The 143,210-nt window shown below is 48.7% G+C and overlaps 3 protein-coding genes across 8 annotated transcripts; 2 read left to right on the top strand and 1 right to left on the bottom strand.

Annotated features, from left to right (window-relative positions):
• The first annotated feature begins 13,892 nt into the window (after positions 1-13,892).
• On the top strand, positions 13,893-18,952 carry CKS2 (CDC28 protein kinase regulatory subunit 2). Its single transcript, XM_082842059.1, has 3 exons — positions 13,893-14,020; positions 17,501-17,628; positions 18,888-18,952. Exons 1-3 carry the CDS (start codon positions 13,962-13,964, stop codon positions 18,938-18,940), a joined length of 240 nt encoding a protein of 79 aa, XP_082698185.1. The 5' UTR covers positions 13,893-13,961; the 3' UTR covers positions 18,941-18,952.
• Positions 18,953-21,200: 2,248 nt separating this feature from the next.
• SECISBP2 (SECIS binding protein 2) lies at positions 21,201-60,699 on the top strand. 6 transcript variants are annotated; one of them, XM_082843608.1, is made up of 17 exons: positions 21,201-21,306; positions 22,308-22,456; positions 27,598-27,847; positions 28,094-28,217; positions 29,479-29,708; positions 33,034-33,115; positions 34,698-34,903; positions 36,417-36,539; positions 38,061-38,150; positions 39,462-39,594; positions 46,948-47,114; positions 47,801-47,939; positions 49,573-49,696; positions 50,331-50,551; positions 58,646-58,800; positions 59,139-59,331; positions 59,782-60,699. In XM_082843608.1, exons 1-17 carry the CDS (start codon positions 21,271-21,273, stop codon positions 59,883-59,885), a joined length of 2,526 nt encoding a protein of 841 aa, XP_082699734.1. In that variant the 5' UTR covers positions 21,201-21,270; the 3' UTR covers positions 59,886-60,699. The 6 variants fall into 6 exon arrangements, with proteins under 6 accessions (XP_082699734.1, XP_082699736.1, XP_082699737.1 ...); XM_082843610.1 differs by having other exon boundaries at positions 34,812-34,903; XM_082843611.1 differs by having other exon boundaries at positions 34,815-34,903.
• Positions 60,700-76,308: 15,609 nt separating this feature from the next.
• SEMA4D (semaphorin 4D) lies at positions 76,309-98,546 on the bottom strand (the record flags this gene model as incomplete). Its single annotated transcript, XM_082842535.1, has 14 exons — positions 76,309-77,299; positions 78,169-78,212; positions 78,301-78,473; positions 83,628-83,743; positions 84,516-84,738; positions 85,737-85,893; positions 85,976-86,151; positions 87,190-87,341; positions 88,150-88,263; positions 88,912-89,005; positions 92,155-92,253; positions 93,991-94,053; positions 96,890-97,035; positions 98,441-98,546. The coding sequence occupies 14 exons, from the start codon at positions 98,544-98,546 to the stop codon at positions 76,371-76,373; spliced, it is 2,592 nt and encodes an 863-aa protein (XP_082698661.1). The 3' UTR covers positions 76,309-76,370.
• Between the last annotated feature and the right edge of the window lie 44,664 nt (positions 98,547-143,210).

Genomic DNA, 143,210 nt, shown 5'->3' on the forward strand with positions numbered 1-143,210 from the left:
AATACTTTAGCCATTAAACAAAGTCAAGGACTTTTAGTTCTACCTCAAGGACTGTAGATAATATTCTGAGCCATGTGCTTTGAGCTGTTTTGCAGATACTAAAACCCCCACCAGGTGGGAGAAGTTAACTGTATGCTGCCCACAAGCATGTAGACCCCAGACCACTTAGAACTAGAAGGTTGATGATGCTGACTCCCAATTGCCTCACCACCAACCAATCAGAAGAATGCCCACAAGCTGATCACTCCCTCCTCTTTGAACACTAAAACACTCCTCACTACCCCTTCCAGGGCGGGGCATATAGTCTGGAGGGCATTAGCCCCCTCTGGCCCCCTTTTCCTGGCAAAGCTATTTCTTTCTTTAATACTTCACCCAAAACTCTGTCTCTGAGATTTAATCCAGCACCCGTGTACAGAGGCCGAATTTCAGAAACAGAGAGACAAAAATAAGTAAGACCCTGATCTTGCACTTATGTTATACACAGTCTGTGTGTTTAGACTAACACACAAATGATTAACTTTAATATAATGAAAACAAAGTAGCAATTACATTAGTACAGGTACCAAATTTGACCTAACTTCAGCATAAATGGCATTTGCTGGAACGGTGTTGGTGACTCAAATAATTATTGGTCAATCTAGACAATCAACCAAGAGAGACAGAAACCAAAGCAACCCCAAAGATCTCAGCAACAAGAATTCCTATGCTGTCACCTAAGTTTGCTGCCATTCTAATTGCCTCTCATCTCAAGATTCACTTTCCTGAGAGAAAAGATGTTGTCATTCTAATATGCATTACCAACCCTTCTTGTGGTCAGGGGGACAAAGTCCCATAGATTGCAGACCAAGAATCACCTGGAGTGAGGACTGAAGTGGGAGATGCCTTGTCCTGCCAGCACACATATAGACACACCTTTCCATACAGATCTCTGCCTAACCAAGAGGCCTCTGACTAACATTCTGCAAATACCACCAACACACTCACCTGCTCCCCAAATGGAACACAACCCAAAATGACATTTAGCAACTGCATCTGAGGTAGGAGAAAGATGGGCCCCTGGGCTGGACAGCTGGTGTTTGTCAAGTGGAGTAGAACTGAAGCTTTGTTCTCACCCAGATACTCCAAGGACAAAGCAAGTGGCAGAAGCTGAGCTCTGCTGAAGTAAAGAGATAAGATGACCACTCCTGAGGCCAAGGAAAGCTTCCCCGTCTGCATATGCACAAGAAGGCTCCTTGGGGGTTAAAAAGGGAGGGGGCACCACCCCATAATAAGTGTGGACATGCACCCACAGGCCTCTTCGGTGGGATCCATCTTAGCAAAAATTTGTTCATGCATCTTGGGGAGGGTCCTAGGACCAGTGAAGTGTGAAGAAAGAAACAAGATAATTGGTGAAAGGTAACTGTCCTATACAAGGGATTTAAATCACCTCTTTACTAAGCTCTTCCTCATTAGAGAGGACGCCCACACCCTTTCTCTCCAGGTGTGTATTTCTTCCTTGCTTCTGTCATAAGTAAACAAACTGCTTCTCTGTGTGCTCTCCCACATGTTATGCTGTGTCTCTAATAATAAACTTTGTACCTGTTTTTACAGTTTTTGCCTCCTTGAAACACTCTTGCTTTCAATGGGGGTAAGAGCCAAGGGAACTTTGCTTCTGACATCTAGCCTCTGGTGGTCTAGTGGCTAGGATTCCTGATTTTCATCCTGGATACCCAGGTTCAATTCTTGTTCAGGGAATTAAGATCTCGCTTCACGCCACCGCTCACTGCTGCCTTTCCGAGATCACATCCAGAGTAAGATATGGTACCCAGTTGGGGCTACACATTGGATTATCTTGCTGGCAAATTGGACACTTGATTATGGCCAAGTGAGTTGTATCAATAGAAGTTCATGTTTTTGAGTCCAAGGGAGCAGAAGAATCTTTTAATAATTGTTCATCCAGACCCCCTAATTGTTAAGAATCTCTCCTATAGAAAGGGCCCTTTGGTTAGCATTCAAACTGAGCATTGTATTCTTAGGTTCTGGGCCTCTTCAAGCAGCATAGTCTCATGTCCCTGCCCCGAGTCCTGTTGCCTGCAGACCTCCAATTTCAGTCCTTCCAAGTACCTGATGGATGACAGGACCCATGTAAGGACTGAAAGAAGCATGACAGAGAGGTCCCACTCCCCACTTGCCTTCTCCCTTTGCCCGCTTTCTTTCTTTTTGACTACCTGCCTTCCTTGTGCCATGAACTTAGACTACCCAGTGGACCACAAGGCTAGCAAAAGCAGTAACTGGTAAATGGTTATCAGGATTGTACCAACAACTCCAAACAAAGGACATGAAAATAGGAAACCACCCCCCACAAAGTTTTGGTTAAAACAGAAAATGCTGCCTATGTTAAAACTGCAAGGATGTGTACTCCACTTTCTCCTGTCCTATAAAAATGCTGACCCTTCTCCAGTTGGGGGGCGGGGGGGTGCTCACTGGGTGCCCATCAGCTGAAGAAAGCCTTTAACCTCGTTTGGTCTCTTAACTCATTTTCCTTTTTACGAGGAATAGGTCCAGATCTGAAGCTCAGGCCATTTTTGTTTGCAGGCAAAGTGGACATTGAGGTGCTCTACTCAAACAACGCCTACTTGGAAGACATTTCTCCTTCTCTGTTGTCCATCAGAGCCACCTAAAAAGGACGCAGTGCCTCAAATATGTATTTCTCTTAAGTGCAGCCATATTCTTACACCAAACTCCTTTATTTTTTATTTGTAATTCTCAGTGAGTCAGTCACAAGGCCATATGCTTCATATGATGAAAAAGTGGAAACACAAGAACCCTAGGAGGGGAACAGTGCAATCCCATGTCTTCCAGAAGCTTCCTTGTGTTTTCACGTCTTGCCAGGCCCAATTAAGTACTGACCACCTTCCTGTGATGCTTCAGTGTTGTTGCAGGAGGTCATCGAGAGGACATGACCTCTAGTTGATGTGAGAGCAGGATCCTGGCAATCAGAGGTTCCTTACCCACTCCCCTGTCCTTGGAATGTACACTCCCATTCCCACAGCTGGAGCTGTTTCAGAGACTTAGTCTTGAGAGAGCAATGTGTTGTTGAGACCATCTGGACTGAATATGTGACTGAACCCAGGTAAGGCCTCTCTATAAACTCTTAAGATTCTTGTGGGCAGGTGTGAAGGTCTACTGGTCTGCAGCCACCCAAGACAGACTCCTATGTAAGGTCCCTTGATTATTACTGTCACCTACCAATCTGGAGTGTTCTGCCTCTTTCTTTGGTCTTTCCTTGCCCTCTGTGTAAGGGGGCCAGTTTGCAAACCAACAAATGTTCCTGGGTACAACTGCCTTATGGCCAGGTGAATCAGCTGGAGCCCAAGTCAGGATGGAAGCTTGGAGCCCTGGGGTCCATGATCATAGAGGAATTCTGTCCCCACAATAGGTCCATATCTGTATGCCTCTATTCTGACATTTTAAATTTCTTCCTATATATTTTATGCCAAGATTTCTGGCCCTCTAATGTTCCTTTGTTTGAGCCAGGATTTGGTCTAGGTTGTGTCAGCCAACCCAGGAAACTGTTGGAATTGTAACCAGCTGCAAGCCAGCACCTTGAATGCAGAACTTCTGATAAGGACATCCACAGAAGCGATGTCGTCCTATCCAAAATTAGGTTTTGCCCTTCTTAGCCTCCCACGCTCAGAAAAATTTTTCCTCAAGTATAAATTAGTAAACTCCTGCAGTTCCTCCTCTTTCTTACTCTGGTTCAGTCACACACACCCCACCTACACACCACATACCACACCCAATCACACACACAACACAATGCACCCACACCCCAGGCAGGTTAAGTATGAATCCTGGGAAGCTTAAAGCAGGAAGATAATGTTTTTCTACAGGAGAGGCAGCTTTGTCGAGCTAGAGAAACATAGGGGAAGGGGATAATTAAGAGGACTTGGGAGCTGAGTCTTCCAACTTGCCCCGATGACACCAAAACCAATTTGGGGAACTCATCCTTTCCAAATTAATGCTGTAATTTCAAGGAAGAAACCTGGTGAGATAGTGAATGCAACTGGCAATCTAGTTCAGGAACCTGTAAAATCCATCTCTGAGGTTTGGTTTTGCAGAGATCTTAAAGCCAAAGCTTCAGGGATGCTTTCAGGATGTCAAGGAAAGACCGTGAGATTTGCCTCCTGCCTCACAGGGGAACTGAGATTCGTGGCATTCTTTTCTCATTTTAAATCAGCTCCTGAGTCCAAAACAATTGTGGAACCCTGTGATCTTGGCAGTTCCCTTCTCCTTTTATGGGGTCTCGAGCTCTGTCAGGAGACCTAGAGCCTCAGGGAGTCGCAGGCAATGGCTCAACAGGCCAGCTATCCGCTGTGCACTGCCTGTCACAGAACAGGAGTCGGTGACACAGCCGTCCCTCAGGCAGCTAACACTTCCAACATCCCACAGGCCTATAATCCACTTCTGCTGAAAGCCTTTTTTTTTTTTTTAAGTCATTATGGTTGTTTGGAGGCTAAATCTATAAAACTGAATTACCCCCAGGTCGCTCACAGGATCAGAAAGCAGGAGAGGGGCAGCCTGGGGGCTTGGGGAAGGACACCCAGCCCACGACTTGGGGACAACTGCCACTGCATGACTTGCTTCAGCTGTGTTCAGTTCCTCTCAACATCCAGACTCCAGGAGAGATGACAGCTTGCTCATATGGGGCCACGTGCTTTTCAGGCGGTTGAGGGTTAGGGTCCCATGTTCTATAGCGCAAATGAAAGATGTCTGTGACAGGGCTAGTGGTAGAAAGTAGAAAGATCTATGGAAACAGAAAGGAGGGACTGCACTGATTTCACTTGGAGTAGAGGGAGAAATGGGAAGTTGCCAAACAGGAAGGAAATTCTGGACCAACATATCCCTCAAAAAACTAAAAAATTAATAATCCTGGGGCCATGAGCAATAATCCAGTCGGCCCTGAGCTAGCTATCAGAACCAGTTATGGGGAAAATCACATTCCCCATGTCAGTATGTCCCATGGATGGGTGTGGGCTGTAGACCCAAGCAGCATGGGGGACATGGATTTGACATTCACGGTCATTGATTCTCCCTTAACCGGGCCTGGGTCAGGCACTTCTGGCAGCTCCCTTGGGCACTTGCTGGCAGGGTCAGAGTGCCAGTTGAAGGAAAGGGCATTGGGTAGGTGGGGTTCACTAAGGGTCCACAGAGGGGTCCTGAGACCATTCTGTCCTGTGGCCTCCTCATTTCTTTTTAGATTTAAAGTATTCTGAGGAAGCAGGGAGATTTTGTGAGCTCTACCTTCAAGTATAAAAACAGAGAGGTGGGACTTCCCTGACGTTTCAATGGTTAAGACTCCATGTTTCCAATGCAGGGGACATGGGTTCCATCCCTGGTCGGGGAACTAATATCCCACATGCTGAGCAGCCAACGAAAAAAAAAAAAAACCAGAAACGGAGAAGAAGTGCAGCAGAATTTTTCAGCTCCCATTGAGTACAGAATACAGGGCCCACAGACCCAGAATCTGTCTGGGGTCCACTAGCCAAGTGCTTCCATGTTAAATCTCCAAAATTTATGCTAGTTTTAGGAACTTCTAGGAACACATATGGTAACTGTTATTTTTTATAAAACCATGCTTAAATTTATAATTCATGCTGATTTTTAAAAATGTTTTACTTTGGAATAACTTCAAATTTACAGGAAAATTGCAAGAATAATACAAAACATTCCCATATAACCTTTACCCCCAATCACATTTTTTTCAAAATTACCTCAATTCACAATTTTTCACATTCCATCACATGTTTTATCATTTTCTCTCTCTGTCTTTCTCCATACACTCACAGACACATTAAAGAATGTCCTAATTCTGAGGAAATTACTGTATTTGTGTGTATATACTTATAGTGTTTTATATATATAAAATATATATAGTATGTAAGATATGTAAATATATATAGTAAAACAGTACATGCCTTTTTTTTTTTTTTTGGCCGTACCTCACAGCATGAGGAACTTTCCTAACCAGGGATTGAGCCTGAGCCCCCTGCAGTAGAAGCACGGAGTCTTAACCACTGTACCACCAGGGAAGCCCTGTACATGTCTAATTTTGAACCATTTGAGAGTAGGTTGCAGACATGCTCCTTTATCCTTAATACTGAAGTATGTATTTCTTAAGAATGAGGACATTATTTACCTAACCACAATATACTTATCAAATTCAGAAAATTTAACTTCGACACTTTATATGACCTACCATCCTTTAAATGTCTCAAAAACGTCTTTTGTAGCCTTTTTTCTTTTTCCTGGTACAGGATCACATACTGCATTTAGTTGTCATATCCCTTTGGCTTCCTTTAATATGGAACTGTTCCTCAACCTTTGTCTTTCATATTAACAATTTTTAATACTGCTGTTCATTTATTTTAAAGACTACTCCACTTCCATTTGATGTTTCCTCACTGGTAGATTTAGGTTGCGCATTTTTGGCTTAAGTGGTGGTGGTCCCACATCCGAAGGCATGTGATTTCCATCTGCTCTTATGGGTGATGTGCCTTTGATCACTTGGTTAAGGTGTCCGGTTTCTCCTCTTTGTAAGTAGGATTTTCCCCTTTGTAATTAGTAAGTAACTCCTGTGGAAAATTGTCACACATTTTACCAAACTATCAGAACAAGATAAAGAAAAACTTTCTGCATATGACTTGGCATACCAAAATGACTTCCTGGAATATTTAACAGATTCAGAAATGGGGACATTACTGCATCCAGGTCATGGATTCCCAGAGGCAAAGCTCTACAGCTCTCTGCACTGCCCAGCACCTTGCAAAGCGCAGATAAATGAACAATTACCCCTGTCCTCCCCCTCCTCCTTTTAAAGGCCTTCACAGTACCATGACTGAGGTCTGTTGTTCATGGTCCCAGGATTATTAGTTCTTTTTGTATTTTCTGAGGGGAACGTTGGTCCAGAATATTCTTCCTGTTTGGCAAATCTCTACCCCTCCCTCTGGAAGCAGCAATCACTTTCTCCATGAAGTTTACCTGGGGCAGTTTTCCCTCCTCTCCAGGTGAAAATAATTTATTCCCTCCTCCTCCCCTCCTCAGAATCAAAACCTGCTTCCAACTGTGCAATGTTTCAGCTGGGAACTAGTAGGAAAATCTATTTAACTGAGATGACTCCTCAGCCCTCAAGTGTTTGCATTCTTCTAAAACTCTCTGATTGTTAGGACTTTATGTGAAATTCTTCTGTCTTGAGGGAAGATTTGCAGGAGGTAACACAGGATACAGCTAGTGCCTGTGCACACAGCATAGTAGTCTGCACGCAGCCGAGCTCCAGGAGGCTCTTCCCACAGAGACTGAAATGAGCAGGACCCTATGGGGCTCCCAGGCACGGAAGCCTTTCTGTTTCCCCATTTCTTATTTGTAGGGAATAGACTCCAACCTCCACTACCTTCCCTGAGTCCCAAAGGACAGATTAGAACAGTTGCTAATCAGGGAAGGGAGGGGATGCAGAGACAAGGGAGGAAACCACCTGAGGCCAGATTAAAGGAGTGCAGGCTCTGCACACACCCTGATCCTTATCAGCAACGCTGCCCTTGAGCCATTGCTATAAAACTCCTCACTAATCTTCCCGGGTTGGGACATACAGTTTTTCAGGGCACAAGCCCGCTGTGTCCCCCTTTGCCTGGCAAAGCAATGCAGGTATTCTTTTTCACTTCACCCCAAACTCCATCTCTGAGATTTGATTCAGCACCAGTGCACAGAGGTTGAGTTTTCAGCATCAAAACCACGAGGTGAAGGGCATCCCAGGAGCTGTGGCTCACAGCCGACCAGAGGGAGATATCCCCACATTCTAGTAGAGATTTTCAAACGTTAAGAAGTGTACAGATCACTTTTGAAGGGAAGTAAATCTCTCCAATCAATCACCAGTGTAAACTTTATATCCATTATACTAGGGGAAAAAACCCACATATCTTTATTATAACGTTATATACCTAAATATACAAAAATAGAATACGGCTTATACCTTTTAAACAAAACATCAAAATGTCAAATACAAGATAAACTAACTTCAGTTTAAATACAAATTAAATTGACTTTAATGTGATAGATGTTTTGCTGAAACCAATCATCACCATCAACACACTATGATAGTCTTAAAGATGGTTTTTTTTTGAGGCCAGCATGACTTACCGATCCTACTGGGCTTTTTGATACTTCATATTGTGATATTGTGATTTATAAAAGCAATACTTATTTGGTCTTTGACCCTGTTTCTGGCACAGAGCTCCTAAAATGCTAGTAATTTACAAAGACCAGAGAGCAATAAAGGTGTCCTCCTATGTTAATGAGGTGACTTTCGGAATGCACATAAGAATGGGGGCTGGGGCTTCCCTGGTGGCTCAGTGGTTGAGAGTCCGCCTACCAATTCAGGGGACACGGGTTCGTGCCCCGGTACGGGAAGATCCCACATGCCGCGGAGCGGCTGCGCCCGTGAGGCATGGCCACTGAGCCTGCGCGTCCGGAGCCTCCGGAGCCTGTGCTCCGCAACGGGAGAGGCCACAGCGGGGAGAGGCCCACGTACCGCAAAAAAAAAAAAAAAAAAAAAAAAGAATGGGGGCTGGCTACCAGTGTAACCAAACACCGGAGTGTTGGAAAGTTCAGTCCCACCTCCTGACCTCCGGAGAGGGGAGAGGGGCTGGAGGCTGAATCAGTCACAAATGGCCAATGATTTAGTCAATCAGGCCTGTGTAAGGAGGTCTCCATGAAAACCCAAAAGAGAAAAAAGACGGGGTTTGGAGAGCTTCTGGTTGGTGAACGTGTGGACGCTTGGTGAGAGCTCAGGGAGGGCATGGAAGCTCTGTCCCCTTTCCCCATGCCTTGCCCTGTGCATCTCTTGCATCTGGATGCTCCTGAGTTGAATCCTTTTATAATTAACCAGTAATCTAGGAAGTAAGATGTTTCTCTGAGTTCTGTGAGCCACTCTAGCAAATTAATTAAACCTGAGGAGGGAGTTGTGGGAATCTCTGATCCATAGCTGGTTGGTCAGAAGTTCAGGTGACAATCTGGACTTGCAATTGGCATCCTGAGTTGCAGGTGGTCGTAGGAACCTCCAGTTTGTATTCGGTCGATCAGAAGCACAGGTAACAAAACTGGGCTTGAGACTGGTGTCTGAAGTTGTGTGTGTGGTGGGGCCGGGGGCAGTCTTGTACGACTGAGCCTTAACCTGTGGCTATCTCCAGGTAGATAGTGTCAGCACTGAGCTGAATTGCAGAATACCCAGCTGGTGTCAGAGAAATGCTTGGTGGTGTTGGTAAGGGGAGCCTCCCCCAGCCCCACACCGGCCCCAACCATTTAGGAATTTGTGATCAGGAACAAAAGACAAATCCTTTATTACTTTATTCTAACAACTGCAAAAACTTTTCTATAGTGTACCTTTTGTTTTCCTTTGACATATTCTAACTCTGTTAGTTTCTCATTGGTCCACACAATTAAAGGAAGACTAACAGGAACAAAAAACATGCTTGGGCTCTGAAATTAAGAAGTCATATAGATGATGTAGAATTAATTTGTCCATGGACTTAAAACGCAAAGTTTAAACAGTCTGGCAGGGAACTTGAGGATCCTTCCCATCTGTGGAACCTAATTTGAGAAACGTTGCTCTTAAAAGCTGTTTTCCTTCACAGTTTATTCTCTCCATCCATTCACATCCTTTGGCAACCTTTAAAAGATTCCATAGTAATAAATGACAAAAATCTTAAGCAGAACCCAGTTTTTCACCTATGAAAAAGTGACAAAATATTTCAATAAGAATAGTAACCATATGATTAGGTAAATTCAGACTTTGCTTTTTTAGACAATAAATGTACAAAGTTACTTTGCTTTATTTCCAATATATTTTAAATTGTCTTGAATTTATTCTACTCCTTCTTTCAACACTTTGTGAACAGTAATACATTTTCTTCTTGAATCCAGTGTTGCTTTTGAGATTGTTATTGTCTATTCTTGTTGCTTTGTAGGTGTGATTGGCAACTTCTCCCTGGAAGCTTTTAGAACTTTCCTTTCTCTTTGACGTTCTTAAATTGCACTATAATCTCTCGCTGGCACTCTATAAGCCCTTTCAATCTGAAGTCTTTTTTATCTTTCCTTAAAATTGGGAAATTCACAGCCATTATATTTGTATAGTATTTCCTCTCCTGTTTATTCTCTCCCTTGTATCAAATGGGACTCTTGTATCGAATGTTGTCACTTCTCCCTTTAGCCTCCAGGTCTTTTTACTTCATGTTTTCCATCTCTACCCCTAACTGATGGTTTCTGCGACTGTTACTCAGCCCTGTGTTCTAGTTCACTGATTTGTTCTTCATTAGTATCCACAATACTTTCAGTTTACCTACTGAATATTTTATTTCAACTATTTAGTTTTCAATAATATTGCTATTTGACCTTTCCTTAAGACTGCAATTACTAATATCCTTTAATCTCTTATGATATTTATAACTTATAGTCATAATTCCAAAAAAATAATCAAATGTAAAATAGAAAATCTTTTAAAGTATGTGGTGAACTACAATGTGTATTTATGATAAAAATTTAGCAAATTAGTAATGAAAAGAGTACACACAACCTCAAAATGACAGAGTAGCTAGAACTTCAACAAAACTGCAGTGAACATTATACTGGGCTGGTTATTACATCCCAAAGTCAGTTTGTCTATCAAGTTATCTTAATTTTTATAAGCCACTGCTACACTGTCTTAATTACTACAGGTTCTTAATAAATCACGATCTACTAGAATCCATTAAAGTGTCTTTGCTATTCTTGGCCCTTTTCTCATCCATATTATAGTCAAATAAGTCCTTTGAATGTGGTATTTTTATTGGAATTAGATTGACTTGACAATCAATTTGGAGATAATTTATATCTTGACCATATTGAGTCTTCCTAAGCATGAACATAGTATATTTGTCCATTTATTCAAGTCTTCATTTTTGTCTCTCAAAATTTCATAATTTTGCATATCAGCACTTTGTATATCCTTTGTTAGGCTTATTCCTAGGTAGGTGAATTTGATGCTAATACTTTCTTTTTGAATAGGTTTTCTAGTTGTTTCTGCTATATAGGAATGCAACAGACTTTGGATATGAATCTTAGACATATAATTACATCAGTTGCAAATGATAGTTTTATTTCTCTTTCCAAATAATTTGCCTTAAACTTCTCTTAATTGTGACGGCAGACTTCTGTACATTGTTCAATATAATTGGAGATAATAGAACATTTTAAAGAGAATGCTCCCAATGTTCCCTCATGAGAATGATATTGTTTTTTATAGATACCTTTACAAGGTTAACAAAGTTTCCTCCTACTCCTAATTACTAAGTGTTATCACTGGTGAGTGGTGGGTTTACAGTTTGTATTATAAAAGAGTGGTGAATGTTAGGCAATGTTTTCTTCTGCTTCCATTGAGAGGATTTTTTTCTCACTTCCACTGTTAATGTGGTGAATTACATTAACAGATTTTCTAATATTAAACTATCCGTGCATTTGAAGATAATATATCACCCTTTTAAAAAACACAATTGGATTCAGTTGGCCAGCATTTTATTTAGGATTTTTACATGTATCTATTTGAGTGGAAGGTACAGGTACTTTCCTTTCTCATGTTGTTTTTTTGAATCAACATTATTCTTGCCTAATAGAATAAACTTCTGCTCTAGAAGAGTTTATAATTAAGAAATAAACTCTTGGTAAAACTTTTCTGTAAAGCCATTTGGGGCTAGAGCTTTATTTTTGTTTTTAATTGAAATATTCATATACCGTACATACGGTTCACCCTTACGTATACAGTTGTTTTTTCCTATTCACAAAGTTATGCTGCCACTACCAGAGTTGGACTTTTAATTACTGCTATAAGTTAATTGATATAGGACTCTTCAGTCTTTCTCTGGCTTCTTGAGCCAGTAGAGGAAGACAAGCAAGGGGAAGCAGATGAAGGAAAGACGGAGAGACCAAATATAAAACAACTAACAGAGACTAACGAGGAATCTAAGTGTAGTAATGACACGGCGCTAAGTATTTTTAAAATTTTTCCTGAGATTGTATACCGCGTACAGAGACATACACAGAAGTATTATCTCAGAGTGAAATAACATTATATTTGGGATCTCTTTAAAAATATTCTAGGAGGGCTTCCCTGGTGGCGCAGTGGTTGAGAGTCCACCTGCCGATGCAGGGGACACGGCTTCGTGCCCCCGTCCGGGAAGATCCCACGTGCCGTGGAGCGGCTGGGCCCGTGAGCCATGGCCGCTAAGCCTGCGCGTCCGGAGCCTGTGCTCCGCAACGGGAGACGCCACAGCAGTGAGAGGCCCGCGTACCTCAAAGGAAAAAAAAAAAATCTAGGAAAAAGGGGGAATAGACGAAACAAGATGGGCCAAACGTTAATGGCTGAAGCTGAGCAACTGGTACCTGGAAGGTGATTATATTACTATTCTACTTTTCTGTGTTTGAGATTTTCCACAATGGTCTCTGTAAAAATATACCTCTTAGTAAGCTTTCCTTTCCCAGGTTCCACCAAAAAGTTAGTGACTTCCTTACCCATCTCCCTTAACGGGCTATTCACATCTTTCCTTTTTTTGGCTGAGTCATGCCGGATCTTAGTTCCCTGACCAGGGATCAAACCCACGTACACGGCAGTGAAAGTACCCAGTTCTAACTACTGAACCGCCAGGGAATTCCCTACACGTACCTGTATTTTAAACTAGGATTCAATGCTAAGAAGCCGAAGGATTTTTTTTGCGATAGACGGGCCTCTCACTGTTGGGGCCTCTCCCGTTGCGGAGCACATGCTCCGGACGCGCAGGCTCAGCGCCCATGGCTCACGGGCCCAGCCGCTCCACAGCACGTGGGATCTTCCCGGACCGGGACACGAACCCGTGTGCCCTGCATCGGCAGGCGGACTCTCAACCACTGCGCCACCAGGGAAGCCCCCAAAGGAATTTTTGCTAACCACTTTTAATCCCATTGTCCTCTACTAAACATCATTATTTTAGTAATATTTTTATTTTCCCATATACACGCACACACGCATATCTACAGAGTTGTCGGAGTGCGCAAACGGCATGGGAAGACAGTTTTCACCTAACATAGGTCTCTGGGCCATGGCCCCACCGCCATCTACGCAGCACTCCGTGGCGAAGCTCCGGAACGTCCCACTCATCCTGGCGGCGCGCATCGCCGCGGTGAGACATCTGGACGTCTTCCTCATGTCTGGGCACAACTTTTGCTTCTCCCCGTCCTTACTCCCACAAACCGGCCTTGGGCGCCCGCGGTGATACTCCTCCCCTCACGCTTCCCACGCCTGGGTTTCCCACAGTCTAGGACCACGGGCTGGCTTTTCTCACCTCCCACTCACTTAAGACGCGGAGCCGGGTCTGGGGAAGGTGCGCCTGCGCACAGAGTGCCGTTCGTCGGGCAGCCCCCACCCGCCGCCCTCGCCAAACCCCGCGATACCTTACCCCTCCCGCAGGCTCGCTGCCCCAACGGCTCCGCGGACCTGGAACTTTCTAAACCCCTGCGCACGCGCTCTACGGCCCTTAACGTCCCGGCTCCGCCCTTCCCTGGCCGCTCCCCTTTTCGTCAGGGAGATCCCCGCCCTCACGCCACGCCAATCATCCACTTCTTTCCTAGGCCGACCTCGCAACAGGCCTTTGATTGGCTGATCTGGGTGCGAACGCCGCGGAGGGGCGGCGACGATAGGCTGGGAGCCGGTCCCGGCGTATCCGCAGAGTGCGTGGAAGGTGATTGGTCAACACCGTCGTCCAATCAGCGGCGGGCTGTCGGATTCAAACCGGACTCGTTTGGCTTACGGTCGGTTGGTCTCAGTCGAGTCGTTGCCTTCAGTTGGCGAGGGCGTGTCGGTCGCCTGCGCCCGTTCTTCGCGCCTCGTCGCTCCAGTCCCTTGCTGCCCACCGCCCTCCCGCAGGATGGCCCATAAGCAGATCTACTACTCGGACAAGTACTTCGATGAGCACTACGAGTACCGGTGAGCGGACCGGACGGCCTAACTCAGCCGCGGCCCCGGCCGAGCCTGAGCTGGAACTTGGGCCGGGTACCAGGGGCCAGGACCGGGAATCGGGGTGGAAGTGCGTCGGGCTGAGGTTGGGGTCGGAGCTCGGGGCCGGGGGCCGGCGGTAGGGTCAGGGTCGAGCCCGGGGGCCTGCCGAGTCGCGGTTGTGTCGGGGTCGGGTCGCCCGGGCGGGAGCTTGCGCTTCTCCTCGCCTGGAGGGCCGGCCCGGCTGGTTTCCGCCCTTTGTTCCTGTCTGTGAAGAGGACGAGGCTGGGGCGAGGATGGGGCCGCTTCTGGTGCAGAATTGCTACCTTAAGGGGAAGGGGCCGAGGGCCTGAGCGGACTCGGCGTAGCTGAAGTGCAACGCCGAGAGCCCGAATCGCAGCGGTTCCTAAGAACTTAGGCCTAGTTCGCATTTAGGCAAACGTCCCCCTCCCAGTCACAGCGGGCGAAGGGCTGTCGGAAGGGTAATTTTGCTCAGGTAACGTCGCCAGAGAAACACTTCTCTTTTTCTCTCATTTGAAGTTAATGGCCCTAAAAAGTAGCTTGTAGGGGAGTCCCCCTAAAATGAGCTTCCTTGGGATTCGAAATGTGTCTTGAGTATGGCGACTTCGGCAGAGGCTGGTTCGTGTTAATCCTCTTGGGTTATTATTAAAGGGGCTTCCTTTTGAGACAAAATTGAGAACTCGAATGGATTTGGGGCATTTTTTTCTGCTAGTGTGTATCGGCAAAATTTTTTGCTTTGAGGGATTTCTGGTTTCTGCATCATTATGTGATGCACTAGAACATAGTTGCTAAATGTGTAAGATTAGCAAATTGGATTGTGTGAGGGAAGAAACACTTAACATTAGCTTTAATATATGCAGGAGTCTTAGCTGGGGTGTGGCTTCAAAGACCAGCGCCACCCAGTTCTCCTGGGTGGTGACTAGGATGCTGCATTCTGGGAAACTACCAACTTGTAGGAGGGGCCAAATAGTGACCTTATTTTCTGCCTCCTACCTTTTACGTTAGATTTCCAAGAATGCTATTTGAGTTAGAAAGGATATAACAGTGGGTGGCCTCTTTTTTCCCCTCCCCTTAGTATCTTGTAATTCTTTCTTAGTATCTTGTAAATCTTTCTCTGGAGAAAAATGAGGATTTCTCTGGGCAGCTTTGCAGGTTAGTAATACCTGCTTTGCCCAGCAGGGGTTATCCAATAATGGACAGAATGTAAAACCACAATCTTTCTAAAAATCTGGGAAAATATTAATTGTGAAACATGTCTGGCTCCGAGTAGTACTTTTCAGGACTTTTCCTGGCAGTAGTTACATTTTCTAGTTTCAGTATACTAGCATAATCATTGATGAGCACGAAGTAAACTAGTCTATGCTATCAAGATTTTAGCCTAATAGACTAAGTGGTTTATGTGTAGTAATAAATAGAAGAAAATCCTGTCATATCTGAAATGATATATTCTAATCCAGTTTTAATCTAATTACTATCTAATCCAGTATTAATCTAATTAATATCTAATCCAATATTTATGAAACCTGGTCTTTCTTGACCAAGCCACTTGCCGTTATCAAACAGGACAGTAATGTCAGAGAAGGGAAATTTAATTGTATCTTGCAGTGTTATCTTAGTAGCTCCTTTGTTGTTTGTACTGCTGTGGCCTTTTTTTTACCCCCTCTTCACCCTCCATGATAAGCCCTTGGTACTGAAATAAATGTTAGATTTTTGGAAACAGTTCTCCTTACATGTAGTTAGAAATACATAGAGGAGTTATATCCATGCAGAAAAAAATACAGGTAGACTTCCCATCTGAGTTTGAAGCTACTTACACATTTTTCCCTCGTAATCAAATCCTGATGAAGTTAGCCTGTCTCCATGGTTTATGGAGAAGGTAGGGTATATGACTTATATCTAGACATAAATTGGAACATTTTGTACGGCATACATAATATGAGTACAAAAGCTAGTTTGCATTTTACATTTCTCTTGAGACTAATCAACAATTATGTAGAGGATAGAAATAAGGTAACAGGCTATTTGCAGAGCCTTAAAAGTAGATGTTAAAGCAGTATTTCAAGAGTCAATGAGCTAGCTGGTAAGTATTGCTAAGAATCATCATGTAGTTCACTGTAATTGGTAAAATTTTTACCAACTATGATAGTAAGCATAATTTGACTTGGTGGCCTTGTGGCCAGCAAGCAACATAACACAACAGTTCTAAGGCTTGATTTTGTTATGCAAATTATAGGAAATTGGTACTTAACCAACCACTCACAGACTAGAACTTAAGTTGGTGACAGTTTAGTGCTTATTATGGGTATGGGTTCAGTTTTCCTGTGACCTGACTGCTCCTTTCTTACCCCAGCCAACAAATTCACAGGCATATATCTAATACTAGTCAAAAAATTTGGTTGGTGGTAATGGATGACGGTATAAAACTACTGCTCCTGGAAGTGATTAAAAATGAGCCTGGGAATTTTGATTTTTATAAAGATCCTTTCAATTGTAATTAAATAAGAAGTTGGTGGGGGTGCATATTTGTTTTCTAAGAATTTTTCAAATCTCCAATTGTACCTATTCTTGATGGTTTGACATTGAAGAATATTGCATGCCTTCTTTAAAAATTGATTAAAGTTTTGGATATAGGCCAGTAACTTATTGGAAAACTGAATGTCTGTTTTAGGTAGCGGGTACGTGTATATGTGCATTTAGTGTTCTTTGCTTTTAATTTCGAACAAAGTATAAAGCAACTTCTGAAGTTATGTACAAGGACTTGTGTCTACTACAGATCTATAGAGTAATAGGAAACCCAAATTAACTGTAACAAGCTAGATTCCCCCAGCCCTGCTACCTGGGGCTAGTATGACACTTCTTAAAATCAGGGACCATTCTTAATTTATAATCACTTCTGTGGTCTTAGATGGTTTCTCTAGCTCCCTGATCATATCAATCTGCTTCATAACTAACAGGAAGGAGAAAAAAGAGAATTGGGCATGTTCTTTTCTTTCGAGGATACTTTCCATAAGTTGCATAAATTCTGCTTATATCCCGTTGGGCAGGATTTAGTCACATGTGACCAGAGGTAGCTGCAGGGGAGGCTGGGATGTCTTGTATAACCATGTGTCCCACTTAGTTTTTGAGGTTCTATTCCTGAAGAAGATTGAGACAATTAGCAAGCAGTCTCTATTAGGGAAAAAAGTTAATCATAAATAAAATGCCTTCTACTTTTGGACTGCATATTCTAATCTCTAATTTGAACACAGGCCATCAAGATCAGAATTAAAGGTAGTAGAGAGTAGTCTTTAAGATTGATGCTAATGGTAATGTAACAGGGTTGCTTTAAAGAACTTTAAGGGCAAAGAACTCAAATTTTAAGTATCCTAAAGATGCATGTATAAAGTGACCATAATTGTAGGAAAGGCATTGTCACTTAGAGCACTAATATTTCGCTGTATTTTTTAACAGGCATGTCATGTTACCCAGAGAACTTTCCAAACAAGTACCCAAAACCCATCTGATGTCTGAAGAGGAGTGGAGGAGACTTGGTGTCCAACAGAGTCTAGGCTGGGTTCATTACATGATTCATGAGCCAGGTAAGTTTTGCTATTAGGGAAGCACTAATTGAATTAAAACAGTAGTGGTTGTTAAAATTTTTTTAGTAATATTGACGTTTCAGTGGTATCCCAAAGTAACTCTGATAAGCTTGACTATTTTTGAATGACTGATACCTCCCTAGAGAGGGTTCCAATTTTATAGTAAATAAAATACCATGAGTGAAAATAATGCATTCTTCTAAATTGCAAAAATAAACTATTTAGTTAAGAAAAGGATATTCTGTTTTATTTTAAAATGCGTGTCATTGCTAGTAGTATCTTGAAGTATTTTGCGATAAATATATTTAGAATTCTGGTATCTCCTCTTTGAAAACTAAGAACTTAATGTAAGACAACTGAGTGTCCTGAAGTTCTGTGTATAGAAATTGATGCAATTCGAAGTGATTTGTTTTTTCCTTTAGACAATTAGTATCTACCACATTAAGATGAAATGAGATAGCATAGCTAGTGAACTCAAATGTGCTGCCTGTGTTATACTTGAGTGCTTATGTTATTACGTGGTATTTACCAGAGAGTTTTCCAGATTACTGTTAGTAACTATTAGTAAACCAGACTAAGAAACTTTGTGGTGTTAAACTGTGTTTTTGGGTTATCAGTAAATCTAACTAAAGGACTTAAACTACTTTGAACAAAATTTTAAGTCTTAGAAGCTGAATTAGGTGAAACTAAAGCTATCTTGCTTTCTGCTTTTGTTAAAAGCAGCAGCAGCAGCAGCAAAAACTCTAAGACTTGTAACTTTCTTGGGATTGGAGCATATAATTATATTAAAAAGGTGTTTCTCCAGATAATACAATGCAGCTGAGGACCTTACCTGTAGGTTCATAGTCAGTCCTCCACCTGCCGAAACAGAATCTACAGGGATGGGCCCCTAGGACCTGCATATTTTGAATGAGGTGTTAAGTGTCTTTTCCAAAGAAGAGAAGACCTTTTTCTTTTCACTGGAATTGAGATTCTAAAGATAGAAACCATTCTCCTTCTCAAATTGCATCTTTACTTAACAGCCCTTTTCTCCAGGGTATGTAAAAACTGGGGGAATATTGTTAGGTTGTTTTCTTCTGTTTACTGTTTACAGTGACATGGAGCAAAATTTATTTCAGATACCTCAATAAGTAACATTAATTGACCATAGATTTATTTTACTTTATTTTGGTTCAACTGAGAACTCTTTGAATTTATGTTGAATGAATGAAAATTAACCATATAATATTAAAATAATATAAAACATTTTCTTTCTACAGAACCACACATTCTTCTCTTTAGACGACCTCTACCAAAAGATCAACAAAAATGAAGTATATCTGGGGATCATCAATTAAATCTTTTTCAAATTTAATGTATATGTGTATATAAGGTAGTATTCAGTGAATACTTGAAAAATGTACAAAGTGTTCATCCATTCCTGTGCATGAGCTGTATTCTTCACAGCAACAAAGCTCAGTTAAGTGCAACTGCAAGTAGGTTACTGTAAGGTGTTTAAAATTTCTAGTCAGTTTTTCTTTTAATGTAAGTGCCTGTTTGACTTTACCTGTTACTTTTGTTAAATAAAGTTTGTATGTTGCATTTATCACTGTTTGAAGTTACTGAGGTTTGTTTTCTTAAGGTTAATTTGTGACTATTGAGGATGTTGGATGATTTCAGTTTTATAATTTTAGTCCTGAGGAAATAAATTCACTTTATAGAAATAAAATGTTAGGTGGGTTTAAACCCATTAGCTTGGTGTGATTGGGGGTACCATTTTTTAATTTATTTATTTTAAATTTTTGGCTGTGTTGGGTCTTTGTTACTGTGCATGGGCTTGCTCTAGTTGCGGCAGGTGGGGCTACTCTTTGTTGCATTATGCGGGCTTCTCATTGCAGTGGCTTCTTGTTATGCAACATGGGCTCTAGGCGTGCAGGCTTCAGTAGTTGCAGCACATGGGCTCAGTAGTTGCGGCACACGGGCTCTAGAGCGCAGGCTCAGTAGTTGTGGCGCACGGGCTCAACTGCTCCGTGGTATGTGGAATCTTCCCGGACCAGGTATCGAACCCGTGTCCCCTGCATTGTCAGGCAGATTCCCAACCACTGCGCCACCAGGGAAATCCTAAGGGGGTACCATTTAAATTCACTTATGAAGACACTAAGAACTAGGGATAAGTTTAATAGAGCCAAGGTAGATTTTATAGCTCTGTCATTAATTTAATTCCTAAAGAATTGTCTAGAATCTCCAACTGAACAAAAAGAAACCCAACTTAATACTCTGGGCTACCTCCACTTATGTAAATACTGCCACACCTAGTTACCTTGGGAGAAACCATTTAACCCCATTTCTCTTTTCCATGTGCCAAATTGGGATACAGTTTTCTATAAAATATCAGCATTTTAAAAACTTTGAAAGCACTGTAAAAAGCACCCTTCTTTCGGTGTGCATTTTGTGTCTGTTAAATTGCTTTTTTAGCTGCTAGGAAAATATTTTAGAGTGAATGCAAACAGAGGCTTTTTATCTTCATTGCTTTATGCTGGAGAAAACTTTTAGGTGAGCTGCCAGTAAGCATAAGATCCCAGACCCCAGCGTGGTGGTCCTCTATGCCCCTCTCTTTAGAAAAGGGTGGTGCCTTTACACAATGAGCAAAATAAACACTGAAGGTGGTGATGGGCAGGAGCCTAGAACTTATTTCATCCCCAGGGATCCACCCATTGGCGAGAGGTCCCAGGTTAGGACAACAGAAGGATGCCAGAATCGTTAAAGTAAACTATTGTATTTAGTACAGACCAGTATACTGCATAATGCTCAACCTCTCCCCGCTCTGGAGGTTTGGGTGTGTCTAAGTATGTTTAATCGCCCTGTGGGATCTGCACAGAAGGACACCAGGAGATGAGCTGGAGCTGCCTGCATATACTGCTTGAAATACCTGGTAGTCACTCAACAGAGGAAACCTACAATCAGCCTCCAGTTTAAGATTTTCAACCTAATTAACCGCTATCCAACAGCTTGCACTCTTCACCAAGTAAGCAAGAATTCTTGACTCTGTACCGTCCCTCCCTTCCCACTTCCCATCCTACCTAAAGTCTCCTGCCCTGGAGACTGCTTACTTCCACCCTACTTTTCCATCTCTACCTTTCCCAGCACATTCCCTAGTGGTCAATAGCTGTCTGTTGAACTGAGCAGTTTTGAAATTCTTTTCCGCGGTTACTTCCAAACTGCTTTAGGTTCCTGGAAATTTAAGACGCCAAATCTTGTTGGCTTTCTCCCTTCGTAGGAGTACAGGGTATGCGGTTCCCTTAAGTCCCCAGCCTCCCCGCTCCAGGTGCCCGCCACCCTGTGCACCGTCCCCTCGTCCAGGCCTGGCCGACCGGGGGTTGTCCGCTGTCTTTGCGGAGACAGTTTCTTGTAACTCCACACTCGACACGCGCTGGGCTTTGGCGGCCCAGAGGGTCACCCCACCAGGCACCTCGCGCAGGCCCAAAACTGTCACCGCGCACACTTCCGGCCGGAAGCAGGGCGGGGCCGGGGCGCGTTTTTGTGACGCAGTTCCTGGAGTTCGCTCCAAAGGTGGAAAAGCGGGGAGGAGGAGCGTCGCGCTTCCGTTCCGCCTGTCGTCGGGCTACTGGCCTACCTGGCCAGGCCTCTTCCTAGCCACCCGCCATGGCGTCGGAGGGACCGCGGGAGCCCGCGGGAGAGGTGAGGATGGCGGCCCTGGGCGCCCCAAAATGATGGTCTTGCGCGGACGGGGTAGGAGCTGGGTTAGAGTGACCCGGAGGCTTGTTGGGGACAGGCCCGGGGGCGTCGGGGTGGGCGGCCGCGGTCCCCAGCCCCCGGGCGCGCCCACACGGCCCGCCGTTAAACGCAGTGAGAATGGACGCTGTCGACGGGAAACCGCCTCTCGTCCCGAGGCTGCGGAGGGGTTGCGCTACCGTGCCGGCTCACCGCACTGCTGATTGGGAGCCGAGTGTTTAAAGCAGCTTGTTAGTAACGTTTTCTGAAGCGGAAGTCTGCTCGACGTGCTCAGAGTACCTCTAGAAGGAGCCCTGGTAATCGCATAAATTGGCTTTCACACAAATTAAAAACCATGATTATAAGTTGTTAGTGGAAGTAAATCTCTCAATACAGATGTAAAAACTGAAAGAATAAAAGCCCAACAAATTTTTTTGTATTCGTATTCCAAGGGCTCATGGCGATAGAAAGATTTTCTAGCAACGCTTACTTTTGCGTTTCAACAAAACAACTTTTAGTGCTTCGCTGAGTGAAAAGCAACAGTTTTAAGTTCTTTGGGAAATCTAATAGAAATAAACTTCCGCAGTGTGTTTTGAGCGCTACAGTTAAGTTTGACAGTTTGATTGTCCCTAACTCAGCTGAGAGAGGTAAACTACCATATTCTACGTTAAATCTAAGGAAACGTTGTCACTTGTGGTTCTAACTATACAGTCTGGGTTGACTTTTACTCTCACTTTAATTGGTTGTCCTTATTCTTCATTTTTAATATTTGGTAGACTTTTTTTCTAGTGAAAAAGTGCGGAGAAATTGTTAGCAAACAAATTCTTGTCCTTGCTAGGCAGAAGTATTTGGACAACAACATTAGCATTTCTGGGGCTTCGAGAAGGGAGGGACTCTCCCTTTTTTTATTTTTTTTCCCCCACTTGGTTGATCTCAGAAGGTAGCCAAAACCCCCTTTTTTTCCTCAGGGCATCAAGTTGTCAGCAGATGTCAAACCATTTGTCCCTAAATTTGCTGGGCTCAGTGTGGCATGGTCAGAGCCTTCAGAAGCACGCGTTTTTCCCAGCTGTGCAGCCACGACATACTATCCATGTGTCCAGGAACTAGCAGTGCCTGAGTATGTATCCTTCTGAATGTCTTGCCTTACCTAGGGACTTTTTTGCTTGACTTTAATGGTGATTAAACTTGAAATATGCAGCAGCTAACACATTAACGTTTTCAGAGCAACTGGAGAAGATGCTCCTCAGCCAAGAAGCGTCTGATCCAGTAGCACAACTTAACTGTGTCCCACACCAAAAACTGAAGCTCCAGCTCTCCTTTTCTTTCTCCATATTCATTTGATTATTTTTGGCACAGAAAGTGGAGACTGCATTGCATTTATTAGTGGGAAATGCAGTTCATTTGTGCATACAGTTTATAAGTGTATCATGTATCTAATGGGAGACGAAATGGCAGGAATGAGTGGGCGAGAGGAAATTGGGCAAAGACACGCCCAAATAAATAAACATGAGGAATGAGTGGGTTTTGCTTTTATCTGTTTTGCTTTATACATGTTCTATGGAGATGGATTCTACAAATTTTGGTTATAAATTCTAGATTTGACTTGAAAGAAGGCTTATATTGTCCTTTAAATGTTCTTTTGCCTTCTCAGGATTTATTCTCTAGGTATTTACAAAATGGTTTCCATTTATTAGCTGAATTTAGAAAAATAAATGTTAAGCCTTGCACATAATTGTGTGGATTACTTGTAGGTTTATTTTTAAGGCATGAATCACCTTTATGCTTATGTAAAAATCCTTGTCTTTATGTTCCTTTGTTGGGTCAGACTTGTTTCCTTTTTTTCCCCATACCTACATGGTGTAATTGAAAATAGTTTATACTTCATACAAATTCTAGAACTGTATTCACGAGAATGAAAGTTGGAATGAATAAGAAAATTATTGGGTTGTCTGGTGTATTTAGGAAATAAGGAAAGTTATATTTTTTGACAAAAGTTGAAGTCCTGCCTGAATGTGCTGAAGGTCTTTGGTAGGAATACCAAGTTTTCCATTGTAATTTCATCCTTTGTAAAAGGGAGGTTGGCATGGGTCTCTTTTGAGTCATTTCCTACCTTGAGTGGCTCACATAATAAAATACAAGATGTATCACTCTCAGTGACAAGAACTCTTAAGTCATCTGCTGGGTGAAATTCTAGTGACCCAATATAAAGGTGGAAAATAGTTGTATAGCTAAAGCAGCATTCTGGTAGTAACATGAATTGAGACTAATCAGAGGCTCAAGGATGCTAAATGCTGAATTTTAAAATTATGTTTCTTAACCCCTTATCCCTTTATAGCTTTGATTTTTTTTTTAATTGTTTATAACCACTGAAAAGGTTGACTGACAGTATTCCTGCCTGGCAAGAAAACAATTAAAGACAAAGGAGGCATGAAACCAAAGGGCAAGTTTAGAAAGAATGAGTGCCTTTAAAGTGGAGATGAAATGGTGAGACTTTACACAGTAGAGAAGTGATTATCTAGTCAGTTCTAATATAAGTTAAGACTTGCATTGCTATAGTCAGATTTTGTTTAAATGGAGATCTCTTGCTGCCTTGAAAAAAGGAGTAGAATTTTCTGTAACAAACATATGTCCTCTTTCCTACTTATTCCAGTATAGCAACCTAATTCTGTATGTCCTTAAAGGAGTGACCTTTAACAGAATATCCATCTCTAGTACCTCTAGCAGTGCTTGCCGGGGGACTTCATTTATTCATTTGGAGTTCATTAGTGAAAGCCTATTACATGGAAAAGCACTAGTTCCTAAGCGGGGAAAGACTGTCTCATGAGCTATGCTCCTGTTTTTGTCTTATATATAGATTTGAACTGGTGGAGATGGAAGAACACGAACTACCAATCTCCTCCAGGTTTGTTATAGACAAGACAAATATCAATAGAAGTATTCTGGTATATAGAATTGGCCATGTTTGGGAAGTAGTGAGTATTTACTGGTGTAATGAACAAATAGAGGTTATGCAAACAAAGTAAGTTCTCGGTTCCCAGTCATCATCCCTGGATGATGGCTTTGTTGATTGTCATAGTACCTGCTTTGTGACAAATCCTGTGTAACACATGCATGAGGACATGTGTGTTTTGTTTGGGAATTACTGAATATGTTCATTTCTTTCATGCTTGCCACAATCCATGAGGTTGGCAGGGAGGTGTAGTGTTATTTTACACAGGAGAAACTGAGACTAGAAATGCTTGTCCAAAGTTCCTCAGAGACGTAGCACCAGGACCAGAATTAGCATTCAGTTCTTCTGACCTGAGTTCACTGTATTCCCCAAAGCTGCTATTGCTGTTGGTAAAGTTGAGCTTTTTCAGTATCTTGTAGTATACTGTAAAAATCACAGTGCCAATGGATGCTTTTAAGTTAAACCTCTAATCTATGAGAATTAGCAGTTCTCCACAGAGTGTGGCTCACGTCAGGTGGGTGGGTGGAGGAGTGACTGGATTCCTGACAGGTTCTGGCCTGGTTAGAGGGGACCAGATGCAAGATATGTTTGGGAGACAGTAGAGGAGTACGGCCCCATTGTTAGGGGGAAGCCACTAGTCAGTTGGCCTACATGGTACAGCTGAAAAGTTAGGTTTGTTGGGTAGGAAATAGAGAGCTCTTGGGGGTGTTTTGGTTGGGGTCATGATAATCACTCCTGGTTTCTGGCTCAACTTAAGGGAAAGGGACTTGAAGGTTTTGATTGGGTTCTAGGCACTGGAAATAGAGAAGAAAATACCTGGAGACCTGCTGCAAGAGAAAAGGGTTCAGTGGTTGTCCATATGGGTTTTGGTGGAAAAGACGCTATAGCAGTTTCCAGTTGAATACATGGAAAGATTGGGGATTATTCGTGAGAGCATAAGTTGGCAGTGGGGCTGGTTTGGGGACCAGTTGTTATGTTTTGGAGCTATATGTGCCAGATGGGGGAAAAGTGAACTATTAAGTGGAAATGACCTGTAAGTTGGAGATAGAGGCCTGGAGGTGGTGAAAGTGTTGGAATTGAAGTATGTAAGTGAAGTCCTGAGCAGAACGAGGAGAAATTCTGACTCAGAGTGAGTCTGCCAGATGAGATAGGGAGAGTGTAGGGGAGGCCACGCCATGGAGGAACCTTTGGAAAATGGGTGAGAGCAAGGAGAGGGCAGAGGCTGCCAAGTGCAGGCTAGTGGAGCTTTTCAAGTGATGTGATAGAAGTAGACACCATGCAATAGAGGCTACTGAGCTTGGCAGGAAGGAGGGTCCTGGGAGACTTGGTGGTCGTCGGTAGTGATGGGGTAAGGGGAAGTAGGGCTGAGAGATTAGCAGGGGAGGTTAGGGGCTGCTAATAGCAAAAGGAGGGGGGGCAGATGAGACGGTGGGGCATAGAGGAAGTGTGTTACTATGGTTTAGGGCCATCTGAGTGATTCGTGGCAACTGGAACTTTAGAGGCAAGCCATTTGAAGCCCCAACCGCAGATGCTGTGGGTTATCTCTTTGAAGTTTTGTGTTGTATGTTGCTCTCTGCATGTAACTATATTTACCTGGGATGGAAAGAAAAAATATCAACTTTGCAGAGGAATAAGGATCAGTGAGGGGATAGAAACCCAAGTGACTTGTCCAAAGGGGGAAACCAGATTGTGACCCAAACCGAGGTCTCCTGATTCACAGGAGAAAAATTTTCTGGGTGACAACAGCCTTCAAAACCACTACTGGATCCTGCCTCCTCCCACCTCCCTTTCCTTCTTTACCTGAATTTCATTGGTTTGTTCATTTATCCATGTTTTGGACTTGGGTTAGTCATTTTAACTTTTTTTTTTTTTTGCTATCAGCCCATCTTCTTTGCCTATCTTCTTTTGTGGAGAACAGGTTCTTCACCTTCATCTGCCCTCCATTAGATTTTCTGAGCATCAAACAAAATAAAACAGAGATTCACATCTAGGGTTAGCATCTGGGGAGCAGGATGAAGCTTTGAATCTTTCTCTTCTCAGCAAAGAGCAGCACTAGGCCAGGTGTTCTGTGGGGCAGAAAATGGTCAGTAAAAGGGTTCGTTGGGGTTTTAATCTGGAATATTTCATTACTAGAATCAATTGCTTACAAGAAAAAGATCTTATAAGATTTAAACTTGTTATAAAATGTCATGAATTAATAGACGGTGATTCCAGGCAGTTCAGTGCTGCATGGAAGCGAAAGCAGTGAACATTCTCATCAGTGTGTTAACAGGTCTAGCCTGTAGATAGTGACTCCTTTCCTTCCTCAGTGCAGACTCTTACTTGCAGCAGAGTAGAAACACGACTTCTAGTAAGTGGTGCCTACGCCCATATCTCCTGACAGTTGAACAGTTGGAAGATCATATGGGATGTCTCATCATTAGCTTTGGCTCTTCCTGCCTTTCAGTGGACCAGTACACTTTGGGATTTCATTGATTTGCTACAAGATAATTTGGAGCTCTGGAAAGTCACAGAAACATCTGCTGGTGCTTATTTGTAGGAATGAGAAGATAGTGATTTGTATTTAACTCAGCTGCTTAGCATTTTGTCATTGTATCAACTTTCATTGCAAAATGGTTGAAACCTCTGGCCGTATACGAAATTTGCTAAAAAAAAATCAATGTTAAATTATATTTCAGTTTAGCCTAGCAGCTTGAGAAAGTTGAGGCAGTAGCAGTGTTCACAGATGGTTCCATCTTGTTAGCAGCGTGTGTAGTTCCTGGACCGCCTTGTGCGTAGTGCCCCCATTGCAACTCCAGCCCCAAGAGTCAGTAGAGCACAGGATGTGGCAGTGGGCTTGGAGCAGGGAAGGGGCTGGGCAGGCTGTCTGCGGGCACCTGGGGCCTCAGGAGGCAGGCCCTGCAGGTTGTCGGGGTAGAGGTTGGATGGGCAGTAAAAAACTCCCTCTACTGAGAGAATGGTCTGGATAGCTCTTTTGGCCAGGGTTGCTGAGAGAGGCTTTTCCAAATATTTGACAGCATGAGAGTGGAAAGCTGCTGGAGTCTCCTTGGGCTTTTCTAATGTTCCTTATAATAGGGTCCTTTCATGGAGGTTCCAGATAAGTAATGAAAAAAACAGAACTAGGTCAGCATCTTTCTTTGCAGGTTAAGAAAAAGTGCTCAGAGGTTTTATTTGGTTTTTAATTTGAGGTATTGCTAGAATAAATGACCTCAAAAATAGTAAAAAGTTTAAATTTGTTTATTACAAAATATTAAGCTCCTTGGTTTGTGGTATTAAATCTGCAACTAAAATTTACCCATTTTATTTAGACAGAAACTCTATGCCGAAGATATGGCTTTTGGAGCTTCAACTTTTCCACCTCAGTATTTATCTCCTGAGATCCCTCTTCATCCGTATGCCTATTCTCCTTACACCCTGGAGTCGTCACAAAATGTTTGCCCAGTGCCTGGCTCCCAGTATGATTACAACCAACCCGGTTGTTTCGGAGGTTTTCAAACCGTGAAGCCACGAAACGAGCACGTGTGCCCTCTCCCGCAAGACACAAAAGCTCTGTTTAAGGTCTGTAAATGTTTTGGTTTTGTTGATCACTTTAGCATTTAAAACATAAAGAACTGGTAAGTTCTTGCGTGTTATTTAAGATATTTAAATTTTGAGATATTTAAAATTTGATACGGTCTAACCTTTCTAAAAAATGGTTGAGTTGTACTTATGAATTTGCAGATTTGAGCCTTTTTTATAGTGAATTTATGTTACTTTTTAATATGTTACTTTTCAATTATGTTTACTTTTTAATGTTTCCTGCAGAAGAAAACCTGTGATGAGCAGAAGTTTGACACTAAGAAGACTGATGGACCTATATCATCTGATCTAAAATCAGTTAAAAGTTCACCTCGTATGTCCATTCATGCTGAGAATAGTTTGAAATCAGGTAAAAATAACATGCTCTGTATGTTATGTCTTCCTACCTTGTCTACCCCCAGAAACGTCTCTGTTCTTTGAACTATTTTTGTGGGCTTACTCATCATGAAAAACTGAGGCCATCAGGTTTCCTGTGGGATCCTGGGGGCCTTTCCTCCCGGGGAGGGAACTTGTTTGTGTGGGCTCTATGACGTGTCCTTAACATGTTATTACCTTGTTTTGTGCAAGAACTTCTGTTAAGTCACATAGCAAGTAGGTGATAATCACCCGCCTCAAAACAGTTGTTAAATAAAAGTGAATTACAGTCACATCCCTTGTACTATATTTGATCATGTTCATCCCTGAAATAGCTTCTCTGGTATTCTGTTGGGACACTTTTTAATACGTGGGAGAGTTGACTGTGGTTTAAATCCCATCCTAAACAATACCAAACCTGGGGCAGGACAGTCATTCAGAGGACATGTCTGCTCTGGTCTTGAAAACTGCTGTTCCAGTCTCTGGCTGAAAGTTAGTGATTATACATGACGTCTTGTTTTTTTCGTGTAAATTACTTACTATTGCACGTTGATCACGTTGATCACTTAAAACCTTTGTAATAGCGTACTTACTGGGAATGGTCTGTCATTTTATTTACATGTGTAATTTATTGTTACTTGATATGTAACTTTTTCTCTTGGTGTTGACTTCACTCATAAACCATCTGGTACATGGTAATATGAAAGAAAATTTGAACAGTTAACTGTAATAACTCTAGCCTTACAATTAAATAATTTAAAAAATGCTGGGGCTTTATGGCATTGTAACCTGTAGCATCATTCATTTGCATTTGAAGGAGAAAGATGGGAAAGAGCTTATAAGTTTCGTTTTACTTGTTTCTCTGCAGTTTCTTTCAGCAAACTAAAACACGGAAATTTTATTATTTAAAGAAAATTTGTAAGAGTCCCCTTAATCTCACAAATCTCTAAAGTGTGTATTAAGAATAATTGAAATGCCCAGCTGCACAGTCAGGTTAAGGTAGCTATTTCATCCACTTTAGAGTTACTCCTAAAATTTGCAGTGTGTTTTCGTTTTTCTGCTTGGTGGCCCCCATGGTCATTTATGTTTTCCACTGTTACAGAGAAGGTTAACAACACTACAAAAAAATTAGGCTGTTTGGACAATAACGTGTTGCATCAATAGCAATAGACTTTCTACTCTGCAATTTAAGTGTGAGTACAGGTCATTAGACAACATCTAAATTTTTACCCCTACTTTTAATTCTGTAAATACAGATGGTTATTATAAACGAACAGACAGGAAATCCAGAATCATTGAAAAAAGTGGATCTGCCTCCAAACCTGAGTTTGAATTTACCAGGTTGGATTTTCCTGAACTGCAGGGTCGAGAGAACAGTGAGATACCAGAGATACAAAAGCAGCTCAAGTGGGGGCCTTTACGCTCTGCCTCTACTGACGTTTCTCTTCTAAGAGAAGTGGGGAAACCTGCTGCAGTGTTAGCAGAGGTGAGTGCAGCCTCCTGCTCTTTTTGTTCCCTTCTTTCTTCCTTTCTCCTCAGTGATGGGTAGTGATGCAAGGACATCACTTCAAATACTACACTTCACATCTTGGTGTGGGAGGGGCCTCTCAGTTCGCTTAGGTGACTTTCTCTGTTGTTTGAACTGTTTATAGTCAGCTGTAACACCTGGTGTGGCTATTCTTTCCAGAGAATCACTTAGCAAGTGTCTTCATATCTGGTGGCTAGAAAGCATTGCAGTGTCTCAGGAGGAGAGGATTGTAGCACAGGTTCCTGCTTCCACAGCACATTGTGAAAATGTTGTTTCTACCATTGCATTCTGGTAGCACTTTTTCCAATACAGGGAAAGAGATTTTTTTAAATCAAATAGTAATGTTAAAACTGTGTAGTGTAACTTCTGATTTTTCCAGGCTTTTTATCTGCACCTCAGTCTTGTCAATGATACGGAAAATGTCATTGCAATAAGTGCACTCAGTGCCTAATATTTTAAATTGCACTGTATTCACCATTTGATCTCAAAGTTTTACTCCATCAAATAGACGCATTTTTCCTCTCAAACAGATTGATTTTGAGACTTCCAGGAAAAAACCTTATTGGGTTAGTAGTCCCTAAAATGGCTTGTGACAAATTGGGGCCCATCCCAGTATGGAGGTAAGGAGAAAGAAGAAACAATGAAGAAAACAGCTCACCAGTTCATTTACCTCTTGAATGGAGAAAGGATTTCCATTTCCTGTCCTCGCACTTCTCTTGGGTGCCTGGATACTAAACCCTCTGAAGACTTGATGGTAGTGGCTTATAATGTGCAGAAAATAAATCATTCCCCACATGTTGACCCTTAGACTATTATACCTTGGTGTTATAATGTGCAGAAAATAAATCATTCCCCACATGTTGACCCTTAGACTATCATACCTTGGTGTTTTCCTTTTACACAGTGGTGATAAGTAAGGCCGATTGACTGATACAGAAGAATCACAGTTTCATTAGGCAGCTTTGTGACTGCTTTCTGGGCCCTGGCTGGGTGTATGGAATAGCTGAGTAGTCGAGGGGCTCCATGCTTTCATCATGGGTGGTCAGTGGATAATTCCAAACCCGTGAGCACTGTACAAAAGTAGGACAGAGTACAGCGGGTCCAGGGTGAGTGGAAGCATGACTGACACTTTATGTCATGGTCACTTGTTACATATGAGTACTGCATATGTGGACAAGAAGTAAGACATATCATGCTATGTGGGGAGATGTACATACTCATTGCTTTATATATTCACACTCTTGAATTATGTGTGGAGTATTTTTTTGTTTTTTTCCCATTTTCCCTCTAAAAGAAACCTTTTTTTTCCTGATGGTATTAGTAACATCTTTCAACATGAGGAAAATATTCAGGAAAAAAAAAATTGTCTGAAGCTGTACAACCAAGAGAAAACCATGTTTGACACTTATTCTTTTTTTAATGGTACATTGTGGGAATTGAGGGGCATTCCTTTCAATTTAGGATACACATGTATGATACAAGCTTGTGTTTGAATTTTTCAAAACTTGTGGTAGTTTTTCCATGTCATAAAATATTTTTTGAAAATATAACTGTTGCATTGAATCTTTGGTATTGATATATATAATTTACTTAACCATTCTAGAATAGGTAAGCCATTTCTAGTGTTTCATTGGCTTTGGTGAGCATAAAAGTTACGTTTACTCAAAGAACAGGCTGTGTTTTAATCATTTATGTTATTTTATTTTCTCCTTTGATGAATTTATTTTTTTTTAGTTAACATAATTGCCTTTACATACTGTGTCTATCTGGAGCCCCATAGAGAACACAGCAGCCTATAGGATGGGGCCGGAAGAGAATTTGTTTCTCAGTGTGCAGTCACTTCCACAGAGCTATGCTGATGCCACATCACCTCCTCCAGGACTAGCCCAGTGTTTTGGAAGCTGAGAAAGGTGCTAATAGAAGGGAGAACCTTTCTCTTTGCCAGACTCCCAACCTCCCCATGCCTTTGGAGTTTCCAGAAATGTTTCATTAAAAATAAAAATTCACTTCCCCAGTCACCCTTGTTTTGCATCCATTTGGTAGTAGCGAAATGAAATTATCGAGATTCTGTTCAGAGGTTGGGCCTCAGTCCTGCAGTGGATTGAAGCAGACAGCTCCGCACTCCTGGGATGGGGTGGGTGCTCTAGGTGGCACCTCCTGCAAGATTGGTATGGTGTGCATCTGTCAGGCAATAATTTGGAATTTGCAGGTTAGCAAGTGACACCTGCCTGCCCAGAGAGCCCTGCCTGATGTCTGTAGGGAAGTGGTGGGTCCTCTGGGGAGGCCCTGGGGCAGGAAGGCCCAGGGTGAAGTAGGTATTTCCAGGCCCTTAGTGAGCTCTACCACGGGGCCAGGAATCAGCGGATGCCACATGGAGGATTTTGCTTCATTTCTATTTGTATTGAAAATGGGGGCTTTCTGTCCTAGTTAAGGAACATGTTCTTTCCATTGTTCTGAAACAGCTCTTGGAGGTTAACAGGCTTCTACTATCCAAGCAGAGAAGTAGCACAAGGCATATTCATCAATCAGCTATTTTGGCCACTGAACAATTCTTTTTTTTTTTTTTTTTTTTAACTAGGCTTAGATGTAATGGAATGGTAAAATGGATAAGTTTATGAAACATATGAACTCCAGAATTTATTTTAAATCCATTCAGTGTGAATTTATCATTTTCCTTTCACCTTGGCTGCTGGTCATTTTGAGGTCTCTCTTAATGTACTCACTTGTCCCCAAGTGTCGTTTGGTGCCTCTTCCATGCGTGTGGCAGCTTTCTGTCTGTGAAAGGGAGTACGTATTAGAAGGCCTGTATTTGTTTTTGTGGGTATGTTCAGGGATTTTTTGAGCCTTGGTGTGGGGGTGTGGTGAACGACAGCTTTTGCATTCACAGTGGGCACTTCGGCTCTAAGAATCGTGTAGGTACATCTGTGCTGATTTGGAAATTGTTGGTTGTATGTTGGGTTTTTTTCCCTAAGTTACATGATACTGCGTGTGGTGTGATCCCATTATGGAGATCCATTTAAAATAATATACAAATGTTTATGTCCTAAGCAAAGAAATAGAAGGATGCTAGCTAAGCTGTAGACGGTGGATGGTTTTTCCTCTAGGGAATGAGATTTGGCAGAAGAAAGTAATTTAATTTTTCACATAATGTACTTACGTGTTTGGAATTTTTAATTAGCGTATGTTTTGCAGGTTTTAAGAATGGCGAAGGAAACTATATATTTCAAAAATAATGATTACTTTTATTCTGAAATAGTAAGAAAAGAACTGGTTTGTTTCTTAGGGTGAAACAGTGGTGAAGAATAATAATCGGACCGGATCTGTAACTGATACTGCTGCTACCAGTCCCTCTTCATGTACAAGAGGTAAGAGTGGGCTACCAAATATTATTTTAAAATATAAAAATTGTCTATTGTTGTCTGTTTTCTTAGTTCATTTTCAGTCTAGTGCAACTGAAATGTTTTTGTTTTAAAGCCTTCTTTAAGGCAGCTGATGGGTTGATAAACTGGCATCATTGTTAGAAGACTGAAGTAAGCAAACGAGATCCCACATCCATGCACAAGGAGTGTAAACTACGTACAAGTAAAGCATTCTAAATGAAATGTTTGTTCGGTTAAGTGAGACATTTTATGAACTCAGAAATGATTACTTTCTTAAGCATTACCTATATCAGTGGTTCTCATAGTTTTTGGTCTCAGGACCTCCTTAATACCCTTTAAAAGAACCCCAAAGAATTTCTGTTTATTTGGATAACTGTCAATATTTGTAATATCTGAAATTAAAACTGAGAAATACAAAATACTTACTAATTCACTTTAAAAGTAACAATAAACCCATTACAGGTTAACATAGCACATTTTAATTAAAAAAAATAACTATTTTCCAAAGTTAAAAAACTAGTCAGGAGAGGAGAGCAGCCTTTACGTTTTAGCAGCTCTTTAATGTCTGGCTCAGGAGATCTGCTTCGGCATTCACCTGTTTCACTGTTCTCTGTCGTACAGCCTCTGGAAAACCCCACTGTACTACGCTCATGGGAGAGTGAGAGTGGGGAAGGCAGATGGCACATTCCTGTTACCAGGAAAACAATTTTGACTGTGGACCCCTGAAAGGGTCCTAGGAGTCTCAGAACTTTGAGAACTGCTGGTCTGTCCTGACCTGGCCCAGAAGTGAGATATTCAGAGAGAGTTCAGTAGATTCTGCTTTTGAAGTTTTTGTGAGTAGCTTGTCCTAACAGAAGACCTTTTCACAAAATTATTCTAGATTTATTCACAGGTGTGTTTTCTATTGCGTTAGCATGTTTGGTACGTACGTGGTTCAATAAAAGACCTTCACTTTAGCAACTGCTGTGAAGATGCATAGCTGTGTGGTGACAAGAACAGCCTGTCTCCCCACTGTGGGGTAGCCACAGGCTGCTGACATGACCTGCCCGTGTCCTGAAGGATGTCCTTTTGTTTTGTCTGTATATAGAGTTTCATGGGCACCTACGGAGTAGTGTTGCCATACTTATGCCTATGTTCTAGAAAGAAATAAATTACCAGTTATTGCGATAGCTGAAGTTTAGTGATCTTTGATTTCTGATGTTAAAGGTACACATCAAGGTTAGTAGGGCCACAGTTTGCTCTTTAGCTCATTATATCTGTGTGTTTGCCACGTGGATGTATTTGTGGATTATTGTTTTTTAATGGAAACTTTTTTGTTTACCACCTGCACCTCTAAGTTAAAAGAACAGTTCCTAGGAAAGTCAGTTCCCCTTACAAGTTAATTCAGCCTGCATGTTCCAAGAAGAAAAACAAATTTAGTGGATACTGTAGTTTCCAAGAGAATGTTCTTGACAACACCTTAATTTAACTATGCTCTTGAGTACTTCATGTAATGCATGCTTGGAATTTCTAAGGAATTTCTTTTTACTGTTGGGATTGTTCAACAATTTTGGTTATCTTTGAGCAGAATTATCTTGGACACCAATGGGTTATGTTGTTCGGCAGACATTATCTACAGAACTGTCACCAGCCCCTAAAAATGTTACTTCCATGATAAACCTAAAGATGGTTGCTTCATCAGCAGATCCTAAAAATGGTAGTATGTCATCTTCTGAAGTTTTATCTTCGGAGCCTTCGTACAAAGAGAAACATGTTGTCCATCCTACTAAAAAGGTACGTGTCACAGTTTGATTATGTTGCTCTTCTGTACCACTGGATTGTCTTTTTTTCTCAAATCCTAACTGAAAGTGTTTCATTTGGTACTGTAGGCACTGATCTGAGTTGGTTGTATTCAGTACTTGAATTGAATACAGTCTAGGGACACAAGTGGTAGCTTTTATACACAAGTAAGGACGTGCATGTTAGACCTATGGTCTTAAAATATCTGTGGACCATTTTGAATTCTTTACAAGAGAGATGCTGGCAGTAGCTTATGCTCTGGTATATAAAATACTGCAGTCTTTTGTCTGTTGATTTTACATTGCTTTTACCTACCAGGTACTGGTAGCAAGATAATGGTGTGCCACATTTTGCGATCATCATGTATGTTAATTGATTCTTGGTTAATTGCAGCTACTTACTATAAAATAGCATTTCAGAATCCATTTTTTCCTTTCAATTCAAATAATTTTAAGTTGTTATTTTTCAATCCCTAGATTTCTTTCTTGAAGAGCCTTTTTTACTGGGCTAGATTTTGGGTTTGATTTTCATTGTGTACTGATAACATTTTAAGTTGAAATATGGTCATATTTGTTTAGTGCTGGTTTCCTATCTTTTTGAGTGTTAGAATACTTTTTGATATCGAAAGTGTCTTAGACCATCCCACACAAACAGGAGCTGTGTGTTTATGCTTGGTTGATTGAGAAATCTCTGCTGGTAACAATTAATGGTGAAGTCAGACCTGTGTACCTGTTCCCTACAGCTTTATGCACATACTTGTGAAACACAGGATGCGGCTGTGAGGCCCCTCCAAGTACACATGGAGACTGGTCAGCTCCAAGGCCCTGCTGGTGTCGGGGCGCAGGCTGCACAGTAGACCACCAAGTCACCATCTAAATGAGCTTTTAACACTCTTAAGAGTTAACAGATTTTATTTTATTTTCCCAGCATCTTTTTAAAAATTATTTTTTAATTAGAGGTGTAAGAAAAGTTTATTTTTGAGAAGTCCCAAAATAAAGATGAGAAAATGAGGATCTCCTGTAATCCTATGACCCAGATGGCTTTGCATTGTGGTCATAATGTTTTTTTTTCCCCTTCTAAAACTTTCTGTATTGTGAATTTTTATTACTGAAATAGCACCTGTAATACTACAAGGATCTAATTATGGAAAAGGTCCTTTTCCCATAGCCCTTTGGTCCCCACCCCTCTAGGAGCCTCCATTAACAACTTGCTGTCTGTTTTACCTCAGGGCTCCTGAAAACATAAATAAAGATGTTTATTTTGTTTTAAGTTTTTTTTTTTTAAAACAGAAATGGGGGGACTTCTCTGGAGGTCCAATGATTAAGACTTTGCCTTCCAGTGTAGGGGGTGCAGATTCGATCCCTGGTTGGGTAGTTAAGATTCCACATGTCTTGTGGCCAAAAAAACCCATAAAACAGAAGCAATATTGTAACAAATTCAATAAAGACTTTAAAAATGGTCCTAAAAACCCATGATTTTTGCTTTTTTGTTGTTGTTGTTGTTCTAGTCCAGAGCATCACAAGGTGACGATCCTGAGCAAAATGAAGCCTCAAGGAAGAATAAGAAAAAGAAAGAAAAGTCTAAATCAAAATATGAAGTCCTGACAGTTCAAGAGCCACCAAGGATTGAAGTATATTTACATTTATTACTCACCTTGTTTGATACAATAAATGGGTCTTCCTTAATAGAAATGGGTTCATACTGGTTGCTGAAGTAAAAATTCTCCAACATTTTCTTTAATAATTGTAGTGCTGGGCTTCCCTGGTGGTGCAGTGGTTGAGAGTCCGCCTGCCAATGCAGGGGACGCGGGTTCGTGCCCCGGTCCGGGAAGATCCCACGTGCCGCGGAGCGGCTGGGCCCGTGAGCCATGGCTGCTGAGCCTGTGAGTCCGGAGCCTGTGCTCCGCAATAGGAGAGGCCACAGCGGTGAGAGGCCCGTGTACTGCAAAAAAAAAAAAAAAAAAAAAAAATTGTAGTGCTAAAGAAAATAGTTGTCACCCATTTTCTTCAGTTCTTCATTTTGGTGTCCCCAGTGCAGTGCCCATCTCATAGCAGGTTCTCAGTAAACGAATGAATGGCCTAGAGAAAAAACTACTTGTATTGAAATTTAATGGTGTGTATGCCCTACTACTAATATATACCCCTCAGTATCTTCTGGTCTGTTTTTTCCTTTGCTTTGGCATGCTGGCTTCTGCAGGGCCTTCTTTTCTATCTAGATGTTTTGGTATAATATGCTCCACTATTGAGAGAAACTTAGAATACTGTAGATCTGTCGTGGACCCTGGTCAAGAAGAGAATATCATGAACTTCCGAAAGTGCTCTTTAAATTGTTGTCCAGTGATACTCCAAGAATGTCTCTGTTCTCCAAGGAGCCATCCTGGATCCTGATTATGTTTCTCATGGGTCTGCAGTACCAGACTCAGCAGCCTGGCTCCTGGTGCTGGCAGAAGGGTCTCTCAGCAGTACTCCCAGGCAGCCAGCTTAGGGTCAAGCCCGAGGTGTCCCCACAAACTCGAGGGGCTCCCAGAGCTTTTTGAACATTCCCTTGAGAGTAATGGGGTTGCATGTTTGAAAACCTATGACTGCGGTAGAGCATTATTGTTTGGGCCAACAAATAACTCATTATTTCTGCCCACATTTTTCACATAATTTCTCCAGGGTCCCTAAAATGTTGACAGAAGCACATAAGACATTTTAAAATGATTTAAACATTGTTTAGAGACCTGTTCCTTTGTTTCTTTTTTCTAGTCTAGGATCAGCACATGTGACAAGATGCTTACATCCCCTGAGTCCAGATTGATGGTTTCCCTACAGAAAAGCATAGTTGAAGGATGGGTGCTTGAACACTCTTGTGCCAGTGTGCTTGGGGCAGTTCGTAGACTGCTTGGTGAACCCACATCCTTGAGGCCCCTGCTCTCTGCCTCTGGAGCAGGGAGATTCAAACTGTGGTCCTTAACTTTGTTCTAAGAGTGAAATAAAGCCGAAGCACTTACATTAGTTTTTTGGTTTTGTTTTGACTGTTTTATAACACCTTTGAGCACTTTTATAAGGATATTTTTATGGAAAGAAAATAAGACCAAGGAGCAGGTTGTAGTTGGGCTTATTTGATAATTGTGATTTGCGAAGAGCTAAAGGGTGTGTGGTTTACTTAGGATGCCGAGGAGTTTCCCAATCTGGCAGTTGCATCTGAAAGAAGAGACAGAGTAGAGTCACCGAAATTTCAGTCTAAACAGCAGCCACAGGTAATTTTTAGATTGAAACCACAATTGCTTTTGGCTTAACTTTTCTTGCTAAACTAAACTGAGAAAAACTGCTTTCCAGACTTCTTTGTGTATGGGGACAGGTGGTTTTGTTTTGATTCATTTGTTCATTGGGGAACCACATCCAGTGTGTTGAAACAAAGTTGCTCTTAAGCTAAAACTGCTTTATCACTTTTGAAATTAGGCTATTGGTAACTGCCATTGCTGTATCAGAAAGGAGAGGAACACAAACTGCCTAACTTGGATTTAAAGAAAAAACTTTGGCTTAGTTTATTCAGGAAACAGAAGAATCTCTTTGTGAGGCAGTAATGTCTGACAGAAGGAAAAAAGAGAGCCACCAGCATTTCACTCAGGTAGTCAGGATCAGAGGAAGAAATGATTCTTCTCTTGCCTTAGCCCCACTGTGGATTCAGGAATGAACTTGTAGTTCATAATCTAGATGGAGAACTTGCATACTTTGGGCATGTTCGTTGTCATTTTGCCTTTCAAAGTGGGGTGATTGTTTTCACATTTGTGAAAAGTAAAATTCTAAACCCATGTATCTTTGCATTCCTATGTTGTAATTTGGTTATCTTCCATCCCTGCAGAGGTCTCTGTGGCTGCCTGTGCTGTGCTTAGCACTCACCCATTGCCATGAGCCCTCACCCAGCGTGAATTTGGCATCAGGGAAGAGAACAGTGGCGTGGGGCAGGAGTGGAGGTGTTAAAGCACAAGAGACAACACGTCCGTACACCCTTATACAGTCTCAAAACCCAAATCAGAATGATTTCAGAAATAACATTTGTTTAGAGTGTATCTGACTTTGCGCCTAAATATAATACTCACCTGCTGGGTGTGTTTTGGACTTGTATAAATTTTTGGTCATGCCTCCATGGTTTCATGGCACTTGGTTGGCTCACTTAGGCAATTGGAGAGCGAATGGTGTTAATGAGGCAGTAGTACCAACCAGCTAGCCCCACACATAAACTTTCGTAGCCCAGGACTTTATACTAAAGTCTTGGTTCCTTATCTGTAGATGTATGGTGTTATTCACAATGGAGATGCAGACGTGTAAGTGGTTTAATTAAACCAGTGTTATGAAAGAAGGAGGAGAAAATAAACAACCTTGGTGGTAATATTGGCAGATAATTTGGAATTGACTGGGGTTTTAATTAATTTTTTTTAATTTTAAGATTTTTATAGTCCCTATATCTGTTTTATCTTATTAATTATATGATTTTTTATCATAAAATGAAAAGCACAATTTGTAAAATATAGTATTATAAATAAACTTCTGATTTTTGAACTTTTTAGAATAATTTTAAAAGTAGTGGAAAGAAGAGCCAAATTCCAGTACAGTTGGATTTGGGAGGAATGCTAACCGCATTGGAAAAGAAGCAGCACTCCCAGAATGCAAAGCAGTCCTCCAAACCAGTGGTGTTCTCAGGTAAAAGAGTCTTTTCATTTCAGACAAATGATTGAAGTCTTTTTCAGTAGACTATTTTGTGACTGTTTTTTCTTGTAATCAAAAGTTGTTTATATATGATCAAAATAATGTGGTGCTGGAATAAGGATAGTTATAGACCAGTAGAATAGAATTGAGAATCCAGAAATAAACACACATATCTATGGCCAGTGAATTTTTAACAGGGTTGTTGAGTTCATTAAAAGGACAAAGAACAATCATTTAAAAAATGGTCCTGGGGCAACTGGATTTCCACATGCTTAACAATGAAGTTGGACCGCCAACCTCACACCATATACAAAAATTAACTCAAAATGGATCAACAACTTAAATATAAGAGCTAAAACTTGAAACTCTTAGAAGAAAACAGAGGTAAATCTTCATGACCTTGGATTAGGTGATGAATTTTTAGAAAGGACACCAAAAGCACAAGCAACAAAAGCAAAAATAGATAAATTGGATTTCATCAAAATCAAAAACTTTTGTGTACCAAATGACATTATTAAGAAAATGAGAAGACAACTTATAGAATGGGAGAAAATATTTGAAAATCGTATAAGGATTTAAGATCCAAATATATAAGAACTCTTACAATTCAGTAACACTCATTTAAAAAATGGGCAGAGCTCTTGAAAAGACATTTCTCCATGAGAAGGTATATGTACGGTCAATAACATGTGAAAAGATGCTCAACATTGGTAGTCATTAGAGAAATGCAACTTAAAACCACACTGAGGCAGTTCTTGAAACCTACTACGATAGCTCTAATCAGAAACATGGAAAATAACAAGTGTTTGTGGGGATTTGGAGAAATTGGAACTGTTGCTGATGGAAATGTTAAATGGTGCACTTACTTTGGAAAACAGTCCCATGGTTCTTCAGAATGCCAAATAAAGAGTTGTCATGTGACTTGGCAATTCCACTCCTCTGAATGTATCCAAAAGAATTAAAAACAGAGACTCAGACACTTGTACACCAGTGTTCATAGCAGCATTATTCGTAGTAGCCCAAAGATGGAAACACCCCAAATGTATATCAACAGATGAATGGGTAAGCAAAAGGTGGTATATACATACAATGGAATATTCAGCCTTAAAAAGGAAGGAAATTCTGTCATAGAAAGTAGATTAGCGGTTACCAGGGGTTGAGGGGAGTGGGGAATGAGGAGTTATTGTTTAATGGGGATAGATTTTTATTTCGGGGCATGAAAAAGTTCTGGGTATGGGTAGTGGTGATGTTTCCAACAACGTTGTGAACGTAATTGATGCCACTGAATTGTGAAGTGAAGAACGGTTAAAATAGTAGTTTCTATGTTATATGTATTTTATCACAAAATTTTTAAAGTTATTTAAGTACGATGATATTAAGAAATAGGTCTTATTAAAAGGTGGGTTTTGGGGACTTCTCTGGTGGTCCAGTGGTAAAGAATCCACCTTCCAATGCAGGGGATGCAGGTTCAATCCGTGGTCAGGGAACTAGGTTTCCACATGCCACAGGGCAGCTAAGCCCATATGCCAAAACTCCTGAGCTCAAGCATCTCAGCTAGAGAGCCCATGTGTCACAAACAACAGAGCCCACGCACCCTGGAGCCTGCGCGCCACAACTAGAGAAGAGAAAACCTGCGCACCACAACTATAGAGAACCCTGCACACTGCAGCAAAAGATCCCACGTGCCGCAACTAAGACCCGATGCAGCAAAAAATAGATAGATAAACATTAAAAACAACAACAACATGGGTTTATGGGTTTTCCACTTGATGTGATGACTTGGTGTACCTAAAAGTCTTACGTAAGTGCCCTGTACAGGTTATAAATCTTCACCAGATTGAAATGAATTACCTGCCTGTCCATGGGAACGCAGCGGGTGGCAGTGTTGGCTTGGTAGTGATGCAGTCATTCTCTCCTCTGAAACACCTCTTAGAGCCAAGATAGTTAAAATTGGCAATATGTTATACAGAGAAATAATGCACATTTGCCACCATAGTCTTTTAAATATGTTTCCCTCTGAGGCAGTTTATTTACTTTAAAAGTGAAAAATAGGTATCCAAGGAAATGGTAAAGAAGCTTACTTTTTTTGGTTTCTGAAGCATTTTAAAGCAATTTGTGGACATCATGTCATTTTACTTATAAATACCTCAATCTGCATCTCTAACTGATGGTGATTTTATTATGGCATTAATCCCAGAAAGGATAAACATGATTTGTCTCTTCAGGGGAGGGAGGTAGCATTTTTTTTCTTTTGAAAATTTTCAAACATCTGGAAAAGCCGAATAAAATCATGCAGTGACCACCCATGTACTCACCATCTAGATTCTAATTTTTTTCAATCTCGTAATTTTTCCAGAGGTCAGCAAACTATGACCTGCTGGCTGCTGGCTGTAAAGTTTTATTAGAACACAGCCAACACTTGTTCATTTAAGTATTATCTGTGGCTGCTTTTGAGTTATAGTGGCAGTTGAGCATTGCAGTACGCATATGCTCATTAGCCTAAAATACTTGCTCTCTGGCCCTTTAAGGAAAAGTTTGCTGACCCCGATTTATCCATTCATCAATATGTTGTTTTTTATTTTTGCTGCATTTAAGGTCGATTGCAGACACCACTGTATTTTACCCCCAAGTGTTACAGCATGCATATCATTTACTAGAATTCAGTATTTATTTATGGCTCTTCTTTTCCTTTGGAGGTAAAATATGCATTTAGTGACATGCACAGATCTTAAGTGCACCATTTGAAGCCTTTTGGCAAATGTGTAACTGTGTAACGTAGACTCGTGGCTATGTAGGACATCGTCAGCACCCTTGAAATTTTCCTCAGCCCCTTCCCATTCCAGTCATTCCCTGCTGCTACCCGCAGGCAACCATGGTTCTGATTTTTTTTCTGCCATAGACTAGTTTGTCCTTGTTCTAGAACTTCATGTAAGTGGAATCTTAGTATATGCTTCTTTGTGTAAGTTTTCTTTCACTCGACACAATATTTTTGTGACTTACTTACACTGTAGATGTATGTCAGTAGTTCTTTTTGTTTTTTATTGAGATGAAATTCATGTAGCATAAAATTAACCATTTTACACTGTACAATTTAGTGGCGTTTAGTACATCCACAGTGTTGTGTAACCATCACCTCTGTCTAGTTCCTAATATTTTTATCACCCCAAAAGGAAACTCCTACCCATTAAGCTCCCCATTTTCCTCCTTTCCCCAGCCCCTGGCAACTACCTATGGATCTGCCTATTCTGACATTTTATATAAATGGAATCATATAGTTTGCGACCTTTTCTGTCAGTCTGCTTTCACTTAGCTTAATGTCTTTGATGTTCATCCATATTCATGTATTTTATTTCACCAGTGTTTGTGATCGAATCATATTCTGTTGACCACAATTTCTTTATCTATTGATGGACATTTAGGCTGTTTCCACCTTTTGTCTGTTGTGGATAATACTGCTGTGATTATTCATGTACAAGTATTTGAGTGTCTGTTTTTAATTCTCTTGGGAGAGTGGAATTGCTGGGCCACGTGGTATTTAGTTTATAAATTGCCAGACTGTTTTCCAAACTGCCTGTGTACCATATTACACTCACCAGTAATGTATGAATGTTCTCCTGGTTCCACATCCTCATCAACATTTGATGTTGTTGGTCTTAATTTTAGCCATTCTGATGGGGGTGGAGGTGGGATTATTTTGAAGCTGAAAATTCTGAACACTCTCTGGCAGATGATTTTATATGGGCTGCTGAATGATATAGTCAGCAGTTTCCCAAATAGCCTTCTCATGGCTACAGCAGAAGTAAGTTTTAGTGAGTTTCATAGTGACCTTTATTAAAAGCCCAGAGTACAAATTTAAAATGTCTGAATGCAGTTAATTTAGCCCATGTACAGTGTGGCTGAGGCACCAGTCGACGGTGTGTCCCTGAACCCAGTGTTTCTTTTTCACACAGTATCCCCAGGATTGCCAACAATGGCACTGCCTGGGAGTGAGCTGAAAGTGCAGGTTCCAGGAACACCTCAGAAGTGGTACACTAGAACCACTTGGTATGGGAAGGGCAGTAGGTGTTTTTAACAAGCACACAGTGGGATTTTTTGTTTTGTTTTGTCTTTGTTTTTCACTTTTTTGTGGTGGAAAATTTGAAACATAATCAAAAGTAGAGAGAATATGATGAATACTGCCACCATGTGCCCATTACCCAGCTCCATCAGTTAACAACATTTTGCCAGTCTTGTTGCATCTGGAACTCTACTTTTTTTTTCTGAAGTACTTGTAGACATCAGGTCATTTAGCCTGTAAATACATCAGTATCTCTAATTGATGGTGATTTTATTTTTAATTGAACCACTCTGCCATCCTCCCGTCTAATAATATTAATGATTATTTCTTGCTAGCATCTTGTATCCAGTCTGTATTTAAATTTCTTTGTCTCAATGATTTTGGTAATTTTATTCATTTCAGGATCCACAGTTTTATACATCACATGTGTGAGTAATTCTTACATATATCAAAACTTGGGACCACTGCCTTCTTAGATATTCCTCAAAGTTGCTTTTCTCAGCTCATCTTCTGTTTGGTAAAGGCCTGCAGTGTTGGCCTTTCCAGAGAAATCTGCAAAGTGCTTGGCCAACCGCTGATTCTGAAGAATGTAGCTTCTTGGGGAGCCTGCAGGGAAGTGTGTAAACTACTGACTGAGCATTCTAGATCTCCAGTCAAAGGTAAAAGCAGGAAAAGTGAGGGAACTACCTCTGAGGCTATATGAGGTGGCTATTTTGCAACTAGTTTCAAGTTGGACCTTTTAGATGCAGTTGTGTATGAAGTACATAAACAGTTTTGCAAGGAGTGGGGGCCTTCAATCAGATGATATTTTTAAGTATTTGAGGTTGTCAGATTGTAAGATTGGGAAATTGGTAGTATTGAAAGGACATTTTGGTCAGAGATCCCAGGAATACCCAAATACTGACATGTCCATCACCTTCCTTTTTGACATCAGTAATGGAACCATTCTTTGCAGAAAAAGTAAAAATTAGGTAAGAGGAATTCAGGGTTCCTCTTTATTTTAGATGAGCCAGTACCAAGTACCCCTATGTGGGGCTTTTGTGCCAGAACACAACTTAAATCAAAGGCCTTTGGAGGCTTATGTCTATTCTGGAGCCCAAGTCAGGCCTTCCCAACTGGCTGGTCAGATTAAAGAGGAGGTGAATGCTTTTACCAGCAGCATAGGGAAGAGTAGCCCTGGCCACCTAGCAGACGGTGTGTTTAAGATACGTTTCTTGTAGACAGCATATAGTCGGAGCTTTCTTTTTTATACAGGCCAACAATCTCTGCCTGTTGAGTGGGGTGTTTTACTCATTCATGTTTAATGTAATTGTTACTTTGGTTGGATTTACTGCTGTTGCTATTTTTTTCTGAGTCTTATTTATTCTTCTGTTCATCCTTAACTGCTTTATTTTATGTTAAATATAGAGTACCATTTTGATTCCTTTGTTGATTTTTTCCTTTACTTTAAAAATCCTATTTTCTTAAAAATAAAGTGGTTGTTTATAAATAAGTAAATTAAGCAATGAATTCTGTCATTGTTTATCTAGGAATATCTATATTTTACATTCATTTTTTGAAGGATAGTTTTGCCGGGTATAGAATTTTTGGTTGACTTTTTTTTCTCCCAATACTTTGAATGGCATTCCATTGCCCTCTTGCCTCCATTGTTGACAGTGAGACGTCAGATATTACTTGTTTTGTTGTTCCACTTTCTGTGGTGAGTTGTTTTTCCCTTGCTACTTTCCATAGTTTTTCTTTGTTTCCACCTTCAACAGTTTGACTATGATATGTCTAGGTGGGAATCTCTATATTTATCCTACCTTTGGTTGGGTAATGTTTATCCTATTTTGGCTTTGTAGATTAAAGTTTTCATCAAATTTGGGAAATTTAGGGCCATTATTTCTTCAGAATATTTTTTGTCTTTTCTCTTTCCTCTCCTGGCACTCCCATTATATGTATAGTGGTATGTTTGTTGTTGCTCCACAGGTCTCTTGAGGCTGTCTTCATTTTTTCAATCTTTTAAAATCTTTAAAATTTTTCTTTAAATTGAATAGTTTCTATTGATTTATCTTCATGTTCACTGATTTTTCTACCATCTCAAATCTGCTACTGAGCCTTTCTCCTTTGTTATTTGTATTTAATGAAATCCTGTGTTTTCATCTATTCTCATAGTTGCCTTGAAGTCTTGGTCATCTGTGTCCCACAGCTGGGAGCACTCAAAGACAGTTTCTGTTAACTTCCTTTTTTCTTTAGTATGGGTCACACTTCCTTGTTTCTTTGGAAGTTTGAAAAATTTTTTGTTGAATACTGAATATTTCAGTTAATATATTGTAGCAACTCTGGATTTGATTTTTTCCTTCTGAAAGTAGTGATTGTGCTGGGGTTTTTTTGTTTTGTTTTGTGTAAGGAACTGCCTTGGTCTGAATTTGGTGGCTGTCTTCCTCACAGTGTGTGGTTGTTGATGTCTCTGCTCAGTTATTTTTTTTTTGTTTTTATTTTGGTTTTGGCTTGCCTTTCCAGGAGTCACCCCTGTGTCTACACAGCACTTTTAAAACATATTCCAAAATTAAGGAGGGTGGGTAAAATATATTTGGAAAAATACTGATGGTTGTTGAAGCTGGACAGTGAGTACCTGAGTTTGTTGTTATACATTCTCTTTTTCTTTGGTATGTGTTTAGAAATTTTCCTAATTAAAAAGTAGGGGGAAAGTATGAACAAGTTAACTATTTCCTTGGGAACAGGAACAAGGTGGGAAGTAGAACAGAACCATAGTATGCAGTTGAAGTGTACTGAGTAGTGATTGTGGTCATGTATTTACACTGTGCAGGGAATTTAGGAAAGTATGTTTATGTCTAGAAAACTCAAGAGAATCAACTTGAAATATAACTAGGATTTTATCAGGTAGTGAGGTAGAAGGTATGCATAGGGAAGCCAGTGGCCAACTCCTGCAAAGGCAGTGTCAACTGAAAATGGTGGAGTAAAAGGCATCTTAAATCTTAAGTACAAGCTACCTGGAAAAATTCTTAATCAAAAAATGAGACCCACACATCATCAGATTTTACTGAGCAACATAGGAGATTTGATTACAACATAGGAGATTTGATTACAACATAGGAGCAATATAGGAGATTTGATTACAGGGATAGGAAGCTGGTTCTCTAAGGGACAATTTAATGAGGATGAGGAAGGTTGTGGGGATGGGCAGGCAGCATAAGGAGCCCCTGAGACAGATCTGCAGCGAGCCTGCCCTCTGGAGCCAGGCAGGTGGCGGGCAGCAGCCTGAGCCATGTGTCCCTACTGTGTTGTAGTCGGGGCGGTGCCCGTCCTCTCCAAAGACTCCATGTCAGGGAAGAAGGGCCACCGCTTTGGCCAGGTGAAGACCCCGCACAACCCCTTAGACTCCAGCGCCCCCCTGATGAAGAAGGGGAAGCAGAGGGAGGTCCCCAAGGCCAAGAAGCCAACCTCGTTGAAGAAGGTGTGTGGTGTTTTGTTTGAAATTGGGCGCGAGAAAACCTACAGACTCTCCTGTATCTGTGTTACTCCTTTCGACTCTTACATTTTTAGATTTTAACCTTCACTCTCATTTGAAACTGCTCTTGTCAAGATGGGTACACGATTTTCTGAAAGATGATCCCTTGCTCTTCCCACATGGTGTGCTAGAGCGAGTGAAGCAGGGTGCCTTAGCTGCTGGAGGGGGAGGCCTTATTTGTTTATTTTAATGCTTTGGAATGACATGGACAGAAAACCAGAAATGGGGGAGTATGTTCTCATTCACATTTTTTACCCTCGTTCTACCCAAGGCAATCTGTCTAATGCTCAGATTTGGTAAATATTGGACACTTCCTGGCACACGTTCTTTGATTTAATTTTCAAAGCAGCCTGTGGAGTGTGGTGGGTCTCAGATGGAGGAAGGCATGTCTTGCCTGGGGCCAGGTAACAGTTGAGCTGCACAGTTGCATCAGAGCCCAGTTCTCACATGCCCTGCTCTGTGCACCCAGGGGGAACATGCTGCTCCTGGGCTGTGGGTGAGAGGGTGGGTGGGGAGTAAGGGCACAAACAGGCACAGTGCCAACCAGCTTAACTTGGGTGGCTTATTTTGCAGAAGAGCTTATTTTTAAGTGCAAGTATTTAGATGTTTTGATCGTTTATTTAATTTTAAAGATTATTTTGAAAGAGCGGCAGGAGAGAAAGCAACAGCGTCTCCAAGAAAATGCTGTGAGCCCAGCTTTTGCCAGTGACGATGTGCAAGATGGAGAGAGCGGTGGTGACGACCAGGCCCTCGGGCAGCCTGACCCCTCAGGTACCGAGTTCTGTTGGTTTGCTTCTTAAAGAATCCTTCAGCGGGGGCGGCCGTATGCACAGCCAACTGTCTGGGCTTTGCCCAGCCCTTGCCCCTGTGTGGTAAAAGCATGTGGGCGTTGGGCCTTGGGAATGCAGAAGTTTTCAGTCTCCTAACTTGACAGTAAGAGGACGTCCCTATGGGCAGGTGGAGCTTCTGGTGCCTCTGCTTCTCAGGGGTGAGAGGGACAGAGGGGTGAGGCCCCTGAGTTCGATCTGTGTGACATTGGATGGTCCTCGCAATTTGAAGTGCCATGAGAATTAACACCATTAACTGCAGAGCTGCTTGCCCACAAGTGTGAGACATGGTGTCATATAAGAAATGGGTTAAGTAAGCATTTTAGTGAATTATACATTCAGAACAGTACACAAATCAGAAGCATATAGCTTGAGGACTTTATACCAAGTTCAGAATTGTATCAGCCCCACAGTCCCCATGATTCCCGCTCAAGGCCTCAGCCCTGTCTGCAGCCCTACCCGTGAGCTTTCAGGCTTTGTTCCAGTGGAATCTTGTAGTGTGTGCCCCTCTGGCCAGCAGTATATCTGTGGCCTGTAGAGGTAGTACCAGATTGTCATTGCTGCATAGCATCCAGGTGTACAAACGTGCCAGGTGGCATGGGAGTGTTGTGGGCGTTTCCACTTTGGGGCTATTAGAAGCACAGGTGCTGTGGCAGCGTGGGATGTATATAGGGGACGTGAGCCCCCCTCCTGCTGGCATTTCCCCGGGGTGGATCTTGGGGTTGGGTCCACTGCCACCCAGCCTAGAGGCTCCTGCCATACAGGCTGCCAGGGGTTTTACAAGCTACGCCTATGGGTGGTGGAGAGGCCAGCCACGGGACATTGTCTTTCCTGGTGGATGAACTCCTTCCTCTGGTGATGTTATTGCACTTGCACTTTGGAAGTGTCTAGAAGTAATAATTTGAGTGTTGTAAGCTGTTATTGAATCCTGTCTGATGGATTTAAACACACCTATTGTGGCTTTCCCAGTTTAGATGTTCAGCTTCTCTTTTAAGGGTTATTTGATAAAGGAATGGTTTCAAGCATTTGCAAAAAAATTGAGAACTAATAAACCTGCTTTTAAAACTTACTGATAAGAACTTCAGGTTAAATTTCAAAATTAAAAAATAAATTTGGCCACTGAAACCACACATTTAAAAATGGTTAGGGAATTCCCTGGTGGTCCAGTGGTTAGGAATCCACGCTCTCACTGCCAGGGGCTCGGGTTCCATCCCTGGTTGGGGAACTAATATCCTTCATGCTGCGTGGTGTGGCCAAAAAAACCAAAAACAGTTAAAATGGTAAATTTTGCAAATATTTGCCGCAATAAAAATAAGAAATAACTAAATAAGGGGCGGGGAGGCACCTCTAGGCAGTGCAGAGAGTCGCCCGGTTCTTCTGATTTCCCAAGCCATTCCCATCACTCCTCTGCCTGCTGTGACACTCGGTGGCCGTGTCTGGATGTGGCGGCTGTGTGCCGCTGAGTCTGGCTGCTCTGGCGACACTGCCGCTGTTGAGCATTCCCTGCCTCAGTCCCCGCAGTCTGTGTGTGGAGCCCTAGAGGGGCCATGCTGTGACTTCTTTCTCTAAAACTCCAGGGGGAACAGAAGAGTTGGTGTCCTGTGCTTCTGAGGCAGAGAGCAAGTCGGAAGACCAGCTGGGAGCTGAGCCCCAGAAGGAGGTGGACGCCTGCCCCAAGATCCACAGCCGGCGGTTCAGGGAGTGAGTGAGCCTGGCAGCTGTGCCTGCAGTGGGGCCTGGGGCACTGTGCTCACTCTGACACTGGGCCTTGAGTTCTTCGCCCACTGGCTCATCTGGGCCCCGGTGTTTGCATCCTCCCGGTGGAAGGTGGCTAGGACCTGGTTGTAACACATGCCAGGGCTACCTAATCTGCTCCCGAGAGGTCCTAGTGCCGTGATGCCAGAGGTGCCCTTGAATCCAAGCTGTGGTTGGGGGAACGGGTAGTGAGGTGACAGCCCGTTGCATCTGGGTTCCCCTCTCGTTGTGTAATTTCTGTATGTAATTTCTTAGGGCACTCCGCCTCCTTCCCTCCCACTTCTTCAGGATAGACTCTCCAAACATTTTTTTTCATGAGGAGAGGTGCCCGGGAGTGGCTGCCCTGGGGACATGGGGCCCAGAGGTCTTTTGTCCCTTATAGTTAGGGCTGGAGAGGATGCCTCCATCCATACCTTTCATAACATCCTATCAGGAGTTCCACCTTTTTGACTAGTATTGCTCATCAAAGTGTGATTTCTTGAAAGTGGCATGCTGTCCCCCTCATCTGAGGTGTGCCAGGAGCAGTGCGCTGGAGTGTCGCAGCCAGTGGAAACGTGACTGTGTCTAACGTTTCTTTCAGCTACTGCAGCCAGATGCTCAGTAAAGAAGTTGACGCTTGTGTTACGGACCTGCTGAAAGAGCTGGTTCGTTTCCAAGATCGTATGTACCAGAAAGATCCAGTCAAGGCTAAGACCAAACGCCGACTTGTGTTGGGGCTGAGGGAAGTTCTCAAACATCTGAAGCTCAAAAAGTTGAAATGCGTCATCATCTCCCCCAACTGTGAGAAGATACAGTCAAAAGGTAAGGGCGCTGTGGCGTCTCTGGCGTGTGGCCCCCTGCAGTACACACCCTCTGGCTGCCACACACGCATCAGCAGCTAAGGGGCACCGAGGCCTCGGCACCTCAGTTTGTTTCATTTTCTGTTAATTGAGTAATTTGTTTCCAGAGTTTATGGGATCAGCCAGTGCATTCCTCTGTGAGGCAGGCTGTGGTCTTCACAGTGTGGCTCAGCTGGCCTGCGCAGGCCTCTTGTGGTTACTGGTCACTCGCACCACAGAGGCTTTGTGACTGGCAGCTAGGCGGTCCCTGCATTGGGCTTTTGTCCGTTTTAAATGTGCTTGCTCAGTCTGTGACTAACTCATCTGTCCACTGATTAAAGATGGGTTTGTTGGGCTTCCCTGGTGGGACAGTGGTTGAGAATCTGCCTGCCAGTGCAGGGGACACGGGTTTGAGCCCTGGTCTGGGAAGATCCCACATGCCACGGAGCAACTGGGCCTGTGAGCCACAACTACTGAGCCTGCGTGTCTGGAGCCTATGCTCCGCAACAAGAGAGGCCACAACAGTGAGAGGCCCGCGCACCGCAATGAAGAGTGGCCCCTGCTCGCCGCAACTAGAGAAAGCTCTCGCACAGAAATGAAGACCCAACACAGCCAAAAATAAATAAATAAAACAACAACAACAAAAAGATGGGTTTGTCCAAGCACTTGGCCATCTTACTGATGCTGGAAGGTTGGTTCCGTTTTTCGGGATGTGATATGCTGGGCGAGGTGACCGACAGATGGACATCTGTGACACCTCCCATTGGCCCTTGGGTAGTCCATTTTGTGTCCTCCTCAGGCTGCGCAGTAGAGGGGTTGTCAGTTAAGAGCAGAATGCCGTCACTTAGACACTGGTCCTCCATCTTCGTGTAAGTGTTCGGAGTCCTTCTCTGGTCCTATTCCTCTCTCCTTCAGTGTAAACTTCCACTCGGCTGGAACTGGACTTTGAGGGATCCAGTCCAGATCCTAGCCCTGAGCTTTTCTGGTTGCTGTTCCAGTCTGAAGACTTGAGGTTTCCTGACTTGCCTGCAGCACCCAGGGGCACTAGGGCAGCAGCTGGACCTGCTCATTGCCAGCCCAGTGGGCTTATCCCCGTCCTAGTTCAGGGCAGGTCCAGTCCCAGCCATCAGAAAGAGGTCTCGGGACCTGCCTATTCGGTTGTGTGCTGGCAGTGTCCCCACCACAGTCCCATGGCAGGCGCTGAACTTGAAATGAATCACTCCTCAAGCTCTCACCCGGCTGCCTGAACCTCTTAAGGCAATGGGTGCATCGGGCATTCTGCAGCTTCTCTCCTGGAATCGTTCCAGGCTCTGTGCTTCCTGTGCAGCTGTCGTCCTGGGGACGGCCTCCCCCATCTCCTGTTGGGGTGTGGTGTTTAGTGGCTCTCGTGCACTCCTTTGTCTCGGGGTGTGCACATCCCCCAGTGGCTTATGAGAGAAAGGGTACATGGCAGCACATTTAGAAGATGGTGCTTGAAATCCAGGCTTTCTGGTTTCTGACCTTTTCCCCTTTGTTCTCCCTTATCTCTGGAAGCTTGTGGGAAATTCCTTGTGCGCGGGGTTCTGGGAGGTGGGGCGGTTTGCAGGCAGTGCCCTCAGTTCTCGGACGTGCTGTTGGGTTTGTGCTCTGAATCTCCCTACAGTTGGTCCTCTCTAGGCTCTTCCTGGAACCATGTTGCTCAGATGCTGGGCCTCCTGCACTGCTGTCCTCCTGTGACTTTTCCTCTTCCTTTCACCTCTTTCGTTTGGTTCTGTTTTCCGTAAGGATTCTTCAACTATGTCTCAATCTTTCTGTAGAGGTTTTTATTTCTGCTATTATTTTTAATTTCTGGGAGCTATTTTTATTGTTTTCTGAAGTTTCTTTGTGTGTTGCAGCTGCCGTTCCTCTGTGGATGTGTTTCCTCCCTGAGAATAATAGTGATGTGAGGTTTCCTTCTCCCTGCATAGCCTCCCTTCCCAGGTGGTTTGCTGTTTTGATCTCATGGTGGAAGTTTCTGCAGATACCGGTGTCTGCTATCTGTTTGTCGTTTTTTTTTTTAATTATTAAATTTTTTTGGCCACACCGTGCAGCATGTGGGATCTTAGTTCCCCAACCAGGAATCAAACCTGTGCCCCCTGCATTGGGAGCACGGAGTCTTAACCACTGGACCACCAGGGAAGTCCCCTGTTTGTCTTTAACAGCTATTATAGCTGACTAGAAATCTGGGGGTGGGGCTGGCATTTAAAGGCTTTGAGCTGCATTTGAGGGCAGTGGTTCTCAAACTGTAGTGAGCATCAGAGACACCCAGGAGGCTGGTGAAGACACAGATTCCAGAGTTTCTTCCTGAGCAGGTCCAGCAGGCCCCAAAATTTGCATTTCTAGTAAGTTCTTAGTTGCTGCTGTGGATGCCAAGCTAGAACCTCTGCTGTAGGATGACAGCTGGGCTGCTGCTCTGTCTCTCTGACTCCATATTCCCTGGGGAAGAACTCTCTTACCTCCTGCTGGGAGTCTGTGACCTTGTCCTTACGCCCACGGTTAGAAGTGTGGGTCCCAGTGTCCCACAGACCTGCCCATCTGCCTCACCAGAGGCCTGGCACTGGCATGTCGGCTGGGTGAAGTGGGTCTGGACATCAACTTGCTGTCACCTCATCTGAACTTCACCCTCTTTCTGAAGTGCCCGGTGCTGCCTGTTAGCTGCCAAGCTCTGGGGATTGAATTCTAGGGTGTAAATGGCTGGGTCTAGGGGTTTTCCCATTGTTGGCTTAGGTCAGCTGAGTCAACTGTTTGCATTTCAGCTTCCAAAACTTTTTTGCTCTTATCTTGCATTCTCCTGTGGATTTTCACCTTTAAAAGACAAACCAGGGACTTCCCTGGTGGCACAGTGGTTAAGAATATGCCTGCCAATGCAGGGGACACGGGTTTGAGCCCTGGTCCAGGAAGATCCCACATGCCACAGAGCAACTAAGCCCATGTGCCACAACTACTGAGCCTGCGCTCTAGAGCCCGAGAGCCACAACTGCTGAGCCCATGTGCCGCAGCTACTGAAGCCCACGTGCCTAGATCCCGTGTTCCACAACAAGAGAAGCCATCCCAGTGAGAAGCCCGCGCACCTCAACGAAGAGCAGCCCCCCGCTCGCTGCAACTAGAGAAAGCCCACATGCAGCAACAAAGACCCAAAGCAGCCAAAAATAAATTTTAAAATTATAATAATAATAAATTTAAAAAGACAAACCAAAAAATGGGAATGTGTGTACTCAGTTGGCAGTCCACCTTGCTCTTTCTTTAAGCCTCCACTCCTCTGACTGTGGCAGAGAATGGAGCTAAGAATGTACTGATGGACATCTCAAGGATTTGTTACTCATTTGTTTAATCATCCGTCCCTACATTGTTTTTTTTTTTTTTTTTTGGCTTTGAAGCATAAAGAACTCGATTATGTGTTTTAGGAATGTTTATTCCTTGGAAAAGATAGCCAATAGATTGTCATCATTTTACATGTAAAATTTAGTATTACAGCCTGGGATTATGTTAAAATACTGTATTGCTCCGAGTGGCATTTTTCTGATAATTCTGAACTTAAACTTTAAATGGAAATTGTTTACCTGATTGAGCATTTGCTTGTTTTAAGTTGTCTTCCTGTGGAACTTTGAGAAGTCGGCACTTGGAGATGCTTTCAGCTCTCACTAGTAACGTCGGCTGGGAGCTGGGCTGAGCAAAACCATCTTGACTTGGCTGCTGTGTCGGGGAAAGCAGGGCATGCTTCCAGTGTCCTCCCCCAGGGGAGTCAGAGGACGCGCTGAATTCCCTTAAAACGAGATGTGACAACACGTGTGAAGTGTGATGTCATCTACCAGAGAGGCTCCTTGGGGCTGGTCACATGGGCACCCTCTGCCTGGCATGTCCCCACATTCCAGACTCACAGAAGGAAAGCTGGTGTTCAGTGTAATCCTCATATGCATTTTGGGTACAGTAGCCACTCTTCGTAGTTGGGGTGACAGGGATCCTCCCAAAGCCCAAATTCAGGGACCAGAAGGGTCAGCCAAGTAAGTTGGCCTTTTTATGGATGGCAGCTGTTGGGCCGGTCGCATTATAGCTCTTTTCGGTACACTGCTGTAACAGCCTTTGTGACCAGCTCCTGGGTTGGGGTGGACACAAGGCAGAGACAGACCCTTGAGTGAGAGGCCATGGGGCTGATGTTGAAGAGACTCGGTCAGCCTCCCATGGTAAGCTGAAAATATCTCACTGTAAGGAACACAGCCATCGCCTCACCTCTGGTCCTGTCTCCCCCTTTTCACCACCTGCCCAGAACTGTTTTTTCTTTAAAGTTTATATCCCCAGAGATTTCATCCTCATCTTTGATACTCTTCAGGTAGATCTGGGGCAGGGGGGTGGGCAGATTTCAGGGATATGGGGCTTAACCATTAATCCCCAGTCAAACCAGCTGCAGAATGAGTTCCCAGTTCCCTCAGAGCAGTAGGATGTGCATTTGAGAAGTTCCTCTTGAAAGAAGATTAGGTAATCATATATAATTAGATACCAGGTGATAGGAGATCTTGGGAAATTTTTCCTTCCATGCAGACGTTGTGTGTTCACTCAGGAATTGGTCAGTTTCCAGAGGAACCGGGGCAGTGCCATGCTGTAACCTCCTTTCAGATGCTAGGTTCAAACAGCTCACCATGCAAGAGGGCAGGATTCAGTGCTTGTTACTTTCCTTTGGGAGTAAGTCCCCCCAGATACTTCCCACCACCCAGAGGCAACCACCATTGCCATATTTTGATGTGTCCTTGTTAGTCCGTGTGTGTGTGTGTGTGTGAGTGTGAGATCTGGTGTCCTGGATCCCATTTGTGCCTTGCTCTTTTTAGTATCACAGTCTGGCTCGGGACACTCCCATTCTTCTGGCTGCGCAGTCCCGGGCTGATGGTCACTTAAGTTGCATTCAGATTTCTGTAGCCGTAAACAAGGATGCACCTTTCACACTGTAGTTTTTTTCTTTTTTCTTTTTTTTTTTTCTGGCCATGCTGTGCGGCATGCAGGATCTTAGTTCCCCAACCAGGGATCAAGCCCACACCCCCTGCAGTGGAAGTGCAGTCTTAACCACTGAACCACCAGGGAAGTCCACACACTGTTGTTTCTTACTGAACATCTCCGTAGGTACATTCCTAGAGCGAAACGGCCTGTGCACTTACCAGGTTAACGCACATGCCACGCTGCCCCCCGGGGACACTGCAGCCCCTGAAGCCGGGCTGCTGCTTCCTCCTGGCCTCCCCACCCTCTTGGGAAGATTCTGTTAGCATTTTCTTATGAAGGGAGGTTGAGCACCTTTCCACTTGTTTAAGGGCTTGGCATTTTCTGTAAATTGTTGATTCTTTACCCATTTGTCTTTTAGGATGTCAGTCTTTTTTATATTTATGTATACCTTTTTTTAATAAATAAGAGCCCCTTTGGGTAAGAGTTGTAAATATTTTTGTTTTGTCATGTGTCTGTTTTTCTTTAAACCTTTTTTGGCCATTCAGAGACTTCAGGTGTGTACATATTAGTATTTTTTATTCTTGTTTTTATTGCATCTAGGTTTTGTCATTCATCGACCTTCCTGCTCCAGGATTATTAAAGATTTTTTTTCTTAATTGTTTTTTTTTCCTGGTTCTTCCATGTTTTCATTTTTGTTTAGGTTGAATGCATTTTAGTCTAAGATGGATCTTTGCAGAGGCTGACCTGCTCGCTGTCCCTTCTGCACCTTCTCCGGTGCTTCAGAGTGCTTTTGCAGACCTGCTCAAGCACCACGCATTTGGGTCGTTTCTGGACCTTCCATTCTGTCGCTCTTCATCCCCCGTTTACGTTTTTGTAGTTTTATAGCAAGCTTTAATACCTGGCGATGCTAGCCTGACGTTTCCTTTTTCAAAAGGCTGTTCTCATATTATGTATTGGGTTGGCCAAAAAGTTTCTTTGATTTTTAAGTAAAAATAAAAGACACATTTTTCATTTTCACCAAGAACTTTATTGAACAACGTATTCACCCTTTTGTTCCACTACCTTCTGCCATTTTTCAGGCAACTTCATAATTCCATATTCCCAAAACTTTTTGAGCAAAGAACTGTCCCGGGTGCCTTTTACAGTCTTCCAGGAAATGGAAATTTTTTCAGTCAAGAGACTTTTGTAAAGACTGAAATAAATGGAAATCTGAAGGTGCAATGTCTGGTGAATACGATGGATGAATCAGAACTTCCCAGCCCAGCCAAGCTGTAACAGTTTTTGCCTGGTTATCAAAGAAACATGCAGTCTTGCGTCATCCTGATGGAAGATTATGCATTTTCTTTTGACTAATTCTGGATGTTTCTCAAGTGCTGCTTTCATTTCGTCTAACTGGGAGCAGTACTTGTTGGAATTAATCGTTTGGTTTTCCAGAAGGAGCTCATGATAGAGAACTCCCTTCCAATCCCACTGTATATACACCATCACTTTCTTTGGATGAAGACCAGCCTTTGGTGTGGTTGGTGGTTGTTCGTTTTGCTTGCCCCAGGATCTCTTCCATTTCACATTATTGTACAGTATCCACTTTTCATCACCCATCACAATTTGTTTTAAAAACGGAACATTTTCGTTACGTTTCAGTAGAGAATCACATAACGAAATACAGTCAAGAAGGTTTTTTTGCTTATGTGGAACGCAAACATCAAAGTGATTAACGTAACCAAGCTGGTGCAAATGATTTTCAGTGCTTGATTTGGATATTTTGAGTATGTCGGCTGTCTCCTGAGTGTGGTATAATGTTGATTGTTCTCAATTAATGTCTTGATTTGGTCGCTATCAACTTCAACTGGTCTGCCTGACCGTGCAGCATCAGCCAGCGAGAAATCTCCAGCACGAAACTTTGCAAATCACTTTTGACACATTTGATCAGTCACAGCACCTTCTCCGTACACTGCACACATCTTTATTTTGCGTTTCCACCTTTCTTGAAATAATAAAGCATAATATGCCGAAAATGTTGCTTTTTTTCTTCCATCTTCAATATTAAAATGGCTACACAAAAATTCACCAATTTTGATGTTTTTTTAAATGCATGCTGATATGGCAGCTGTCACAATACAATCTAACAAACTTGTTTCGAATGAAGTTAAAGACATCTAAGTGCTACTGGAGACATCTTACGGAAAAAAAGAATGAACCTTTTGGCCAACCCAATATTTTTTAATTTCTCAAAAAAATCCCACTTAGAGTAAGTTACAGTACAAAAAGTTTTACATTAACATAAAATTGACATGTGATCATATTGGATCATTCCATCCAAGAGCATAGGTGCCTTTTGTTTAGATTTTCTATTGTGTTTCACTAGCATGTTGAAGTTGCTCTATAAATCTCTCACGTTTCTTGCCACATTTATCCTTACCTGTTGTAGTGTTTGGTTGCTGTCATGTATAAAGTCATTTCTTCCGTTTTATGTTCTAGCTGGCTGATGCGTGTGTGCATACTGGTTTCTGCACTACTTGTGCACACGTCCAGATGTGATCCTCCTGTTGGTGGTAACTTGTCAGTGCTGCTGGGTTTCTGGCTTCACAGGCATGTCACCCGCATGCAGGGCTCCCTTCACCCTCTCTGCTCTCAGTGCCACCCCCGCCCCACTCCTGCCTGGCTGCTGCTTCGCTGGGAGGCAGGGTTGGAGGTACTCAGTGACCTCTCTGAGCTCTGGATTTCCATCTCTTAACTGGGGTGCAGCCTCCCCCTCAGGGTTTTGTGAGGATATAGGAGCCAGTCCACACGAGGCCGTTAGACCGAGAGTGGCACGCGGTATTCAGCAGATACTTAACCAAGCCTTCATTTTTCCATTACGCACAGCACCAGCACCAGATGTTGACTTGATGTGGACATGTTTTATTGCTTTTAGAAGTGTCTCTTGGAGAGTTGCTTTCTTCCATGTGGCCTAGAGTAGTAGTGTACTTGCACCGCAGTGACTGGCTCTCTCCTGGTCAAACCTGGCCTGGTACACTGGCTTGAGTAAGGAAATAGCCAGGAGTGTCACTGTCGGGAAAAGCCCTTGGCGGCCAGTGTCACCAGCATGCTCGTGTGATGCACTTCCTTGTCATTTTCATTGTCCTTTGACCAGGTGGGCTGGACGACACCCTGCACACCATCATTGACTACGCCTGTGAGCAGAACATCCCCTTTGTGTTTGCTCTCAACCGCAAAGCTCTGGGGCGCAGTCTGAACAAGGCTGTTCCTGTCAGCGTGGTGGGGATCTTTAGCTACGACGGGGCCCAGGTGAGATGGCGAGGGGGCGCCGGCCTATCTTGCTTGTGGGAGGGAGTCGGGAGGGATGGTGGTTGTCTGCACTTCCACAGCACAGCAGCCCTGAGCCTCAGGGGCCCCCGTGTTGAAGGCAGCAGCGTTGGTGGCCTTCTTTCCTTAAAAGCATGGAAGTGTGATTCCGAATTTAGGTCCAGGCTCACTCCTGCCGCAGAGGAGCCTTAAGCAGGCCTGAGGTCAGCACCTGCTCTTCCCTCGGGCAGCACCGCAGGCGGGCATCACCCTGCTTCCCCGTGGAGGGCACCATCGCCAGTTTGCAGGGGATGTCACCTGTGCTCTCGTTTCTGCCCAAGGACCAGTTCCACAAGATGGTCGAGCTGACGATGGCGGCCCGGCAGGCGTACAGGACCATGCTGGAGAATGCGCACTGGGAGCTGCCGGGAGAGCCTGGGCCCCTTGCACCCGCTAGCCCGCCCACGCAGGGCCCCAGCTGCTCTGCAGAGAACAGACCCCTGGCCCCTGCCGGAAACGAGGAGCCACACTACAGTGAGTGCTGGGGGAATGGATTTGGGGTTGAGCCTCCTCTAAGTCTTCATCGACACTGATTAAAAAGGGTGCCCAGGAGAGCAGCATGGCCACTGTGGCAGGACCAGCTGCAAAAGGCCCCGTTAAGACCCGGCCCTTGTTTAAGAGGTGGTCTCAGACTTGGGACGGCTGGTCAGTGGATGTCTCAGACAGACCTCGGGTCAGATGGCACCCAAACAGAGGGCATCCTTGAGGACAGCTGTATCCCTGGCGGGCGGTTGTCAAGGCCAGCGTGCGCCAAGGTGCTTGGTGCTGCTCACGAGGGGGTTGCAGTTGGGGACTTGGGCTTGAGTCCTTGCTGGGCCCCATCTAGGGAGCTGGTTCGCTGGGCAGGCCACATGCTGCTTGCTTTCCAAGAGACTTCCCTGACTGTCCCTGCCGTTCATCAGCTGTGCACTTTCTTGTTTCCAGTTGAAATCTGGAGAAACCATCTGGAAGCATACACTCGACGTGCCCTGGAACTGGAGGAATCGCTGGAGGCTTCGACCTCTCAGATGATGAACTTGAATTTATAAAAGTTCTTTCCTGTGTGTTTGTGTATTTGGGGTAAGGGGCGGGGGCTGAAAGACTTCGGGGTCTTTTTCTTCTTCTCAGTTCTTCGTTGACCTAGTGTGTGTTTTGTATGACTGTTTAATTGGGAAGTTAACCAGTGGTGTTTGTAGGCATCCAAAAGCTGCGAGTCCCATGGACGGGCACTTGGTATGCTGGCGGAAACCTTTTCACAAAGCCTCGGGATGCAGCCTTGGCCCTCTGAGTGCAATATGAGTCTGGAAAATGCTGGAAAAGGTGTACTTGGAGTACTCTGCTGCTAAGGGAACGTCTCTCCATTGCAGAGTAGCTGAGCCAAGTTAGTTTGTGGAAAGCAGCGGGGGTCTGAGGTGATGTGGCTGGGAGGCAGCAGGGTGCCAGCCTGATGTTCCCGGTCCCGGTGACCCAGCACAGCCCTGCAGAAGCCGCTGGACGGGCGCTGTGGGAGCCAGTGTTAGTGCAGGAGCGGTGGGGTGGGGAGGGGTTCCTTTCTCAGGTGGTGGCTTTTTGGCCAGAAGATTTGGGGGTACTTGGAGGGTTTGCTAAAATGAGCCTCAGGAGGAAAATCGGTTCTCTAACCTGTGACCTTTTGACATGAATTATTCCTTTTATTCTTTATTTCGCAAAGAAACAAATATATATTGAAGTTCCTAAATTTAAGTTTTCTGCAAATAATCTGCAAATATTTTTTTTCTTTTGTAAGTGAACATATTTTGAATGTGGTTTCTATCTTAGAGGCCAGAAGGATAGAAGTTTACTTTCATATTTTCCTGTAAGTAAGAGGGCTTATTTATTTTGAATAAAGAGTGATTATTTAATTTCACTGGAGACTCCAGTCATCTTGGTCTAATCAGTGGTCCTGCGTCCTGATACGTGTCTTTTGGGCACTCTTTGAACTGAAGGGGACTGAGCAGGGAGAGGTTTGCTGCGCTCAGGCCTCTTGGGTCTCGAAGTAGAGACTAACCCTTAGAGACTGTTGCTGGACCCGCCTCGGTCTGGCCTGCTGGCGTGCTGATCACGGGAAATGGCAGGAACGAGTTTCACTGCTTTGCACTTGTCAAGCAAGCAAGGTATCGTGTGGGCTTGAAAATACTGTTAGTTGAATTCAGTCATGCCAGATGTACCTCTGAGAGTGAGTGGCCTGTGACAAGCAAATAAAAGTGGAATAAGGAGTCGGAAATGGCCCGCTGCGTGGCCAGGGCTGGCGGCGAGGTGGAGGTCATCTGTGGGAAGCACCAGTCTATCTTCTCATCTGTTGTTCCCGGTGTGTGCCCTGCTTTTCCATACACTTTCTGAGCTGTTTAAATGAGGGACATACAATCTGGTCCACCAAGCCCTCCATCCTGTCACAGGTTTCTCCCTCAGGGCCACCAGGAGGAATAGCAGGGAGGACCCCACCCTGTGTCAACTATAGTAGGTTTGAAAAGTAAAGGTTCCAAATGAACTTATAGGGAGAAAGTTAAATAGCTTGTCAGCTGCATTCAGCAGTCTAGAATTATAAAACTGACAAATCAAAAAATCATTAAGAAATCTCTGCTAGAGATGCACGTTGTTTGTCCAGAGCCCCCAAGGCCTCTGGGTCTGTAGTATTTGTTCAGATTAGCTGAACAAAGTACGTTGGGTTTTTAACATCACATTCATTCAGCTCCTGAGAGGGTTCACTTGTGTGACTTAATGCTGAGTTGCCCTGGTCATGGTGTCATTTTCCTGACAGAGGCCACTGCTGCAGGTGACACAGTGACCTACTCTGTACTGATGGTGCCACAGAAAGCAGGCAGGCTCCCCAAATACAAACACGCTTCACTGAGCAAATGTAGAAAGAACTCTTTATTTTCTTCCAACAGTTCAGAGAAAACTCATCCTCATAATCCCATTTCCCACCAGGACCCTGCGTGTTGACGTTGTGATAACTGCAAGTGTCTGTTTTGTTTTGTTGGGCATGAAAGTGCTCTGACTGTATCCAAACTTGAGGAAGAATCATAGCACCAAGGAAAGGGCCCCAGTCTTGGAGCTATCCACTCCGCAGCTGTGGTGGCTGGAGCCTACCTGCACTAGAACCACAGCGAGGGCCGATGGGTGTTTCACCAAAAACCCTGTCACAGTGCGTGGCGGTCCGTGAGCCAGCTCGGTGTCTGCTGGCAAGGTGGGCCAGCAGCTGGGTGGGCAAACGGGACAACTTTAACCCCGAAGCCAGCCATCCTCAGAAGCCTTGTTCAGAACGGATCCTCTAGGTGACTGGCTGGAAATGTGTGCTGCTCTTGTACGAAGGTACCCAGCTTCAGGACAAGGGGGTCTGGAAACAGCTGTGGTCATGAAGCTGAGGAGACATCCATTTGCTAGGGTCACAGGAGAAGTATAACTTAACAGAGGTTTTGGTTTTATGATAGACTGGCATTCCATTAAAAAAACGTCATTCCAAGAGTGACTGTGACCCGGGAGAGGCACACAGCTGACCTGCTGGCTTTTCCGCTTCATACAAGCTCGGTGCCCAGGCCGTGGCCGCCAGTGCACAGGTGCACACTGGGAGCTTTAGAAAACAGGCCGAAGCTCTGATATTAGTGAGGAATAACAGAGTCTCTTCAATCCATGTTTGTTAGCTCCTGAGTTGGGACCTCAGCACTCAAGGTTTAAGGCAAATTCTTGTCATTTGAAGCCTTGCCCTTCCCTGTCCTTTAGAGTCGAGTGGCTAAGTATGAAGGTGGCTCCACAGCAGTAAAACCAGCAGTTAAGAGGGGACTGAGCTAACACTGGGCTGTTTAGGGGGCAGGGGGCGGCCCCTTTGCATGACATGAAATCAGTCAGATGGTGAGGAGTGACCTGTGGAGCGTTAACAACAGTGCTTCTGGGGGAGGAACCGTCATGCACACTGCCGTCTTAACCAGGGTTTCTGTCTGTAGCCTGTTAACACCTTTTTGGTTTCCTGTTTCTGTCAGGCCATTCTGTCCCATCTAAGCACCTAATTAAAAGAGGTTTCGGCTACTGTCGCAGGTTCACTCAGGGCTCCGTGTTCTCCACTGAGCAGCCCTGATGGCCTCGTCCAGCAGCGGGGAGGCAGCTCACTGCCCTGGGGCATCCAGGGCTGCATGGCAGGTGACGGCAAGGTCGGCTTGGGGTTGGAGTCAGCACTGCCTCCTGGTGGCTAGGTGTCCTGGTTACAGCGTTCCTGAAAGAACAACGTGGACTTCGAGTTCCTGGCAGAACAGGAGGGCCTCGACTCCCCTTCCCGTGTGCTCCCCGTGGGGTCTAGGGTCCCGCGGGAGGGAAGCCTGGTGTGCTAAGCTGTGTCTGGGGGTCGCAGTGGCCATGGGGGCTTCTCGCCAGAACCAACTGGCCCTGCCTGATTTCGGTTTCCTGTAAGGGCCCCACCCTGCGCTGACTCCCTTCCGGGGATTGGCTCCAGGCTGGATGGCTGCGGGTGGCAGGGGTGCAGGTTTCAGAAAGCAGAACTGCTCAGTGGGCCAGCAGGAAGCACGTGGGGCCCACTGGCAGCACGGGCCCCCCAGACCCCTGCCCTCCCTCGGGCCCGGCCACATACCCACTCCTTCCTCCAGCTGTGCATCATGCGGTCGTGTTCCCCGACCACGGCCCTCCAGGTGGCGAGCTCTCTGGTCCACCTCTCCTGCTGGGTCGCCTCTGCAAGACAGAGGCGGGGCTCCAGGTCTCAGCTTGCTGGCCTTCACGGTCCCCCGGGGGCCCTCCACGCACCAAGGCTGTGCTGTGAGCTAGGTGATGCCCCTCTGTAGGGCCGAGCCAGGCCGAGGCAGCCAAGTGGGCAGGGGTGAGGCGTTTACCCCTCGGGCCTCGCCTTCCTGGCTGCAGGGGCTTCCATAGTCAGTGCCCCCTGCCTGCCCTTCCCCGGGCCACCAACTCCCACAGCAGCTGCTCCCCAAGGTCACAGTGGCCCCAGCCGCACATCTCACTGGCCCTTTCTGTGTAGCCAGGAGAGGGGCTAACTCCCCACACCTCACGAGCAATGCAGATACTCTGGGGCTCGTGGCGGTGGGGGGCAGGGGCTGCTGCTGCCTCCCTCGAGTGAGGCGGGAGCTGAGGTTCAGAAACCTGCTCGGTAATGAGGTCTGGCGTCCCCTTACGTCACGTGCTACTCGCCCCGCACTGCCCTCCTTTTGTGTTTGATCCTGAATTTTGAAAATGAGTTACTTGTAGGGGTTGTCAGGGTGGCATGAGTCTGAGAGAGCCATAGCTTTTCTTTGTAAACATAAAAATGCACCCCGTCATTGCTTTCAACTATAGCTCACGTGACTAATTTCAGAAATGGGTTCCAGGGACTTCCCTGGTGGTCCAGTGGGAAGACTCCGGGCTCCCATTGCAGGGGGCCCGGGTTCGATCCCTAGTCGGGGAACTAGATCCTGCATGCATGCTGCAACTAAAGATGCTGCATGCTGCAACTAAGACCCGCCGCAGCCAAAATAAATTCTTTTAAAAAAGCAAGAAAGAAATGGGTTCCAACGACCTGAGTCCTTCAGACAGTAAGTCGAACTAATACCCTGAGCAGAGCTGAGCAGGCCCAATGGTGACGGTACCCACACAACCAGCCCTCGGCTGGAGCTGCCCCATCCCAGGACGACAGTGGGAGGCACCCAGAGTTCTGGAGGAGGGCCCTTAGTGGCCCTTCACTACAGGGGCCCTGCAGGGGCTCCTGACTCAACACGTGCAAATCCAAATCCCAAAAGAAACATTTCATCTTCTAACACATCCTCACCCACCACCACCCGTACCTTCAGTAAACATGGTGGGGTCTGTGGGGAGATAGAAAATACTGAGCTGTCTTAACTGTGCTCATGCCCTCTCCTGGATTTTGGGTCTACTGTCCACAGAGTGACCCAGGTGTAAATTTTCTTGCCATCAGAGTCAAGCCCTGCTCCTTACTGGCTAGTGAGCTGTGTGACCTTGGATGAGTCACTTAACCTTCATCATCTGTGAGCTGCACCTTCCTTATAAGGCAGCTGAGTTAGATGAGGTCAAGCAGTAATGGCCCCAACTGCCTAGTTGCTTCTCTGGCTACTCCTACTTAGCTACTTGCTGATAGTACCGTTCACTTGACTTCTGGATAAGAGGTCACAATTTGTAAGGCACACTTATGACGAGATCATTCATTTTACCTTGACAGCAACAGGCAACGGCATTCTACAGAAACGACAGGAACGGAGGTTCTAGGTGGGAGCGAATATTTGTAACTTCCTTTTCTCTGTAACCCCCACTTAAAGGACAAAGGACCTTTTAAAATATGTACATTTACATATAAACTCTTGAAAAAGGACAAAGAATAGGAGAGGAAACAGTGAAAACCTGAAAGTTGAGAAGCAGAGGGACCAGTGGAAACGGCCCCTGGCAGAATCAGCAGACCCAAGCACACAGGGTCCTAGGCCAGCAGCTGGGAGACGCTCAGGAGCTTGGGCAACAGGGAGTTGGCGCGCAGGCTGCTTCAAAGGCTGTGCAGAAGCAGAAACACGTGGCCCCAAGGACCCTAGCCTCTCTGCACAGCCGGGGAGCTGCCCTGCCTCTGCTCCCCAAGAGACTGTGTTCTTGGAGAGCACAGGACCGGTGACCTGGGCAGCACCCGCACTGAAGGCAGACAGGATGGTGGGCTTTATGTACTGAATGATGAGGCCCCAGCCTCTTGCCAACCTAAGTCCTCACAGATGGCCCAACCTAAGCCCTGGACGGCCTGCTGCTCCAAGTGTGGGCTGTAGCCGGAGGCCCTCTGCACAACAGTGGACGGGTGCGGGGCAGACCAGCCTCCTCACTAGCGCACGTAGGAATCTCCTGGAGAAGTTAACACAAGGTGCTCCCGGGACTTCTGAGTCGCTGTGCATTTCTAACGAACTCCCAAGTAGTAGGAATGCTGCCTGTCGAAAGACTGCACCTTGGGGAGAAAGGGCCTCGTAGGAGGGATCTTTGTGCCCCTCTCAAATGTAACCAACAATCAAGGGTCCCAAGACTTCTGAGGGAAACAGACAAAACCACCAAAAAAGGGCAACTGGGAGGGAAAAGAAAACTGGAAAATCCTCTCAATAACCCTCAGAGAGGGGAGAAGACACCGCATCCACAAGGCAAGAAGAGAATGCACTCATGACAGAACAAAATGAAAACCTCCGAGTAATAAAGTGTGAGAGTGGGATGAAAACTAACAGGTGTGCAAGATAAAGTTGAGAAGAGCTAACAGAAGCAGAGGTGACAGGAAAGAGAAGATGGACCACCCCAAGTAGCCCAACATCTTGGAAAACAGTTCCAGAAAGAACAGGAAATGAAGTGGAGAAAAGTGAATAAGTGTTGAACGCTTCCGAGAGTTGAAGGCGGGGGCTTCCATGTGTGACGGGGCCCAGCCAGGCACGCACTTGCACAGCGCTCAGAAAGTCAGTGGTCACACAGGGTCAGTGGCAGGCTCTCAGGAGCCAGAAGACGGGGCCAGCCTCACACACTAGGGAATGATTTTCAGGCCAGAACTGTCCAGCCTGCTGGACTCTCTAAGTGTGAAGATGGAGAAAAGACATAGGCTCTCAAAACACTGACTCCCCCCATACACCCTGGGTGTGCCAGAAGAGACACTTCACAGAAGAATGAAATCAAAGAAAGGAAGGCACGCCGGGAAACACATCACGAGATCCAACATAGAGGAATGGAATCTCTAGCCTCAGCGGGAGAGCCAGTCCCAGGGAGGCACTTGGCTCCTGGTGCAGAGGTTCTGGGGATGCTGACAACAGGACACCAGTATGTCTGTACTGACTGGGGACTGAACTGCAGGGTCTGATGTGGAATTAATGACAAGTATGAACCAAGCAAGTAGGAATCGGCACAGTGGTTACCTACGTGGGAAACAAAAGTACTGGAGGGGAAATCATAATAGACTACGGGGTCGGCCAACCTAATAATGTTAACACAGGGAATTCCCTGGCGGTCCAGTGGTTAGGACTCCGCACTCTCACTGCCCAGGGCCTGGGTTCAATCCCTGGTTGGGGAACTAAGATTCCACAAGCCATGCAGCCAAAAAAAAAAGATTGAGTCTTCTATCGGGAGGACGGGGGATTGGCAGCCAGCATGCATTCATGTGTGCACACGGGTACAGGTGTGTGCGTGTGCACACACACATGCATGCACCAATGAGGCAGACAGTGAAAAGCTAACTCATCCATGTTCGTGAAACCCTACAGGTAATCCCCAGACTGAAATGTTCCCATGCAAGTCTGCTGCTCGAGGGACAAGGGTACATAGTGAAGAGTCGAGGCTAGGAGAGCGCACTTACCGAGTCTGGTCACGGTGACCCGCACCTTGGAGGTCTTGTTCCCCGCTGTGGCGAGCGCGGAGCAGCGGTACTCGGCGCTTTCCCGGAGCGCATCTCGCAGCCAGCTGAGCACATGGGCCCTGCCATCAGGCAGCGCGTGGGTTTGCGCAGGGACACACACCTCCAGCTCTCGCCCGTTCTTCTCCCAGAGAAAGTGAACGTCCGCAGGACCTGGGGGCACACAGACCACCTTCACCACCAGGACCCCCACTAGGGGTCATGGGAACCATGGGAACTATCCTGGCACGGGAGATGGGGGCTTCCCAGATTAGGGGCCTCGTCCCAGCTGGACTCAAAGTGACAGTGCAGTTTTCCCGTAAGTCCCTGTCCTTCCCCTGGAGGAGGCCTGGAGGTGGTTCCCCACTGTGGTCCCCAGTGACCCTTGGGAGCAAAGGGGTACAGACCCCTTAGTGCCTTGTGCCCCGTGGCTCCCTGCTCCCTGACCTTGCTCAGGTGCCTTTTTCAAAGCACACCTGCGTGGCCATATCCCCATGACACACTCTAGGCCATTGGGGGCACCCCCTTTCCCTTTCTCGCCGGGCTGTGCACCCCCGTTGGAGTGCCTGGTGGCCGAGCTCTGGGGCGGATGTCTGTTTGGCACAGAGGGTCTGGGCCTGGGAACTTCATCTGCCCACCTGGCCCCGCTGCCACCACCTTCTTCCTGAAGCTCTGTGTCTGCTGGGCCACTCCCTCTTACCCCAGTGGGGCCTGGCCAGGCGTGTCCGGGTGCTGAGAAGGGCTGAGGGCCTGTCTTACAAAATAAGGGCTTGGAGGAGAGTGGACCGGAGGAGGGGAAGGGCCCAGACAGAAGCCCCCTTCCCAAAGCATGGCAGGGTCCTGTACACGAGCCACCCGCAGATCCCGTACTCATTCCACAGTGGCTGGGGTGGTGGGCTGTGGAGACCACTCTGTGGCAACCCTGGGGCAAGACTGGGCTCTGGTCCCAACACTGGAAACAGCCTCAGCAAATGATCTCCTTGATGGGGCCACCTTCTGCTCCCACGAAGTGCAGCCGGATGAGCCTGGGGCTTCAGGCTTCACCCTGGGCCCCAAGGGCTGTGCTGAGACGGGCCCAACTCCTGTCCCTGCTTCAGAACCAACAAGCCAGGCCGCCTTCACTGTGATCTGCTCACACGCTGGCTTCCACTCAAAAGTGGCTGAAGACAGGACAAGGTCAGATTAAAACACCCAGCTGGCACAACTAGGCTCCTTCCTGGGGTATGTGCAGACCCCCAGCTGAGCTGAGCTGGGACAGAGCAAAGGCCAGGCCAGGCCCTAGACCGAAGCAGCCGCCGCCTGCCCTGAGCACCCAGCTGGCTCAGAGCCGGCCAGGAGTGGGGTACAGGCCCTACTCCCTGTGGGCTCCGGGGGACGCACAGGCCCTCTGTTCTCGCTGTTCCCAGTAACGGGGCGGGGGGGGGGGGTGGATGGTGCGGTGCTGGGCCAGGCCCTGCTGCTACCCTAACTGCCTCTGCCAGGCAGGCACCCCAACAATGTGGACGAAGGGGCCCTCTGGCCTCCTTGCCCAGGGACCCAGCTCCCTGACAAGTGCCTGCTGTTCTGCGTGGACAGCACCGCCCTGGACGGGCATGCCGTGAAGCTGACCCTGACCCAGACCTGATCACAATCCTGCCTGAGAATCAGCTTTTAAAAGCTAGATTCCATCTCAGATGCCCGCCAACCTGGGAAATCACATAAAACGTGATTTCATGCAGGATGGTCAGCAGTACAAGGAATACATCTGCCTGTGGCTGGAGTTCACTGAGCAGGAAAAACAAACGATAGAGCCAAAGGATTAAAAACCAGCACGAGAACAACTGGCATCGGGGTGTGCTTGCATGCGGGAGCCTGTGGGAACGGCCAGGTGGGAACGGTGGTGGGCAGACATTTCTCTGTTACGTGCTGGGCTTTTTAGAAGGGGGAGAGACTTCTAGTTTAGATATGATTACTTTTGATGGATTCGTCGCCAGTAAGGTCCCCGTGTGACCAACTTGGGACCTATTCACCTTTGTGCAGTCCCTGCATCAGTGACCCACCACGTTCAGGATCCTCAAAGAACCTTCCTCCCAAGGGAAGGTGAGACCCTTGAACCGGACAATCCTAGGAATGAATCCGAGACAATGATCAGAACCCACTGAAGCCGTTTCTATTGGAAATTAGGAAATGTCCCACAGGGGGGTCCCCTGAATGCTGTGGCAACCACCCGTGTTGTCACTGATCAGGAATCACATTTAAGATTTAATAACATGAAAATGTAATAATAACATTATATTAAATCAAGACAATATGTAAGTACATTGTGTATGTATGTACATGTGTGGACACATGCACGCGAGAAAAGGCCTAAAAGCGGCCATTGTGCCAGTGGGGCTGCAGCTGGTTACATTTGGGGGTGACTAGGTTTTTGCTCTTCATACTTTCCTGAAGTTTCCAAATTCACCACAACAAACAAATACTGATTTTATGATAAAAATAAAATGCTATTTGGAAGAAAGACACGTTACACAGGCTCTGGAGGGAATCCTGAAAGCGTTTAGAAGCGTTTTACACAGCAGCCCCCAGCCTTCCTGGGCCAGTGGACGAGCCCTCAGGGGTCTGTTTAGTTGTCTTCTGGGCAGGATTTCTGGTGTTTTGTTCTATCACTATAATTTTGCATAATATAAACTTATATAATGTACAAAACAAAGCGTTTTGTACTCTACCCATAGATAACTCTATACATACTCTCCGTATACATTCAGATGTACATACTTGTACATATACGCACACGTACACGTACACAGCCCCACATCTGTGTGCATCTTCCTGGGTGCCTGTCAGTCGGGCAGAGGTACTTCCTCCCTTTAACTGAATGCACTTGGTGACACCATGTTCCATTTAGTCATTCCCTGGCCAGCAGGCACCTTGGTGGAGTCTAACTTTAAAAGCTGATATGCCCGAGACATTATTGATTAAGAATGCGAGACTTGTCTCTGAATTTCAGACACTGAAGTCGGTTCTCATCCCCTTGCCCGGCTCAGTGGTGCCATGCACCGAGCCCCCCAGGATGGGGGCCACGAACATGGGTCACAGGAGCCTCTGGAAGGTTCTCATGACTGACACTGGGACAAAGAACCCGGGTGGCCTGAGCTGGGGATGATTCGTCACCCCAAACCACATGGGCCAGGACCTCTCAGGAGCCAAATTCTCCTTCCACCCACAGTGGCCAGGGCACAAACAAGGACAGAAACCACCTGTATCTCCATGGTGAGGACAGCGTCAAGCACCGTTAAACGTTCTCTAAATGTGTATTTAATGGTAGTAAAACATTACATATGTTAAAGTACTTACGTTCCATTTATTCTTTTTTAAAACTATCCAACTCATTCTGAATGCAGAGGAGATTAAAGAGAGAGGGAAAGCGACAGTTAAAACCGGTCAGCAGGGCCACCACATGATGTCAGTGGGGACCTGGGGCAGCAGGCCAAACCCACCTGTCCCACAGGGACCTGCTCCTCGGAAATTCGGGGCCACCAGGAGTCGGGTCCCAGCCCACCTCAGGATTGCGGGACTGTTGGCTCCATCCTGCCCGCACCTCGACCCACACCATCTAAGGAAACCCACTGGTGTAGAGTTGACTCTACTGTGTGACAAAACCAGCATCCCTCCGAGCAATGGCCTCTCTCCAAGGGAAGCCGGCCCATCCTAGAGGCGGAGGGCCTGAGAGTCCCCAGCTGGAGGGGGTTGTGATGGGATCCACTCTAAGTCCTCAGGCCACGTCCTGACAGCTGCCCCACTGCCTTCCGTGCAGCTCCAGGCAGCCAAGCCTTCCTCCAGGCATCCTCCGTGTGGTCAACTCTGACCCCCAGGCCCGTTGCCCTGGGGCCAACCCACCGCCCATACTCACGCCCTGGGTCCTTCCAGCTACTGGGCGGCCGGGTGCACCCCTGTGGGGGGCGGGGGGGCTCTTCTCCGAGCACCCAGAGGCTGCACACACCAAGGACACTCATTCCAGATTCCCCGGCGTGGCCCAGAGTTCACATCTGTACAGAAACCAAGAGAACCTGCCCGGGAGAGGAAAGGGGCTCTCCCAGGTCTCCACCACCCCAAGGTCATCAGCTTTCCTCCTCAAAGTGTCTCAAGCCCGTCACACAGGTGCAGGGGCCCTGTGGTCAGCTGAAGAGTGACCCCCAAAATATCCAGATCCTAAACCCTGGGACCGTATGTGGCAAAAGGCGCTTTACAGACAATATTGTGGGCCATGTCGGAAGGAGTGGGAGATGCCTGCACGGCTGCCAACTTCACGGGTTCGCTGCAGGAGCTCCGAGGCCCAGGCCGCTTCTGCCCCTCTGACCCTGGTGGCTTAAAGGGCTCTGATTTCTAACATTGTAGTTAAAACATGAAAGGCCATCTGAAACCTGAATATGCAAATGTCACCCAAAGTAGAGAGGATCCATTCTTAGCTTTAAAAACAAAACAGGTCTAACTCTGACATAGAAAAATAGTTGTATCAGGAATGAGGGCAGGGCCGTTAGGGTAAAGAGAAGTTCTACGTTTGTTAAAAAATTATATGGGTCTATTTCTGTCTGTATATATGCGCACGGTGCATGTGCAGACACATGCTTTGCACAGACGTGCATATGGATGCATTATCAATCGCTGTTACACGTACAGGCCTGCCTTGTTTTACTGTGCCCTGCTTTACTGCACTTTGCAGACACTATGTGTTTTACAAATTGAAGGTGTGTGGCAACCCTGCATCGGGCAAGTCTATCGGCGCCATTTTTCCAACAGCATTTGCTCAGTGTCTCTGTGTCACATTTTGGTAATTCTCACAACATTTTAAACTTTTTCATTATTATTATAATTTTATGGTGACTGTGGTTGGTGAACTTTGATGTTACTATTTCAGCTTGCTGAAGGCTTGCTTGATGATTAGCATTTTTTAGCAATAAAGTCCTTCTAAATTAGGTTACATAATGTCATTGCATACTTAACAGACTACAGTATAGTGTAAACGTAACTTCTAGATGCATTGGGAAATCAAAAAAATTGTGCAACTTGCTTTATTGCAATAGTCACTTTATTGTGGGGTCTGAAACTGAACTCACAACATCTCTGAGATGTGCCTGTACGTTTTATCTGTATTTTCAGCCAAAATAAAGGTAAATGTGCTCATGTGCACGTAGTGGGAGATTTCTTCGCTTATCTGTACTATTTTAATTTTCCCACAAGGAGCATGGATTACTTCAGAAAAGTGAAACATGACTACATGCCTTCGTAATTTCTCCAGCTTAGAACCCCTTTTCTGTATTTGTCAATATTTTCCTAACTCCCCACTGTGCACATACATCGCTTTCAAATGGAAGACAGCCAGCAGTTAGGAGACCCGCCCCCAGAACCTGGAATTTGTCCTCCTTACACTCAAGACTCAGGGCCTGTGAATGGAAGCATGGCCACAAGGCACATCATGCAGGGTGCTTTGGACCAAAAAGAAACACAAACACACACATACATACACACACACGGATGTGTGCATACATGTCCACACAAGAACATACATACATGCACACACGCGTGCACAGATATGTCAGCAAAGCACAGACACATACCCATGTACACACACACACATGCACACATACACACATCAACATACAGACACACAGGTGCACACACACACTCCACCAGCATGATCTGGAGATGCAGAGAAGACGGTAAGCTGAGAAGCCCCTCCGAGTCACCCAGCCGCGAGGCCATGCCCACCGTGAGAAGCCGACCTGGCCTTAGCTGGGCCAGAGCTTGAGCCACTGTGAGATGGTTCCCTAAGCCTAGCTCTGCAGTGACACTCAGCCCGAGGCCACGTGAGAGCAACCTGGACGGGGAGGTGCCTGCAGGCAGAGGCAGGAGCCAACATTTCTGCAGAGCCGCAGCCTGACAAGAAACTTGGTCTTTAGTTCTGGTGCCTTCTGGGACTCGGGGGAGGGGATGGCCAGAGACACTGCCTTTTTAAACTGTGCACTTGAACACCCACATTGCACAGGAAACCGGCTTTGGCTATTGGGCTAGGTTTAGAGGAAGAGGGCAGCGCCTGCCTAGATCTGGACGTGTCATTGGGGACACCCAACCCAGTGACATGTGGCAGGATGAGCCTGGGGACAAGGCCTGCGTGGGGCCTCAGACAGAAGGGACATGCTCTCGTCCACTCTGCCCCTCAACAGCAGGCCGCCCTCGGGAAGAGCAGGTTCCCCAAGTGCAGACATGAAAACGCTCTGTTGAGGGGCGGGTCCCCGCAGGCCCAGCTATGGGGCCTGAGGGCCTGTGTCTGCTAGCAAGGGACCCTGGTGTCCCCAGCACTGAGCCTCTCCGCCTTCCCACCAAGGAGGTTCCCCAGTGTGACTGTGGAGGACCCTGCCACTGTGGGACGGGCCTGGGGGCCTGAAGCAGTTCCCGGGCCCCTGTCCCAAGGGAGTCAAGTGGCTGAGAGCAGCACCCAGGGGACCCGGGGCCACACGGACCCGCCCCTTGCAGGTCTGTCTGCAAAAGTCCCCTTCACTGGCAACTTCCCTGCCCACTGCCTGAGGTCCAGGCAGGAGTCACCAGTGGCCACACATGCGGGGTCACAAGTGGACAGAGCCACTCAAAGGCTTGTGAGCCAACTCCACAGGGGATCAGGCAGCAGCATAACACTCAGCAGCTTCTCACAGCTTGCTTAAATTCTCGAAAAAAGGAAAACAATGAGATTTGCTTGTCCTCCTCACTAACTTCATTCCTCGCCTCTGAGCAAACAGAACAAGCCGCCAGGCCCGGAACGTGCCACGTGCTTTCCCTCCACGGCTACTGATGAGTTAGAAGATGGCAGCCTGGGGAGACCGGGCCACCGGGCGCTGCCCAAAGCCCAGGACACACTCGGAACGTGTGTTTGGCTGACGCCCCATCCCAATACCATCCAACACAGTGCCAACGCCTCCTGCATCCAAGGGGGCATGCTAGACTCCCAATCTTTTCTGCGTTTAAACATCTTGAAGCAAGTTGTTAAACCAATTCCCATTCTGGAGGCTCTACGGTTAATGTTTTAAATCTCAAAACGCCACATACATCAAACCCAAATTGTTAGCCGACAAAGAAGTAACCCTATATACCAGCAATTGGCAAGCTGCCGTTTGTAAATGAACTTTGGTGCCCGCGCAGCGGCAGCTTTCAAGCTACAAGGCAACAGCTGAGTAGCTGCAACAGAAACCATGGCTGGAGAAGCCGAAGAGTTTGGCCCTTTGAGGAAAACACTGGTTGGGTCCTGCTGTCCACAGGAACAGCCTCGGGGTAACAGTTTAGCATTGCTGGGGACCACCGGAGAGGTGCAGCCAGGAAGGCCGTGCTCGTGGAGGAGGCCCCCACTGCCCGCCCCCCACCTGGACAGGTGCCCCGCTCACCTGTGGCATGGCAGAAGAGGTGGAAGGTCCCCAGGGCATGCACGTGCTGGGCCTGGTCGCTGAGGAAGGGCGGCAGCAAGGTGACCTGCAGGCGGCTGTCAGGCCCCGGGCCCGAGGCCGGCCAGGGGCTTCGGGGAGAGGAAGATGAGTCAGGGACCAGACAGGACAGGGAAGAGGACCCCGGAGGAGGAAAGGGCAGAGGAGATGAGGCTGCGAGACAGAGGACAGAAAAGAGAGAGGGCTCTGAGGCAGAAGTCGTCAGGAACACACCGCATGCCAGAGAAGGGGAACAAAGTGCAAGAAAGACAGGGGCCCAGGCCACGCGGGGAGGCGGCGGGAGAGCCACAGGGAACCACGCGCCCGCGTCAAGGATATAAGCTTCTGTTTATTCGGTTACTTTCCGAACGTATACAATTCAAAGTAGAAAAATAAAAACAAAGTAAATCTTATAAAACACAAATGTTTACACCAAAACGGTCGAATCCTATCATGCTGGAAGATGACACTGTCCACACAGGCCACACACACACTCAGAGTTTATTGCTCTTTGCCACGGAAAGAAAGGCTCCTCTATGTGGGTGTCTGGAAAGCAGGAAATGGAGCGTGACGTCGGTGATGATTAGACTGTGCCGCCCACTTGCACCTTGAAAGAGGGCGACAGGCCTGGCAGGTCCGTGGCGGCGGCATCTGTGGGAGGGGTGCTGTGCTCACCAGCCTGGCTGTCCCCGGCCGCCCTGCTCTCTTCCAGTTATGGACAGCCCGGTTAGGCCAAGTGGAGAGTCTGGGCAGGCAGAGGGCATGAGATGGAAGCAAAAAGAAAAAGGAGATGTTCAGATGACCAAGATGTCCCGGTGAACGTTCTGTCTGGGCAGGAGGTTTTTGACCAGTGGCCGTGGGCACTGGATTGTAACTCACTCGTCCCCTCAATTCTGGGCCGGCCCAGCTCCACCCAGAGCATGCTGGGGGCCACATCCCTCCCTCCAAACCCTGCCCGGTGTTGTGAGACAGTCCTCCACAGCCTTCTCCTCAAAAGAGTTAAAACAAGAGTTAAAAAAAAGGTACAGAAAAAAAGTCTCTCTGAAAATGATGCTTCCCTTAAGGAACATTTTAAAAAAAAAAAAAAGGACATGTTCTCAAGACATGGTTTTGTCTACATTTCTAAAAGCAGAAAAGAATGCATTTAGCAAAAGTAAGATTATCCCTGAGAATCTTAAGCAACATAAGCCATACCTTTACCCTAATATACAACAAAATTCAGAAGATGTACATCTTCCAAATATTAAAACATCTGCTTTAGTAATTTAAAAAATGAACGACCCAACACGCCAACAGAATTAAAGCAAAAATCCTAAAAAGTAATTATGTGGAAGAAATGGTTCGTGCCAACCTGGACAACAAGCGATAAGTTACCAATCTGATAAACTAAAACGTCATTTCCAATCTGGAATTAAATTCTCTTTCAGTGGCTGCTACAAGGAGGGGATGCTCATGGCCCAACTCTTCCCGGGCCAGTGGCGGCCCAGCCGTCTTCCCGCCGCAGAGTGGCCTCGGGCAAGCTTGCAGGCATGACTCCAAGGGCCCCACCGACCAGCAGGCCGGCCGCGACGCTCGCCGTTTTCCGAAAGGACAAAGAGAAACCAAGTCACAAGCGCGACCCAAGAGAAAAGACACAGAAGACTGAGGTTTGCTGACGATGGCTACCTACGCAGCACTGGACGGGGGACTGAACTGGCAACACAAAGACCTCCCGGGGAGCAGCGGGCGCCTCAGTCCCCGTCCGCGTCCGAGTCAGCGAACTTCAGCTCGCACTTGACGTCGAATGGCCGGTCCCTGACTGGGAGCTCGTCGATCTTCTGTGAGTCCTCCCGGTCAGTGGGCAGCCTGCTGGCCATGGTGTCCTGCTCTGTCTCATAGCCAGTGTCCAGGGCCGGCTTGGGCTGCCCCCCGTTCTGCTGGGAGAAGCTGCCCTGCTCCACCAGCGTCTCCTTCACACTCTGCTCGCAATCCGAGAAGTCCGACGTGGGCTGCTTCTTCCCGAGGAGCATGGCCGAGCGGAACTTTAAACACTGTCCGGGCAAGTAGCCCTTATAGCAGTTGTAGGTGAAGAGGCAGAGGAAGAGGACGAAGAAGAAGAGGAAGAGAAACATGAGGAGACGGTTGTCACTGGACTTGAGATACATTGTCTTCTCCGAGTGGACCTGGGGGACCGTGTTGATGACAATCTTTGGTTCACAGGACATGCTGGTGGGCCCCTCGGGGCTGGAGGGCAGGGCGATGGCACTGGGAGTGGTGACCTGCAAGGCTGGGGTCTGGGGAAAGGAGCCTTGGGTGGGCCCCGCTGACACTTTGGAGGTGATCCTACTACCTTCTGTCCGTGTGACCGGCGAGGTGGAGGCCACCGGAGTTCGAGGGACCACCTTGACCTCCAGAACGTGCTTGGCCACCACCTGCAGGACTGTCTTGTTCTTGACCCTCTCCTCAGACAGGCACTGGTACACCCCACTGTCTCCTTCTGACAGGTTGAAGATGAGCAAGTTCTTCCTGCCCACCAGGCTGTACTTGGGGCTTTCGGCCTTGAGTACGCCATTCTGGAACTTCCACACCACCCGGGCCAGGTTGGACTTTTGGGAGCATTTGAGTTCTGCTGTGCCACCATGCTTGAAAAAATGCTGCAGGTAACTTTCTTTAATTTTATCTGGAACATCAAAATAAACGTGCACAGCATCAACAACCCTGCTCGATACTTCTTTCAAAACTAGGTTAACACGCACAAGAGGACACAAGAGTTTCACCCTGTGGAGCAACATGGAATCTTCCAGAACAGCAAGGAGATAAAGACATGCGTGACGGAAAAGCAAAGATTAAGACCCCAATGGCAGCCCTTGGGGACAAAGAAATTGAAGCCAACTCTGAGCAGAAGAAATCCTGTTTCGCACCCTGATTTCCCAAGAGAAAACTCCCCAGGCCAGGGAGGCTGGGCAGCGGTCAGCTGTGCCTTCTGGTGGCGGCGCTGAATCAAACAACGGGCTTCTGCTAGCGGCTGCCGGGTGTGCTAGCCGTTCGGTGGGCCTTGGCGCCCTCCTCCTAAACTTGTCTTAACTGATGACAGCTAGCGAGCGGGTTAGGGATGGGAGGGCAGGGGCCCAGGGCACGCCTGCCTTCAGCTGGGACATGCCTGACCTCCTGGCAGGGGTGGGATCCCCCAAGGGGAACGGGGACTAATCTCTCATGAGTTCCTCCCTCCTGTTCACAAGAGGTGTAGGTTTTGTTTAACGCGCCCCAAGCTAAGCAGAAGAGAGAGGATGCATCCCAAGAGCAGACGTCACAGTTTGGGATGGAGAGTGCCTTCCAGTAAACAAATACACTGTGCGTGGCTTCAACATCCTGTTCTGTGATAAAAGGGACAGAGAAACATCACGGGGTCTGCCACGAGATTACTTGACCTCTGTTCCGAGTAGAGAAAGAAAAACAAAATGTACGAAATGCCACACCAGCAAAGCATCATGAAATGGTTACGTGACCTGGCCGTCCCTGAAGAGAAGGCAGCGAGGACGAGCAACTTACCGGGGCAAGCGGACGCATCCCCACTCATTTCCTGAATCAAACCCCTGCAAGACAACCGGGCACAGGTTACACAGTGCATGCGCTTGACACCATGGGGCTGGGCGGAGCGCCTGCATGCAGTGGGGCTGGTACCTGCTGGGGCCATCGGTCTGGTACAGGGCGATGCAGGCGGCCGCGGCCGGGCTCCAGGCGCAGTAGGGATCCCGGGCCAGCACGCAGTCCTCGCAGGTGCCATGTTTTCCGCAGAAGGCCACGGGGGCCTGCACCACTCCCGAGTTGGAACCGGCATAGACAAACCTTCTGCCCTGTGGGTGTGAAACAGATGAGAACGGTGGGCACTGGATGGGGGCAGCCCTCAACGTGCCAGGTGCTTCTCTAGCTCATGGGGAGTGATGCCAAAGCTTTGTCACGAGCTTCTGGAGGAGGAAGCGGAACGAGGCCAGGTTAGATCTAAGACAAATCTGCACTGCAGCGTCGTGACAAGACGGGTGGATTTCGGACAGAATCCACGGGCTAACTCAGAGTGTGCTGGGACTTGGTCCAAATCCCTCCCCTCCCCCGTCCGAGGACCCACCTTCATCCTACCCACCAGCAGTGCATCTCTGCACCTCCTCTGCCTCCTCTGTGTGCAAGAAGACCCACTAGCCTGACACTCCCGACTGCCCTCCCAGCCTCACTAGACCAGAGGCCAAAGGGCACAGCCTCCAAAGCCCATCTCGTGCAACACGTGAGCACCAGCACACAGACGGCCCGTGTCAGTGTGTGAATCCAGCGGGGCTGCAGTGAACACAGGTGGAGAGTGAACAGAGCTCTAGTAAACAAGTGAAGAGGCATTCATTTCTCATGCATCTACGTTTACGAGAAATGAACGTGGCTGGGAAAATGGACAACCACGCTCAGAAGCAGAGAGCAAAGCAGGCTCCTCCGTGTTTTGGAATGCTGGGCCTGGGACGTCTCCACCCTCAGGCTGATGCCGCCGGCACCCGCAGCACTGGTAGGGAGCCGGGCGCACGGGCAGTTGGGGCAGGCTGATTTTCTCACGGGACTCAGCTAGAACGAGGGCTCCCCCAAGGAGTCCACCTGAAGCCCAGCAGCAGACCCAGGGCTGGCAATTCACATACGGCATTTTCTCTCTCCTTTGCTGATAAGCCTCTGTCTCACCCTGACACTCTAGAAAAGCCATTGGTTAATGTCAAAAGATTCCCAAGTTTCCACAGAGCTTAGTATTTAAAACACAGCCTCTATCCTCTGAGGACATGTTCTGAATTAATTTCAGAGTCCGGCTGGAGTGCAAAGGCCCTGGCATTACATCAGATCTCCTGGCCTGTGATGCCTTGAAGGCCCAGGGGTCACAGACCCACCGTGTGTGAGCACAGCCAAGAGAGGGCAGTCCCCTGTGCAACAGAGTCAAACTGTGATGGCAGGTGGCAGAGAGAGTCAAGCCCAGTGCAAGCCTGTCCATGTCGGCAGAGACCCGGGCAGATGAGGCCAGGTGAGCCCATATTCGTAAGAAGGAATCAGGACGACACCCTGTATCACAGTTGGGATCACGTGGCTCAGAGGTGAGGAAAAAATTCCTGGGGAGACCGGCCAAGTGGGCAACTTCAGTGCGGTCCTACGGAGGGGCCCTGGAGAGGGCTCGGACACTCATGCACCCTCCTCACACCACAGCCTGCTCAGCCTCCAGCCCTCGCTCCCCAACAGGGCAGGGCCTCCCCAATTCCAACGAATGTGGACGGGAAGGGAACAGAAAAGTGGCTTGAGATCGCACAGCAGCAAGCGCTGCAGGCAAGGCCCATGGGTGGACATGCAAGTCAGGGGGCGAGAGGCAGCCGGGTGTCTGAGTAGCCTCAAGGTCACCCACAAGTAAGTGTCAGCCGCCGTGGGGGCTGAACACGGCCCCCAAACTCTTCAACTCCTCCTTCCAGGAGCTGGGGCTTAGCTCCCCGCCGCCCCCTCCCGACCAGGTGGACTGGATCCACTGACCACAGGGTGTGGGGACAACGTGGAAGGAGAAACCGAGTAACTCTGAAAAGTCATTGAATCCGTGTCCCCGAGACAGTGGTCATCTCCCCAAATGCTCAACCCCAATTTCAACGCGAGAAAACATCAGATATGCCCAAACCGAGGGGCGTTCCACAAAACGCCGATCAGTTCTCTCCAGATGTGTGAAGGTCGCCAAGATAAGGGCAGACGGGAGCCGTCAGACAGACACCAAGGGAGGCCACGGGGGGCCCTGGAGTCAAAAAGCAGGTTGTGGGAACGCGCGGATCGGGCGTGTGGAGGTGAGTGCAGGTGCTGTGCCAGCGGGCCTCCTCGGTTAGGCAGGCGCGCTGGGGAAGGGCCACAGGACCCCTGTACTATTCACCCCAGCTCTTCCGTGAGAGAAAACAAGCCGGCCAGGTACCACCCGGCACCTGTGAGATCTGCTGAGTGCACATGTGCCCAGGTGCCCTCCTGCTGGCCCCTTGCGGGTCCCCACCCTCTGGGTGACTGTGCCCTCAGCTGCAGCACCAGGCTCTCTCAGTCACATCTTGGTCTCTGTGCACACAGGTGGGTGATTGTGGGTGGACATGGCCAGAGCTGGAGGAGCTCCCACCTTTGCTGTACAGGTGGCACCTGACCATCAAAGAGCGTCCCCGGGAAAACCACACTCAGCCTGCTCCATGGGCCCAGAGCATGCCTGCCATGTACGCACAAGAGACTGGAGAACACGGCTGTTCATGCAGCAGGGGGAGAGGCAACCCAAGTGTCCACCAGTGGGTGAATAAACCAGACGTGGTGGACGCGTGGGATGGAATACTATTCAGCACTGAAAAGGAAGGACGGACATGGATGAACCTTTAAGACATTATGCTGAGTGAAATAAGCTACTCACAGAAGGACAAATGTTGTAGGATTCCACTTATATCAACACGAGGTTCTTAGAGTAGTCAAACACACACAGACAGGAAGGGGAATGGTGGGTGCCAGGGGCTGGGGAATGGGAGGAAGCGGGGAGTCAGTGTTTAATGGGTTTGGGGTTTCAGTTTTGTAAGATGAAGTGCTGGAGATGGGTGAGGATGAGGGTTGCGCTATGTGAATGTACTTAATGGTGCTAAAGTGTACACTCAAAAATAATTAACGTGGTACAATTTATATGATGTACACTTACCACAATAAAAACAAAAAACAAATGCACTTGTCAGGGGAGGGCAGGTAGTGACCAGGGACCCCCCTCCCTGGTAGCACTTCCTGTGCTCCCCCAGCCCTGTGGCAGCTGCTCGTCAGTTTTCTGCATTGAGAGCCAGGCATGATCGACCCAGAAGAGGTTGCTGGTGGGGAATGGGGAGGGGGGAGCAGGTGTCTTTTTACCCCAAACAGCCGCCTCCTGCTGCCACGGCAGCACGGACAGCATTCTGAAGCCACCCTGAACCCACTAGCCCAGGAGAAGGTGTGGGACCCCATGGGCACCTGAACCACATCCCAGCACAGTGGAGGCTCCTGTGGGAACAGGCAACTCACTCCCTGCATGGCTAGCCCCCGGCCATATGACCCATCCTGACCTCAGGCAGGTGAGCACAGGATTCACCTGTCAGACTTCGCACAGGTGGTACTGCCCCCTCCCTCCCTTCTCCCTCCCCCATCCCTCCCATGGGATCAGCACCCACATGCCCTGGAAGACTTGGGTTCAGGATGGCAGGGCCAGCTGGGTCTGTGAATGACGTTGTGGAGCAGAGCCGAGCCCTGTCTGCACTGGGGGCCTGGCCTTGGTTCTGATGAGCACTAGACCATCTGGAGGCTGTGAGCGTGCTTGCCCCAGCCGGGCTGAAGCACCTGAGCAACGTGGCAGTGGCCAGAAGGGCTCCTGGGTTTCCCTGTTTCAACAACGATGCAGGTGGGCCTGAGGGAAAGGGGGCCAAAAGCACCCACCCGAGAGGTACAGATGTCTGGTAGCCTAACCCCATTAGGCTACTTCGTCTTCCTTCCCTTTTAGAACTGGAGCAAGAAAACACACACTGTGGCGGCCAAGAGGGGAAGTGACCCTGCTACAGGAGTCTGAAAACCAGATCCAACTCCTCAAGCTCATGATGCCGGGGAGAGGACGAAAGACCGTGTGTGGAGTTTACAAATACGCATCTGACCAAGAGGTCGCCTTCTTTTCTTTCTCGCCTGGCTATCGGGACCCCCTTCCTACTGCCCACAGCCCAGGGAGGAGTGAGCCTGGGCCCCACGATCCGGGTGGAGGCCCCTACCTGGAGCCAGGGCAGGGAGGATGCTCTGAGGGGCTGGAGGAACAACCTCTTTCCAACGTGAAGAGAGGATGGCCCAGGAGTGTCATGGGTCAAAAGGGAAAATCTCAGCAACAGGGCGACGCCATACGAAGCAAGGACAGCCTGGCTTGGTGCTTCCAAGCAAGGCTTTGCAAACAGGGTGCAGGTGGGAGAGGCCAAGCGATGGGTGGGCCTGCAGTGGAGGGGAATTCGACGTATGGCCAGGCTACCAATTTCTGATGCTGACCAGAGCCTGTCAGCCCACGGGTCACAGCATGGGGAGTCACAGGGCAGGGCTGGGACAGTCCCAGGGTCTGCCGTCCCTCACCGTATAGATGAGGAAACCGAGGCAGGACTGGTCCACCCAGGCTCACAGTCACGCACCTGGAGCCAGGACATGGACGAGGTCACCCGGTGCCCGGCCTGAGCTCTGCTCTTCACTCCCCACCCCGGCTGTAAACCCAATGGCACACTTCCCAAAGGCCACTTTGGATGTACAGCAGGGGACAGCCTGTGGACCACAGGGCAAATCCAGCCTGCTGGCTGTTTCTAAACAGCCCATCAACTAATAGTGGGTCTCACATTTTCAAACGGTTGAAGAAAAATCAAAATAATAATATTTTGTGACATATGAAAATTCCACGAACTGCAAAGCTCAGTGCCTGTAAATGAGGATTTGGTAGAACATAACAGGGCTCACTTGCTTCCGGACTGCCCACGGCTGCTCTCAAACTGCAACAGCACGGGCATCAGAGCCTACAACATTCACTCTTGGCCCTTTACGGACAAAGCAGGCCGGCCCTGGTGAACGAGACAGCGCCTCATGAAACGGGGCTTTACAGACACGGAGCGTCGCTACTCAGAGGACGCTTTTCTGTGCAGATGAGGAAGGTGCACGGAGGGCACCCCCGCCAACTGGGTCTTACCCTCACCAAGTTCCGGCACAAGAAGTGTTTTCACAGGCCAGTGAGCCCCCCGACAGCATCGTACATTGGTCCCAACAACTCGGTGAGGTTCTGCAACTTTTAGGACACAGTTTGCCTTCCCTCCACCCCATACCCCACAGCTCATGGAAGGACTTTCTATAAGAGCCTGAAGGTCGGCTCCTCTAGGCCAGATGGACGACGGGGCCTGCCTGGTGCAGCCCGACCCAGCCTGTGGGCACCGAGATGTGGGGCCATCCAGCCGGCCACCCAGTCACTTTACCTTCTTGGAGGACAGCAGCAGGGTCTGGACGGGCTCGAAGTCCTGGAAGAGCTGTGTCTCCTCGATGATGTGGACGTTGTTCTCAAGGCTGATGGCTTTGTGCAGGGCACCCCGGTCTGCAAGGTCAAAGCTGCAGGTTACTCCCCAGGAGGAGAGGACGGTGCTGGCACTGTCAGCCACGCAGCCAATGGTCACCATTCTGCCTCCCAGTCCTTCCCCCAGTAGAAGGCTTAGAAACAGATGTTTTTGCATTAGACACGGAAAAGGAAAAGCCATCAGCAAAATAAACAACTGGACTGACATGGGTTATCCCATTTTTATCTGAAAAATAAACAGCCCTTTGTTGACTTCAATACCCCTCATCAGAGTAGTTGACACTGTGTCCTCCAAACAAACGTGACATGGTTCTTGGGCTGCACTGGCCTCTGAGGGTGCCATCCTTGTGCCAGGAGCCCCAGGCAGGGGAGACTGGTGGCTGCGCAGCACCCAGAGCTGACCACAGAGCCCGCCAGCTGCTGCTGTGCCTGGCTACCAAGAGCATTCCAGAAGACTTGTGTCGGAGTCTACGGACCACCAGGAAAGGTGTGTCTCCCAGGGCAGGTCAGGACAGGTGTCAGGCAGGGAAGTAGGACGTGCCCATGTGCCGGCTCTCAGCAGCCTCCCTTTGCACCGCCCAGACCTACCACACCTGAATTTCTAGATCTGGGCCAGGACTCGCATTTTTAACCAGCGCCCCAGGTGTTCTGATGGTCACAGAGATCTGAAGCCATCCAGGTGTGGTGACTTCTCAGAAACGCTTCCACGCCCTAACAACCCACTCAGGCACCTGGGGGAGATGCTGGCTCCGGGAGGCAGAAATTAGCTGGACTCACCCACGTTCTTACCCACCTGTGCTGACAAACATGACGTCATGGACCGTCCCATCCAGGGCCCAGGTCCTGTCCACCACAATCTGCGTGTAGTTCACGTCACTCTTGATCAGCCGGGGCCTGTTGTCTATCGGGGTCACGGAGTCATCCATCAGAGGGTGGTCTTTGACAAACTGCAGAGTCTTATCTGGTAGGTTGAGGGAGCTGGAGAAGTTGGCCGCACGCGCCTCCCGGTTGATGCACTGAAGGGAGCAGACCACCCGTTACTGCGGGGTGCACGGGCACATGGCACGCGCTCCGCACAAGAGGGGAGGCTTCCCCGAGGTGACGAACTTAGGACTACACAGTGGATTTCTTGAAAAAATGGAAACACTGAGGTGACCTTTCCCCAGGAATCTGAAGACACAGTTATAAAGCAGGGAGGAAATGCAACTGTCTTTTTGTCCACAAGACACAATTGTGTCTCATGATACATAGTCAATGAAGTAATTTTCATCCATTCATAAATGAAAAAAGCATATCACACTTCTGAAATTGAAAAATACACACTTATCATTCCACATCTCTCCCAGAAGAGAAGCCTCGAAAAATGGCTAAAAATAGTCCAATTCTAGATATAAATAGCATAAAGGTCAAGAGCACAAAGGATTCTTTTTTCTATCCTAGTTCTTGATGTTCATAAACCAAAATTCATGACCACAGGTGAACACCTTTTGCTTAAAGATACGCATGAAAGGAACTGACCTGTGTTAGCAGAGACGTACCCCAGAGAGGGGGACCATCCTGGGGGAGTGAGCTCCAAGCACCAGGCCACTCTCCCAGGTCACAACCCCACCACGGGCCATGTACACGGCCCAGCTCACCAGTCACATAATAAACGGATGCAGCTGCATCGGCCTCGACACCCACACTGATTTCTACATAAAATTCACTACTTTTAGGAGAAAAAAAAATGTGACTCATATTAACAAATGGAGAGTATCGCTCATCCCTTTGCTAAGAAATCGTGTGTTTCTCTGCAAGAAACAGAAAATGAAAAAGCTCTAATTTTATTACGCAATGTTAATCCCACAGTACAGCTGGTGCCAGCCAGAAGAGCTTTCTTGTTCGGGCAGTTTGTAGCCACAGCTGTTACACAACACACCGATGAGAAGAAGCCAGGAAAAGGAGAGTGTGCCCACGGCCCTTCCCAGTCCCGGGTGGACGCCCGTTCCCCGTGGAGAGAGCCCGGTCCACTTACCGCCCCGGGCCGCGGTGTGGGCACGGCCCCGTTGTAGCGCACCCACTTGGTGTGCGACTGCTCCACCGTGGCGCTCTGCATGTACTTCCCACGGGAGAAGACTGCCTCAGCTGTGGACAGGTTGTAGGCGCACACGGCCGAGAGCCCCACGTTGTTCCTGGGGAGGAGGGGGCGACGTGACTGCCCTGAATCGGGAAGCGCAGTGGAAACACCCCCAACCCACCCACCCGGGCACTCACAGCTGTGGGGTGAAGACCCCATAGAACATGGGCTCCTTCAGGCTGGGAGACCTGAGGACAAAGACGTCTCGCAGCACGTTGAAGACGAGGTTGCTGTCTGGCCGGGAGCAGATCAGCCTGGCCTTCAGGAAGGAGGTCCACTTCTTCTGTAAGGTCCTCAGGCCGCCCTGATCCCCCTGTAACCCCAAAGACACGTGTGGTAGGAGGAGGGCAGACTTCCCCCGTGAGCAGGTGATAAGTGATGTACTTGGGCCCAGAGCAGCTCTGCCTGAATGAAAGGAAGCCAAGGCTGAAAAGGAAAGCTGGCTGCAGACTACTAGTGACGCCAGCAACTCCCTTCATGCCAGCTCGGGTCATCGATTGAAGCACAAAACCAAACCAACAAAACCCTCTCGACGGACCAGTCTCCCAACTGTAGCTAGAACAACTGTTCGACTCTGCCCACACTCTGTGTCATGCAGCAGACCCCCGCCATCCTTGCACATGTTCACTGCTTTGGCCCTTTGGCTCATGTGCATCTCCAGACTCACGACCCGTCCATGAGTGACTGGCAGAGCCAGGGGCTGGCGGACGCACAGGCTCCCCAATCTGTCTCAAGCCAATGTGTGTACGTGTGGTCTCCCCCAAAAGGGGCTCCTTGTGGGAGATCAAATCTTCACTTCCTTCCAGCCCCCAAGTTATCTGCTGAGGTGCTCTGGTCCTGCCAGGTCCTCCAAAACACTTTTCAGTGAACTGCCCACCAAGCAGCAATCGTGAAACACCCCTGACGTGACTTGGTCTGGAGAGAAATACCAAAACTCTTACAATTGGATGCAGAACATGAAATCGATGTATCCTCACTTATTCTGGACCCAGTGAAAATGCACCCCTCCTCATCTTTACGTTGGAATGGAAAAACCCCAATTCCAACAGAATTTGGTTAACACAATATAGAAAAACTAACTTTTTATAAACTGGGGGAGGTTTGAGGGAGGTGTGTTAAGATCAGAGCCCTGAGGACAGTCATCGTCACACACGGGGCGGGCGCCCCTGTGGTCTCCAGGGAGGCCCGCAGGGAGGACAGAGGCCCGAGCCCTCGGCCCGTCCACACTGACATCTGTAGCGTGGAAGAATAAAGTGGTCGGGAAATGGACATCTCGGAGGAAGTGTGGAGCCTGGGTGACACACTCTCACTGAGGGCTGGGACCAAAGAGAAGAGGGGGTGCTGGGCTCACCTTGCAGACCCTCGCTACCCGTGGGATCATCAGCTTGAAGACGAACTCGTACTCCACAGACACCTCTGTGAAGAAGAAGTAGACCTTGTCGTCCCCGTCGTCCCCGCCCTCCGGGCTCTCTCCTATCACGTCAGCAAACACGAAGCTGGGCTCTGCAGGGAACAGATGCTCTGGTTATGCCTGTGCACACCGAGGGCCCGGGCACCCCCTACCGAGGATGTGGGAGGGTGTCCACACCACACCCCAATCAAACGCCAGGGCCCGGGAATGGTGACGGTGCCCATCTTGCCCTCCTTGGCCTAAGGAGATGCCCGAGATGGGGGTTTTGAAGCACAGCCTCCCGGTCCAGCCCAACAACTGAGGGCTGGGCCTCACAACTGGCAGGCAGCCTGGGGGCCCCAGGGAGCTTGATCCCACCATAGCCTGGAGACCCACTGGAAGATATGCATTTGCCAGTTTAAACAGCACGTGCCTAAAAGAGACAAACTGCTGACCACCAGATCCAGGTGCCCCAAGGTTCTGGCTGGCTGGCCGATGCCCATGAGAAAAGTCCCCTGTGAGCATCTCTGTGAGCCATCTGGACTGTGAATCCAACATGGACACATGATGTCCAGACATAATGGTATAATATCACATGCTGATGTAACGAGCCTGAGCTCGCCATTCTGAGCCTCCCAGATCCGTTTTCCAGAAGGCGTAAAGGCAGGCTTGAAATAGCGCTCTCTTAGCAGAGAAGAAAGCAAAGAAGCCCGTGGATGCTGGCTGTGGAGCCCCCGGCAGTTCCAGAAGCGCCCCTACTGCACTGGGGCTGACGTGAGCCCCGGGACGGAGGAGGGTGAGCCGCAGATGCCCTCCTGTGAGGCTGGGAGCCGGCAAAAGGAGAACTGGAGTGAGGGCTCTGCCGGCGAGGAAGCCGCCCCGAGCAGAAACACACCTTCCGTGATGCCACCTGCTTCTTACCGTTCAGCCAAGGAATTGCATACTCCGTTCTCAGAGGACTGTGGGAAGAATTTCGGGAGATGATGGGTTCGCTTCCCAAAAAGTTATACGACGTCCCAGAATAAAGCTCTCCATCTTTGGGCGGAAAGAGGAAAAGGGAATCAACACTAGTGTCGGGGACAGACGCTCAGCACCGCATTCTCCTCCCAAGCTAACACAAGTCCTCCCAGGAAGCGGAGAGACTATCGCCCTGCTTCTGGGCGCATGTTTCTGCTTCCTGAGTCTTCTGTTTTGTTTCTTTGACATGGGTAATTTTAGGCTCCATGTTAAACTGTTAGGGGCAATAAGTAACACAACGCAAGTAACTCCTGCATCCAGTAAAATAACAAACACAACAGTGGGTGCACACAAGGCTCCTGGCCTGCTCGCCTTGGGTGTACAAGGCCGTTCTGAGGCAGGTCATGGCTCAGTCACAAACGTCCCTCGAACAGGAGCATTAACTCAACGTGGCCGAGTAATCCAGATGATTTGCACAAAGGACAGATATAAGATAATCTCTTCCTACAAATCTAACCTGAGGACTGTGGAGGTGGCTGGTTATCCTACTGAACAATGAATTCAAAAGCTTGTATCAGCGGGTCTGTGGAGAGGCTCCTGTACCTTCTGTGAGGATACTGAATATGGGAACGAAGCAGAGGGAGACCCCTGTGGAGGAGGAGGAACGGGACCTCCTGGCGGTCCAGCAGAGCTAAGCCAGGGACAGACCCTGAGAGCAGGACTCACCAACCATGACGGACGTGTAGCTTTGTGCTGGGTCAAAGGGACACCTTCCTTTGCCGTCTTCATTTTTGCCCAGAAATTTAAAGGATGTTAAGTTCTATAATTGAATGAAAAGAAAGAGTGCCATAAAATGTCTGAACTTCTGTAGTCATAATATATCTTTGTGGGACCATTTAATTTACAGACTCACTCTTCTGGGGGGACAGAGGAGAGAGCACATGCACGGTCTACCACCTGGTCCCAGGTCTGGACACTGGTGCCTTGGCACCCTCTGACACCCTCGAGAGCGCCTCCAGATCTTGGAGCCTCAGTTGACTCTCCTATAGGACAGAGACGGCAATGCTGATGGCTCTAGGGTCGTAGAACAGCCAGGGAGAACCAAACACAGGATGTGCTCCGGAAGGGACTGGAAGGCCACGTGCAGAACTTTAATATCAACAAAGATGCCTTCAAAGCAGCGGGGGACCAGGCTATCCAATAAACAGATAACAGGAAAAAAGGAGCAGAATCTCTACCTCATTCCACCCATCGAAACACACTCCAGGTGGATCGATGATTTAAATATTAAAAACGGAACCGTGCTGCACTAACAGAAAGTATGGGTGACAATTTCAGTCTTGGGATAATCTCTCCTCACCTGACAAGACAGCCCAAAGCCAAGTAAGGGAAAAAATGGACAGATCCAGTACACAAAGCACTGGGAAGCGTCTGTCCACAGAGATGAGACAGAAATTGACAGTGACAAAGAGGGGGAAATGCCTGCAAAATGACAGATGAGGCATTTCCATCCCTGAATATACAAGAAGCTTGTACAAGTGAGTAATAAAGCATTTCCAGGAGGAAAACAGTCAAAGCACAGCAAGTTAGAGAAGAAGAAACCTATCCGGCAGCACAGACAAGAAAGGATGCCTGAGCTGCCAGCAACCCAGGAAGCACAAGGCAATGAAAGTGCGGTACCATTTTCCACCTGAAAGCCTGGCGAAGCTTAAGAAGACGGACACCCAAACTGCGATGGGTGGATGGGCAGCCCTGCTGTCTGTCAGAGCGAGGGAAACATGTCACAGACGGAGCAGAGAGGGCTCAGGGGCATGGGAAAGATGCAGTTACATTTCTAACAGGCTGGTGGAAATAATACACAGACTTTTCACCTCTTAGGTTAGGAGGTGTGAACTGGGGTGACAGTGCACCCCACTTGATGTGATTCACTGACTGCATTTCAAGAAGATGTTTGGGGAAATCTGAACAGGGACTGGAGGTTAGATGACATTAGAGAATTATTGTATATCTCCTTAGATATAATGACAAACCCAGCATTACTGTAGGAAAATGTCATTATTCTGAGGCATGTGACAGCATTTAGGGGTCATGGGTGTGCTCACACCTGTGCACACATACGGACGCTCCCAACCATGCAATCTGTGTGGTTAGAACACGTGTGTGTGATCAACTTTTCTGTCGGCTTGAAATTTTTTTTAAATATTGGGAAAAAATATAGGTCTAGATTTAAATGAAACATATGATTCCCTTACCTCAACAACTGACATGCACATGGAATTTAAGTTTAAATTCCATACCTTAAGCTTCTAACTATAGAGTTTAGCCAGGAAATCCTTTCACGTGCAAAATGTTTCTAATATGACTAATGTGACCTAAGGAAAAAGAAACTACGTCTGTCTATGAGGACTGAAGATCTCAACACCTAGATGCACCCCCTACCCCGATCCCAACCTCTGTTGCCAGAGTCTGTGGACACAGACAGCCCGGCAGACCCACCCTATGTATGGACCCCACCCCAGGGGTCTGTGTGCGGATACAAGGTTTTCGAAGCAGGTCCTTACTTCGCCCATACTTTGTCCTGTCATGTATCTCGGACTCAAGCTTGGAAAACATTTTTTTAATTCCAGTGAATTTAGGGTTCTAGCAAACTAAGCTTTCCACTTTAGCATACTTCACACTTGACAGTTACTCACTAAATAGGGACAAACACTAGAAAATGTGCTTCATTATCGCTCCTCAAGTGCATTTAAAACACTCCTCCCTCTTTGTGGTTGTTATAAATGGCTCATCAGATTATCTGAATAAAAAGAGTATCTCCCAGAGAGGAGATGCTGCTGTCTAATCCGCTCTCTCCTTCCGGCTACCGTCAGCAAGGGAATCAGGAGTGGTGGGAGGGCGGTGTAAGAGTGGGGGGCCCTCTCCAAAGGACCCTACTGACAACTGACGAGGCTCAAGGAGAGTCAAGGACATGATGCAGGTGATGGAGAGATGGGTCCTGCTTCTATAACCGTTCAGCAAACTGGCACTGTGTTGTCACTCCTCAGAGGGAAGAATTCCAGAACTGTCTATCAGTGGGCAACTTGTACCCCAACAGCCAACACTGAACGTGGTGCCCCAAGACCAGAGCAGCAGACACCATTGTAGTGAGCCCGGGCTGCCATGACGACCACAGACAGGGGTCGGGGGAGCTGCAACCACACATGTTCCTGCCTCATGGTTCTGGGGGCTGGAAGTCTGAGATTAGGGTGCCAGCATGGCTGGTTCCTGGTGAGAAACCTCTTCCTGGCTTGCGGACAGCCACCTTCTTGCTGTGACCTCACGTGACAGAGGGAGAGAGCTCGAGAGCTCTGGTGTCTCTTCCTCTTCTTATAAGGCCATCATCCTATCAGGACCCCGGCTTCATGACCTCGTTTAACCTTAATTACTTCCTCATGGGCTGCATTTCCAAATACCATCACATTTGGAGAATTAGGGCTTCAACATATGGAATTTGGGGAGACACAAACACTTCGTCCGTAACATATATGAACCAAGAACAAGGGATCCAAGCGCAGAAGTCCTGAGTTTTCTACTTGACCAGGGCCCATGTCATAGCCAGGGCTCCCTCACAAAATACAAAATGTGACAAGGAGAAATAGGCAAGATGCTGGATCAGGGCACATTGATGCTTCCTCTCTGTCAACACTGGCCTTCCCAGAAGGTCCCCCCACTGCCCGCTCTGCACTATGGGCCAGTGGTCCTGTAAGTCCTGCACCCAGTCATGCCCTCAGTCATGGTGGTTTACAGACTGGAAGGCTTAAAGGAGGCCAGTGAGTGGGCAGAGGCCTTCTGCGGAGCCATGGACCACCCCCATCCCCACACAGCTGGCAGGAGAAAATCCTCCCAGACTGCAGAGTGGAGACCACTTGCTGCTGCCTCGAGCCCCACACGCTGCTTTAACTACTGACCAGGGGACCTGCGCGGCCTTACCAGGTGGTCACAGGCTGGCTGGAACGCATTGGTCCCGCACACGTAAAGGGCACTGGCGCTGAGGGGCTGCAGCACTCGGATGTAGTTAAGGCATTCTGTCTACAAGGAAGAGAAACACATGGGTCAGCCACCATGCAGGCTCCACCGGACGCCCTCCCTGATCCCAGCTGTCCAGGCTGCTCACTGCACAGCACGAACCAGCCAAGCACACGCCCGACAGCAGCTCCTCACGGCTCACTGATGACCAACCCGGCTGTGAATTCGCTGCCACCCTTCCACCTCGGGCCTCAGGTGCCATCCATCTGCACAGGCTAGCCCTGCCCAGCCTGGCACGGTGGGAGCAGGCTCCCGGAGACCCGGCTCCACCCCTGCACAAACCTAAATCTGCAGCTGGCCAGAGTGCTTCTGCCTCTGCAGGGTCCACAGGCCGCTGTCAAGTGCCAAACAGATTTCACCTCAGTCACTGATTTATACTCAGCAAAAGTGTATCAGCCAAAAAGCAATGAAAGCTGACCTCAAACCTTACTGGACATCTGGCACAGGGAAACACGCATTCACTCTCACTGAACACACAGACCATTCATTGTGTTGGCAGGCCCGAGGGGGTGTGTGCTGTGCAGAGTTCCCTCCACCTTCCCTTTCTCTGGGGGACCCCACCCTCGACACCCCAATGTGCGGAACTGGAAGCAGTGCTTCTCAGGAGAGGGGTGTGTCCGGCCCGCCTAGCTCAGGGGAGAGGCAGGACTAATGAGGGGCTCCGAGCCCGGCTCCACATCAGAAAGGCCCCGCAGGAAAACCAGATGCCACTGAAGAACCCACCCACTATTTTAGGCTGAAATGTACTTGGATTATATGTGCTAGCATCTGAAATTATCTCCACTCGGGAAAGGTTTTTTTTTTTTGCCGCGATTGTTTTGAAACTGGTTGGAAGTAATTCATCGTCCCTGAAAGAACTGGGAGGGACCCTTGTCCGCTGTATGGCCTCCACGTGGGGCTGGCCAAAGTGCCTGTTCTAATTTAGCTCTAAGACAACTCCCTGCGACACCTGTTATTACATCGCAATGCCTGCATTTTCCCTCATTTCGAATTTAGTGACTTTGGTGAAAGTGTTTAGTACTTTGCTAAAAAAGTTTAGCCAAAACATTTTTTCTGTTTTTGTTTTTTTAAATTTTAATTGCTTTGAAATTAGCCAACAACTACTGAAACTGACTATAACCCAGCTGTCTTAACCAACTACCAGGGAAGATGGGGCGCTTGTATTCCAAGACTCCGACATCGGCCCAGCACCAGTTAGGGGCAGGGTAGCCCAAGTGGGTGGTAGCCATAACCCAGAGCTCCGGAGGGAGATGGATGGACACTCAGCCCAGCGCTTCCCGGATGGCCACCACACTGAGATGCCCAGTATCTCCTAGCGAAGGAGCAGTATCTCAAGGCACAGATGCTGCCAGCAATCCAGAAATCCTACAGCAACCCCTCCAGGCCACTGGAGCTCAGGGAAGGCATGAGCCCTGCACTGTACACCTTTAGGCCAGCAGGCACCAGACATCGTTTTCTGTAGTCAAAGTTTCAGGCCATTTGAATAAATTCAATTCAGATAAACTTTAAAGTAATTTTCTAAAGCCTAGTATGTTTGGCACTTGCACTGAGAGCCCCAGGCTCGCCACTTGGGAACAGGGAGGTAACCTGCAGGATGAGTCGCGATGACGTGAGCAAGCCTGGCAGCATCCTGAGGGCGGGGCAACCTGCCTGGGCTGCACCACAGAAGTCGGGGCGTTCGGGAGAGTCAAACAAGTAAGACAGGCCTGGGTGGGCTCTGAAGCTTGCAAAAGAAATTACCTGTTTTGATTTCCCCTTTTCCGCACATTTTGCTTTTTTATCTTCCGAGACCTTCCAATATGCCTGTGAGGAAAAACGAGAGTCCATTTCAGTGCATGTTCCCCCTTTAGAAGGAGATACTGGTATAAAAAACATACAGTTTACAAAGCACATGGTGGTGTTTAGAGCACAGGTATTTCCCAAGACATTAATATCTCAGATTGCAAAGTGAGGCTCAGAGAGCAGACGCTGGGACCCGTGAGCTTCATGAAAGTTCTGTGATCCGCATGCTGCAGCCAGGGGGCCTGGAAGGCGGCTCCCAGATGACTGCTATTCACTGAAAAAAACTGCAAATATTAAGTGACTGAAAGTGGGGAGGATCCAATTATTTATCAAGAAAATAAACTGCAGGCATTTTCTTTTCTTTTTTTTTTTTGGTCGCACTGCGTGGCATGTGGAACTTTAGTTCCCTGACTAGGGATTGAACCCGTGCCCCCTGCAGTGGAAGCGCAGAATCCTAACCACTGCACTGCCAGGGAATTCCCTAAACTGCAGGCATTTTCAAACATCAAGTGGGTTTTCTCATCCCTTCAAAACTGATTCTTGAGTCTAGTAAAATGTCTTGACGTTTACTTTATCAGTAGAACAGCAGGGTTATGATGCTTTAAATTTTATGTGATGGTAGCAGGTGAAAGTGATGAAGCCACGGGGCTCCCTCAGGTCAGATGTCTTCCCGCTGAGATCTGTGCTCCTGCTTCTTCCACACCAGGTGGACGAGCCAGGCTGGCAGATGCCTCAGCCCCGCACATTCCAGAGGACAGGGAGCAACAGCGCTGCATCACAGAAGGCTCCCAAGCTCCTGCCTCACTGTCCCCAAGATGCCCCATCTGCCCGTGTGATATTCCAGGATTGATGCCAAAATATATTTCCTCCCAGAGAATCAAAGCTGGCCGTAGGGCACTCAGAGGTCAGGAAGTACACGGTGCTTCGCCATGGCAGTGAAGTGAATCCCCTAGCAATGTGTTTTCAGAGAAATGGAAGTGCTAATCAGGACACGTGAAAGCAGAACAAAGTCCCATTTCCAATAGCAACTTCCTTTAGAAATTAAAATGTAGACAATTTCATCATTATCTACAGGCAGTGCATAAGGACACAGGAGCATGAACTCTGACAGGCCCTTGATCATGGCGTTTTCACTGAAGCTTGGCTGTAGTCCTTTCACTTTTTTTCCCTCTTTTACGTCTACAGAGCCTAAAGCCTCTCGGTTACCCACAGTGATGGCATTAACAGAGCAACGGGGGCTCTGACTGAGCACCTGCAGGTCGGCACAAGCACACGGTGGAACCACGATGCTCCCAAGACGAGATTCTGAAAGGTAGTGTTAGCCTGAGTTGTTGGAAAGGAGAGTAAGGCTCAGAGGAAGGGAATTCAATGAACACAGGGACTAGGGGCTGAGCAGGGCAGGCCCTTGGCAACCCTCTGCTCTAAGTGCCTACTGTTCCAAACACTTTATTTTCAAGGGGTAATAACCAGAATCTCGTTTACGTGAAACAGAAATTAAGTACTATGCCTGACTCTGGAGACTAACACAAAATGAAACAAAAAAATAAGAGATCTGGGGCAGAAAAGGCACAAGGTGAGCATGGGCTGGCTTGATTCCAGAGAACCAGAAAATTACACCAACCACTAGGGTGGTGTCTAAGGATTCAGGAGCAGAGGAGAGGCTGCCAGAGGCCAGGAGGGGACAGACTGAGCATTGGCTACAATGGCTTGAGGCACTTCAAACACGTTTAAAACCACGAGTCATGGTCATACTAAAAAACCAAAAACAGTCCAAAAACCCACTGTCTCCCTTTGGGAAGAACTTACTCATTATTTGGAAAACTAGTAAATAAAGGCGAAGATTTCAAGCACTGATCCTGCCATGTCCAGAGGAACTGGCCTCGGGAGACGTGAATAGCTGGCAACGGGCATTTCCCCGTCACCGACAGTATTCCAGCTCACAGATGGAGAAGGAACGGTAGAGGCGGGACGTCCCATTCTGCAACCCTTGACGTGCTCCAGACTGCGACAGTCAAGGGCCAGGAGGAGGACGCCCGCCTGGGTGGAGGGTCCGGCCTCTCACAGGAGCCAGACCGGGGCTGGGGGCCAGACAGGATCGCGAGTGGTTCTCCCAGCCAAGTAGACCCAGGGCGGCTCCTAGGAATGGAGACTCCACGACGGACAGAGTGCCTGGCCACACAGACGGCCTGAGTTCAACCCGATCAAACGGAATAGTCAAACATCATTTATGAGAGAGCCCGTGAAATTTGAACACTATTTGATGAAATTAATTTGGGGGATGCAATAACGATAGTTTGGTTATTTTGAAAAAAGGAGTCCCTTCCTTTAGGAGATGATCAGGGAAACATGTGCAGATGAAGAACATGTGTTTGGGATTTGCAAAGCCTCCCAGAGGGAGCAGAGGAGGAAGACGTGGATGGGAGGATGGGGGTGAACCCCCGGCCTGCGGGAGCCTCGACGGGTACAGGGTTCATCATATCACTCCCTCTGCTCCCGTGTGTGCCTGAGATTTTCCGTAATAAAATGTTCAAAAATCCAAGATAAAAAGAGGGTGACCCCTGGGTGAACTGCCAGCCTGGGGAGGACGGAGGCTGCCAGGGGACACCCTGAGATGGGGCTTGGTAGACACAGGGCGGGAAAGAAGCTTCAGGATGACAGGGCCCTCAGCCCTGGTGGACAGGAAGGCTGCTCGCTAGACGCACAGGACGTCCGTGGGGCTGGCCACTGGGGTAAGCAGGCTCCACAGCCAAGAGAGGGCCTGACATCCCAGGAGGAGGCCAGTGTGTGGCTCTGAGGAGAAAACACTGGAAAGGGTGTGTGGCCCAGACAGCAGGGGAGCGGGGAGCCCACACCATACCTCATGTTGCTTCTTGGAGATATTGTGTGCGTTCAAGGCAAACACGGCTTCCCGGGCGCCCACGTACAAGGTGTCCTTGTCCTCACTCAGCAGCAAGGACGAGTAGTTGAAGATGCCCGGCTCGTGAAATTGCACCAGCTGCACCTCTGGGGAGGGCGGAGTGGGGGGAGAACGTATTAGGTATTTCTGAGCTTGGACACACCCTGAGCATCTGGTCTCCTTTTAGTGCGTGGCTGTCTCATTAGAGCCATGCATGGGTCTGCTGCCACAGTGGACAGGCCCCAGCCGAGGCCAGAACTCAGTCACCTTTGGGTGGAGGCTGCCACCAAGTGTGAGGCCCCAGAGCCACTGTGTTCTACCAGTGCTGCGGCCTGACTTCCGTCCTGCTCCGCTCCCTCCAGCCCAGCTGAGTTCCAAACCCGGCAGCGTGACCTCCTAGGAACATGACCTTCAGGCAGCGTGACCTCTTTGCAGTGTAACCTTGTGACCTCCCAGGAGACTGCAGGCCAGACACCTTAAACTGCTGACCACTGTGGTTCCCTCTCCCTCCCATCAAACTCTTGTCTATGTGTATTTAATCATCCACAAGTGAGGTTTATAGAGAATATAACTATTTAGGATATCCTTATTCAGAAAAAAGTCATTTACCTCAAAGCCTTTAAAGAAATCTATTTCAGTGATTACACCCCTTAACCCAAGCATTTTCCAAGGATATAACCACCACAAACTTAAAAAGCAGAGAAACAAATGACTCTTTCACTTATTTGGTAATTGCATCAATAGCTATTTAGGAATATGAGGAATTTAAGGATGAGCTATTTAGGAGTAATATAAATGTATTGACACTATTTCTTAAGGAGCTATTTCTGCTTTTTGACCATCCCAGAGTCAATTTTAAACTTGGCTTTCCATCTGTCACCAAGCTCTGATTTTATTGAAGGGTTAGGTGGTCACACTTCTGCTCTTCTAATTTCCCACTGTTGAAGAAAGATGCACACAGGATAGAGGCTCTCCCAGCACACACACTGCCTGGAATTCTGCACAAGACAGCTCCAGCCCTGCAAGCACACCTCGCTCAGGACCACTGAGCCTGAAAGACTGGAGCGGACGGTTCCTAAGACACAGCTCCCAAACGAGGAAATAAACAAAAGGGAAACTAATAAATAGCAAATGAAAACGACCGGCCTGACGCTCAGCTACACATAATTAAATAGCCTCAAAATATTGATACTACTTGGTGTGGTTTGTGCTCAGGCAGTGCACACCAAACGTCATCAGGCACAAGGAAGATAAACATCCTTCCAGGGCCCCCCCGCACCCCGCCCCGATTTAGAAGCCAAATCAGCAGGCCAAGAACAAGCCCTGCGAGTGTTTCCAGTTATCGGACCATCTCCCCAGAAGCGGCGGTGCAGGCCGTCTGCCCACACGCAAGTGCCAGGAGGCCAGACCCAGCAGAGCAAAGGGCACCTGTGCATCTCAACACCACGAGCAGGGAGCAGGGTGGCCATTCCCTTCAGATGCCACCAGCGCCTGACACGGTTCTGCCCTCACCTCTGTGCTCCCAGGTGATCCTAGGTATGGGTGCAAACGTCACCGCTGTCCCAAACACCACTGTGAGGGCGGCGAGCAGCCCCCCGACGGGGGCGCACATCCTCATCGGCTGGGGCCGCAGTGGGGACTTCAGCAGCAAATGCCCGCGGGCAGGCGAGCCCACGGTGGGTGTCAGGATGGTCGCTGCTCAGAGCTGCAGGGCAGCCTGGAGCTGGTGGGCGGCGCAAGCCCTAAGGCCCCGCATTTCTCAGCACTCTGGGTGAGGTCGAGCTGCTCTCACCACTGCAAATATCAAAGGCCACCTGGTTCTTAAACAGCGTGCTTCTCTACAGCCCTCTGAAGAAATCCTGGAAGAAAGTGAAAATGAAGGGTTACGAGTCAGGATGTGTCGTAATAACGCCTGCTTTCTGTTTGCTCAATATCCCCCCACGGCTCTGCTCTCACCACATCCCCAGCCACGGACTCTGTCTGCTGAGGAGAAGAGAGTGGTGGAGACATAGAGGGCTTCCTGTGGGGACAGCCCCACACAGACACCGCATCCCAGAGTTACAGGAGTCAGGGCTTCCTGGTCCTCAGGTGGGCCCGGAACACAGGACAGACACAGGGACCCAGACCAGGGAGACAAATGCCTGCCTGGCTGCCCAGCTTCCTCCCTGTGCGGACACTGTGTCCAGCTGGTAATGCGATGGGAAGGTAGGGAACGGAACCGGGGTTTCAGTTTCCCTCAGAGGCTCTGGCTTCCCAATTCCTGTAATACTCATAGAGGACGACAGCCAGAACTAAAGACCGGAGAGCTGCACGGAGGCTGAAATGTGAGAGTACACACACAGACACACACACAGGTGTATGTGCAAGCACACACATATGCACGCATACAGATATGCATGCCTACAGACGTGCATGCATACAGACACATACACATGCACGCACGCATGTCCTGGTCGTGCAGGAGAAGCTGACCTCCTGCAGGGGACAGGGCCACCCCAATGGCCTCGCTCCTCCAGCCTCACCGCAAAAGTCAGCATGTCATGGAAACTGGTCATGGCCTCTGATCTGTCACTGAGATGAAGCACCTCATGGAAAGAACAGGCCTGTGCTGAACAGAGAAACTGTGGGGCTGGGGGTCCTCAGATCTCCTGGCACCCACGCTCTGTCCCTGCCCCACGACTGCCTGGAGTCCCGGCCTCCCACCTGCTCAGCCCCGTGCACCATCTGCAAGGGTCCTTGCGGGGAGCTGCAGGGCAGCCCTGCTCCACATCAGTGAATTGGGGCGATTAGGGTTTGCCCCTGACCCAAGGCCCCACCAGGATCCCAGTGAGACTGTGAGATGGGCTTGTTCCCGCCTTCTCAGGGGGAGGTTAAAGCAAAACGTCGGCCTGAACAGAGGCAGGACGCTTGCCAACCACATCTGGGGAATACAATTAAGCTACAGCAGAACCACTGCACTTTGCAGATGTGCTGCCCTGCGGGGCCCACACGGAATCCAAGGTCATGCAACCTGCTCCTCAACTGAGTACCCTCTGATGCAAAATGGTGAAGCAGCTGCCTCCCCGACACCCCTCTCCCCACCCCCACAGGCCCTGGGAGTCAGCCATGCTCACGTCCTCCTCTGCCTTCCACTCCCACCAAGCCAACCCCCCTCCAGGTCTACCAGTCCTACTGACACCCCCGGGCCCTCCCTCTCTAGAACCTTCCCCTGCACCCACCACCACGTCAGGACGCCTGAGGGGCAGCCAGCTCCCTTAACTCCCTCTCCAGGCTCCGGCTCCCTGGGGACCCCACAATTTGCCACAGGGCAGCACCTGTGCAGCCACCTGCCCTGCTGCCCTCTGACACATCAGTCCAAACCAAACCTCCCAAGAGGGTTTGGGGAGAAGGTCCGGCTTCCTGTTTACCTGGCTAAGTCACTGCCTCCAGGGAGCCCTCCCTGCTCCTTTCTATTCTGCCTGGGAAGTCACCTCTCACACCCTGGTGTCCTTCTCTGGCCCACAAAGCCTAGCAGGGAGCACGGCTCACCCTCCACAGTGCTCTGGGGTCCTTTTATTTTATTTATTTTTTTACGTGCACGTACGGGCCACTACCACCCCCGCTCCCCTTCACAAAAGAAGGACTCATGGGGGACTTTCACGGTGAGCACTTGCCACTGGGGAGATGCTGGGCAAGGGCCAGACACCAGGGGCCAAGCCTCATCTGCCCGCCCACCTTCCCTGCTCAGGCACCCACTCTGCACCTCCTCCCCCCAGCCCGAAGGCTGCCTGGCGGGGCTCCCCATCCACCCAGGATCTGTTCTCCATCCCAACACGCCTATTGGCCCGTGAAGTCAGGGAGCACACTGAGTCCATCTTTTCCTCCAGGGACTGGCCCATCCTGGGTGGAGACTGGCACCTCTTTTCGACAAAGGGCCGGATGGGCATTATTTTCAGCTTTTTGATTCCTAGAGCCTCTGTCCCAGCTACTCGAGCCCAGCATGGTAGCTCAAAAGCAACCACAGATGACGTGTGAATGGATGAGCATGGCCGTTTGCCAACATAACTATTTACAGGATGGGCACTGGGCTGCAGGCCAAGCCCTGTGCTGGGGGCCCAGGGGGACGGCCAGCGCAGACACCCAGTGGCAAAGGCATGATCCATGCTAAACACAACACCGGATGCACCAGGAGGCCAAGGAGGCCGGGAGGGGAAGAAGAGAGAGAGCTGCCTCATGGGGTAGCTGTGAGTGCTCACCCTCTGCGGAGCCAGCTCTTAGAGGCACCCACCGTGTGGGTCACAGTAACCCTCAGCCGGGGCCCTGGTGGGGACTCTGCTCTCCTGCCCTTAGCAGGGAAGTGAGGTACAAGGTGGTTCCAGAAGCCCAGGCCAGGCGAGGTGTTCCCGATGTGACCCACTCAGCAAGCAACCCCAGAGTGTCCAGTGAACACTAAATACACTGCAGCAATCCTACACAGGCACAGGACGCCCAGGCCCTGGCGAGGGCTCTTTGCGTGGATGTTACTGGCTCGGGGTGCACCAGACACCTGCCTAGCTCGTTCCCGGGTCCATTTCCGCCACTACCAGTCTAATTGAAGCCGTGCCCACCCCACCCCAACCCCCATCCTGACCTCTCCACAGCCTCCCACCCCTTTACCCTGCTTCCGTTCTTGCCGCCTGGGGTAGAGATTGCTGGCTTCCTGTCCCAGCATCCACATCCCTTCATTCTCACTAACAGAATCTTGATTTTACCTAGGATGACAATGTGGCCAGCTAACCATGTCTCCCAGCTCCCCTGGCAGCAGTTCTGGCCAAAGAACTGTGGACGGGGCTTCCCTGGTGACGCAGTGGTTGAGAGTCTGCCTGCCGATGCAGGGGACACAGGTTCGCGCCCCCGTCCGGGAAGATCCCACGTGGCACGGAGCAGTTAGGCCCATGAGCCATGGCCGCTGAGCCTGTGCGTCCGGAGCCTGTGCTCCGCAACAGGAGAGGCCACAACAGTGAGAGGCCCGCGTACCGCAAAAAAAAAACCAAAACAAAAAGAACTGTGGACAGAAGTTATTAGGTAGGAATTCCAGGAAAGCTCTCTAAAGGAAGCTGACTCAGCTAGTGTTGGCATTTTTTTTTTTTTTTTGTCTTCAGCCTTTTCTCCTTTTGCTGCCTGGAACTCAAATTTGATGGCTGGAGCTCTGCCAGCTACCTTGTGAACATGAAGTTAAGAGTCTCATTCTGAGAACAGCCAAGTAGAAATCCAGAAGAACTGGGGACCCTCACAACATACTGGAGACTTTACACCTGCTTTCTTCTGCCTAGACTTAATAATAAACTATTAATCTCTTTAAATTACTGTTTTTTTCAGATCTTTGTTACCAGCAATCAGATACAATTCCAAACAGATACAACCTCCCTGTGACACATTTACCAAACAGCAGCAGGAGACAGAATAATGTTTTTAACGTAAATCAGAGCATATCATTTCCCTACGTGAAACATTTCTCACTCAGATTAAACCCAAGCACACAACCTTGGTTGACCTTCTATCCAGCCTCTCCTGTTTCATGTTCCCTCCACCTTTCTGTCCCAGCCATTTCTGGACATGCGGAGCCTGGCCCATCTGCTAGGTTGTCTTCCCACTGCTTGGCAAAGCAATTCAGAACATTTCCAAATGTGTCTGTACCGGAGATCATGTGTGTAAATCCCACGGCACAGTCTCATTAATTTACCAGAGAAGACTTTCTCTCTGTATGATTGATCAGTGACTGGCAGTGCCTCCCCAAAGCTTCTCTGTTCCGAGCTCCCAAACAGGTAAGGTTTCTAGGAATGCTCCAAATCAGGGCAGGGAGAAGCTCAGTGGCTGCCAGGGTCAGAGCGGAGTGAGGGGTGAACAGGCAGAGCTCAGAGGATTTCTACCACTCTGGAGTGAGACGTTGATGTGGAGGAGGGGACAAGATATATGGAAACTCTATGTACTTTCTGCTCAATGTCACTATGACTCTAAAACTGCTCTCAAATAGAAAGTTTATTTAAAAAACCCCACCACACACCAGCACAGAGAGGTCTTTCCTGAGCACAAAAGGAGCATGTGTGAGGCCCTGTCCCAGTGTGCCCACAGCCTGGGGTGCCCTTTTGGCTGCGGGGCACAGATGTGAGGCCCACTGGGATGTTTCATTTCCCCTCAAACATCAGCATGGAGCCCAGTCTCTGTTGGAGGGAAATGGTTTGCAAGGATCCAACGGCAAGAACAAATTCCTACTTCAGTCGCTGACAGAAGTCACTCCTCTGGGACATCCCATGACATGCACTGCAACCAGGTTTAGAACCCAGATGTGGGAGATGGGAGAATCCCTCTTTGGAAACTGGTGCCCAGAACACAGAGATTTATCTCAACTCCCTCCTCATACCCAGTAAAATTCTGACACCCTAAAAGGACATAAACCCATACGGATAAAAATGGGGAGAGGGTGATAGCCCATGCGGACGTTAACAAACCTGGGAAACTAGAAAGAAAACAGGTGAGCAAAAGCAGTGGTGTACTGGCAAACCTTAACAACTGGCTCTCCAAGGGGGCAGGGTGCCCTGCTTTGTAGTGTATGCCGAACCCTGGGGTGCAAATGCTGCTTTCAAGCTTCCAACATGATGTCACTGAACACAGAGACAGGACGAGATGCACGGTAGCACACCAGTGCACGGTAATTCCACCACACAGATACAACAGGCATGTGGCCTCAAGAGCAGGTAATAGTACAGGAAATAGTAAAATGCTCGGGAAGCAGTGGGTTTTGAGTATGTTTACCTTCACTTGTATTTTTAATACAATTTATTTAAGTCCACATAATTTAGTGTTTGATAATGGCTGTGTTCACTAGCACACCGCTGCTAGTAATTAATTGCCGTTGTGGACAAACAGAGCTGAAACTGGAGCCTGTGAGAGGAGAAGTCACAAAGAAACCTGAGAAAATGAAAGCGACCTTAGAAATTAAAATCTTGATTAAGGCAACAAAATGTTCAGCTGAAGGATTGGAAGATAAAATTGAGGAGGTTTCCTAATAGTTGAACAATGTGACAGAGAAAAACAAAGGGAGAGAAAAGAGAAGAAAGCTAGAAGATGGATTCAGGAGACCCATGTCTAACTGACAGGAGTTCCAGAAAAGAGTGAGAATACAAGAAGTTACCAGAGAAATAATAACAAGAAAATGTCCAAAATAAAAACCCCACAGGTTTATAGAATGGAAGAGCCCAGCAGTGCAATGAATGAAGAAAGGCTGCAGTAGAGCCCTGGGAGACAAAGGGGGAGATTCTGAAAGCTTCCAGAGAGAAAACGGGCTCCAGACAATGACCTCTCAAGAGCCACGCCAACAGCTAGGAGGCAGCACAATGCCTTTAAAGTCTCAAAGAAGGAGGATTGCTCATGCAGACTCTCAAATCAAACCCAATTATCAGTCGCCTGAGTGTAGCACAGAAACATGTCCCAAGCATGAAAGTTCTTAGAACTTCTACCTCCCTTACATCCTTTCTCAGAAAGCTACTGAAGGACTCAGGCCACCAAAACAAGGGAGCTGCTTCCCTGGTCTTCCTGAGAAGGAAGAAGAGCTGGGGGACAAGAGACAAGGTGTGCTCCGTGGAGAAGGGGTGCAGGGGGCAGGAGACAGAGGCTGAGAGGGTGCAGGAGAGCTCGTGCAGAGTTACCGTGCGTTTGTGTGCTGAAATATGAGGGGAGCCTGAGGATGAGTAACACATTCATAGATTAAAAATGTAGCACACACACTCAAAATGAAGCAGTTACTAACCCCAGAGAAAGCAAAAGTGAAACTTGAAAGGAAATGTGATCAAAGCATACTTATTATGGCCCAGCTTTGAGCAATACTGACATGGCACCAATAACAAAAACCGTGGAGCAACGTCACTGGGAGGGTGGGGGAGGAGTGAGTGAAGGAGGACATCAGAGAGCCCCCATCCTCACCTTCCATGGTAATACAGGATCTAAAATAGCAAATGCAGGAAATACCTGTACAAGCACTTTGAAGGAATATTACCCCAAATGGCTAAAACAGTCGCAGCTCACTGTCTCAGGGACAAAGCGACAAGACCGGAGCTCCTGTTTTCTCTCATAAGCTGTATAGTAATTATTTCAAGTTAAAATCATGCACATTAATTGCTCTGATAAAAGCTAATTAAATTTTTTTAAAGAAATCAATGCTTTGATTCTTTGTAGCCTGGAAGACAGCAGTTCAGTGGGTGGAGAAGCAGGGGACACGGCCCCCTGCAGGCAGCCGTCCCAAGGACCAGGCAGAGCAAGATGTGCTTATGCAGCCACACTGGGGTTCATACATTTTTGCAGAAATAGGATTATTCACCAAGCGGCAGAAGTGCCCTGAGCAGCAGAACAGGAGTTAGTGTAAAATGAAGCTTCGACAGTGCCCAGCAAGGGGACCTGGCCTCCCGTCCCTTCACTCGCCACAGATCACCCCCCAACCCCAGTCTCTGCATTTGCCGCTCCCTCCCCCAGAACATTCTGCGACACCCCCACCCCGCTTCCCCACCCAGGAGTTCCTGGTGGCTGGCTCCTTCCCACATGCACCCTGGCCCCAAGGCCACCTCCATCCTCCTCCTGCTTTATTTTCTTCATAGCAGGAGTAGGGACTTAATGCTCAACGGTGTGGTCCCTTCTAGGGCCAGCAGAACCAGAGGAAATATAAACATCTCAGTTAGAAGACTAAGGCCAGAGCTGGAGAGAACCAAGGTGAGGCCCCAGTGGCAGAAAGTTTCGCACACATCATAGCCAGAATGAACAGAAATTTAGAACGGATTCACAGCTCCAGGACAGGCTGAGCTGCCTTAACAAATGGGCCCAGTGGGGCTTCCCTGGTGGCGCAGTGGTTGAGAGTCCGCCTGCCGATGCAGGGGACACGGGTTCGTGCCCGGGTCAGGGAAGATCCCACATGCCGTGGAGCGGCTAGGCCCGTGAGCCATGGCCGCTGAGCCTGCGCTCCGCAACGGGAGAGGCCACAACAGTGAGAGGCCCACGTTCCGAAAAAAAAAAAAAGATGGACAAACAAATGGGCCCAGTGAATTTCAGCGGAGGCGGGTGGAAGGGCCAGTCTCTCTCCTTCCGGGACCTGCAGGAATGACCACTGTGCACACGGGCTGCTCACACTGGTTTAGGTGAGAAGGGAAAACATTCTTCTTAATCGCCTTGAGCCTGTACCAACCCAGACACTGTCGTTAAGGAGCAGGGCCGGTGCTGAACTAGCCAGGGGGCCACTCACTCCCAGCCATTCCCAGGCCCGCCCTGCCCACGGCGGCCTAAGGACGGGTACAAGTTCTTTCTGCAGAAGTTTCCCAGCATGGACTTCATCCAGCTCTCAACTGTCTTTACCTCATCAGCAGGCGCCAGACTCCCGATGGCCTCAATCAGACCCTGCGTCTCGTCCCCAGATGGTCTTTAAAAAAATCCACAAGAATAGCCAAAGGTCAGGAGGGTCCATGCCACACACAGTCGACTCCTCTCTGGGGAAGGGGTGTGAGGGATGCATGTTTTGCTTTATGACATTGGAAGGGTTTGATGTTTGTCCTTTTTCAATAAGCATGCATCGTTCCGTATAATTTAAAAGTGCTAAGCAAAGCACACAGCACACTCACACAGACACACAGCCACGGTGCACTCAACCGGGAACACTGGCTCAGCGATCGCTGCTGCGTTAAGAATCGAAGCCTTAGATGTTCAAATGGAAACAACTGGACAAAGCGCCCACCCTCTGGCTTTCGTGGGCACTTCTGCTGGGAGCCAAGTGTCAGGAGTGTGCATTTGGCCTCCCCCATGTGAAAGTGTCACAGTGAGACAGGAGCCCATTAGAAAGACAGGGTCATACAATGTCACACCCGTTACCTACACATAATTGTGCTGGTTCAGGAGGAGTGCATGACCCCACTTTAAATGTCAGGAGAATGGAACCCAGAGGGGTCTCTGAACCCGGCACTCAGGGGCCTGTCAGTGCCTGTCATGCGGCAGCTTTCCAACCGAGCGACCCTGAATCAAGTCAGGGGGTTGGGGCAGAGGAAACAGGGTAAGGGCTATTTCATGAAACCATACACACATCTGTGTACGTACGCTTGTGTGTGTACATACGTGTATTGTGTACCTGTGCACATATACACATATATGTGTGCACCTTTAAGTGTATATCGGAGTATATGTGTGCACGTATGCATCTCTGCGTGACCTGTATATGCGTGCATTCATGTATGTATGTGTACACGTGTCGTTTGTATACATGTATCTATGTATATGCGTGTTCATCCATGCATGCACACACCTGTAGGTGTGTGCATGAGTAGGTGTGTGCATGAGCATCTGTGTCTGTTCATGTGTGCCTGTATGTGTGTGTGTGTACATGTGTGTATATGCATGCCCATGCAGTGTGTGTGCTCTCTGTGGCAGCACAGAAATCCCGATCTAGCACTGCATTCCTAGATGTGACCGGTGACGAAAGGCTAGGGTCCTTTAAGGCAGGAACCATGGGCCGAGGGTACTGTCTGGGCTCTGTCACGCCTACCCACACCTTGGCTTCCCTTTATGGGACCAGCTGTCTGTAGGGTCACAGAGGGGACACAACTCACTACCCCATGTAAGGCATCAATGCTGGCATCAACAACAGGATGCTAAACCAATGTTCAAAGTGTCTCCACTGGCATCCCCTGGAAACCCATGAAAGGGGAGCTCAGGTGACAGCTGTGGACAACTACTGGGGGAGCCTGTTGACGCTTCTTGTCTATGGGGTTTGCCCAGACAGGGCAGGTGAAGCCCCACTTACCCTCTAGGCCCTGTGGCCAGGACAGCAAAAGACACACAGCTAAATATACCTTCCCTTCCCAGCCAGGAGCAGAGAACACAAGAGCCACCCTAAGACCATGCCCTGCCAGTGCTGGTGCCAGGCCCAGTGTCCCCATCCCCAGGCTGTCCCCCACCCTAGGCTCCCCTACCCTACCCCAGTCACCAGTCCTGCCCCCAGGCTGCACCCCACCCTCAGCTCCTCTCCCTACCCAATCCCCCAGCCCCAGCCCCAGGTTGTGCTCCCCCCAACTCCCCTCCCCACCCCTGGCTGTGGTGCTGATGTCACCACCTTGCCAAATGGCCTTGCCCTCTCAGGAATCAGGAACAGGTTTCAGAAGCTCTCTGTGTCACACACACAACAAATAGTTTTTTGTTTCAACTTCAGTTTCCCCAGGACTTAGAATGGATCCCAGGAGCCAGGCTCAGCCTTAGAGCTGAGTCCAGCTGGACGCTCCCCGCTGCCCCAATGGAAAAGCGTCCAGGACACCGGCTTTCCCCTCCAGCCGCCCCGCAGGGGCAAACAAGCTGGTCAGGATGTCCCGACACACCTTAACCCTCGTTCTCTCACCTAAACCCAGGCACGTGTGTGTCACAAATGTGCCGATGGAAGCCAGGAAGGAGAAAAAGGGCGGCAGGGTGACAGATGTACATACCAACCAATTAATCAGCAACCAATCAGCAGTGATGATGCTGAGAAGGGCATACGCAGGGCAGATGCAGGGCAGCGGGGACCCTGAAGCACAAAGGCCAGAGGAGGGAGGGATCACACCACCTTGTGTGACATCATTCTACACTTCACAGTCACACTGTCTCTTTGGAGGGCGTGTGGCACCCTCGCATAGTGTGTGCATTTGTCTCTGAGCCTGGACAGCTTAGCACCAGGAAATACAAAATAACCTACCTCCCCTGGCCTGATTCTTCCTGTCGGCCCACCCCCAGGGAGGAATATCTGTTGTCCAGGGGTTGCTGGCGTAGTAGGGAGCTCAGCTCCAGATGTGCCCCCAGGCTTGTTTCCCAAGGGCTGGAGGACACCATGTGCACCAGGAGATATTTTAAATGTCACTAAAACTGGTGCTTCAATCCCCAGTTTGACCTGTACAGAGAGCAAACTTAGATAAATGATACTGTTGAAAAGTTCTGCCTTAACTGGAATTTATTTGCATTCTTTTTTTTTTTTTTTGCGGTACGCGGGCCTCTCACTGCTGTGGCCTCTCCCGTTGCGGAGCACAGGCTCCAGACGCACAGGCTCAGCGGCCATGGCTCACGGGCCCAGCCACTCTGTGGCATGTGAGATCTTCCCAGACCGGGTCACGAACCCGTGTCCCCTGCATCGGCAGGCGGACTCTCAACCACTGCGCCACCAGCGAAGCCCTATTTGAATTCTTAATTTTCTCCTTACCTTATAAAACTCTTCTACCTTCCAAAGTAACTCCAAGGGTGCTTAATAAAGAAATAAAGTAATAAAGAAATGTAAATTAAAATAAAATACCTAATTATCCCCCACGAGACAGAGAAATTTAAGATTGCTGCTAGGGGTGCTGGTGAAGGGCTGGAGGATTTCCAAAGGCGATTATGAATTTCCAAATGGCTCCTACTTCCTAGCTAGTCTTGGGCAGCTATCCTATGGACCAGCCCAGTGTGCAGAGCCATGGGGACGAGGACAGCCCACGAGGGCACCTGGAGGGATGTGCCTCCACCGGGGGGCCTAGTTAGCAGACATGTGCAGGACACTGAAGAAGCTAGGCAGGAACCACCAGGAAGCACACAGCACCCTGACCACATGGAAGGGCAAGGGCAGAACAGCAAGCCAAGATGACCCATGTGTGTCCAGGGAGGAGGTGCCAGTCCACATACACATACGCACACACACACACACACACAGATGCACACATGGACACAGACACACATGGATACAGACACACATGGACACACACACAGAGACACACAGGCGCACATATAGACACACATGGACACAGACATACATCCAACTGTTAACAGTGATTATCTCTGGGGAGGGAGAACGGCCAGGGAACTCACTTTTTAATGTTTGTTTTTAAAACAGTGAATAATGTTTATAATGCTTTGTAAAAAATTAATACATTAAAAATTTATGTCTCCTCTACACTAGACTCAAGTCAGTGAACAAATATTACATCCAGCACATCAACCTGTGCACTGGTATGTAATGTTCCACAACCCAGCCCATTTCTTGGTGTCTATTCTTGCCATTTTATCTTTTTGCCCTTTTGCACTTACATAGAAATGAGAAGGGGCTTCTTTTCCTGAATGCTTTTTATGACCACAAGGTAAAAGTAACAGAAGTCTATTCTTGCCATTTCTTTGCCCTTTTTGCATTTACATAAAAATGAGAAGTGGCTTCTTTTCCTGCATATACTTCATGCTTTTTATGACCGCAAGGTAAAAGTGAGAGTCCACCCTCTTAGACTTTTACATTGGAATTCTCTAACAACTCAGTATAGTACTGAACAGAAGAAACCACCCTTGTTTTCAATTACCTTATGTCCAAAGATTCCAAAATATTTCTTTAAAATAAAGTGTTCAGCAAACAAAATCCAAAGACAAATGATCTAGGGGAAAAAAACTAGGAAAAAACACTTGTAACATAAATGCCAGGGCCTGGAATTCCTAATAAGTGCAGTGATCTAATAAACTACAGAAAGAAAAGACCTAATAAACTACAGAGCCCTGGCCAAACAGAGCAGGTAATTAAAAATGTATATGTATATAACCAGCCAATAAACACAGAAAGTGCTAAGTATCCCTAGAAGTGAAGCTGTGTTCATTAAAACCACCCCCACCCCAAAACTGGCATAACAAGTCCTCGTGACTGCCACGCATGGCAGACACCAAAGACTACACTGGCAGCAGGTGTGTGGAGAAGCTAGCAGAAATGACAACCCCACCAGCTAATCCACAATACATGAGTAGCATAAAGGGATGAAGGGGAGGTAGGGGCTTACTTTTTGTTTTTACAAATTAAACTGGCATTTCTCTTTCCTCTAAAACTGGAAATACACGGTTGACCACGCATTAACCGACCAAAATTAAGATTAATCACAAAATGACTCAGCTTCAGGGCAGATGACGTGGAAAGCCATCTTTTTACACCAGACATCACTGATGACCGCCCCCATCCCCAAAAGAGAAGATGGAGCATTTCAGTGCCTAGAGCAGGGGCCTGCAGCCCAGAAAGGGGGCAGGGGAAGGAGCACGGGGCAGAAAGGCAGTGGGGGAAGAAAAACAAACAGGCAGTGCCCCTACTGCCCTGTAGGCTTCCCTCAAGCCAGCCCCAAGGGGCAGCAGCCAAGTCCAGATCTTTGGCCCTAAGATAGCACAGGGACCAAGGACCAACCTTCGGCTGGATCCCACTGAGGCTTCTACAAGGTGTCATCTTTGCTAATCTGCGAGATAGACTGAGAAACAAAGGGATTTTACCTGTATCTTGTGCCTCTCGATACTTCCCAATTGTTTCTAGGAAGGAGTCTTCAGAAATCTTGGCTCTGAAAATAATGGGAAATGAGAATATTTAAACAGTTAAACTGTCCACATAAACTCAGCATCACTTCTGGAAAGGCACTGAGAACAAACTCCTGCCTTCACTTCTGGAGCCCTGCAGCTGACTCTCTGACCCAGGATGGCTTGGTACTTGTTCACTTGTGCAAACAGGAGGAGGTAGGGAGTGTGCAACTGCTTACCCAGGAACAAAGGAAGTGAAACCTGTTGGTCACCCAGGTGCCGGAGCTGGTCCCCAACCACTGACCACCACCACTTCCCTGCAGAACAAGCCATTCAAATACAAGCCAGAGTCACTGTCAGCTGTGAGTCCAACAATCAAAAAAGTATCATCTGGGCTTCCCTGGTGGTGCAGTGGTTGAGAGTCCGCCTGCCGATGCAGGGGACACGGGTTTGTGCCCCGGTCTGGGAAGATCCCACATGCCGCGGAGCGGCTGGGCCCGTGAGCCATGGCCGCTAAGCCTGCGCGTCCGGAGCCTGTGCTCCGCAACGGGAGAGGCTGCAACAGTGAGAGGCCCGCGTACCACAAAAAAAAAAAAAATATCATCTACTGGCTATTGACTTCAGATATGTATCCTTTAGAATTCATCTTCATTGAAATCCAAAGGCACCAGGCGATGAAGGAAAAAGTGATACAGATAACATATTCACGAGAAAATGATTTCCTAAAAATCCCATTTAATTCCCTTTTTCTTTGTTTTTGATTATTATTTATAAGCCAAACAGAAGAATTTCCACAGTGGTATAGCAAGTTCCTATATTGTATTTGCTACCCCTTCCCAGTGCAGGATAGAGCCCTCAAAATAGGAATCCCCAAGTCCAGTAAGATCACAAACTATCAGACAAAGAGAATCAGAATTGCAAAATCAGAGGTCACAGTGCAGGATTAATGAAGGTTTAGAGGCTGGTTAAATGGACGCTGACGCCTCTACAACTGCAAATGATCCAACATATTTTTTAAACCTCAGAATAAAGCTCTAGCATTTTTTTGTGGTTGGAATTATTTTTTTCTTTTGCTTCAAGGGTTTATACAATTATTGCCACTTTTCTGAAGACAGCTGAGAAGTAGGAGATGCTCCTTGGAAACGCCGTTGATGCCCCATCTCTCCCACACAGTGCCCCCGCACCCCGGGGAGTGGGCCATCATGCCTGCAGCCCAGACACCAGTTTGTACCCCACTCTTACATGTCCACCCAAGCACACAATTTCCAGGGCCACCCAGGGCCCCTCAGTGCCCAACAACTCAAGTCAGCAGATGAAACCTCAAAGTGACAGGCAGAAATGGTTAGGATTCACCCGGCCTCACTGTGATGTACTGCCTAAGACTGAGTCTGGGTATTTCCCACAGAAGCGACTGCTTCTGATGGCCAATTTATAAGCAAAAATATCTTCAGATGAGCAAGCAGGTAAGTGTCCTAGAAAAAGTTATATCCACGCAAGACACAGAACCTATCTCTTCTGTTTAAATGCTCTTCTGGGCGAGCAGCTGACACAACCGATGGACAGGCAATGGGCAAACCCAATGAACTATGGCATTTACCCGTTCACACGGGGCTTTCCTAGCACATGGGCAGGCGGGGCCCAGCAGCCACTGGGGACTGCTGAGAACTCTTAAGGAAAAGAGAAAGTGAGTCACCCATAAATAAGAGGTTTAGATAAATAATGTGAATACTAAGAATTTTAAAAACAAAAAACCTCTCTCTTCTAGAGATTCAATAAGTCTTTGTCACTTTAATAAATAAAAGCCCAGAGCTGCTTGTTCTGTGGTTGGACAAGGTGCGTATCATATTCACCCTAATTTCATGGTTTTGAGCAACAAGTGACAGCAGGCTAGGGTTCCTGTGTGTGTGTCTTCAGCACCTCACACAATGCACTTGGACACTGGTGTCCTCATTTTCTGCCTTCAAGCCAAGCCTCCGTATCTACCCTCCATCAAAGAGCTTCTAGCCCCCAGGTTCCTGAGTGAAAATACTCGCTTCTGGCTCAGTCAACCGAGAGGCCCTGAGGGCCCCCAGTTGTCTGCACCCTTTACCACAGCAATTTTTCTCCTTTCCCAACATAAAAACCCACAGGCTATAATTAGTTATCACCATACTGAAGAATGCAAAAGACATGCTCTGTACGCAACTACTAACCATATCATTCTGACTACGCATCTCCTCTGACTATGCAAACCTGCTTATAATGCACATAATGTACAGTCCATTTGCAAAAGAAAGGAATGGAATCCATCAGAAGAGAGATAAGTGTTTTCCTCTGGTACACACAGGAAAAACCTGGCCCAGGCCCCGATGGCAGCGGTCTCCTGACCATTTATGACAAAAGTGCAGAGCCCAGGTAAAGGGGGTCTTCATCTTGCAGGCACCTTGCCTACATTCTGCCATTGTGACCTCACCTTCTGAAGGCCCCTTGCCTCCGCAGTAACCCGGTGTTCTCTTTAGTGCGTGGAGAAGACACAAGTGGGATGGGGCCAGGCATGGGACTCTGCTGGGTCAGAACGACCTGGGTTCCAGGCTTCGCTTCTCCATTTTCCAGCTGTGTGTCCTTGGGGAAGTTACTGGGCTTTTCTGTGCCTCTGCCTCCTCATCCAGAAAGTGGACATAATAATAGTACCTACCTAATTTGGTTGCTGTAAAGGTCCATGAGTAACTTATGTGAAGAGCTTAAAACAGTGTCTGGCAGCTTCCCAGCACGGCATAACTATCAACTATGACTCTTCCTACCTGTGAAGCGGAGCCAGTTATACCTAACTTGTTAATTACCTACCTTGAGAGACATACATATCAGCATTCGGCATGTGTAGCACATTCCCCATTCCCCATGACCAAGGCTCTACCAGCCTCCTCCTCTCACAGGGAATTCAGAGCTCAGAGCCTGGGTCTGCCTGGGGTCACATCCACAATCTCCTGGGAACAGGGCCCCTGTTTCTGCGGTCGTGGATGGGGAAGGGGCCTCGAGCCTTATCTGCTGAACTTCCTCGCTTCAGCCCAGAAGCCCACGCTGGAGGCGTCTGGGCAGTGTGAAATGGGGAGAGTCAATCAGCACTCCACCCACATGCCCTGTCTGGGGTGAGTTTGCACATTAGTGCAAGACACCATTTCCCACCTCTGAGAAGGGCAGCAACGAGACAGGCTGGCTAAAATGTACGGTGATTAGGGGCTGGGGGCAGCATTCACATGCACTGGGGCAATTTCACTGGGGGCTACTGGGTGACACCTGTCAAGATGCCATGTCCAGACCCTCTGACCCAGCAGTTCTCCACCAGGAATTCAGCTGGACACACCCCCACGTGTACAAGATGCCCAAGTACAGTACGAGGCTGCTGATAGGAAAACTCTGGAGACACCTAGAAGTCCATCAGTTCATGTGCATGTGGGCACATATATGTGTGTGTGTGTTTGTGTGTATACACACATGTATATACACTGCATATGTGTAAGCTGATTTGTGTATGAGCTGTGGCACATCTATAGGATGGAATACTACACAGCTGTTAAAAAAAATAAAGTGGTCACTGAGATGAAAGGATGTCCAAGATACTTAGTTCAGTAAAAATTAAGGTCCCCCACAGTGTTATAATATGTTCTCATTTGTGTAGACACAGGGTATGTAACCATTTGTACGTGCACATAATTTACTCAAAACTATTTGATTAGACCAGCACTTAATCAAGGATCTGCTGGCAGTGAGCGACTAGAGAGTGGCTTTGGTCTGGAGTAGGTGTGTATTTCAATTTTTACTATGTGTATTCTTTAGTACTATTTGAATTCTTATCTTAAGCATGTGGTTTCCTAATTAAAATACTTTAAATCTGATATTAAAAGTAAAATATATTAAATGTAAAAAACTTGGAAAATAAAAGGTCAGAGAAGAAAACATTTCTGGCAATTTCAAAAAACAGGTTACTATAACTATTGAAACATGATTCCCGGAATATTACTCAGCCATAAAAAGAAACGAAATTGAGCTATTTATAATGAGGTGGATAGACCTAGAGTCTGTCATACAGAGTGAAGTAAGTCAGAAAGAAAAAGACAAATACCGTATGCTAACACATATATATGGAATTTAAGGGGAAAAAATGTCATGAAGAACTTAGGGGTAAGACAGGAATAAAGACACAGACCTCCTGGAGAATGGACTTGAGGATATGGGGAGGCGGAAGGGTGAGCTGTGACAGGGCGAGAGAGAGGCATGGACATATATACACTAATAAACGTAAGGTAGATAGCTAGTGGGAAGCAGACGCATGGCACAGGGATATCGGCTTGGTGCTTTGTGACCGCCTGGAGGGGTGGGATAGGGAGGGTGGGAGGGAGGGAGACGCAAGAGGGAAGACATATGGGAACATATGTATATGTATAACTGATTCACTTTGTTATAAAGCAGAAACTAACACACCATTGTAAAGCAATTATACTCCAATAAAGATGTTAAAAAAATAAAAAAATTTAAAAAACATTAAAAAAAAAAACCATGATTCCCTTTCTGAAATTTACTAAACGCATTTCATCAAAATGGAAGTTTTCAAGAACAGCAAACAGACTTTACATCATTTCCAGCAGTTCCGACGTTTTGTTGGACCTATTTATCCTAAGAAAACTCAGACACAGAGGAAAGCATTTTGGTGCAGGTGAGTGCCGCAGACCCTGAAGTGGGAGAGGCAGGCTCATAGCCATGCAGCAAGAGGAACAGAGACCTGGAACTCAAGAGAGAAGAAAGCACCTGCAGCATGTGGGCTGCTGAGTCAGGGAGCAGGGAGAGGAAGTGAGGGCCCCAGCGTGAACTGTGCCCCACGAGTCTCTGCATTTGGCCCCATCCCACATGATCCAGGGTTCCCCAGCACCAACTTGTGACTATGCAATGTTGTATAGCTAAATATGATAATGTTGCACGTTCAGATCATTGTCAATTTCCTACTTAAAATTCATTTTTAAAGACTGATTTTAACAACCAGCAAAACTTGAGCTAGAAACCCTTCTTTCTAGAATGCAGAGCCTATTTGCCGAGGTCAGGTGGCACAGAGAAGACACCGTGAGAGGGTCATCATAAGGCTCCCCGCTTACATAGGTGGGGGCCAGGACACACTTTCGTAAAATATTGATTTGACTCACTTCTCAGTTTTCTATGAGTTGAGGTATTTTGAAAAGGCATACTTTCTATGATATTACACAGTCAACACCTAAAACATTTTTTATATTTCTTTCAAGCAATTTAGGTGCCTTAATTCAGTCCATGTTTATTCTCCCCTAATGGGGAAGGCAGCAAAGTGTGGTGGCCAGAGTGCGTGGCCAGAGCATGGACTCTGAGGCCAGTCTCCCCAGGATCAGGTCTGGCGCTGCCACTTCTCAGCTGTATGACCTACAACAGGTCACTACCCACTCTCCCCAAGCTACTCCCCCAGCCCCTCCACCTCCTCCCCAGCTACTCCCTCAGCCCCTCCACCTCCTCCCCAGCTACTCCCTCAGCCCCTCCACCTCCTCCCCAGCTACTCCCCCAGCCCCTCCACCTCCTCCCCAGCTACTCCCTCAGCCCCTCCACCTCCTCAGCTACTCTCTGTGGAGGAAGCGGCATGAATGAGGAGTCGTAAAGCACATATACATACTACAGGAGGGCACACTGAATCAATGTTAACACAACAACACAAGCGACACTGCGCTGTTGTGATACAGTGGGGACACTCCCCAGTGCTGGGGAAGGTCCACCAGACCTCACAGCCACACTCAGCCACATCGTAGCAGAAACAAGTGTTGGGGAGAAGCAGGTGTTTTCAAGCCAACACCAATCCCCGTGGTAGCTCTAACTGTGATTTTGCCTAGATTTAAAGCTTTTTTTCTAAAACGCACGGCCACGACGTCAGCTTTTACTACCACCCCTGCTCCATGAACCTGAAAACGTCTAAACTCTGGGTCCATCTGACTCCAAACTGAATCAAGCCCTTTCTTTGAGAGCCTGACTGGGCTGCCCCAGAGCGACCTCTGCCCTCTCTTCCCAAACTGTGTGTCGGCACCACCCCAGGACTCCCCCTCAGTCCGCACCCCCTTCCACCCCTGCTGTCCACCCTCCTGCAGGGCTTTGAGAGCACACAGTCCAGACTCACCTACAGACGTCCTGGTTGGAGCCCCCTGTGCACCCGGAGTCTGTGTGATTTCAGAGGCTGAGAACCAGCAGAAGTGCCACCGCACTGCCTGCCTTTCCCTGCGTGACTCTGCCTTCCTGCTCCACACACCCCAGCTGTGCCCTGCTGGGTACATCTCCATCATACCCACCTCCCGAAATCCTGGCTGTCACTACAGCTTGGCTCAAGGGCCAGGGCAGCCTGAAAACTGCCCTCAGAATGGATGTCTGGACTTGACTGAGCTTTGCTTACTGGGTCCTGTGAAAAGTTATAAGCGAGAAGAATAATGAACATCCCACCAAAAGGTAAAGGTGAGAAAGTGACTGTTCACAGGAGTAAAGCAGGCACTCCTGCCGGACTCCAACAGCATCACTCATGACAGAGGTTTCTACCACGCTTTGCTGTACTCACCCCTTGCACTCTGAGTGACCCAGGGCACATACAGTATCATGAGACAGGAGGTCACTCACGTCCCTCGTGTGCAACTCTCTGGGGTGTGCACATGCCTGACCATAAACACTGGACACCTGAAGGAGCCCTCGAGGTGGGCCAAGAGACTTGGCACCGATAACGGGGCAGCAGCCGTGCGGACCCCTGCTGCCTCTGGGAGCGGCAGTAACTTCCACTCCCCAGCAACCTCCGGATCCTTCAGAGCCCTGAGGAGGTGGGTTTCATGTGCTGCTGATGCAGAGAAAGAGAGAAAATGCAACAACTGGCCTGGAGCCAAGATCAGAGCTGGGACTCCCTCCCTCCAGGGTCTCGCATTACCCAGAGGCCTTGTCAGCACCTGACAGCTCAGGACAGCCCATCACACTGGGGGTGGGGCGGGCATGTCACAGTGAGCAGGACAGAAACCGCTCTCTGGGGAAGCCTCGTGTCTCCAGTTTGAGCTGATGCTCCTTCTGCCCTGGAGCCGGCAGCTCCCACCCCTCCTTCTCCAGGAACTCGGGGGAGAGATGAGGGGGGTCCCTGCTGCACGGCTGGCACTTCAGAAACAGTGGTTTCTTCTCTTCACCATTTGGTGAAGACGTCACAGAATCTGCCCAGAAAGAACCATCTGGAATCTGGGGCTGGCAGAGGACTGCACTCAGGGCTGCCTGGGGCAGTATCCTGCACCCCCAGGTGCTCACGGCCCCCTCCGAGTGTCCTCCGGGAAGCACGTGTGGTTGCACCAGGGGAGCAGACTCCTCTTGCCCTGCACAGGGCCCCCAGACCCAGCCCGGCTGCAGAAGGACAAGAAGGTCTCTCCTCTCGGCCAAGGCGGGAGGGACAGGCCTGGGAGCCTCACCAAGCCCAGACCCAAGTGGGGATTTCTTTTTTAAGTCCAAACCACAAAATGCCACTCTCTTTGCCTTCATATCTAGTGATTCCTTAAAAATACACAGCAGAAGTACAAAGTCAGGCCAGCTCAACCACAGGCCATCATCCAGCTCGAGTCAACAAAGGCCGGAGCCAACACAAGGCCCTCTTCTTTCAATCCTGCCTCCCTCCCTGGACGTGGCCTTCCCTCCCAGCTTGGCAAAACCCATTAGGGAATCCACGCGCTCCGGCAAAAGTGCCATGAAGGCCCAGGTCGCCTCACCCTGGCAGGACACAAAGGAACAGCCATGTCCTGTCATCTTGGGCCCAATTTCTCCTCAGTATTGATTTTAGACTTCCAACTGTTCTCTACTGTGCACATACCACTCGCACAGACCTTTGAGTCTGGCTCGCCAGCTTCCACATCCCTTCAAGGGGACTTCAGGAACGCCAACTCAGCCCTGGACCGGCTGAGCACCTTGCAGCAAAGCCTGTTACTTTGAGACTCTGCTGCCTCTGTACTGTGGTCAAACCACACCAGCCCCCACCCAGTCAACGGTGGACCAAGAGGCCTCTGTCTGTCTGACCCCAAGGTGCTGTGGAAGCCGCCAGGAAGGTCAGAAGGGCACACAGTCCAGAGAGACGGCCATATTGGAAAAATCAAATGCCTGTATCCCTCCAGATGGCAGGAAGGTGCCTGCGAGTCACCTCTGCTAGAATTCCCAGCGTGAAGCGAAGCCCAAGTCACAGTGAGGCATCTGAAGTAACCACACACACCTCACAGTCCGGGAATTCACTCTGAAGTCGCCACACACGGAAGAGACCACCCACGTTTCACAAGCCACTGCTGGCCGGACCGGGTCCTATTAACCTGCAACCTGCCTGGAGCCCAGCCTAATGGCCCCAGGGCCCGCAAAGGCCCTGTCCTTTCAGCAGATGGAATTCCACAGCAGACAGGGTGTTCCCTTTCTGAGCCCTGTGTCACCTTCCAGATGATTCAGAACGTGTGAGACACGGAAAAGTGGCAGCTGGAGCATCACCATCACACTGTCATCTTCCAGGTGGAAAACTCCAGCTGAGGGGTTAAACGGCCTCACTCTGTCTCCTGGCGTGCCCAGGAGGCACCTCCGCTCTGGGACCACTGCTAGGGAGCCGGTTAGGAATGAAGCAGGAACAGAGGCAGAGAGAGAGGGGTCTCTAGCCAGGAGGTCTATCCTCCCCATCCATGGGAACCAAAATTAACTGAAAAATCTACATGACATTCTGAACATTCTTAAACCACATACACGAGGCCACCAGCTCCACCACCCCCCCCACTAGGGTCGTGCCAACCTGTCCCTGTGGAGGACGGTATCTCGACCCAGAATGACTGGGCCCAGAATGACTGGGCACAGGGGCAAGGCACCTTCCTCAGCATCGGCCGCAGTTACACCAGGTGCCTGGCCAGGGAAAGGCCTCTGAGCGCTGCACACATTCGCCACCTGGCGCATGCTGGGCACCCTCATCCAGCAACAAAGGACACGGGGATGCGATGTAGGGATGGAATAGAGGGCACCCCAAATGTGGTTCTAGAACAGCGCCAACCGGAGGAAAGGACTTGGTTTTCTAACATCTCAGGACCCTTTTTGGTAACATGCACATGGTTTTAAAGGCTGAGTAAATGTGAATAATTGTGCTGCACTAATCTCTTTTCTGACCATCGGACTTACTCAGCTGATAGAAAATAGGGGTGTGTGCACACATCAAACGTCCCCGTTCTGTTGAGGATGTCAAAGCTTGGAGGCCTCGCTTCCTGCTGAGCTGGACCTGGAGCACGGCCATCTGGCTGGGCCATCCGCCCCAGGAACAACCACTCCTCCTTGGGCGCCCCCTGCTAAGACCAACCCGAGGCCTGGGCGAGGTGCCGGGCCTCCTCGTGAGCATGTAGTCCCACGAGAGACACAGGGTCAGGCCTTCCTCTTCCAGTGGGTCCCTGATGACCGCAGCGTCCAAGGAGGTCCACCTGACTCCTGCTATCCTCATGTCATGGGACATGGAGCAGGAAATCATAGGGGGCAAATGTCCACCTGTGGAGGGTCCGGCAGGTGGGTCCGTTGGGTCCCTCGGGGTGGGCTGCTGCCCCCTGGGGTGGGCTGGCCTCAGACAAAAGTGGCTTGGTCCCCGGTCCTGGGAATAGGTGCTTCCCTTGTCTGCAAAGCTGGCTGTGGGCCAGGCCTCACCCAGGCACTTCTGCTTTCCCTGTGACCACAGAGAAGGACGTGGTCTAGACAGATCCTCCTGGGCAGTGTGGGCACCACTTCCCATGAAGGTACTTCCTTATGCTCCCAGCGGTCACGGATTCAGGACAGTGCCACCCCCACTGCCACAGCTGCCCTCTGGGCTCTACACTCGGTGCCACCAGTCAGGTCCCTGCTGGGGACACCTGAGTCACTGCATGTTGGACACAGCGAGGGACTCAGGCAGGCCTGTGAGCACCTGCTGAGGGCCAAGTCCAGGCACAGATATGGGGGCCGGGCATACCTGCAGCCACCCAGGTGGGCGCTGGGCAGCAGAGCAGACGGTGGGAATCCTGGGCCAGACTCCAGGCACGCCTCTCAGAGCTGCACACATGTCAACCCGGTAAATCCTCAGAGCCCCCGAGGACTTGGCCCTTCATTTCAGACAGGAGGAAACTGAGACACAGACAGCTCTCAGCCCTGTCCGGCCGTCCACCTCTACCAGGACGGCACTCTCCCCTGCACTGGGACCCTGACAGCACTCACACCAGCCCTTCCTCTAGGTGTGGGGTGATGGGCGCCCCCAGGGAGGAAGTGCTCCCAGAAGAGCAGAAAATGAGCTCCAACTCTGGGCTGGCTGTGGGGATACCAGGAAAAGCAGAATTCTCATCCTGACCTTTGACCTTGTCAGCGGCCAATGGGGCTTCCCTCAGGGCTGGCTTGGCCCGGCCCTGCCTACCTTCCATCAGCCCCCTGGCGTCCTTCTCAGCCTCCGGGTGCCTCAAAGTCCCCCAGAGCCCTGGGTCTGGAAATTGATAAGGAGGGGCAGGGAGGGGCCCCTGGGTAGAAGTCATTCATCTCAGGCCCAGGAAGCAGCGCAAGCCAGGGCACCGACAGCCAAGGTGGCCCCAGCTCCTTCCGCAGCAATGGTCACCAGGCACCTGACCACCTGACACAGGTCTGGAGGCAGCTCCCCCTACCCACCAGGGGCCCCGCAGCCAGCAGCCACACCATCTCCCCCTGGTGACCTCTAGTCTTAGCGTCACTCGTCACCTGTGAGAAGCCAAGCAGATGCAAGGGGTAGCGCTGACTTCCCCATTATCACTGCAAGAGCCTTCCCAGGGCGGGGCCAGGAACGGAGTGAGTCAGGCCACCTATGACCCCAGGAATACACTGCCGTCTCACAGGGATTCTTCCTTCCAGCAACGGTGTTCATCATCAGATATTCGCAGATAAGAGTACAAAGGGCTGGAAACTTTCAGAAGCCACATCTGTGTCGAGCAGTGGGGTCAAGCATCTGAAACCCACCGTCTCACCCCAGGCCTGCTCCCCACGTCACCTCGCCACTCCTCAGGGCTGGAAAGCAGAAATTTCCCCACTCCCACGTCGGAGACCCTGACCTAGGTGGATCACATCACGTTAGTAAACACATCTGCCTAACTGGGCTTATTTAAATCCAGTTTCTCATCAAAATCTCAACTTGTTCCAAGTTAGGAGCCCAGCAGACACTTTGTAAAGGATAGTTCTGGCCAAGGACGGCGGCTGCATCTCAATCTCCAGGCCATCCACATGTCCCCACCTCCAGGAGATGCCTTTCCCCAGGGCAGTCCGGGAAGCACGCCCTTTCCAAAGAAATGCACTTTGCTAACTAAGTCAGGCAGGAGTGCACACTACCCATCGTTTCTTGCTAGCTTAAAAAAAAGGCGTAAGAGTGAAATGAAATAATTCACACAAACTGCAGCCTGCACAGTGAATGAAGAGGGACTACTTTCATGCTCAGAAGAATGTGGTTTCTGTTCAATGTCAAGCTGTTTCAGACGGGACATTCTGCTAGACGGGACAAACTCAACTGACAATACAACCTCATTAAAAATTCTATAACTACAACCAAAGGGGAGAGGGAGATGGGAGGAATTGGGAAACGGGGATTGACATGTATACACTATTCATAGTATGTATAAAATAGATAACTAATGAGAACCTACTGTATAGCACAGGGAACTCTACTCAGTGCTCTGTGGTGACCTGAATGGGAAGGAAATCCAAAAAAGAGGGGATATATGTATACATATAGGTGATTCACTTTGCTGTACGGTAGAAACTAACACAACATTGTAAAACAGCTATACTCCAATAAAAATTAATTTAAAAATAAACAAATAAATAAGAACTATGTTAACAACAACAACAACAAAAAAACAACTCCATAACTACAACACTTTGGAAAAGACATTTCCGAAGTTGCTGCTTCACCCTGACCTGTGGTCAGAGGGGGGCACCCAGTGGGTGGCTCTGCGGGAGGCTGCCCAGGACAGGCTTCAGGCTTGGGATGGCAACCACACCCAAAGCATCCATGGGTGACAGAAGTTTCTAGAAACATTTCAGCCACAGGGAGGGGATTACTCAGAGGCGAGGACATACATAACAAGGCTCTCCCAACTTGCAGACCAGAAACTTGAAGCTTCTGCTCCAGCTTGCCCAGCCCATCCCTGCCCCGGCCCCCTACCCTGCGAGGTCCCTGGGGCATCTCTCTGCTCTCTCCAAAAACCAGGAGAGCCACGCTGGGTAACCCCCCTCCCTCCCTCCCGCTCATGCACGGAACCCACCGTCAGTGGATTACAAGCCCCTCAGTCTTCAGTGGGAAACAACTTACTGCCTTCCTGGAGGTGCCTGCTGCCAGGCTGCCAAGCCTCCCCCCACACCCCGACCCTGGCAGGAGCTGGCACCTGGCCAGCAGCACAGCCCATGTCCCACGTCTTTCCAGGCCAAGGGGACCTGCAACAGTTATTGCTCACTGGTGAGGGCGGAGCTGGGCCTGGCTTTCTGGAGGAGTCTAACAAGCTCTGCCACGCTTCCTTCCTCAGACTCAGCAATCCTACAAGTTCAAAAGGATGCCAGCCCAGGAATCTTTACCTCCATGTCACTTTAACGAAAATAAAAATGTATAATCTAAATGTACACTCATCAGGAACTGGCTAAATAAATAATAATATTATAGCACGCTCTGCCATCAAGGTAATGCTTGTTGAAAAACACGGATGAACACAATACATTATTAAATGCAAAGAGGAGACGATAAAACAGCACTTAAATGTAAGCTTATTCATGTAAAAAACTAGCCAGGAAAGCTCACGCCCAGAAGGGTGTGGGCATCACTATTCCAAGCGCTCGCTGGAGCTCAGTCCCTGATCCCAACAGGGCAGCATTACCTGCCTTTGCAGGGGAGCTCTCTGGGGCCAACTGCACCTGATCTTGGAGCCCAGGGCACCAGGCAAGCTGGCCATGATCGCCTGTCGGAGGCGGAGAGGGGGCAGGTGCGGGAGGTGCTCAGTTCTGGGCAGGGGACTTCTGGGGCATCTTTAAATATTTTCTTTAGACTTTTCTGTATCTTCTCATTTTTTTACATTAGGAAATGCATTTTTCAGTACTTTTCTTACAAAACAATCATGTCATTTCCAAACAACAGCAGCTTCTCCAGATTCTTTCAGTCTGTTTGCCCCTAGGCCACCCCACAGCGAAGGGGAAGGTGGCCCCGAGTCCCCCCAAGAGTGCAGTCCTGCCATCCTACAGCCGCATTCGAGGACTTCCAGTCCTCAGCCAGACCAGAATCTGCACTTCCAAATCCCCAGCACGACTCTAGTTACCCGTGTCTCCATGTCCCAGTTACACCACATTCCCCTCTGCATCTGTGCTGCCCTGCCCCATCAAGTCTGACCCGTCCATTTACCCAACAAGAGAGATGTAAATTAGTCCGGGTGCTGGGCCCAGCTGCCTGGGTTTGAGCTCTGCGTCCCCTTACCAGCTGTGTGACCCAGGCCAGCTATTTAACCCCTCAGCCCCTCGGATTCTGAGCTGTAAGACAGAGCTGGCCTCAAAAAGTACGTGGGTTATTATGACAGCACTTGGCACGAGAGACGGTAACCACTAATGTCACAGATGATATTAAAATCTACCACGGAATGGCCTGGGCCGTTTGCTAAGCCTTTAACAAGATCATCACACTGTAGCTGCCGAATCCTGCTAAGGGCAGCAGCCATAAAAAACCAATTCTGCCGGGACTTCCCTGGTTGCACAGTGGATAAGACTCTACCTGCTAATGCAGGGGACACGGGTTCGATCCTTGATCCAGGAAGATCCCACATGCCTCGGAGCAACTAAGCCTGTACGCCACAACTACTGAAGCCTGTGCGCCTAGAGCCCGTGCTCTGCAACAAGAGAAGCCACTGCAATGATAAGCCCTCTGACTGCAACAAATAGTAGTAGCCCCCGCTCGCCGCAACTGGAGAAAGCCCGCACGCAGCAACGCAGACCCAGCGCAGCCAAAAATAAATAAATAAATAAATTTAAAAACAAAACAAAACACACACACCAACTCTGCCAGGTTTCACGTTTTGCTCTTTCGACAACAACTTTTCCCCAAAGAAACTGATCAGAGAGGGAAGGAGCTTTGTCCTTGGCGTCTGAGGAAATCCAGCTCTTCTGCACACCTCCAAGCAGCACTGATCTCAGCCTGTGACTCTCATGTCCTATCCTAAAAGATGTCACCCTGCAGGGTGGCACCTGCTTACCGGAGGACATCTTGGGACAGGTGTTGCTGACGAGAGCAGCTGCCTCATGCAGTGACCCAACATTCATACTCCACAGCAGAAAGAGTAAGAAGACCCGTGGAAGGGAGGAGGGCACTTGGGTTGCCCAGAGCCAACCTGTGAAAGCCAAGGCCAGGAGAGGCATCCCCTGGCCTTGCCGGCGCACCAGAGTGAGGCTCACACGGGGACCGCGGGAGCAGTGCCCACAGCTCCAGGCGCCTCAGACACCTGCACGGGCTCTCATGGTTTGTTGGGAAAGAGACTTTGCCTCGGTAGGGTCTGGGAAAAGTTTCTGATACAGTCTTTACCTGAAAGGGGATGATATCAACAGTACCTCTGGCGGAAAGTGTAACCATTTCCAAAAGCTTGTTCCTGCATTAAACCCACCTCCCCCCGACACACAGCCGAGAGCACAGCCAAATCCCACCCCAGAGAGGGCACTCCCACCAAAACCCAAGTTCACAGAGTCCAGGGGTACGGCATCCTGCACACCCAACCCAGCAAGAACGGGTAGGGTAGGGAGGGGGGTGCTGGCGTAATACTCAGACCTTCTAACTTTCAGGAAATTATACAGAACAAGCCAAAAACAGCCATAAAGGAAATGAATCCACTGGCCTGCCTGGCACAAAGCTAATCTAGAGCCACACAGATGCCTCTCGAAACCAGTAGCCCTACTGAGGGGCTAAGACACTAAATCCCACAGAAACATATAAGCTGGAAAAGATGCGTCCCAGGTCCCAAGCCACAGCAGAAGAAGGGGCTTGAATCTAAAGTCCAACTGGGGTAGTTTGTTGAATCAAAAGGTTGCATAGGGCTTCCCTGGTGGTGCACTGGTTGAGAGTCCACCTGCCGATGCAGGGGACATGGGTTCGTATCCCGGTCTGGGAAGATCCCACATGCCACAGAGCAGCTGGGCCCGTGAGCCACGGCCGCTGAGCCTGCGTGTCTGGAGCCTGTGCTCCGCAACGAGAGAGGTCACAACAGTGAGAGGCCCGCGTACCGCAAAAAAAAAAAAAAAAAGGGTCACATAAGCTAAACTGTGTCACTAGAGAGGACACAACCAGAGGCAGGGCCGGGGGCACCAAGGCACCCAGAGCCAGGCTGCTGGGCCCTGCACCTTAAACCAGCAGCAGCCCGGACAGCACCGAGGAGGGGGTTGGCTGCGGGGTCCTGCTCACTTCTCCTGCTGGGCACCTGGGAAGGCACTCCTCCTGCCCTGTTCACACTGTCCTCTGTCCTGTCCGTACTGCATGCCTGGGGCCCATGGCTGCTCGCCTGGCCCTGAACGCATGAGTGCCTCTTGTACAGTGCACGCTCGGTCAGGTCCCTGGGCAGGAAGAGACGCTGGACCAGGGATGACTGATCCTGCCCCCGAGCAGGGGGCTCCTTCTCAGCGCAGCTGAGGTCAGGGCAGAGCGCCAGCACACTTCCTGCTCCCACCGTCCAAGTCCCCCAAGACACACCACCTCCTCCTTCCCTCCTGTTGTTAAATCCTACTGCCCTTTGCAAGCCAGCAGGACTTCCAGCTGCTTCTGAGCTGTTCTAAACCCCTGCAGCACCTGCAGTCTAGAAGGTGATGCAAAGCTCCATGCCAGGCCAGCAGTAGCAGCAGCGGAGTCCATGGGCACATTCACGGCCCCCCAACAGCATTCCAAGTTTGCACAAGCTATGTCTGCTTAAGCCCTCTAGGTACTTCTTACCTAAAGTTTGAATACCACTGGTCTACATGACACAATTTCACACTAGATTTTACATTTTCTTTGCTGGTCAATAACAGTTTCATTTGTCTTATCTCCATAAGTGATTGTGAAGCTCGTCTTAGCACAAAACCGCATCTTAACGGACCTACGTTGGTTTCCTATGGCTGCTGTAAAATAATACCACAAACTTGGTGACTTAAAACAGCATAAATTTATTATCCCAACTGTTCTGGAGGTCAGAAGTCTGACATGGGACTCACTGGGCTAGAATTCAAGAGCTGGCTGCATTCCTTCTGGAGGTTCTGTGAAGAATTGTTACCTTGCCTTTTACAGCTTCCAAAGGCCTCCTGCATTCCTTGGCTGGTGGCCCATTCCTCTACCTTAAAGCTAGTGAAGAGCACAGGCCAAAGAGCCCACTTGAGCATAAGGATTATTTTGAGCTGAAGGCAACTGAGAACAGCAGATACAAGAAAAGCTCCCTGCCCTCCCCCATTTGCCTAAAAGCAGGACATAAATTCTCTCTGTAAAAGTGTACCGGAGATGACACTGAGATGAGTCTGCATAATTAACCTTACTAAACATCCTTTATCTACCATATGCTTCCTAGTCACCTTCCCACAATTTACTATCCCTAGGGACCCAACCCCCCTTTCCTTCGTCTTGTCACTTCAAAATTTATTGCCCTTTGTTAAAGTAATATATAAGACCCAAGTTTAACTGCTTCTTTGGGTTTTTACTTCTTTTGTGTGAAGTCCCTGTGCATATAACAATATTAAATTTTGTATGCCTTTCGCCCCTTTAATCTGCTGTCAGTTTAATTCACAGGCCCCAATCACCAAACCTAAGAGCAGAGGAAAAGTTCTTCCTCCCCTATGCCAGCAGCACAGCATCTTCTCTCTTCTCTGCCCTTCTGACTCTCTTATTACGATCCTGTGATTACATTGAGGGCCTACCCAGATAAACCAGGATAATCTCCCTATCTCAAGATCCTTAACTTAAATCACATCTGCAAAGTCCCTTTACAGTGTAAGGCAACACAGTCACTCCAGGGACTAGAATGTGGACGTGTTTAGGGACCTGCAGACCCCCCAGCAGAGCCCTACTGCCATTCAGTAATGTGGCCCTACAAGGGCACAACTCCTAATTTTTCTCCTAGAAAAAAAATAAGGTTTTTAGGTGGTCTCCCAATTTCTTGATACTGAAAAGTAATTAAGATTTACTTTTTTAATACTGGGAAGTCCAAACAAGACCCATCTGCCTTTGAGGGCTGAGTTAGCCAGCTGGCCTGAGAGCTAAGAGTCCACGTAGGTGCCGTGTTGGATGGGGGCCGCTGAGAGGGGAGAATGTCACTCCTGCACACCCTCCATGAGGTCAGACAGCGTTGGAGATGCCAACACAGAAATCCAGGCTAGGAAAAGTCAGGATGAGGGCAATTGTAAAGTAGCATGTATTTTAAGAATGCTGGTTGAATAAAAATGCAAATGATTGTTAATAGGAACTAGAAAATAAGAAGGAAACCACACATTCCAAGGTAATCTTGACTTGATGAGTCATTCAGATGCAAATTTTATCCCAATTTTGGAAGGATTTACAAACACCCCCATTCACAGCCCTATTCCTATGTTAATTCTAATCTCAGAACTCTCCCTCCACAGTTCCCAGCCTGGGCACTTTCCCGCCACTGTCTCTTTTTATGAGGCCCTTAAGCACAGGCAGCTTTTTCAAGCTGGCACGGCGGAGTTTCTGGTGTGTCTCTGGCCACCCCACCCCGTTCCGGACCCCCAGGGACAGAGCCCTCCCCAATTCTCGGACTTTCACACACTTGAGTCCGACTGGACTCAAGGCCCATGGCCTTCATCGGCTTCTTACCAAGAACATATGAAAGGGAGAAACCAAGAGACCTAAGCAATCCAAACAATAAAGGGAGGTGACAAACGACTCCCTGCCCCATATCCACATCTGCCGTGACACATCCACAGGGACCTGAATCAGCTGCCCAAGTAAAGGACCCAGGAGCCTCTCCTGGCCAGCAGAGCACCTGCCCTGCATCACAGCCTCAGCCCTGGACGCCTGTTGACCTACTGCACGGACAGATGGACTTCTCACAGACAAACTCCTCCAGTCCTCTAGAAGAGTGACTGGTCATTCAGGCCCTGGTCACTCGGGTGGGGGGATAGAAGGACACCTGCCTGCTTACTCAGCCCGCTCCCATTCAACTGAGCCGTGAGAAGTGGGAAAACAAAACCCCATCGGCACGAATAGTAAGAAGATGCTGGGATGCACTAAGTACTCAGCCTTACTGTACACATCTCCTCGTCAATGAAATGGGGATGACTGGAACTCATCCCAATTATTGAGAGGATTAAACAAGGTGCCACATGTCAGGCACTCAGAACTAAAAAACCAAACTCTGATTTTTATACATTCTTCTACCTGGTAGTTTATAGATCCTTCTGGATTCTTCTAGTAGGAAATAACAAATCATACCATCTGGAAAAAAGAAAGGAAGAAAAGAAAATGCTGAGCCTCTTGGCAGCAAACCCTAAAGAGCCAAGCCCCTGCTGCCAGGCCCGGCGGCCTCCCCTCTCCCGGGGCCACACTTGCCACCGGCTCCCTGACCCCACCCTGGCCACGGGCAGGATGGTGCTCAGGATGTGGTCTGGCCCGGCTGCCCCATCGTCACGGGGAGCTCTGCTGCCCAGGGCGTCTGTCCTGACACCTGGGTCTCCAGGGTGCAGCCCGGGTGGGGCCACAGGGACGGGCCACGGGCAGCTGGGCCCACTGGGGCCATGACAAGGCGCCGTTCAGCAGCGGGACAAGGCCCAGCAGTGAGCCTCCCTCGGGCCATGGAACACGCTTGCCCCATTCTTGTCCCTTTCAATGGTCGGCTGTGCTCCATCGATGTGGGCCCGATTGTTCTCCTGTGTGGGCTCATTCGGGGGGGCGGGCAGGGCCAGCCCAGGCCGAGGGAGGAGGAGGCAGGAGCTCCTGTCCCCAAGAAGAAAGGCCCTTAGAGCCCTGCAGGGAGGGGGGAGGGGTCCTGCCGAGGGCGCGCCCCTCGGTGCCCAGGGATCACACAGGCCTGGCCACGCAGTCACCGAGGGCCTCTGGGTTCTGGGGCGAGAATGGGAAGCTGCCCTTCTTCCTGGCTCCCCTGCAGGGCCCCGGGCAAGCCCCTCAGCCCCTCCAAGAGTCAGTGTCCAGCCTTGAAAACAGGGAGAGTTGTGGCATCTGGTCATGTGGTGGCTGCAAGGTGGCAACGAGGGTGAATGGGGACGTGGTGTGTGCAGAGCACCTCTGCACCGCTGGCCAAAAACCAACGCGGGAAGAAGTGCTGGTAAAGGAGCGCCTCTTCTGTCTCCTGACCACTGCCCATCGGCACATCCTCCCATGAGCGGGCCTGGGACCGCCACCCCGTCTGTGGGGTTGGCTGGGCGGGGGCACACGAGCACCAGTGTGGCACTGGCCGTCCCCCGCGGGGGCTGGAAGGGGGCACAGCGTGGGGATGGTGGTGCCCACACATGGTCGTGAACAAACGCGAGGAGGTGGGCAGACACCGCAGGCTCAGCCTCCCAGACACGGCTTCCAACCGGCACCCAGCATCACACCAACCTCCCCCTTCCCCAAAATGCAGCACCTGCACCTCTGCTGCTGCCATGAGCAACTCTGGGCTCCATGAGGGGAGGACACGGGCCTGGGACACAGCGGTATCTGGTGACAGCAGGCGCCAACCCACATGTGCTGCCTGCAACAGGCACAGACTCTGGTGTCTACCTCTGGTTATGCGGCCACCAGGACAGAGGACTGGCTGACAAGTCCTGGGCTGAAGGAAGCTGGGTCGTGATGTGGGCAGACACAGATGACTGCCACGCACACTGGGTGTCTGAGCCTCAGTCATAAGCTGGATTGGGACTGGCCGCACCCATCTGACGGACAGAGCTACACTGTATGAGAGGTCCATGCCCTGCCCCAGCAGGACAGTAACTTGCTCTGTCCCAGACCTCAACTCTAAAATCCCTTAAACACAGCAACCAGGTCCATCCCACCTGCTGAAACAAACAGCGCCCAGGCAGCTGCCAGCACGATGGCCTCTGCCCTTTCTAACTGGATGGTTCCTAATGAGCCACAGAGGCAGTTGGAGGGGGTCAGGCTGCGCTAGATGCAGGAAGACTGTGACAAGGGGCGGTGATGCAGACTCTGCAGGGAGCAGCCCCACCTGACCCAGGCACCCGTCCCGTGACCTCTCACACCTTCCTCTCCCTCAGAGCCTTTGGTGACAATGCCCTGACCTGCAGGCTTGGAGACAAGATGCAGGAGAAGCAGGAGGGCCACAGCTGGGGTGGGCTCTGGGAACGCCACGCCCTGGGATGGCTTGGGGTCGACTTCCAGAGCCTCCCAGGGCCTTGTGATGGTTCCCATCAAAAGTCCAAGAAGACATGCTCCATGACTTGGTCGATGGAGCCAGGTGACTGTGACCCTCAGCTAGTGACAGAGCTGGGCTCATGAAATTCTGGGAAAATATTAATCTATCCCATCATGAGTTAAAAGCTGCTCCAGTCAAACCAGCATTATGAAAACACTTTATTTTGTTCATGAGAAACACGAACGTTTCTGGCTTTAAAGATATTTTGAGGCAATGGACTGAAATATTCTTTATACTCATTGACTAGAATTATATATAACTTATGTATTGTAGTCTGCAACATGCTTTACAATTTTAGAATATTTTCATAGACTTATAATATATGAGCTATATGTTTTAAAAAACAGAGTTTCTTTGAATCCTTTAAGGTCTGTTTGCTGCGAGTCAAAACCACTCTGGTCTGTAAACTGCCTACGAAGATGATTAGCTCTGAAGGCAATTTTCTTAAAGTAGCAGTAACATTAAAAGAAACACTTGGGGGCTTCCCTGGTGGCGCAGTGGTTAAGAATCCGCCTGCCAATGCAGGAGACACGGGTTTGATCCCTGGTCCGGGAAGATCGCACATGCCACAGAGCAACTAAGCCCGAGCGCCACAACTACTGAGCCTGCGCTCTACAGCCCATGAGCCACAACTACTGAGCCCGTGCGCTGCAACTACTGAAGTCCACGTGTCCTATAGACTGCGCTCGGTAACAAGAGAAGCCACAGCAATGAGAAGGCTGTGCACCACAATGAAGAGTAGCACCCGGTCCCTGCAACTAGAGAAAGCCCGCATGCAGCAACGAAGACCCAACGCAGACAAAAAAAATTAATTAATTTTAAAAAATTAAAAAAAATAAAATCTGTATCTTAAAAAAAAGGAAACACTTGAGGAAACACTTTTCTTCTGTGATTAAAGAGTTCACAAAAAAATTAAGGTACCAAACAAGAGGCTAAGGGTTTCAAACAGCAGCCTTTGCCTTCCGCAAATAACGAGATGCAAAATTTAATTCCGCTTCCACTGAAAAGGTGCTCCTCTGATCAGCACTAGCTCAGCAGACCAATCTCAAGATCTCTGCAGCCCACTCAGGCCCCAGAGTGTATCAATGGGTCGATTCAATTTATGGTAAACAGCAAGAGAAGTGTCTATTTTTATAAACCTATTTACAGGTACTTGCACCTTTACAAAAAGTTAGCAAAGAACCAAATGCACAAACTTAGGTCAAATGAAAACCAGCTGACCCATGTTCAAGCTCACCACATCTTAGCATCAATTTTAAGCATGAATACAACCTTATTTGGCTCAAGAATGCTCCGTATAATAATTCTGCAGTCAGTGCATGGCCTTGGTCACAGCTGCCAAGAGCCAGCTAGGGTGAGCAAAAGCGCCAGGGACAAACCAGCCTGCCTTCTGTCTCACCAAGAACAGTCCAGACAGACAATGGAGGCCCAGTGGTCATCACCTGCCTTCTGACCTGATCCTCCCTGTGTGGGTCACCCAGGACATGGAGCTTCTCTCCTATAGCCCCTCACCTGTACACACCCTACACACTGCTGTTCCCAGCCACGCTGACCCCTCTGGCCCTGTCCTCTGCTCGTGCACCTTCCACATATCAGCCACTCAGGGCATCCTCCACACCCTTCAAATGTGGCCCAATACCCTCTGGGTAACATGTCCCTGATTTTCCAGAAAAAAGGAGGCCACGATGGACAGACCATCATGGGGGCTCTCAGGGGGTCTGCCTGGTGGACATGCCATCTTGGGTACTCTCAGGAGGGTCTGTTCAATGGACAGGTCACCCTGGGGACTTTCAGGGGTATGAGTGGTGGATGAGCCATCATCCAGTTGGGGGAAACATGCGTTTCCAGGCAGACAACCCAAAGGTGCTGAGGCGAGAGCCCAGCACATCAGGGCCAAAGCCAGAAGAGAGATGTGGCCAGAATGCTGATAACATAAGGGTGACCCTGGGCTCTGGCCTGGGGCCAGGCTGTGTCAGGATGCCCCCACCATGAGAAGGGGACAAAGGGAGCCCAGAGGCAGGAAGAGTGAGAGGGCACAAATCACCTCCCGCCCAGAACTAGGGTTTCCTTCTCAGGGCTGTAGGGTCCCAAACGCCTGGCCCCCTCAGCCCACCTGCCATCAAGGCTGCTTCCTGCGGGCATAATTCCTGGGTCGCTCTCACCATGTCCACCTCCACACCAGGCCAGTGCTTTCTGTTTCCAGCTTTCCTACCTGGACCTGCACTAAAATCCCATTAAACTGTGGCCTCTGATCAGCCACGCAGCAACAGGCTCCACCGCTGGGACAAAGGGCTGGGGGCTGGCAGTAGGGTGACCTCCCCACACAGGGGGCTATCACCCAGCAGGGCAGGGAGGAGGCAGACGTGGGGGACCGACAGCGCCTCCCAGGGCACACGCCCCACAGCTGGGTTTAAACGTCTCTCCTCCCCACTGGACACGCAGCTCGATGTGCACATGCCCGCATCGTGCAGGTATGGACTTGCTGACTGTCACAGGCGAGGCTGGCGAGCTCGCATGTTACTAACGCCCCCTCCCCGGCCAGGCCAGCGGGAGTGCGTCACACGTCCTTCCCACCCCTGCCGGCCACAGCCTCTGGGCCCCAACTAGGTTTACTTCCCCTGTGTGGCCAGGGTCATGGTCAGTGCCACAGCAGTGGGAGGGGCTCTGTGTGACAGAGGCCAAGGAGCTGCCCGGCACCCACCCACAGCCCCACAGGCGCAGAAGGAGTGGCTTCATGTTCTCAAGCTCCCCAGTGTCTATTAAATATAAAAAGCTCTGCAAGGACCACTGAACTTCTTACTTGGTCACAGCAGCACAGGAGGAATTATAAGGAAGCCAAGTGCCTGCAGAATCTCAGGAGCAGGATGCCTGCAGCAAGGAGAGGCAAGTGTCAGCGCGATCTGAAACATCAGAAGAAACTGCCCGGCCAGGGCCACCTCCTCTGCTGGCTGGAAGTACGGAGTCCAAGGTGAAATTTGGAAAGACAGATGAGTTTCACTTCTGCAGGCACCCAACAGCTGGCAAAGAATCAGCACCACACACCCTCCCCGCCTCGAGCTCTTGTGTCAAAACCCACTCGTGTGGGGTTAAGAGCCATGCAGGCCTGGAGGGGTCAGCACTAGACACTGCCCGGCATGGCCGGGGTCCTTGGCCCGCCCTCCTCACCCCTTCCCAGTAAGGAAGCAGACAGACCACCAGGCACAGACCCTGGATCAGCCCTAGGACCTGGTTCAAGTGCACCAGGCAAACACCCACCCCTCGGTGTGCCAGGACTGTCTGCAAACCCTGTCACAAGCAGCCAAGCCCGAGTCTAGAGAACCCGAGTCACCCAGGAGGAGCACGCCTAACAGCGGGCAGACACCACCCCTGCAGCAGCGCCAACTGCCCCCCACCCTCCTCCCTCCTTCCCACGGGGCCTGCCCTCCACCCACAGGAAGGCACCTGGTTCACCTTCCACTGACTGCACAGCAGGTGTGCACGGTCCAGTTGTTCCTGCAGAGCCTCCAGCCACCCAGGTGTCTGGGGGACAAATGAGCCCGCCTGCACAGTGTATCCTGCACCCTACCCACCCGTGGCTGCCACCCGAGAAGAAGGCTGGGCCACCACCAGCTGCCAAAGGAGGACCTTCGCAAGGCAGAGTGACACGACAGCCCTAGGCCTGCAGCACCTACACCCTCCCCCCGCCCCACCCCACCCCCTCTTCTGCTGAGCCCAGCTTCCTTCTGTGAGTCTGTTGTCATCCTGTGTGGGGTGAGGTGTATGCAGCTCAAGGCACACCTCCACCTGCAGTGTGGGCGGGGCTAGGGCCACAAGAGGGTCAGCCTGTGCTGACCACACCAGGCTCCCAGTGTGGGTGCAGCCAGGCCAGCTTGGGCAGCACAGTGGGAGCTTGGGCACAGAGGGTGTTTGGGGGACACAGAGGACACGTGGGGAAACAGAGCACTGCTGCTCAGAGGGCCCGAGTCAGTGCTCAGGTGTGAGCTCCTAAGGGCAGCCGGCAGACACGGGGTACCTGGGAACAGCCGCATTCACACACACCAAGGGCACATGCACCCCACCACGTACACACATGCCCCACCAAGTGCAGAGTACTAGCACCCACACCCAGAGAAAAGCCACACCATGGCAAGTCCCCGACACAATGGTGGAGCCAGTGCAATGTATTATCTTTTCACTCCCCCCATGATAAACTTGTTCTCTGTTTAGTGCCTTTTCCCTTGGACACTACTATTTCACTTGTTTAATGATCTTTAAAAATTCTGCACGTGCAGAAGGGTAATTTTATGCAATGCGATGGTCGTTGTGCCCCTTTCCACCTGGCCCTCCCTCCAACCTCCACCATACCTTTGTGCCCACTGCCCCTGGCAGCACAGCCACCGTGTGTCCACCCAAATCTTCCTCTGCGCAGGAGCCATGAGACACATGTAAATGTGGACATGCAGTCATGAGTGCATATATAAGAACAGTCCTGTAACATCTCATTGTGAACACAGAGCTCAGCAAGGGGGTGGGGTTCCTTCATCTGCTATCGAAACACACTGTACATACAGTCACTACCAATGTAAAGTTGGAAAATGGAAGACAAACAGGCCAGTGGTATGGAATGGAGAATCCCTGAAGGTAACCAGTTTACACGAGACCATACTACACCACAGAGCTGAAGTTCAGTTCATTGATCAAAGGATGGATTACTGAATAATTAGTGCTGGTACACTGGAAGGAAATAAAACCGGACTCCCCTCCCTCAAGCATCTTACTCCATATTACGCAAAAGCATTTTAGACACACTCAAGAGCAAAATTTGTACACAAAACAATAAAACACCTGCCAGGAAGTCAAGAGACAGCCTGTGGAATCTTCCTAACAAACATGGGTACCTGGAAGTCATAAGAGGAAAGAAAGACATATTTGACAATAAAATGATTTCATCTTGATGGCAAATGACACGTTAATAAAAGTCATTAGCAAACAACAGAACTAGGAATAAATGTTTTCAAGGCAGAAAATCAACATTTGTAACAAATAAACAGCCCCTACAAATGGATAAGGGAGGGGAAAACACCCTGAGAGAAACACGGGCAAAGAACACAAACAGGCATTTCACAGATGGAGGGTCTTTTGAGCAAAGACCCTAAACTCACCAGATTCAAAGAGACACATGTCAAGGAACAAAGCTGCAGCTCTGCCCCTCTCAGACTGACAAAGTCGAAAAGACTGCTCATGTCCACCACTGAGACAGCATGCAGGATCAGGGCACACACTCATCCATGCAGGGAAGAGACGGGCTGCTAGATCTTTTTGAAAAGTTATCTGGCATGATCTATGAAACAAAGAGACACACACCCTGCCCCAGCAGTGCCACTCCCTGAAATCCATGCCTGAATAACAGCCCCATGCGTGTGGCTGGGGTATTTACGGTAGCACTGTTTACACTGGCTGTGTTCTTTTCCTGTGGCAGCTCTAACAAATGACCATAAACCGGGTGGCTTAGAACAACAGAAATCTATTCTCTCACAGTTCTGGAGGCCAGAAGTCTGCAATCAGTTTCACTGGGCTGAAATCATGGTGTCAGCAGGGCCGCGCTCCCTCTGGAGACTCTGAGGGAGAATCCTTCCTTGCCTCGCCCAGCTTTTGGTGGCTTGTGGCATTCCTTCGTTTGTGGCCACTGTATTCGTCAGAGTCCCCAGAGAAACAGAATCAATAGGATGTGTATATAGAGAGAAAGAGATTTATTATAATGAATCTGATCACATGACCATGGAGGCTGGAGAGCCCTGAGATCTACAGTCAGCAAGCTGGACCCAGGAGAGCCGAGGGGACAAGTTCCATCTCTGGTCCATATCTGAAGACAGGAGAAGACCAATGTCCCAGCTCAAAGAGAGTGTGGCAGAGAGAGGGAATTCTCTCTTATTCCGCCTTTCTCCTCTATTCAGGCCCTCAATTGATTGGATGAGGCCCTCCCACATGGGGGAGGAAAATCTGCTTTAGTCTGTCTACAGATCCAAATGCTAATCCCACCCAGACACGCCCAGGATCAGGTCTGACTACTATCTGGGCACCCATGGCACAGTCAAGCTGACACACAGAATCAGCCATCACACCCACATCACTCTTACTCTCTGCTTCCATCTTCTCATCACCTTCTCCCCCTGTCTTTCACATCTCCCCTGCCTCCCTCTCATAAGGACACATGTGATGGCATTTAAGGGCCCATCAGATAAGCCAGGATCACCTCCTCATGCAAGATTCTTAACTGAATCACATCTGCAAAGATCCCATCACTAGAAAAGGCAACACGCAGAAGTTCCAGGGATTAGAATCTGACTTCTTTGGGGGCCATTCTTCAGCCTACTACAGAGAACCAAAAAAAGCAATCTTGGAGCCTGAGTGAGTGGCTCCAAGTGGGGCCTGGTCCAAGTTCATGATGAACACTGACCAGTCGGTAATTAACCCACCGCCCCCCCACCCTCAAAGATGGCCAAGAAGACAAAGACACACGGTCTTGCCTCCATAATGAACACAGCTGGGCCTCTCTCAGGTTCTAGTGAGGACACTTTTGCTGCCCATGGCATTTTCCTGCAAAAATGAGTGCCCCCTTTGACTCAAAGGCATGGGCCATCCAAGACCCTGGAGAGCCATGTCTTTCCAACGAGGCAGCAAAACAAGGCAATGAAGGCATGAAGAGTATCCGTACAGGGCTTACATAGAAGGATGGAAGCACCCCCTTCCCAAACCCACCTTCTGCTCCCCAAACCAAGCTGGGCAGAGTCCTCAAAGCCAGCCATGCCAGGGATGGGGGAGGGGCTCTGCCTCACCCACATTCCTGCTGCTCTCTCCCCGCCTCCAGACAGCTTAAGGCTCCGCCACTCACACCCTCTTCCTTCCCGTACAGCCACTTGTCCGAGTCTCCCATCAAGGGCTATCTCACCCCAGGGGCCCATCCTCATGTCCCCCACAGGCCAGCCTCACTGATGGACGCATGCTTGAGGGACTTCTCCAAGCAAGGCTGCCTGCTCTCTGGGAGAACTTGCTGCTGAGCTCCAGCGGGGAACTACCCCTCGGGGCCACTCCTTGGACATCTCCCCAACTCCAGGCGTAGGCTCCTAGGGCCTCCTCCCCTCCAAACTTCACGTGTCCCCAAGCCACACTCCCCGTCTCCCAAGGTTGGGATGCCTCCTAGACAGCCCGGGTGGAGCTGGCCTGTAAGTGGACCCTCCATCCTTCCAGTTGCTCAGCCAAAACCTCGGTGCACCCTCGGCCCCCACCCCATCCCCGATCCAACCTGGCAGCAAGTCCTCTCAGCTCCACCTCCAAATAAATGCCCAATCGGGCCATCCTCCCACGCCTACTGCTATACTCTGGCCCAAGCCACCACGTCTCTCCCTGGATCACCTCACAGCCTCCTAACAGGGTGCCCTGTTCTACCTTCCAGGGTCCATTCTTCCTAGAGGCCTGTGGTCCTGTCCAAACCCTTGGCTCCCAGGGCTCCCATCTCAGCACCCCTGAGCACAGATAAACTCACCATCTACCTACCTCTTCTCCTGGCCCCAAACCCAGGCCCAGCTCCTGTCTTTTCTCAACAAACTGCCCCTTCTCCGCTTGACTTCTCTTCTTTGCACCCACCACCATCTCACCCTTCCATATCTGACTTACTGATCCCCTTTGTGGCCCGTCCTCCCCAACACGAGAAAGCTCTCTCCACTGTGGAAAGCCCGGTGCCTAGAGCATGTGGGGCACAGCTCAGGAGTTCAGTATGCTGTTCGAGTGATGGGCCCCAGAGGGACCTGTCCCTCCCCGGCTATCAGGGAGAGCTGCGGCTCCACACCCTGGGCTAGCCATGCTCTCCCACCATGGGAGCGGGGCCGCCCTGGGGGCCACAGCTTGCCCGCACTCCAAGTGTGCACGAACACCACAGGGCGGGGCAGATGTGGAACCCGGAAGCCTGTGCATGCCATGAAAACGTGTTGGATGCACCAGAAAGGAGTTTACTGAAAGGCTGTTTCGCTGGCTTCACCCATGCACATGACAGCATCACCACACGCTCACTCTTTTCAGAGAAAAACAGGCTTTTGTGGGATATAAATAGCCCAGCCAGATGTGGGAAGGCCTATGGGTCTCTCCCAGGACTCGGGCCACGTGCCCTGCAGCTACTCAAACAGCAGCCCACATTCACCAGCTTGTCAGCGGGGCTTCCAGGGGCGGAAGAGGGTTAAACGGTGGTCCCTCCTCCCACCAGATCAATGGCAGGAGTTCATCAAAGCCATCGCTGACACACAGGCTTGGCACGCCAACCAGCACGCACAGGCCACAGCTGTAAGTGGAAGATCAGGCCAGATGCACTGCACGTTTCTTCATCCATAGAAATCAGGGAGACAAAAGCCCAGACAACGGGGAGCCCGGAAAACAGGGAGTCCGGGTAAGGCGCAGCCTGAATGACAGGGAGCTGGGATAGCCTTTCAGGGGAGCAGCGTGCTCACCAAAGCCAGGTGCTCGGTTCCCCATGCACCATCTGAGCACAGAACCCATTTCTTGGATGAGGCCCAGCAGGCTATGTGTAATTGTCTGCAGAAATGCAAAAACAATAGCACTTAGAGCTGGTTTCAAGGTATTCTCAAAGCCTGATGTACCTACCTGTTCCTAATCTGTGCCTCCCAGCCTATGGGCTGGGCCTTGACAGACGGGGGAACTCAAACACAGAGGGTATCAGAGAACAGCTGAGATCTGTGCCCCCCACAGAAACACCAGGCGGGCCGCACACGTGACCACGTGCATGATTTCAGGTGTGCAGGATATCCTACTGTTGCTTCTGAGTCTAGGTCTCCACAGCCACAGCGCTGCTCGGCTCTGACCGGCCACACCGGGGTGTGGAGAAGTGGAGCGCTTCTCACACCGTGTGGTGTCGGCCACAGCACTGGACAGCATGGGCCCAGGTGTGGCTGGAGGTGTGGAAGCTTCCAGTCACTAGGAATGGACCCAACAAGATCAGAGTTGGGGACAGCTGTGGAGGGAGGTCCTAGACGCAGCCCTCTGTCCACCCTGGTCCTGGTGCCTTGGAGCCCCGTCCTTAGCAGGATGGACAGAGCACCAGCACCCACGGGTGCTCTCTCACTAGACACTGACCAGGGCAGCCCCTGAGCTGGGCGGTGCTCAAGCCCTCCATCCTGTTATGGCAGCTTTTGAACACACCGCGTTATACACACATGCCTTCTTGTCAGTGACCTGTTGCTCCTGTAATATAATTGTTCCGTACGCCTTGAGAGGACACATTTGGGCTGATACCATGCACAGATCAGCGTTAGGATAAAGTTCCTTGTATATAATTTTTACATTAAAGAGTCATGAACTTTCAGCTCCTCAGGCCACTCACCATTAGTTAGAGCAGCACCCACAGGACCCTGGATGCCCTCGAGGGGTGGTCCTGGGAGCTTGTCCAGGTGACAGCCTCACAGGGCTGCAGCCAGAGGACCAGAGAGACCCTCCCTGGCCTTCTGACACAGGCAGAAGTAATTAACTCCCATTTCAGAGTCACTTAATTACATCTACAGTCGTCCTGCTCTCAGCTCTGCAAGACGCTGAATGCCATTTGCTAAAAATAAAGCACACCTCCGATGGGCAGGTGCTCTATCTCATGCCCATGGAGCCCCCTGCCTCTGGGGGCCACCCTGGTACCCAGGCAGCACGCACAGCGCACTCTTGGTAAGAATAAAACTGTGGGATTAACGACCAGGCAGCACCAAAACAAAAACACTCAGAGTAATTCACTACCTGCACTCAAGTTCTCACCATAAGCAGGACCACCAGGCTTTAAGAGTTTGAGTCAAAAGGGAAAAAGTGACAGATGAGACATAAAACTGTACCCCGCAGACATCCACAGGAACCCTATCCTGGGAGGCCGCAGGGCCCCTCACGGACCCTCCTGTTCCGTGCTTCGGGGAAGCCCACAGGCAGGTGACATGCCCAAGGTAGGCGCCCCAGCACCGCCAACAGACCCACGACTTGAAGCCAGGCCTCCAAGACCACCTGGTCCCCGTTCTCATGGGAAGACACACAATCCCAGAGGTCAGCTCCTCGCAGAGGCTGACCTTGGATCACCGCACGTCCCCAGGACTCTCGTCACAGAGACAGACGGGCCCACAGCAGCAACACAATGACATACCCGCTCCACCCTCACACAGAGAACCCACCCGCACGACGTTTCCGTACGAACCCCTTCAAAGTGGCAAAGTTGATCCTGGAAATGAGTTGTTTTCTTCACTTCAACACAAGTTCTAGAGTATTTTTTAATCTTCCTAAGCCTTTCCTTTTCAATTATCTTTTGTAAGCCATCTATTTACAACGTGACAGGTAAAGCCAAGGGGAGATTCCTAACATGGGGGTGGGGCAGTTCCCAGGGCCGGGGAATCAGGGCAGGGCCAGGAGCCTGGGCAGCAAACACCGAACGCTCCCTCCAAGAACAATTCCATCAGCAGGACGGGCATCTGGAGAGGACGTGGTACTTAAATGTCTTGTGTACACACTGAAAATAAAAGTCACTCCTGGCTCCCTCTAACGCAAACATGTCTGGAAGACTTTTAACCCAGGTCTCTCTCCGGGACACGCACAGATGTCTGTGGGTCTGAAGTGGCCATGGCCCCGCTAGCTCAGGATGTGACTGATGCGACTGGCACCTGACACTTCCACCACCCTCCTCCACTGCCATGTCCAGAGCTGCCAGCATGGGTCCTGCTCACTTTGTTAGCTCTTCTGGAAGCTGATTCTTAGGCTGCTGGCTCCCAGCCCAAACAAACGGAATCTCTCCCTCAGAAGCTCTCTTCTCTCCTGGCTTAATCAGAGCAAGTAAATGCAACGAAACGAAAGCTCAAGAAGTGCCCAAGGCGGACCCTGAGCTGAAGACAGCCCTCCAGGGCCACAGCGGGGGCCAAAGCTTCAAATCCAGTTTAGATCTGACTGCCAGGGTGTGAGACTGGAGGTCCCAGGTTGCCAACGCCCCCGCAGGAGAGAAGCAGCATGAAAGGCAGTGATGGATGGAGAGTGAAGAGGCTCGGAGCTGGCGTTCATGCCAGCGCTGGGCAGCAACCCAATTCTGCAGCCCCGGCCCTTCCCCTCCTGCCCAGAGAAGCTGGCGCTGACCACAGACACCCCACTCCTGGACCTGCTCCCACAGCATGGCCTCGAGCAGCCCTTCTCCTGCCCTGGCCTCTGCAGCCCGCAGCTCCCAGACAGACTGAACCTTCCAGCAGAACTGCCTGAGCTTTCTGACACCAGCTTTCCTCCTCTGCCTCTCCAGTCCCCAGCTGGTGCCAGGGAGCGTAACAAACAGATGAAGCTGCTCACTGATGGAGGAACACCTACGGCAAGACCTGCTCAGGAGCCGCCTCTAAAAAGAACTGCACTCTGAAGGCGGATTTCATCCCCTACCTGATGATTGGTGTCATCAAACATTTTAGCAACTGGGATGCGGCTTCCTACTACCGTCTGGGATGGCAGAGTCTGAGACAGAGTGAGAAAAGGGGACACGTGAGCAGGGCAAACCGTGAGCCAGAACCCCTTACCCCCTATCTTACAGGCAGACTAAATGCCCCAGCCACGCAACAGGC

This window comes from Leucopleurus acutus (genome assembly GCF_964270905.1).
Source record: "Leucopleurus acutus genome assembly, chromosome: 7".
NCBI classification, from domain to species: Eukaryota; Metazoa; Chordata; class Mammalia; order Artiodactyla; family Delphinidae; genus Leucopleurus; species Leucopleurus acutus.

Bases quoted from the DNA above. Each gene is read 5' to 3' on its own strand.
- CKS2 (XM_082842059.1), top strand. From the start codon at position 13,962: ATGGCCCATAAGCAGATCTACTACTCGGACAAGTACTTCGATGAGCAC. The intron at 14,021-17,500 runs GTGAGCGGACCG...ATTTTTTAACAG, and splicing joins GATGAGCACTACGAGTACCG to GCATGTCATGTTACCCAGAG. The intron at 17,629-18,887 runs GTAAGTTTTGCT...TTCTTTCTACAG, and splicing joins TTACATGATTCATGAGCCAG to AACCACACATTCTTCTCTTT.
- SECISBP2 (XM_082843608.1), top strand. From the start codon at position 21,271: ATGGCGTCGGAGGGACCGCGGGAGCCCGCGGGAGAG. The intron at 49,697-50,330 runs GTGAGTGAGCCT...CGTTTCTTTCAG, and splicing joins CACAGCCGGCGGTTCAGGGA to CTACTGCAGCCAGATGCTCA. The intron at 50,552-58,645 runs GTAAGGGCGCTG...TCCTTTGACCAG, and splicing joins TGAGAAGATACAGTCAAAAG to GTGGGCTGGACGACACCCTG.